Consider the following 144,179-nt stretch of genomic DNA (forward strand, 5'->3'; position numbering starts at 1 on the left):
GAAATGCAAGAAGGGAAGTTGGGAAAGGGTACTGGAATTCATCATAGCACAAATAGATTTGAAAGTGATAGCAGCAAACCGTTACCACAAGCACAGGGACACATTCTCTGCCATCCAGAATCTAAAATAATGGACCCTTTCTACATGCAACAGAGTTAATATTATTTATCTAATTACCTTGCTCTACTTGTTATATCACTACTTCAATTGGTGCTAAAATTATATTAAAAGAACAATTTAAAAGGCTACCTCTAGGAAACCAGATGGGAAAACCTATGTAAAATGGACAATTTGGACAAAAATCACCCCAGTAATTTTAATTTTAGAGATACAGTCCATAATAGGCCTCCCAGCCCACAAGCCCATTCCACCCAAATACATCAATTAACCTACAAACCCCCTCAAGTTTGAGCAGAGCACTTTATGGAATCCCACGCAGACAAGGGGAGAATATACAAACTCATGTTTTACACTGTGTAGTTTACTTTTTGCACTAATTCTGCTGCACCAGCAGAAAAAAATCTCAGGGATGTGTGTGACATCATGTATGTACTGACAGTAATCTGAAATTCCTTACAGTATTCAAACCCAGGTGGCTGGCAATGTACTGGTGCTCCCCTACTTACCTCCAAAATATGATTTTTAAAAGATACGATGGTTCAGATCCATACATCCAATTTCAAATTCTGATCTGCTCCCATGCTTGCAATCTGCAGTACACAACACTCTCACAATGCTGGGCAATGGCAGCATCGCGTGAGAGTATTGCACAGCATCCATCAAACATTCTTCATGCAGCTGTGTGCGTTAATGGTTTTCTCAGTGTGGAATAAATATATTCAAAATTTAATAATCAAAATGGTAGGTGCAGTATTCTTTTCTGACAAGATTTTTTTGACTTTCGATGAATTTTCTAGAACACAACCCCATTGTAAGTTGAGGAACACCTGAAATTGCATTGGCCACCCCTTAAATTCATCAACCAGAAACAAAAACACAATTCAATGCAATTCCACAATGATCGATTTAAATCCTAGAAAAAAGGATGTAAATATTCTACAAAGTCAAAATTTGTCTCCAGCTAAATAATGGTTTAGGTTGCCTCAGAATAAACCCAAAATAATCTTGTTGTACACTGGAATCCTGTCTAAATGGAATGAAATGTTCAGCAAATGAACAATGGAACAAAGAGCTCATTGAAATCCAAACAAAATGCAGCTTCATTGTCATAGTGAATCTTATCCAAATAGAAATTAATTTTTCTGTGAAAAGGCACATTAAAAAAACCTTGAAAAAAATAACTGGCACATGCAAGCTATTGGGAGTTCTGGTGGATGGGAAATAGCTTTTGTCATATGACAAAAATATACAATATTGATTAGTGTTTTCATGAATGGGTTATTGTAACTGCTCATCTTTCACGTGCACATAGTAAGAGCCTGCAAGAAATGCAAAATCATGCTCACTTCATCTTTTGCAAGATAAAGGTTATGGAATGACCAAATTATTCTGCCAAGGCTGCTCGCCAGATGCCCAAAGATACCAGCAACAGTGCCATCTTTTGCACCAGTCAAAAATTGGATTAAAATAAAGCAAACCTATTGAGAATGTATGGTTTACAGATAAACTACCCGCTCAAATTAGCATAGGGTTAAACAATCAGAGGGATTAAGGAGTTGCACAGGTTGGTACAAGTCCATAGACCACAAGATCATAAGAGATAAAAGTAGGCCATTTGTCCCATAGAGCCTGCTCTGCCATTTTATCATGAGCTGATACATTCTCCCACTCAGTCCCATTCCCTTGCCTTCTCCCCATGATCCTGGATAACCTGTGATTATTCAGATACGTATTAATTTGTGCCTCGAATGCACCCAATGACTTAAATAAGTGAAATGGATCTGAAGTGATCAGGCCACAAGAATAACCTTAGGGATTGGACTACTATTAATGGCCTGGCTAAGTACTGTGGATTTGGCAAGTAACAAAATGAGAGAGGTGAGAAAAAAGGGGTCAAGTGGAAGATGAGTCATACAGGGTGGAGCAGTGGATGCAAATGCTGGAATTTGATCATAGTGGTATAATGATAGCTGTTTGGGAAGAACAGATGTACACAGAAGGAAGATTCTGAGAGAGTATGAGAATGGATGGTGGGAATGGGACAAAAATGGGACTGGGGAAGAGTAGTTGGAAAGAAGAGAGGGCTGCAGAATGCACAGGCCAAAATACAAGGTATTTACAATGGGGGGGATCTTGCAATGGAGAAGACAAAGGATGGACATGTCGATTTGGGACAGGGAGTTGGGGGGGGGGGGGGGGAAGAAAAGGAGTTGAAATGGTAATATTTAAATATGTACAATGCACTTCAATTTTCCATCCTGTATCACTAATGTTAGCCACAGGATTTATATACTTCTCTACAAATAGTGTTTTGATACCATTTCAAAGCAGGGGCCATTTTTTAAAAACAACTTCACTGGAACAATGCATTTAAAATATGTGCAGACAACAGTACAATTTTCAAGAATGTTTTCAATTTATGTGCAGTTTGTCAAAGTAGAAAATTAAATAATGACTTAGAATAAGTATTATTCTAAAAATGCATGTTTCTAATTTTCATTAAATTGTTGATTTTATAATTTAAGCCTTGCAAAACACACCATATATTGATGGTTTAAATTAGCATGCAGTAAAGGGGACATTTTCCCATCTTCTATTACTCAAATGCATACAACTGATTTATACTGATACAACCAGAAATGTTATTATTAACATTAATCATCAGGGCAACAGTATTTTTAAACATGAAATTATAATTTTCTATACCAAATTAAAAATACAACACATAAGCACTCAGACAGAAAATCTATAATATGATTAAGTAAAGAGCATAAAGAGTGCTCTTGTCTAAAATTTAACAAACATTAATTTATCACCAAGAGTATGCTGTCTGAACAATTAATTTATAACAATTAAACTACCATAATTACAAGATTATGACAGGAAGGTTCTAACTGTTCCTTTGATGGTATCCCGGCAGATTGGACACTTTCTAAGGGAGGGTGCACAGTCTGTACAAACAACCAAATGACCACATGTAATAAACACAACTGAGACCTCTTTGTCCATGCATACTTTACAAGTTCTTTCTTCCTGCAACCTTCGTAATTGCTCTTCCATGGACAAGCCTAAAAATAACAAAAGCTGATGACCGACTGAAGTTGTTTCAACACTAAGTTTACAGACATTTACATTACAATGGATTTTTTAAAAAAATCACTTAAAGCCTACTCTTGGTTGTCAGTGCATTTCAGTTTATCCCAAAATATAACAACTTCGAATGTCTATTATTCGAAAATAACACAAATGCATGCACAAAGATAGGATAAAGTGGGTAAAGGAAAAACTCACCCAGTGTATCAGATGCTGAACAAGACAAGCTTTTATGTACTGAAATACAAAACATATTAGAGCCCATCAGATCACAGAAGCAAACACCAACTAAAAATTTACAAGTGTTTTATTCTCAAGATAATGTATTCAGTGCCTTTATAATATGCATAATGTACTAAAGACCCTTATTTAATCAATAATATTCAGTGGCTGAAGTGTGTTGAGAAGGTGAGATTGGTGGGTGCATCGAAGGGAAAATGAATGCTGATCCACCATGTGCATTAACTAGTGTAAACAAATTATGTTTTTTTTTAAAAAGTACAACTTGATATATATATATATCTATATATATATATATATATATATATAGATATATATATAATACAGGAAAGCAGTGGAGGGAGAGTCCAGTACTTTGTTCAATTTGACAATGCTCCACGCTATAAACTCCACAAGTTTCATTCATGGACAAAGAGGTACATAGCTCATTTAACAAAATTAACATTTTTGACCAATTTTTGTATAAATCTTCTCCTCAAATATCCAATAATGCAGATTCAACAAGAAACAATTCTGTTAACATTACAGAGAGATGCATATAGAGATATACAATAAATAATGCTGATTTCAATTCCCAAATTTTAACTAGCATAAGGATTCAGAGAAAACAGAATTTCTATTCAGTCACAGTTTTTTTAAAAACAGATCAATTTATTGTAAAACATCTTGGTAATATAGCTGGTAAAATGGAGGAATCTTGGAATGGGAACATTTGGAGACAGTAACCATACTCCATACATTTCAAAGTGGATACAGAAAAACATAGCAATGGTTCTCGAATAAAAGTCTTAAACAATAGGAGACAGATTTCAGTCATCCTCAAGGTAGAATGGGAGAAACTTGGTGTAAGTGCCAGGAGCTGTGATTTATTTCAAAGGAGTTTAAAAACAAAACAGAGAGAGGACTCAGTGACTGCCAAGTGTCAGAAGCTTAATTTCAAGGGAGTTTCAAAGCAGAGGGCAGCTACAGATAGAGCCAGCCAAAAAGGGAAGCTCTAGCAGACCAGCCTTTATTGGTGTGGCCAATGTGTTGGGAGTGGAGAGTTAGAGACTTTAGCTTGAAAGGCTTCAGCACTAGAAGCTGGGGACATACTCCAGGTTTGCTAAAGCCAAGCAAGATAGTTTCATAATAACCAAGAGTAGGTAGTGGGAATGGCAGCCAGGGCACTGGTATGCTTCAGTTGCAGCATGTGGAAAATCTGGGACAGCATAAGCATTCTTGATGATTACACATGCAAGAGGTACACCAAGCTGTAGCTCCTTACAGACCGTATTAGGGAGCTGGATGAACTCCAGATCATTTGGGAGGCAGAGGAGTTGATAGACAGATGCTATAAGGAGATAGGCACACTAAGAGGCAAAGGAAGGCAATTGGGTGATTGTTAGGAAGGGAAGGGGTCTAGGCAGTCAATGTAGAGCATCCTTGTGGTTGTTCCCCTTTTCAACAACCCCTTTAGATACTGCTGGGGGGCATAGCAAGGCAGCATCCAGACCAAGAGCATTGTGGTCAACTGAGCCTCTGAAGGGAAGGGTAAAGTCAGATGGAGTAATAGTCATGGGGATTCCATTGTCAATAGAACAGAGAGGAGATTCTATTGCCACAAAAGAGACCCCAAATAGAGTGCTGCCTTTGGTGTTCAGGTGTAGAAAGTCTCTAAGCGGTTGCGAAATATTCTTAAGGGGGAAGCATGAGCAGCCAGAGGTCGTGGTACATATTGCTACCAATGATATAGGCAGGAGAGGTACTGCAAAGCAAATTTAGGGAGTTAAGAGGTTGAAAAAAGGACCTTCAAGGTGGTAATCTCGAATACTCCTGATGTCACCATATAACCACTTACAGCACAGAACAGGCCAGTTCGGCCCTACTAGTCCATGCCGTAGCAAATCCCCACCCTCCTAGTCCCAGTGACCAGCACCCGGTCCATACCCCTCTAGTCCCCTCCTATCCATATAATGATCCAGTCTTTCCTTAAATGTAACCAATGATCCCGCCTCGACCACGTCTGCCAGAAGCTCATTCCACATCCCCACTACCCTCTGCGTAAAGAAATTTCTCCTCATGTTCCCCTCATAATTTTCCCTCTTCAATCTTAAACCATATCCTCTAATTTGAATCTCCCCCTTTCTTAATTGAAAAAGCCTATCCACATTTACTCTGTCTGTCCCTTTTAAAATCTTAAACACCTCTATCAAGTCCCCTCTCAATCTTCTACGCTCCAGAGAAAAAGCCCCAGTCTGCACAACCTTTCCCTGTAACTCAGACTCTGAAATCCTGCAAGCAAATTTTAACTAGCAAGCAAAGATCAGAACGGGAAGACTGCTCAGACAAATGATTGGCTGGTAAGATGGTGCGGGGGCAAAGTTTCAAGCTTTTGAATCACCAGAACATTTTCTGGGGAAGGGGTGACCTGTTTAAGTGGGACAGATTACACCTGAATTAGAGGAAACCAACATCCTGGCAGGGAGATTTTCTACTATTGTTGGGGAGGGTTCAAAATAGATTTGCGGTGGATGGTAACTTAAGTGAAGGGGTAGTGGAAGACACACAAGTTAGGACTGCAGATAGGAAGTTTGTGTGGAAGTACAGGCAGAAAGAGAAATATTGCAGCCATGGGGATGAGTTGTAATGTAACAGAGACACGGAGCCAAGTAAAAGTAACAAATACAGGGCTAAAGGTTTTGTACTTAAATGCAAGCAGCACAAGAAATAAAGTAGATGACTTTGTAGAACACATTGACAAGTAAGATGGAGACCTGGCTAAAGGATGGATGTCATTGGGTGCTGTATATCCAAGTATACACAGACATTTGAAAGCATAGACAGGTAAGCAGAGGGGGTGGCATGGCTCCATTAGTAAGGAGTAACATTAAATCATTAGAAAGGTGACATAGGATCAAAATATATAGTATAATTATGGGTTAAGCTAAGATATGACAAGGGTAAAGCAACACTGTTGGCAGTCATATACAGACATCTAAACAGTAGCCAGGATGTGATCAACAAATTACAGCAGCATATAAAAAGTGTCAGAAGGGCAATGTTATTGTAGTCATGGGGGATTTTAACATGCAAGCAGATTGGGAAAACCAGGTTGGGACCAGATCTCAAGAGAGAATTTGAAGAAAGCCTGCAAAATGGCTTTTTAGAGCAGCTTGTTGATGAGCCCTCTCGGGTAGCAGCTGTACTGGATTTGGTAGTGTGTAATTCATCAGAGATGATTAAAGAGCTTAAGGCAAAGGAACCATTCAAGTGCAGTGATCACAATATGGTGGAATTCAATTTGAAATTTATCAGGGAGAAATTAAAGTTAGATGTGTCGGAGTCAAAGGAATTACAGTGGCATGAGAGAGGAACTGGCCAAAGGATGAAGAGCAGCAATGGATGGAATTTCTGCAAGAAATGAAGTTGCAGCATAAAAAAATGAAATATTCAAATGGAAAATTGTTACAACCATGGCTGACAAGAGAAGTAAGAGCCAACATAAAAGTAAGAGGGCATACAAGGAAGCAAAAAGTAGTGGGACGTTTTAAAAATTTGTGGAAGGTAACTAAAAAAACATGAGGGAAGCATAAAATAGAGGGTATAAAAAGCTTCAAGTGTATAAAGAGCAAATGAGAGGCAAGAGTAGATATAGGACCACTGGAAAATGACACTGGAGAAATAATAGGAGATAAAGAAATGGCAGAGAAACTAAATGTCTTCATAATAGAAGACATTAGCAATGTGCCAGATGTCCAAGGGTATCAGAAAAGGAATGCAAGTGCAGTTACTATTTCAAGGGAGAAAGTGACCAGAAAGCTGGCACAAGGGTGAACAAGTCTCCTGGTCCAAGTGGATTGCTCCCTCAGATACTGAAAATAGCAATAGAGATTGTGGAGGCATTGGGAATGATCTTTCAGAAATTAATAGATTCTGGCATGGTCCTGGAGGACTGGACAGAGGAAAAAAAAATTACTAACGTCACACCTATTTTGGAGGGGGGGGTGGGGAGGCAGCAGAAAGGAAATTATGGACTGTATAGTCTGACAGTGGATGGGAAGATGTTGAAGTCAGTCGTCAAGGATGAGGTTACAGAATAATTGGGATGCATATGAGAATATAGGCCAAAGCCAGCATGGTTTCTTTCAGAGAAAACTTTGATTGACAAGCCTAATGGAATTCTTTAAAGATAAAAGGAGATGCAGTGGATGTTGTGTATTTGGATTTTCAGGAGGCCTTTGACAAGGTGCCAAATATGAGGCTACTGAACAAGAGTCCTTGGTATTACAGGAAACATTGATTGATTTGCAAGAAGGGTGGATGTTGTGGCCAATTTTTTTTTTTAAATGCTGTTTTTAGATGATGTAGGTTATAGAATAAATGGCTTTGAGGTCATGTTTGGAAATGATACAAAGGTAGGTAGAGGTACAAGTAGCAATGTGGAAACAGACTGCAGAAGGACTTTGCAGAAGATTAGGAAAATGGGCAGAGAAGTAGCATATGAAATATAATGTCAAAAAGTGTACAGTCATTTACAGAGGTAGAAGAAATAAACAGGCAGACGATTTTCTAAATGGGGAGAAAATTGAAAATTCCGAGATGCAAGGGACATGGTGTCCTCATGCAAGATACCCTGAGAGTAAACTTGTTGGATGAGTCGGTGGTGAAAAAGGCAAATGCTATGTGGGCATTCATTTCAAGTGGAAGAGAATACAAGAGCATGGATGTAAATTTTGAGGCTTGAAAGGTAGCAGTGAGAAACTCATTTGGAGAATTGTGAGCAGTTTTGGACTCCACATTTAAGAAAGGATGTGCTGGAAATGGTGAGGTTCACAAGGTGATTCTGGGAATGAAAGGGTTATCATGAGGAACATTTGACTGCTCTTGGCCTGTACTCATTGCAATTTAGGAGCATGAGGGTGGATCTCATTGTAACATTTTGAATGATGAAAGGAATGGATAGAGTAGATGTATAAAGGTTGTTTTCCATGGTGGGAGAGTCTAGGACAAGATGGCACAAATTCAAGATTGAAGGGCATCTGTTTAGAACAATGATGTGGAGAAATGTCTTTAGCCAGAGGGTGGCAATTCTGAGGAACTTGTTGCCAAAGGTGGTTGTGGAGGCCAAGTTGTTGGGTGTATTAAGGGAGAGATTGACAGGTTCTTGATTAGCCAAGGCATCAAAGGTTATGAGGAGAAGGCCAGACAATGTGACTGAGCAGGAAAATGGATCAGTTCATGATTAAATGGTAGGGCAGACTCAATGGGCTGAATAACCTATTTCTGCTCCTGTCTTTTGGTCTTGTAGGTTAGAATATATTTGCACAGTGAGCACATTCAGAGAAATAGTGAGTGTTCAGGGCCAACACATTCATGTGAAGGCAAGAGCAACAAGGATCTCTGATATCTTAATACAATTAGGTTCCAAGTGGTTTACTCTCAAATGTTCAAGTTTTGCGCAACTACAATAAAACATTAAAAAAACTCAGAATCTGCTACAATGCATGGATTTCTTGAATTCATGGTGCAATTCTTAAAAAAAGGGAAACACTGGAGTATATTCAATATCTGGATATTTCTCAGACATGGGGAGTGGGGAAATACTACTTTAAATACTCACACCAGACAAAGTACTTATTCCATTCAGCACCCCCCCACCCCCAAACTAAACCACCACCACCCAAAAAGACATTAGCCCCTTTCACACTTGCCGTTCAGTGTCCTGGGATAGAATGGGGGTTTGGCTTTTCACACATGACCACTCCTAACTGGGACATTGTAAGTGTTCACACTTGCAAGGAGCCACCCAGGGTAGGACTATTCTACCTTCTATCAGTGCATCAAGCGATGGTGAACTTGCGCTAAATCCTGATCAATTTATTATGATCTTATATTTGATCAAAATTAATCATGCCAAATTATAATATAATTAAACTTTATGTACAGCACAGTATGAGCCCTTCAGCCCCTGTTGTTGTGCCGACCTATGTAAACCTTTAAGGGACCATGGAAAGTGCTAGCACTAAATAGAAATAGCAGATCATTTTTAAATAGCGTGGGAAAGTTGGCTGCGTTATCACGTACAATTTAAACAGCATGAAAAAGGTGGCAGCACTATCGCGCAAAATTTATAAATGCCATGGGGAAAAATAAAGCAATGGTGGACCTGCCGTCCCAGAATTCCATGCAGCTGAGAAATGGCTATATTCTTGGCTGCATGCATGGAGCATTCACATTCATAAGGGGTTTCTCTGCTGCACAGCATTCTGGGATGCCAGGTCAACCATTGCTTCCTCCCCCATGGTCTTTATAAATTGCTATTTGTTGCCTCTTTCTCTCTTCCCCACTGTGACTTTCCTATGGCAAAGTTCATACCTTTATTTGAGTCTTCTTCCTGCACTCAGGCAAAAACTTGGATAATTTCAATCTCACAATGCAATTACCTGTTTCACATTTGCCTGATTGCAACGCCGGTGTCTGCAGATGCTAGGGATTGTACTAGGGGTCGAAGCCGTCAACCCCCAGAGTGATATGCCATCATCTGACGCCGGCGTTGAGCTGATTTTGCTTTCACACTAGACATTTTAAAGGCAGATTGGCTGTCAATTCCTGGGATCATTTGCAAGTGTGAAAGAGGCTATTGAGGCAATGAAGTACTGATGGACTTCTTTCAAACAACCTGATCAGTGAAACAAGCAGAGTAAATATTGTACCATTACACTGGACAATCAAAATTCTTCATTTAATGTTCAATGCAAAGTTTGCTTCTTCATTGATGAATCAAATAAACAACAGATGTACTAAATTCAGGAAAGGTTAGGTTAATGAAAGTTGGATCTGACTTGTGAAATGCAAACTCCTGAACAGTCCATGAAAACAACACTGAAAAGAAAAAAGGTTTCTAAAATATTGAAAAATGTGTAATTATTCATTTTTTTGGATCTGAGGATAAGATGAAAATGCAGTTATCCAAATAATGACTGGCAATACAGCAAGTTTTAAAAACAACAGCTTTAGTGATCCGCTGATACACAATTGTTATGTACTCAATTAGTCAAGGCTGTTAAGATCAAGATAGAAGCAGTGAAGGGGGGCTTGCCACGTGATGACTTGGGACTAGACTTGAATTCTCTACTCTCTCTGAAAAAGCTTTTTTTTTTATAAAAAGTCAAAAAGCCTGAAATGATTGAAAGAAAATAGAAGAGAAAGCTATTGGAAGGCCTATAGAACAATATACAATGCCACTCAAGATAAAACGACAGTAACTTCTCAAGAACTTGAACAAGAAAAAGCTGATAAAGAGAGGCCTGCCTTGAAGAAGGATCCTGGAGCTCTCCAGAGGGTAGGTGCCCGTGGGGATAAGCCTGGAGCTGGGGAGACCTTGGACATTGCTGTCCTATGTCTCCCCTGACAATGGCAGTCTACCACGGGTGAAAGAGTCGCACATTCGCAGAAAGAAAGAGGCAATTTTAAAAAAGGCCCAAGAAGCCTCCAGCTCCAGTGATGAAGAGGAGGAACAGGAAGAAGAAATGTATGTTGAACAGAGAGTTTTGACTAAAAGACAGGAGATAACAAGAGTCTTATATATCCACAACTGAAATGAAGTATATGGATACTTTCCAGCAAACTTTGTAATCAGGGTATAATTAAAAATAAGGGTTCTATAAAGAAGGTGGAGAGAATGCTGCCACAAATGGAACAAAAATTTGAAGTGATGGATGCAAAAATTAAAGATAATGAATTTGAAATTCAACACGTTAAAGGAAATGAAGTAAGTTCAAGCTGAATATTTTTACTAGGGGATATACATGAAAAGCATAAAATTGAAATTGGATAAATATCAAGAAAATTTTTTTAAGTATTACAATATCAACTGCAAAGAAATGTATAGCAATATCATGGAAAGATAAGGAAGTATTATCAAGTAGGCGGTATAGTGAGATGCAAAATTGTACGTATACCTTTGGAAAAAATTATATATATAGTTTAAGGAATAGAGCTGAAAATTTTTATAGTATTTGGAAACCATATATGGATTTTATGAATAATTTTCCATCCACCTACCTTATCCACGCCTCTTAATCAGAAATTTTAATAATTTTTTTTGCATTATTGGATATGGGTATTTGATTAATGTTTTATTCATTTTTTTCTGTAATGATACAAATTATTAAATAAAATATTCAAAAAAGATGAGACTAGAATAAGAGAGTATTCACAATTCAAGGGAGTACACTTAAAAGTGATGAGGAACTTCTCCCAGAGGTGAATCTGGAATTCTATGCCCAATGAAATAGGTTGAGGCCGCCTCATGAAATATACGCAAGATGAATAAGAGGGGAATTAGGGGGTTATGGTGAGCAGGAAGCTCAGCAGAGCTGAGTCCACTGCCAGATGAGCCATGACCTTGTTCAATGGCAGAGCAGGCTCGACATGTCCAATGACCTACTACTTATCCTATTATGGATATATAGCTAGTGACCAATCAAAAACAACTGAAACTGAGATTGAAGATAACTTGAACTAATTGATGACTTCAGGAAGGAAAGGAAAACCAGTGATCATCAGAGGTGGAGAAGGTGAGCAAATACAAGTTCTTAGGAGTCATTATCTTGGAAGTTCACCCTCCCCATATTTGAGAACACCATCAGAGAGCAGCAGTAATCATCAAGTATCCACACTACCCAGCACATGTTGTTTTCGCTGCTACCATCAAAAAAGAGGCACATCTGCCACAAGACTCACACTATCAGGTACAGGAACAGCTGCTGCTTCTCCACCATCAGACTCAACAACAAATTCAATCAAGGACTTATTTAAGGACTCAGTTGATTATTTTCTTCTTCTCTGTATTGCAGTTTAATTACATTTCTTTGTTTACATGTGTACATTATGGACTTTTTTTGCACTATAAATAAGTGGAAATTCTGCCTCATTTGCATGAAGAACCACCTCAGGGTTAGATGTGATGTCATGTATAGTATGTATTACGACAATAAATCTGATATCTAAAATCTGAATTAAAAAATATTAACCACCTGCTAATTGAGGACTGGCAAAGCACAAACAAACTTTAAAAATAATGTGGAAAATTAACTTTCTGACTGAACCCAAACATTTAAAAGGGTGAGAAATTAAAAAGAATCTTGGACAGACAACTCTCATTTTCAAAAACACATGAATTCTGGTAACCACAATTTGTGCAAGCACACGTCAAGGTGACAACTTTACATTATTAACACTTCCTCAGCAGTTTAAAATAATAGTTGTCATAGAAACATAGAAAATAGGTGTAGGAGTAGGCCATTTGGCCCTTCAAGCCTATATCGCCATTCATTTTGATCATGGCTGATCATCCACTCAGTACCCTGTTCCAGCTCTCTCTCCATACCCCCGATCCCCCTAGTCACAAGTACTAAATCTAACTCTCTCTTAAATATAGCTATGGAACCGGCCTCAATCACTTCCTGTGGCAGAGAATTCCATAAATTCACCACCCTCTGAGTGAAAAAATTCTACCTCATCTCAGTCCTAAAGGACTTCCCCTTTATCCTCAAACTGTGACCCCTGGTTCTAGACTTGCTCAACATTGGGAACAATCTTCCTGCATCTAGCCTGTCAAATCCCTTAAGAATTTTGAACGTTTCTATTAAATCTCCTCTTAATCGTCTAAACTCCAGCGAGTACAAGCCCAGTCATTCTAGCCTTTCTTCATATGCAAGTCCCGCCATAATCTGATCAACCTTTTCTGCACTCTCTCCATGGCAATGATGTCCTTCCTCAGATAAGGAGACCAAAACTGAACACAATACTCCAGGTGAGGTCTCACCAAGGCCCTATACAACTGCATCAATACCTCTCTGCTCCTGAACTCGAATCCTCTTGATAGGAACGCCAAGATACCATTCGCCTTTTTACTGCTTGCTGCACCTGCCTGCCCACTTTTAATGACTGATGCACAGCGACAACACCCAGGTCTCTTTGCATCTCCCCTTTTCCTAATTGGATACCATTAAGATAGTACTCAGCCCTCCCATTCTTTCCTCCAAAGTGGACACTTATCCACATTATATTGCATCTGCCATGCATTTGCCCACTCACTCAACCTGTCCAGGTCACCCTGCACACTCTTAACAGCCTCTACACAGCTTACAATGCCACCCAGCTTCGTGTCGTCTGCAAACTTAGAAAGGCTGTTTTTTATTTCCTCATCTAAATCATATCTGTGAAAGTGCAATCTGCAATACCACAATGGGTTCAAGTGCAAGCACAATTCCCAAAGCATTAGCTTTTGTACCTATTACTCAGATAAAACAGGATGGGTGCAGTTTGCACAAAAACTGTTGCACTATTGGAAGTCAATGTGCAACATCAGTAAGTAAACAATAGGCAAAGTCGCATTTTAAAATTAAAAGTGCATTGAAACCAATAATGTCGATTCCTGCGTTGAAGGGATACAGATTTGGAAGAGAGAGTGTCTCAGTTATTACTTTCCATTTTTCTTAATGGCAAGAAAATGAACAAGAAGAAATCTAAATATCTAGTCAAAATAAATAGTTACAAAAAGTTCAACAATATTTAACTTCCTTTTCACACCTTAGTTTAACACAAGATGGTAACGTGAAAACTTGCCACGGTAATTACTTACCATACAGCTTTTCGTGCACTTCAGGTTCATGCTTCAAAAGCACATTTTGAAAGGCTTCAGCTGCTGCACTTCCTTTGTGAATCATCATGTCAATTAACTCTCGGACTTGCTCATTGGCACAAGGTTTTTGTTTAATTGCATCACTTTCCATTTCATTAATAACAGAGAGCATTTCTAAATCATCAAGCAAAGGTGTTACATTTGCCAAATTATGGCTCAAAGCAACACAATTTTTCTTTAATAGCATTACATCTGGAAAAAAGGAAAGAAAACAACATTTGCTAATCTTTCATTGATAGGAACAGTGATATATTGGCAGATTTTATTAGAAAATATCAGGTTTACTGAAAACACCCTCTGATTATGGCCATTTCCAGTTTCTGTTATACAATGTAAAAGATTATAACTATTGATTTGGTAGGAGAATGTCTAGTGTGGGGGAAAAAAAACATCCTGTTTGGCGGCTTTTCATTATTAGAGATGTTAGTTAAATTCCAGGGTCCCCCACAACAGGCAAAGAAATCAACAGCACATCAAATTAGTGTTGCATCATTTCTTATTGATACACAGCAAACCCTCACTGATTTATCACTGCCAAGGCTTAATTTCATTAGTCATCAATTAAGGCTATCCTGCACCGCTTAAAACCAATGTGCTCCATTCAAAGCAAAGGGACATTGTTCTTAGAAGGTGCAAGAGGTTCTTTTCCACAAAATTCTAAGGTGGCTTCAGAGCATACACTCAGGTGTACCAATCAATGGCAGGAACCAAGCCTGGCACTATGAGTTAATTGATTAAGTGCCCGTCATGTAAGGAAATCTTCAAATGCTTAATTCACTCAACAGTCTCTGCTCTATGCCCCTGATAAAATTCAATGCATAGTTTTCCTCCCAAATGAATTTGAATCAGGATGTTTTCCTAACATTTTTTACTGTATCTTCACATTAAGCACGACTACAAGCTTCACACACATAACCTGTACGTTATTGCATCAGCTAATGAAAGATAAACATCACCCACCATGACATTCATGAGCAGGATTCTGTTATGAGACAAGCTGTAAAATCATAAGCACCAGTGAGAACTGGCTATCACTGGATTATAACTACACAAGTAATTGAATCAGAAGGATACAGCAAGGAAATAGGTCCTTTGATCCACAAGTCTGCACCAACCTATCACTTATTTCCAATGATCCTAAATTAATCCCAGTTTTTTTCCCTTCCAGATTTGCACCAATTTCTCCTGGCTCCCACCATTCACAAACACACAAGGTGCAATTTACAGTGGCCAATTAACTTACCAACCTGAACAGCTTTGGCTCATGGGAGGACTTAGTAATGCCCAGAGAAAATTTACAGGGTCACAGGGAAAGTATACAAACTCCAGGCAGACAGCATTTAAGGTTAGGACTGAGCCTGGATATCTGGCAGCAACTCTACCACCTGTGCCAACCCACTGTGATCAGCAATGATGCACAAATGATGCACATTAATAGATCCACAAATCCCATCCTCCCCTTCAAAAGCCATAAATTTGTCCCAACTTAAAATGATCCTGATAAAGTAATTATTTACCTCTGGCTTTCCCAACTTAGCTACACCAAAGCCTTTCTTTCATCTTCCTATTTCTGATAATCAAGATGACAGCCAGGGATGGGAGAGCAGGGGTTGTTAAAATAAAGAGTCACTCTATTAACAAAATTGTCAGCTGAAATACCATCACCTGAAGTAACTTAATCATGGGTAAGATCTGCACAAGGTAAACCACCCAGCACAAGACACCTTTGGATAGTTCATGAAGAAATAATCATGCAGCAACCAGTGCTTAGAGGGCAAGGTGCACACAAGTTCTCCTGCAAGAACTTGGATGGGGTAACCTACCTATATGGAACACAGTTCTTCCTTCATCTGGTGACAGAGACAAGTCACTCATGTATTTGGAAGAGTTTCTGAAATGTCATAGGACAGAAATCTAAGGGCCAAGTTCTGAAAAATAGGGCAAGTATAAATTGATACATGATGGTTGGCTTGGACTCAAAGGGCCAGAAGACTTGCTTCCTTGCTGTACAACTCTAATACAAACCACAAAGGACCAGAAAACAACAAAACCCTTCAGGCAATCTGGTCCTCACAATGCTAAAGGAGAACTGTAACTAAAACACAAGGCATATTTGAGTGAGGATTTCCTCACAGAACCACATTTTTCACACTGAGGTTCAGAAAGTTCAACTATTCCGTTCACAATGCAGATGGTCTTTTAAGTTGTCCTTTTTAGCTCAGCTCAATTTCTCATACTACCAATCATGCTGTAATTGAAGGAAAATTTTTACCATTTACTGGGATCTATGTTTATTTTCCAATTTTAAGCTTCTGCAAAGTTCTTCAGATCCTGCCATATTTGCTCTGTGCATTCATTGTTGAGCAACTTAATTCTATGAAGTCTCAACCCTTGCAGAATCATATCCAAAAGCCAATAAAAACTACATCAGCCACCAGCTGATAAACCAAAGCTATTTAAGAAATACTTTTTAAAAAGAGTTTATTCCCTTACGTAGCATACTTTGGTTGCAAAGGATGGAAAGGAGCAGAGGGAAAAATTTGAGCTGCGAATGAGAATTCAGCCACTTCAGAGTCAGTCATTCTCAGTTAAAATGCTGCAATTTGGCAGTGCTGATATCATGAAAATTAAAAGAAAACTGAGGATGCTAGAAATCAGAAATAAGAACAAAAAAAACAAGAAACACTCCAGACAAGAAGCTACAGATGATGGAACCTCAAAGGAAAAAAAACAATTTGTTTGAAGAGTTCAACAGGTCAAGCAGCATCAGTGGGAGAAAAACATTTGGGACAGTACCTTTCATCAAAACTGCAAATGTGGAGAAGGGACCAGAGACTGCAAGAAACAGCAGGCCAGACAGCATGGGAAAGTGAAACCATTATTTTTAGTTTGGGGCCCTTTGTCAAAATGGGAAACAAGAGAAAAACAAATTACTTTTAGTAACATAGAAGGTGGGAGAGGGATAGTTGTTTGGGGGCAGCAAAAATAGCAGTTTGAGTCCTTGGATGATTAAAAAAAAAGGAAGAGGGAAAATGAAGGTATTACATTTCCTGTAGCTGCACAGAGAAGTCCATTTGGTAGGTGGGGATGACTGACCAGAGAATCTAACAGTGTTTCCTTCAAAATGTGTCTGGAGATGGAATCTTAGTGCTCCATGTGCAGATAGTGTAATTGATTGACTATCAATAATGATAGTCAATCAATAATGATAGACTATCAATAATGATTGACTATCAATAATGATTGACTATCAATAATGATTGACTATCAATAATGATTGACTATCAATAATGATTGACTATCAATAATGATTGACTATCAATAATGATTGACTATCAATAATGATTGACTATCATTATTGATAGTCAATCAATAAATTTTCAGGTATCTGGTCATTTTTTTTTAAAACAACCCAGTTGCAACAAGTCACATAAGTGTTCAAACAATAAACCACAAGGGAAGGCTTTTTAAGCATGAAATAATGTTTAATTCTCACCAAAAAAAAAACCTGAACAAAATATGATAAATCCAACACCAAAAACTCAAAATTCTACTCAGAGGATTTTCCAATTTTTTTTCAACCCATGACATCAGTTCAGCTCCAATAAAATTTGGATAACTCAGGATTTCTGATTGCTTCAGATTTGCTCATTTATCCAAACGTTTGAGGCAAAATAATGCAATTTCAGCTTTGAAATTTTTTGGATAAATGAAGATTTCTGATTTTTTCTGAAGACCTCAATTATTCATAAAAATTTTCAGAGCTGAACAGGTCCAACACTTGCAGGTCCAAAAAATTTTAGATAACTGAGGATTTTGGAGAATCAGAGTTGTACTGTACGACAAACTAGGCCTGATCTTTGCATTAGAGAGATTCCGCCTTCTCTGGTAGAATGACATTAAAATCATAATTGTAGCATCTAAAGGATAAGCAACACTCAATGTACCTTCAGCCATCTCTTCTAATTTTCTTTCTTTGTCCTCTTGTCTTTCTTCATCTTCAGCATTCAGTAAATCAGTTACTAATTCGATGACAGATTTGTAATTTTCGCCACTTGTTACAATTTTTCTTTGGACTGTCTGTTTCACAAGTTTTCGACCAAATCCCATTTCCATAGCTCCCTTAACAACAGGTGTATTCATCATGACTGCATCCTCAGATCCATTTTCTCCAGGCTCAAAATTAACTAGCAGTAAATAGAAAATATTAAAGTTTTATTCAGAGACTTGATAAGATTCCCAAGCTATTATTCTAGATGAATGATGATCTCATCATAGCACCTTGAAAAGCATTGTGTAAGTCAAAATTAGAACAAATTGAATTAGCACTCAACTGGTTTGGGGGGCATTGTTAATTTCTACTTGAAAAAATGATTAAGCAGATAAATTCACTTCCCAGTCACTATTTGAACAGCAGTACTTAGAAAATTTCTTCAATCTGCTTACAAATATGGAACACTGGACAGATTGAAAATGTCCTTTCAGTGAAGTGAAAACACTTGTACTCTTCTCCAGACTACTAAACACAAAATAAATCTCATCAAACCCATGTAAAACATTAACAGTAATAAAAACAATAAAAAAAATTTAATTAACCAGTGACAGCACTCCTTTGCAACACATCATTAGCAATCCCCAAACCCATCAGGTGAAACATTCTCATGCTCCATTTCAATTTCAGTTAATTTTCCAAAGCTTATCCTGACCTCAATGGATTATATTGCCCTCTCTGTTCATATTAAGTGGCTGAACACAAATTCATTTCTGGATTTGCATGTTAACAGATAGCAATAATAATCATTTCATACTTAGAAAAAAACCCAACTACAAATAGAGTCTATGGCATTCATGAGAGGTATGGTGAGCAGCCAAAAGTCATAGTACACATTGGTACCAATGACAGATTAGAAAAGGGTTGAGGTCCTGAATACTGAACAGGGAATGATGAAAGAAGCTAAAAGGCAGATCAAGGGCAGTGATGTCTGGATTGCTGCCTGTGTCACAAGCCAGTATATGCAAGAATAGGAAGATATGGCAAATGAATGTGTTGATGAAGAGTTGGGACAGGGTTTCAAATTTGTGGATCGTTTGGATCACTTTTAGGGAACACTTGAACTCGAGAGGGAGCAATGTTCTTACCAGCAGATTTGCTAGAACTGTCAGGGAGGGTTGAAACTAGGTTGGCAGAGGGTTGGGAACTAGAGTGTTTGGTCAGGTGACAATGCAGCTGGTAGAAAGGAAGATGCAGTGTGAAGAAATGCAGTCAGTTGGATGGGTTTACTTATTTATTTTACTACAAAAGTAATAATAAGTGCAATGAACATGGAGCCTGGATCAGCACATGGAATTCCAATGCTTTAGCCTTTATAAACTTTCGGATGTTGCAAGATCAGGATTTCTGCTTGATGTTCTAGGATTCTGATGTTTCTTAAAGGATATGGAAGGGGTAAAAAGGGAGGGGGGAGTCACATTGCAAATCAGGGATTGTATCACAGCTGCAGAAAGGGAAGATGTAAGGCAATATCCTGTCTACTAAATCTGTTGGGTGTAATCAGACACGAAAGACACATTTGTGTTATTGGGAGTATTATACAAGCCACTGAATAGTAGATAGGTGGGCAAATTATGGAAAGGGTTGTTGTCACAGGTGACTTCAAGTTCCCCAACATTGATCAGGAACTCCTTAGTGGAAAAAGTTTAGATGGGGCAGAATCTGTTATTTGCCCAAGGTTTCCTGACACAGTATGTGGACAGACTGACTAAAAGAGCCTATACTGGATCTAGTATTGGACAATGAATCTGGGCAGATGACAGTCCTCTGTGTCTGTGAATTTCAGAACCACAACTCCCTGATCTTTAGAATAGCCATGGAGAAGGATAAAAATGGACAAAAATAAAGTAATTGGTAGGGAGCTAATGATTTTTAAACTGAGACATACAGTGTGGTAACAGGCCATTTCAGCCCACGAGTCCATGCCACCCAATTCCCTTGGTGTGTGCTCGTGGGCCAAAATGGCCTGTTACCGTGCTATATGTCTCAATTAAAAATGAAGTTTGCCCAACCCTGATTTAGACATACAGCAGTTACAAGCCTTTCCAGCTCATGAGCTTGTGCCACCCAAATACACCAATCAACCTACAAATCCTGTACATATTTGAAGGGTAAATGGAAACCAGAACACCAGGACGAAACCCACGAAGAAAATGTACAAACTGCACCAGATTCAAATCCAGGTCGCTGGCGCTGTAATAGCATTGCAATAACAGCTACGCTAACCGTGCTTCCCCGGTATAGGCAGGAATTTGGGAGCATTTAATTGGGAATAGAGAACTGAACAGCAGAAATGCAGGTTTAGGGACTACTTGCATGAGGTTCTGCATTGAGATGGTAGGGTAAATGAATTATGGTTAACAAGAGAGATGGAACATTTAATCAAGAGGAAGGATGCATACTTGAGATTTAGAAAACAGAAGTCAGGCAAGGCTCTTGAGAATTTGCCAGAAAGAAACGTGAGAGTTAGAAGATGTTATGAGAAGGCCTTGGCAAATCAGATGATGGAAAACTCCAAGGCATTCTACATAATATATTTGAAGAACAGGACGATGATTATACCATTCAGGGATACAGGGCAAAACAAGTGCTTGGTAGCAAAGGAGGTAGTTAATGAATGTTCATAAGGAAATGGGACAGTGAAGAACAGAAGGTCAGCATAGAACAGGCTAAGAAAGAGTAAGTGTTTGAGCTTCTGAAAAACAATAGGATAAAGAAGTCCTCTGGTTTGGATGGTATATACCCCAGGCAAATATGAGAAGCGAAGGAAGAAATTGCTGGGGAGTTGATGATGATTGTTGTATCCTCCCTGGCCACATGAGTGGCATCAGAGGATTGCAGGATGACCAATCACTTAACTTGTGACCTATCACGGACACTCAGCATCTCCTCACTTGTCATGAAGGCACAACAGCAACTGCATTTCTTGAAAAGACTGAAGCGGGCAAGGCTACCAGCCACCATTATGTCAACCTTCTATAAGAGCTCTATCAAGAGCATCCTGGCATCAGAGTATGGAACGGGTGCTGCAGAGAAATAGATTGGAGATCAATCTACAGGACCAAAGAGTGGCAGAGCCAATAGAGTCTCCCTCTCCCCACCATCTCCCTGTTGTCTGAAGAGGGCAAACAAAATCTTTGAGGAGCCCTTCCACCATGCCCACAACATCTTTCAGCTGCTCCTGTTGGGGAAGAGATACAGGAGTATCAAACCCAGCACCATCACACTGACAAACAGTTTCTTCCCATGGGTAGTCCCAACCAAAGGAGTTGCTCACACTAACCATCACAATATTTATTTATTTATTTGTTAGTACAGATGAAATACTACTTGCCCTGCAAATGTATTGTTTGTCTGCATGTGTTATGTCTGGTTGTGTGTCTGCTTATTTTGCACCGAAGACTGGAGAATACTGTTTCATCAGGTTGTACAGGTACACAATCCTTTATCCAGAACCCTTGGGGGACAGTATGTTCCAAATTTCGGATTTTTCCAGATTTCAGAAAAGCCAGCTGCCCCAGATTTAAGCCCACCTGAATTGTGCTGCCGTATCCACCCCCTTCCAGTCACGCTGGCATCGCTCCCCCACCAGCCGCCCACCCGAGTCGCGTTGCCATCTCTCCCCCCCCGCCCGCCCAAATCACGCTGTTGTCTCTCTCCCACCGCCCATGTCGCCCACCCGAATTGTGCTGCCATCTCTCCCCCTCACCCACCCGAGTCGCGCTGCCATCTCTCCCCCCTCGCCCACCCGAGTCGCGCTGCCATCTCTCCCCCCTCGCCCACCCGAGTCGCGCTGCCATCTCTCCCCCCTCGCCCACCCGACTCGCGCTGCTATCTCTCCCCCTCGCCCACCCGACTCGCGTTTCTCTCCCTCTCTCGGAAAAAATGCTGGTTTTTCGAGCTTTTCGCTGTACTTGTACAATCAGATGACAATAAAATTGACTTGATTTGAAATGTAGTTCCTTGTTCAAAAATATGGAGAATCCTGGGAATTATAAACCAGTGAGTTTTACATCAGTGGTGGGAATCTATGAGAGGATTCACAAGAATGAATCAATCTTATTAGGGATAGTAACCAAGGCTCTATGAGGGGAGGTTTTCATGATCCTAATTGAGGTCTTTCAAGCTGACAAAAAAAATTGAAGAAAGATTGGTGGATGTGGTGTATATTGGCTTCAGTGAGATACTTGACAAGGTATCTCATGGTATGCTCATTCAGAAAATCTTGAGGCCTGGGATCCATGTAAACCTGGCTGCATGGATTCCAAATTTACTTCCCCACAGAAGGTGGCTGCAGATGAAGCATATTCTGACTGGAGGTTGGTGGCTAGAGGTGTTTCACAGTGATCTGTTCTGCAATACCTGATTTCTGTGCATTTTTATGAATGACGGATGAGGAAATGGAATAGGCGAGTAAGCTTGCATGACACGAAGGTTGGAGGTGTTGTAGAAGTTGATAGGGTGATGAAGATGCTATGAGGTGTACTGGCCTTAATTATTTGAGGGAATGAGTTTAACAGCCACGAGGTAATGTTGCAGCTCTATAAAACTGGTTAGACTACACCTGGAGTATTGTATTCAGTTCTGGCTACCTCATTATATAAAAAAGATTCAAAAACTTTAGAAGGTGCAGAGGAGATTTATCATACTGTTGCCTTGATAAGGGAACACATCTTAAAAGGTTGAATGAGGTCTGTTTTTTTTCCCCTTTGGGGTGACAGAGGATGAGCAATAACAAGAGATGTGTAAGATTACAAGAGGTAATAGAGTGTATAGCCAACAACTTTTTCTTAAGGCGGCAATGGAAATCTGTTTAAGGCTAGTGGAGTTAAGTGTAGGGGATGATGGCAAAGAGATTTATTTAGAGCAGTAAGTGCCTACAACTCATTACCTGGGTGAGGTTAGAGGCTGCTACAAAAAGTAAATTGAAAAGTCTTAGATAGGCACATGAGTGCAAGACAAATGAGTTTTTAGCTGTGAGGTTGGGAAGGGTTAGATTGGTGGTGGAATAGGTTTATATAGGTTGGCACAACATCATTGTCCAAAGTGCCCATACAATGCTGTACTGCTCTATGTTCTGAATAGAAATTCTGCTCCACAGACATGCATATGCTCTTGTCAAAATTACAAATAATGTTCTGCACAAATGAGTATAGCAAATTATTCCTTATCCTGTTTGTAATCTATGAAGTATTTAGCCATGCTATCTTTCAATATTTCACAGCTAACATTGCACTTAGCTTGTTACATCTGCATCCAAACATAATAGAAATGGTCCCTCATGCACTTCCATGTTAAAATCTCTCATATACACTTTCTAACCCCCCCCCCACAATATCAATTCAATCTCATATCCCAGTGACACTTTACTCTTCACCAATATCCAGACACATGCTCAACCATCCAGCTAAATTACATCACAATCTCTCTCACTGATTTTACGATAATCAGTACTGGATGAGCAAGAATTTCCTCGAATATTTGCCAAACGCTGGGTTGACTGAAGGTTTGTTGTACTCAGTATACAATGAGATGAATCAAATGAAAAAAAATCACCCACAATTTTAAAAAGCATTTCTGAAACTATAATGTAGCCTGCATTTTGTTACTGGTAGCTTCATCACAATTAATAGTTAAAACCAATAAAATAGAAGTTACAAAAAAAAAGACCAGAGTCTAAAGTGGGTTATTCAGACCAACTGTGGACTCTTTACATAAGTGATTTATTCTGACATATCGTATGTTAATATTTCTTTCCTCTAACTGGCATGCTTCTTAGCTTCCTCTTAAATGCTTTTATGATTTTCACCTTAACTAATGCGTGGCATCATGTACTACACAGCCTTACCCATTTTTAGTATTTGAAAATAACTGACCAAATTATTCAAATACCTTCACACTTAATGATGCTCAAACTTCTTTATTATAATTGTAAAAAGCCAATGTAAAGTGCAAATGTATTTTCTTAAGCTATACAAGCTTTCTCCTTTGGTGCAAATGACATTCTTCCTTGATTGCATATAGGAGTTTCCTAATTTTGAAGCATCTTTTAATCAGAAATGATTGCTCACTGTACAGAGTATGGTACCACAGAACTAAATACAAATAGGAGAAAAAAAGTTTAACAAGAGAAATGCACATCCATGGAAAGAGCTTGAGGAGAGAATTATCAAAGTTGGAAACCATATTTCAGCTTGCTTTTGGCACCCCACAATAACAATTTATCAGGAGTATTATATTCACAAAAGAGCTAATACAATGAATAATAGCCAGCCTTATTCCAAATATAAACTAAATCACAAGATATTGTTTTCATGTGGTTGATGTTACCTGATGTTTGAGTTTCCTCTAAGATGTCATCAGAACTTGAATGAAGCTGCAAAGAGAAATGGTGATTTTTTTTTAATTAAATCGATATCACATCTGCCATTCCAAATTAATTGAAGTGAAATATTACCTGCAAATCAAGCAGATTTGGAAACCTTGACTGAATCTGATTTACAAATGTTTGACCCTTCTCTTGAAGAAGATATTCACACCTGAAATGATAATACAGTGGCAAGTTAAAACCACAATTAGTTTTAAGGATTAATGCTAATGTAGAATTAGAGAAAGATCAAAGATTGTTACAATTTATTCCATGGAGTCACTGGAATTCTAAGAACCAAATGATTTAAGAAAGAGTTAAAATAAGGTGCAAATCTATTAAGTAAATGTACACTATTCATATGATCAATTCTAGTTTTAAAAATCACTAAAACGCTAGTGCCTTCTGGCTCAGATTACTAGTTTTTTTTTCCCCACTCTCATTAATAAAACATAGAAAGACCCAAATAATCTATCAAATGACAGGCCTTTTGAATGTAGGATGAATCTGGAATACCAAAAGGAATCCATATAGTTACAGAGAATGTTGGAAGGCCGAACCTTACCGCATAACACCAGGTTAAGTGCGAATTTAGTATGCTGAAACTGCAGCTGGCAGAATGACGAGCAGTGACACTTGTCTTTCAAGGTAAGAGAAGTTGTGGGATTGGAAAATTCTGTCAAAGAAGCCTTAGCAAGTTGGTGCAATGCATCTTGTTAATAAGATACAATGCAGCATCAGTATGGCCATAATGAACAACTTGAACGTTCGTGTAGTTACTGAGATACCAATAAATTACAAGAGATGCTAATCCTGAAATACTTTTCCCTCTCATCACCCCTTCACAGGCTCTTAAAATTAGTCTACATAGCTTGGCTCAAATCAACATGTTCATCAAATATTTATAATCAAAATAGGAAGTACAGAGCTCGACTACCTGACAAGAACCCAACAGTGTGTTGGGTTTATATTCTGACAAGCAAAACCTTCTGCCTCAAGTTAAGTCAAACTATACTACAATGGTCCAACCAAACATCTGATCCAGGCAATGAGTGCCCATCAGAATCACCACATATGAACAGCACATCTGAAATTGCAACACCCATGGACTAACCACAAGTGCTCGGGTTCAGATTAGATTCTGTACACCGAGCCTCAGGTTAGGGCTTCAAGAGTCATCTATTTCTTAATCTAGCAGACCCACAACTTTTTAAATATTCTATAATCAATTTACCTTGGGAACCATTTTGCATGTTCCACCCATGGGTCATCTCCAGCCTCCCAGCTCCTCAGGCCACCATCGCAATAGAAGCATTTTACATCATCATTATGACCTGTTTTAAAAAAAATGTCAAGTTAATTTGCTGTTAATCCAAAGTATGCTCACATGATCAAATCCCTTCTAATTAACTATTTTTCACATTTGTCAGAAACCATGGAGGAAAAATGAAAAAAATAAGGTACTAAGTATCTACTAAGAAGCCCATTGATTGAAGGGATTGAGCAGCATATGGAGTATGTTTTTAAAAAAAAAAGCATCTGGTTAACTTCAGTGCAAAATGATAGTGTAGCATGCAGCAAGTATGGAAGGAAGACACACACACGAGGAGTCAAAGTCGAAGACTGCACTGGCATCTCTGCTTGTATGTGCCCCTGGCGCTGATGTCAGGGCCTGTCATCGCAGCACTGGCCTCGGGTTGGCTGCCATTCCTGCCAGAGTTCATCTTCTTGCCGTGCGGAGGTTACCTGGGACGACGGCCGGTGTTAACCCCAGGTCCGCATGGTCGCTACATTCATCAGCCATGTTGTGGGCTGGATGGTGTCTCCATGTGTGGGCCACTGCACGACCACCTCCCGCCCCCAATGAACCAGCAACTGGGCAAATGTCCGTAGCCTTCGGGGGCCTGCCTCTGTGTCGCAGGGGCAAAGTGGAGACCAGCTTGTTACTATCCAGATATGCCGGTTTCAGGGGGTCAACGGTAAGGGTCTCCTCCTTTACTACTGATGTCGAAGACAAAGGTGGAACCATTGTCATTAATGATCCTTTAGGGCCCCTCATAGGGTCATTGTAATGGTGGCCTATGTGTGCCCCTCCTCACAAACTTACTATCAATTCGCACATGTAGGACAAGTGTGTTTGTTGTCTGGCTGACCATGACTTTATCAAAGGCAAAATTCAGTGGCTTGTGGTCAGTGAAGGCTCTGAATTGCCGGCCTTCCAAATAGTAATGGAAATGTCTTACCACCAGGTGCAGCGCTAACAACTCCTGGTCAAAGCGCTGTATAATAATTCTGGGGGGCAGAGATGCCTGCTGAAAAAAGCCAGGGGTTGCCACTGGCCCTCAATGAGTTGTTCTACAATGCCCCCTACTGCTGCGCTGGAGGCATTGACAGAGCAGTAAGTGCCTACAGTTGGGGGATGGATCAGGAAAGTGGTAGTGGCCAGCACATCTTTGGCATTAACTGGAGGATTTCTCATCCCAATGTCTTTTGCCTGATATGTGCCACTGCCGGTATGAACCTGTGGTAAAAGTTTATCATACTGGCCAATTTCTGAAGCCCTTTCACCATGCATGGCATAGTGAAATGCCACACCTCCTCAACTTCCTTGGGGAGGGGTGTGGCCCCGTGCATGTTAATCCGGTACCTCAGTAAGTCAATGATGTTCAGACCAAACTGGCCCTTACAGGTGTTGATGGTCAGCCCGAACTCACTCAGCCAGGTGCACAGTTGTCTCAGGTGGGTGGAGTGTCCTTCCGGCTGGCGATGAGGATATCGTCCAAATAGATGAATGCAAATGGGAGGTCCTGGCCCATTGCGTCCATCAACCGCTGAATGTTTGTGCTGCATTCTTTAGATTGAAGTGCATGTCAAGAAACTGAAATAAAAAGGGGTATGATTGCAGTCTTGTGGACATCCTGAGGGTGAACTGGGATTTGGTGGTACCCCCAGATGAGGTCCACCTTGGAGAACATCCATGTCCCGTACAGGATGGCGCCTTGGGTGTGGGGCATGGGATATCTGGCGGGTGTGGTGGCCTCATTGGGGCCACAATAGTCACCGCATGGTCTCCAACACCCTGCTGATTTGCTCACCATGTGAAGGGGAGAGGACCGGGGACTATTGGAGCACTGCGCAATCGCCAACTCCTCCATTTTGTTTGAACTTCTCCTTTGCTCGGCTGAGCTTTTGGGAGTCAGTATGCCCTGACGTGGACCAGGGGCCCTCAACCAATCTGTGGTGCCTTACCCCGTGCTTTGGCTTGGCTGCAGAGAACTGTGATGCCACTATAGAGGGGAATACCACCAGGATGTGGACAAATTAATTGTCTGAGAATGCTATAGAGTCCAAGTTGGGGGTGGGTAACTTGGCTTCTCCCAGAGGCAGAGTCTGAAAGGTCCTGGTGTGTACCAAGCACTGTCCCTTGAAGTCGGCCAGCAAGCAGTCAGAAAGAAATCAGCCTCCAGGAGCAGTTGCGCCACTGCCAAGAGGGTAAAGGTCCATGTAAAGCAGCTGTTGCTGAATGAAGGAGGATAGTGCGGGTCCCAAAAGTTTGAATGCAAGAGCTGTTAGCTGCCCTCAGAGCTGGGCCCTGCTTGGTGTTGCAGATGTTGAGGGGATAGGACACTATCTCCGCGCTTGTGTTGATCAGGAAACACCTGCCCAAAGGTGAGTCCTAGATATGGAGGAGACTATCACATGGGCCAAATTCCGCCGCCATCAACAACGGTTGGTTAAGGCATCTCCCGAAAACCGCAGAGTGGGCGGCATTGATGGGCCTCCGCACCCTATCGCTGATGGTAGTAGCATAGCTGTCCCGGGGTGTTCACTTAACTCTCCACTGGCCTTGATCTCTCCAGGGGTTGTGCATAGGTCTTGTTGATGTGGTCTGATGGTGCTGATGTTTTTCATCATTCTCCAGAGCACGTCCACCCAGATGGCGACCTTCTGAGGATCACTGATGTCCTCAATTGTGAGCAAGAACCTTATATCCTCAGGCAGCTGTTCCAAGAGCAGGCAAGACTTGTGGCCCTCGGTTAATGCAATCATCTTGCTCATTAGGACGGACGGGGTTCTGATCCCAATCCATCCATATGCAGCAACTGGGGAAGCCCAAAAATGTGGGTTATTAGCACTTTGAGGGTCGCGTACTTGTATTGCTCTGGAGGCTGCCGAAGTAAATCTATGACCCTTGCCTCTGTGTCCTGATCAAGGGCACTCATGACGTTGAAGTAGTTGTTGTCATTGGCGACGTAGCGAAGCTGGAACTAAGCCTCAGCCTGCTCGAACTACATGTGTGGCTGTGACATCCAGAATATCGGAAGCCTGAGAGAGACCGAATGGATGATCGCTGGCTCAGCCACCTTCGGGTCCAATTGGCAGTGAGTGTGGAAGGAAAATACATACATATACACAGTCAAAGTCGAAGAATGATTCCTTGCACTGGCAGGTCTGTTTATGAGAGCCCCTGGGTGCCAACATCAGAGCCCCACATCATCGGAATGCCAGCCTCAGGTTGGCTGGCATTCCCACCAGAGTTCCCAGTCTTCCCGCTATGCGGAGGTCACCTGGGACAATAGCCAGTGTTACCCCTGGTCCACACAGTCGCCACATTCGTCAGCCATTTTGCGGGTCAGTCCATGTCTCTGTGCGTGGGCCACTACAATAGAATGAAAATTCTCTCTTTATAGGAAAACAGATGAGCTGCGCAAGTGGCGGTGCATATTCAGATATTTGATGCATGTGCTTGGCTAGAAGTCATTGGTGCAAAGCTACTCTCTACAGGATTATAACTGAACATCTCCAAGTCAGAATTCCTTTTAATCGTACAGGGGACCATAAAATCGCATCACAAAGCAGAGAAGAAAAAAAATCACGTTGTAGCAAGTTTATGGAGAAAATAGACTCAACTTGTAAATGATTATTGAAGCAGTGAATAACATGGTTCAAAAACAAAAAAAATCAGCACAATGATCAACCTGACACAATTACAGTGCCAGCGGTCTGGGTTAAAATCCGGTGCTGTCTGTAAGGAGTTTGCGTGTTCTCCCATGTTTCAAAGACATAGGGGTTTGTTAGTTAAGTCAGTAACATGGGTTTATTTTGACGGCACAGGCTTGTGGGCCAGAAGGGCCTGTAACCACAATGTATCTCCAAATTTAAAATTTAAAATACCCAAACAATTTTATTATTTAAAAAGATGGTAGAGCAGAACTTCATAAATGAAGAAAGCATTGATTGATCCTTTGATCTCACTTCATCCTAACCCTAAAGTAGTAGTGTAAATAAACAGCTTACTCAAGTTTAAAAACCACCCAAAAAGTCAACAGTTCAGGGAGCAATCTCCCCACCATCCTTATACTGGAGTGGCCATTCCATTTCTTGGAGTAAAACAAGAGAGTCCTCAGATTTTGTAATTGTGGTAAATACACAAAATTGCTGGAGAAACTCAGCAAGTCACACAGCATCCACAGGAGGCATAGATATATAATCAATGTTTGGCCTGAGCCCTTTGTTAAGTTAAGAGCAAAGGCAGCCAGGCATCCGAATAAAAAAGGCAGACAGAGGAGGGAAGAAGGGGCAGAGGGAGAAGCAGGGGTGGACATGGATAGGGCAGTAGAGAAGTGCAAAGAATTAATTGGGGAGGGGAGAAGCTCAGTAAATGTAGAAGAAAGGAGAGGAATAGGGAAGGAGATAGAGAGACAAGGGGAAGGGAGCTGGTGGAAAGTATCTACATCCATTTCTTGGGTTTCATTTATCAGGAAGCTTGTACTTTCTTGGATTAGAATATCTCAATTACAATTTTATTCAAAATTTTCAAATAATAGTGAAATAGAAATAAAATGTTCATACCGACATAGTAGAAACCAGCTCTAGATAGCTGTTCAGGTTGAATAAAATTCCTTACAGGCCATCTCAAAAATGTCTGCAAACGTATATCATAAGACTGCATTTCAGGATGTCTTGGATGCATAGCAGTATGTTGATTCTGTCTTTGCGATTCAGAATTATTCATGGGAATATTACCCACTTCATTCCCTAAAATAAAAGGGCATGAAGGGAAATGTCTTCTATGTTCAGTTGTTGCACGATCTCCAGGTTCCCAGTTACTCAGTCTTCCACCACAAATGAAACATGCAACTTTATCATCTTCCCCAGTATAATAAAACCCAGCTTTAGCTAGATCTGTTGGCATTAAAGAAGAATATGATGGCCAATTCTGAAAAGTTTGAAGTCTTGTTTCTTCACAACACATAGCTGCACTGTAATGTGGGTATCGCAAATGATAAGGAAGGTCTTCCATACTTCTGGAGGCCATAGGTTCATGAAGATTGCTCGGGTATAAGTCAGATGGTGCACCATTTTCAGAAAACGCTGACTGAAAAAAAGATGCACTTGCCAGTGAAAATTGAGAACGACTTGAAGAGCAGTCAATACCTGGACGTAGGTGATTAATGAAACTGCAGCTTGGATTACTCTTTTTGTGCCTTTCAACAGCATTATCTCCTGGTTGCCAGTTTTCAACAATGACCCCACAAGAGAAACACTGCACTTTATCACCTATATTTGTATAATAGAATCCAGCACGAGCAAGACTCCTTTCAGATAGCAAAACACTTGCCGGGAATTTTGCAAACGTTGAAATACGGTAAAGTTCTGAAGACAGGTCATATTGTAGTTCTTGGTCACCACTTATTCGCAAGTTGCCAAAATTTTGATTTTGAAGTATATTCATGAAGAATATTTTGCAGAATAATGGCATACCTTTTTTGGGAGGAGCTTTGTTATTGATTTTCAAAGCTAAATACAAACTTCAATTTTAAGACTGGAGTAGTCCAAGTGGGTAAGTAAAAAAAAAAATGCAGGAGGGCTCAAGAGACAAACACCTGGGTTCCACTTAAATATTTAGGCCCCAAATTCTACCCTAAACATGGCAGGGTGCACTGCAGAACATTAATCTTAACAACTAAGTTCAGTGCTATGAGCTTGCAAGATAGCCATCATCCTCTGGCAAGAGTGAATCCTGAGGTGATTGCTGGGATGGAGAAGGGGTAGTAGAAGACAAGTGAAAAAATGATGAGTGGAACAAAGGGAAGAAAAGATGAGCTCGAGAACTGTTCTTCTGACAACTTCACAGCAAATTTTGAACCCCACCTCTGGGCTAAGCAAGTTGAACAAGTGAAAAAGGATAATCTTCAAAATCCAACCAAATACAATATAGGATGTTAACTGTGTTGCAGGATAGATTTTAATAAAAGTGTATGAAAGGAAGACCAGTTTTGCAATTAAATTAATGTAGAACATCAGCAGTGTACTTCCTAAGTTGTGTTAGGATGCATTCAGCCAGTGTGCTGTGTCTTCTTGTGACAATTGTCATATATACTTATAGATAACAATTTTGAAGTTGCCTTTTCCCCCTGCATCTGGCTTAATTTTGTTTATTGAATTAGCATAACACCTGCACAATGTTCTTGCATATTATTCAAAAGAAAAAATTACTATTTGAAATACTGGTGCATAAAGAAACTGTCATCAGCAAATATTTTTGTTTCTTTATTTGAAATGAAAGCAATGTGGTTAATTTTGATGTGGCACTTAAAGTAGCCTGAGAAAGAACAGGTTCAAAAATTATGAGAAACAGAGAGTGATTTCACTTAAACAGAGGCTTCTCTGAAAAATTTATAATCAAACAGAAACAAAGCTCCTTCCAAAAAAGGTATATGCCCATTGTTGTTTAAACTTCCATCACAGTTAAATCTTCAACTTCAAAAATAAAAATGCGGCTTCATTATTGGAACTTTTAGCATGACAAAAATAACTGGAGATTGAAGTTCTTCGAAAGAAACCTGAAGGGGAAGAAAAAAGTATTCAGAAAATATTTCTTTAATACAAAACATTACCTGACAACTATATTTTAGCAATTATTTTCTTTAATGCTGATATCATTAAAATAAATTGCATCTTAATCACAATCCTCTAAGATTTTTTATCATTTAATATCGCAACAAATCTGTAACCACTTTACGATCAGGAGTAGAAAGCAGCACACAAAATTGAAAATCGGCAGATAATGGGGTCAAGTGTAATGCACCAAAGAGCTGGAAAAATCCAGATCATGCAGCATTCATGGGAGTAAAAGGCAGACATGTACTTGTGAATTTTCAGGGTTCAGATACTGCATCCAGTACGGCCAATCGAGCCTCCTCTACATTGGAAAGATTGGACTCAGGCTGGGAGATTGCTTCATTGAGAACCTTCGCTAGGTCCACTGCAACTGCAGGGACCACCCATAGGCCAACTATTTTAATTGCATACACCATTGCCACACTGACAGAGTGTATACAAGGCCTCATGAACTGCCAAAACAAGGTCATTAGCAAACTAAAGGAATATTTTGTTTTCGGTCTCAGCAGCGTCCAACCAGATTACATTAAGTTGGCCTCTAAATCATGATAACTCTTCTTCCAGGCTTTCTCTCTTTGCTTATTTTACTGTTTCCTTTACTCTTCACACCCTTCATTTCATTCTATCAGTGAACTACCCTTCATAGCACTCTGACTTCTCCCCATAACTTCTTAGCTTCCTTCTATTCTACCCTCAACTTTTCAATTGCCTTAATCACACCTTCCCTCCACCATTTTATCTATGCATCTAGCTATTCTTCACATCACTGAGAACTCATGCCCAAAATGCCGACTGTCCTTAACTTCCTACGGATGCTCTCTTGCTGAGTGCCTGTTACTACCTACGGATGCTCTCTTGCTGAGTGCCTGTTACTACCTACGGATGCTCTCTTGCTGAGTGCCTGTTACTACCTACGGATGCTCTCTTGCTGAGTGCCTGTTACTTCCTACGGATGCTCTCTTGCTGAGTGCCTGTTACTTCCTACGGATGCTCTCTTGCTGAGTGCCTGTTACTTCCTACGGATGCTCTCTTGCTGAGTGCCTGTTACTTCCTACGGATGCTCTCTTGCTGAGTGCCTGTTACTTCCTACGGATGCTCTCTTGCTGAGTGCCTGTTACTTCCTACGGATGCTCTCTTGCTGAGTGCCTGTTACTTCCTACGGATGCTCTCTTGCTGAGTGCCTGTTACTTCCTACGGATGCTCTCTTGCTGAGTGCCTGTTACTTCCTACGGATGCTCTCTTGCTGAGTGCCTGTTACTTCCTACGGATGCTCTCTTGCTGAGTGCCTGTTACTTCCTACGGATGCTCTCTTGCTGAGTGCCTGTTACTTCCTACGGATGCTCTCTTGCTGAGTGCCTGTTACTTCCTACGGATGCTCTCTTGCTGAGTGCCTGTTACTTCCTACGGATGCTCTCTTGCTGAGTGCCTGTTACTTCCTACGGATGCTCTCGTGCTGAGTGCCTGTTACTTCCTACGGATGCTCTCGTGCTGAGTGCCTGTTACTTCCTACGGATGCTCTCGTGCTGAGTGCCTGTTACTTCCTACGGATGCTCTCGTGCTGAGTGCCTGTTACTTCCTACGGATGCTCTCGTGCTGAGTGCCTGTTACTTCCTACGGATGCTCTCGTGCTGAGTGCCTTTTACTTCCTATGGAATGCTCCCTTCCCTTTTACTTCCTATGGATGCTCTCTTGGTAATTGCCTTTTACTTCTTATGTCTGCTCTCATGGTGATTCCTTTTATTTCCTACGGATGCTCTCTTGCTGAGTGCCTGTTACTTCCTACGGATGCTCTCGTGCCTGTTACTTCCTACGGATGCTCCCTTGCCGAGTGCCTGTTACTTCCTACGGATGCTCCCTTGCCGAGTGCCTGTTACTTCCTACGGATGCTCCCTTGCCGAGTGCCTGTTACTTCCTACGGATGCTCCCTTGCCGAGTGCCTGTTACTTCCTACGGATGCTCCCGTGCCGAGTGCCTGTTACTTCCTACGGATGCTCCCGTGCCGAGTGCCTGTTACTTCCTACGGATGCTCCCGTGCCGAGTGCCTGTTACTTCCTACGGATGCTCCCGTGCCGAGTGCCTGTTACTTCCTACGGATGCTCCCGTGCCGAGTGCCTGTTACTTCCTACGGATGCTCCCGTGCCGAGTGCCTGTTACTTCCTACGGATGCTCCCGTGCCGAGTGCCTGTTACTTCCTACGGATGCTCCCGTGCCGAGTGCCTGTTACTTCCTACGGATGCTCCCGTGCCGAGTGCCTGTTACTTCCTACGGATGCTCCCGTGCCGAGTGCCTGTTACTTCCTACGGATGCTCCCGTGCCGAGTGCCTGTTACTTCCTACGGATGCTCCCGTGCCGAGTGCCTGTTACTTCCTACGGATGCTCCCGTGCCGAGTGCCTGTTACTTCCTACGGATGCTCCCGTGCCGAGTGCCTGTTACTTCCTACGGATGCTCCCGTGCCGAGTGCCTGTTACTTCCTACGGATGCTCCCGTGCCGAGTGCCTGTTACTTCCTACGGATGCTCCCGTGCCGAGTGCCTGTTACTTCCTACGGATGCTCCCGTGCCGAGTGCCTGTTACTTCCTACGGATGCTCCCGTGCCGAGTGCCTGTTACTTCCTACGGATGCTCCCGTGCCGAGTGCCTGTTACTTCCTACGGATGCTCCCGTGCCGAGTGCCTGTTACTTCCTACGGATGCTCCCGTGCCGAGTGCCTGTTACTTCCTACGGATGCTCCCGTGCCGAGTGCCTGTTACTTCCTACGGATGCTCCCGTGCCGAGTGCCTGTTACTTCCTACGGATGCTCCCGTGCCGAGTGCCTGTTACTTCCTACGGATGCTCCCGTGCCGAGTGCCTGTTACTTCCTACGGATGCTCCCGTGCCGAGTGCCTGTTACTTCCTACGGATGCTCCCGTGCCGAGTGCCTGTTACTTCCTACGGATGCTCCCGTGCCGAGTGCCTGTTACTTCCTACGGATGCTCCCGTGCCGAGTGCCTGTTACTTCCTACGGATGCTCCCGTGCCGAGTGCCTGTTACTTCCTACGGATGCTCCCGTGCCGAGTGCCTGTTACTTCCTACGGATGCTCCCGTGCCGAGTGCCTGTTACTTCCTACGGATGCTCCCGTGCCGAGTGCCTGTTACTTCCTACGGATGCTCCCGTGCCGAGTGCCTGTTACTTCCTACGGATGCTCCCGTGCCGAGTGCCTGTTACTTCCTACGGATGCTCCCGTGCCGAGTGCCTGTTACTTCCTACGGATGCTCTCGTGCCGAGTGCCTGTTACTTCCTACGGATGCTCTCGTGCCGAGTGCCTGTTACTTCCTACGGATGCTCTCTTGCCGAGTGCCTGTTACTTCCTACGGATGCTCTCTTGCCGAGTGCCTGTTACTTCCTACGGATGCTCTCTTGCCGAGTGCCTGTTACTTCCTACGGATGCTCTCTTGCCGAGTGCCTGTTACTTCCTACGGATGCTCTCTTGCCGAGTGCCTCTTACCTCCTACGGATGCTCTCTTGCCGAGTGCCTCTTACCTCCTACGGATGCTCTCTTGCCGAGAGCCTCTTACCTCCTACGGATGCTCTCTTGCCGAGTGCCTCTTACCTCCTACGGATGCTCTCTTGCCGAGTGCCTCTTACCTCCTACGGATGCTCTCTTGCCGAGTGCCTGTTACCTCCTACGGATGCTCTCTTGCCGAGTGCCTGTTACCTCCTACGGATGCTCTCTTGCCGAGTGCCTGTTACCTCCTACGGATGCTCTCTTGCCGAGTGCCTGTTACTTCCTACGGATGCTCTCTTGCCGATTGCCTTTTACTTCCTACGGATGCTCTCTTGCCGATTGCCTTTAACTTCCTACGGAAGCTCTCTTGCCGATTGCCTTTAACTTCCTACGGATGCTCTCTTGCCGATTGCCTTTTAATCCTACGGAAGCTCTCTTGCCGAGCGCCTGTTACTTCCTACGGATGCTCTCTTGCCGAGCGCCTGTTACTTCCTACGGATGCTCTCTTGCCGAGCGCCTGTTACTTCCTACGGATGCTCTCTTGCCGAGCGCCTGTTACTTCCTACGGATGCTCTCTTGCCGAGCGCCTGTTACTTCCTACGGATGCTCTCTTGCCGAGCGCCTGTTACTTCCTACGGATGCTCTCTTGCCGAGCGCCTGTTACTTCCTACGGATGCTCTCTTGCCGAGCGCCTGTTACTTCCTACGGATGCTCTCTTGCCGAGCGCCTGTTACTTCCTACGGATGCTCTCTTGCCGAGCGCCTGTTACTTCCTACGGATGCTCTCTTGCCGAGCGCCTGTTACTTCCTACGGATGCTCTCTTGCCGAGCGCCTGTTACTTCCTACGGATGCTCTCTTGCCGAGCGCCTGTTACTTCCTACGGATGCTCTCTTGCCGAGCGCCTGTTACTTCCTACGGATGCTCTCTTGCCGAGCGCCTGTTACTTCCTACGGATGCTCTCTTGCCGAGCGCCTGTTACTTCCTACGGATGCTCTCTTGCCGAGCGCCTGTTACTTCCTACGGATGCTCTCTTGCCGAGCGCCTGTTACTTCCTACGGATGCTCTCTTGCCGAGCGCCTGTTACTTCCTACGGATGCTCTCTTGCCGAGCGCCTGTTACTTCCTACGGATGCTCTCTTGCCGAGCGCCTGTTACTTCCTACGGATGCTCTCTTGCCGAGCGCCTGTTACTTCCTACGGATGCTCTCTTGCCGAGCGCCTGTTACTTCCTACGGATGCTCTCTTGCCGAGCGCCTGTTACTTCCTACGGATGCTCTCTTGCCGAGCGCCTGTTACTTCCTACGGATGCTCTCTTGCCGAGCGCCTGTTACTTCCTACGGATGCTCTCTTGCCGAGCGCCTGTTACTTCCTACGGATGCTCTCTTGCCGATTGCCTGTTACTTCCTACGGATGCTCTCTTGCCGAGTGACTGTTACTTCCTACGGATGCTCTCTTGCCGAGTGCCTGTTACTTCCTACGGATGCTCTCTTGCCGAGTGCCTGTTACTTCCTACGGATGCTCTCTTGCCGAGTGCCTGTTACTTCCTACGGATGCTCTCTGGCTGAGTGCCTGTTACTTCCTACGGATGCTCTCTGGCTGAGTGCCTGTTACTTCCTACGGATGCTCTCTGGCTGAGTGCCTGTTACTTCCTACGGATGCTCTCTGGCTGAGTGCCTGTTACTTCCTACGGATGCTCTCTGGCTGAGTGCCTGTTACTTCCTACGGATGCTCTCTGGCTGAGTGCCTGTTACTTCCTACGGATGCTCTCTGGCTGAGTGCCTGTTACTTCCTACGGATGCTCTCTGGCTGAGTGCCTGTTACTTCCTACGGATGCTCTCTGGCTGAGTGCCTGTTACTTCCTACGGATGCTCTCTGGCTGAGTGCCTGTTACTTCCTACGGATGCTCTCTGGCTGAGTGCCTGTTACTTCCTACGGATGCTCTCTGGCTGAGTGCCTGTTACTTCCTACGGATGCTCTCTGGCTGAGTGCCTGTTACTTCCTACGGATGCTCTCTGGCTGAGTGCCTGTTACTTCCTACGGATGCTCTCTGGCTGAGTGCCTGTTACTTCCTACGGATGCTCTCTGGCTGAGTGCCTGTTACTTCCTACGGATGCTCTCTGGCTGAGTGCCTGTTACTTCCTACGGATGCTCTCTGGCTGAGTGCCTGTTACTTCCTACGGATGCTCTCTGGCTGAGTGCCTGTTACTTCCTACGGATGCTCTCTGGCTGAGTGCCTGTTACTTCCTACGGATGCTCTCTGGCTGAGTGCCTGTTACTTCCTACGGATGCTCTCTGGCTGAGTGCCTGTTACTTCCTACGGATGCTCTCTGGCTGAGTGCCTGTTACTTCCTACGGATGCTCTCTGGCTGAGTGCCTGTTACTTCCTACGGATGCTCTCTGGCTGAGTGCCTGTTACTTCCTACGGATGCTCTCTGGCCGAGTGCCTGTTACTTCCTACGGATGCTCTCTGGCCGAGTGCCTGTTACTTCCTACGGATGCTCTCTGGCCGAGTGCCTGTTACTTCCTACGGATGCTCTCTGGCCGAGTGCCTGTTACTTCCTACGGATGCTCTCTTGTTGAGTGCCTGTTACTTCCTACGGATGCTCTCTTGCCGAGTGCCTGTTACTTCCTACGGATGCTCTCTTGCCGAGTGCCTGTTACTTCCTACGGATGCTCCCTTGCCGAGTGCCTGTTACTTCCTACGGATGCTCCCTTGCCGAGTGCCTGTTACTTCCTACGGATGCTCCCTTGCCGAGTGCCTGTTACTTCCTACGGATGCTCTCTTGCCGAGTGCCTGTTACTTCCTACGGAAGCTTTCTTGCCGATTGCCTTTAACTTCCTACGGATGCTCTCTTGACGAATGCCTTTTACTTCCTATGGAATGCTCCCTTCCCTTTTACTTCCTATGGATGCTCTCTTGGTAATTGCCTTTTACTTCCTACGTCTGCTCTCGTGGTGATTCCTTTTACTTCCTACGGATGCTCTCGTGCTGAGTGCCTGTTACTTCCTACGGATGCTCTCGTGCTGAGTGCCTGTTACTTCCTACGGATGCTCTCGTGCTGAGTGCCTGTTACTTCCTACGGATGCTCTCGTGCTGAGTGCCTGTTACTTCCTACGGATGCTCTCGTGCTGAGTGCCTGTTACTTCCTACGGATGCTCTCGTGCTGAGTGCCTGTTACTTCCTACGGATGCTCTCGTGCTGAGTGCCTGTTACTTCCTACGGATGCTCTCGTGCTGAGTGCCTGTTACTTCCTACGGATGCTCTCGTGCTGAGTGCCTGTTACTTCCTACGGATGCTCTCGTGCTGAGTGCCTGTTACTTCCTACGGATGCTCTCGTGCTGAGTGCCTGTTACTTCCTACGGATGCTCTCGTGCTGAGTGCCTGTTACTTCCTACGGATGCTCTCGTGCTGAGTGCCTGTTACTTCCTACGGATGCTCTCGTGCTGAGTGCCTGTTACTTCCTACGGATGCTCTCGTGCTGAGTGCCTGTTACTTCCTACGGATGCTCTCTTGCTGAGTGCCTGTTACTTCCTACGGATGCTCTCTTGCTGAGTGCCTGTTACTTCCTACGGATGCTCTCTTGCTGAGTGCCTGTTACTTCCTACGGATGCTCTCTTGCTGAGTGCCTGTTACTTCCTACGGATGCTCTCTTGCTGAGTGCCTGTTACTTCCTACGGATGCTCTCTTGCTGAGTGCCTGTTACTTCCTACGGATGCTCTCTTGCTGAGTGCCTGTTACTTCCTACGGATGCTCTCTTGCTGAGTGCCTGTTACTTCCTACGGATGCTCTCTTGCTGAGTGCCTGTTACTTCCTACGGATGCTCTCTTGCTGAGTGCCTGTTACTTCCTGCGGATGCTCTCTTGCTGAGTGCCTGTTACTTCCTGCGGATGCTCTCTTGCTGAGTGCCTGTTACTTCCTACGGATGCTCTCTTGCTGAGTGCCTGTTACTTCCTACGGATGCTCTCTTGCTGAGTGCCTGTTACTTCCTACGGATGCTCTCTTGCTGAGTGCCTGTTACTTCCTACGGATGCTCTCTTGCTGAGTGCCTGTTACTTCCTACGGATGCTCTCTTGCTGAGTGCCTGTTACTTCCTACGGATGCTCTCTTGCTGAGTGCCTGTTACTTCCTACGGATGCTCTCTTGCTGAGTGCCTGTTACTTCCTACGGATGCTCTCTTGCTGAGTGCCTGTTACTTCCTACGGATGCTCTCTTGCTGAGTGCCTGTTACTTCCTACGGATGCTCTCTTGCTGAGTGCCTGTTACTTCCTACGGATGCTCTCTTGCTGAGTGCCTGTTACTTCCTACGGATGCTCTCTTGCTGAGTGCCTGTTACTTCCTACGGATGCTCTCTTGCTGAGTGCCTGTTACTTCCTACGGATGCTCTCTTGCTGAGTGCCTGTTACTTCCTACGGATGCTCTCTTGCTGAGTGCCTGTTACTTCCTACGGATGCTCTCTTGCTGAGTGCCTGTTACTTCCTACGGATGCTCTCTTGCTGAGTGCCTGTTACTTCCTACGGATGCTCTCTTGCTGAGTGCCTGTTACTTCCTACGGATGCTCTCTTGCTGAGTGCCTGTTACTTCCTACGGATGCTCTCTTGCTGAGTGCCTGTTACTTCCTACGGATGCTCTCTTGCTGAGTGCCTGTTACTTCCTACGGATGCTCTCTTGCTGAGTGCCTGTTACTTCCTACGGATGCTCTCTTGCTGAGTGCCTGTTACTTCCTACGGATGCTCTCTTGCTGAGTGCCTGTTACTTCCTACGGATGCTCTCTTGCTGAGTGCCTGTTACTTCCTACGGATGCTCTCTTGCTGAGTGCCTGTTACTTCCTACGGATGCTCTCTTGCTGAGTGCCTGTTACTTCCTACGGATGCTCTCTTGCTGAGTGCCCGTTACTTCCTACGGATGCTCTCTTGCTGAGTGCCCGTTACTTCCTACGGATGCTCTCTTGCTGAGTGCCCGTTACTTCCTACGGATGCTCTCTTGCTGAGTGCCCGTTACTTCCTACGGATGCTCTCTTGCTGAGTGCCCGTTACTTCCTACGGATGCTCTCTTGCTGAGTGCCCGTTACTTCCTACGGATGCTCTCTTGCTGAGTGCCCGTTACTTCCTACGGATGCTCTCTTGCTGAGTGCCCGTGACTTCCTACGGATGCTCTCTTGCTGAGTGCCCGTGACTTCCTACGGATGCTCTCTTGCTGAGTGCCCGTTACTTCCTACGGATGCTCTCTTGCTGAGTGCCCGTTACTTCCTACGGATGCTCTCTTGCTGAGTGCCCGTTACTTCCTACGGATGCTCTCTTGCTGAGTGCCCGTTACTTCCTACGGATGCTCTCTTGCTGAGTGCCCGTTACTTCCTACGGATGCTCTCTTGCTGAGTGCCCGTTACTTCCTACGGATGCTCTCTTGCTGAGTGCCCGTTACTTCCTACGGATGCTCTCTTGCTGAGTGCCCGTTACTTCCTACGGATGCTCTCTTGCTGAGTGCCCGTTACTTCCTACGGATGCTCTCTTGCTGAGTGCCCGTTACTTCCTACGGATGCTCTCTTGCTGAGTGCCCGTTACTTCCTACGGATGCTCTCGTGCTGAGTGCCCGTTACTTCCTACGGATGCTCTCTTGCTGAGTGCCCGTTACTTCCTACGGATGCTCTCTTGCTGAGTGCCTGTTACTTCCTACGGATGCTCTCTTGCTGAGTGCCTGTTACTTCCTACGGATGCTCTCTTGCTGAGTGCCTGTTACTTCCTACGGATGCTCTCTTGCTGAGTGCCTGTTACTTCCTACGGATGCTCTCTTGCTGAGTGCCTGTTACTTCCTACGGATGCTCTCTTGCTGAGTGCCTGTTACTTCCTACGGATGCTCTCTTGCTGAGTGCCTGTTACTTCCTACGGATGCTCTCTTGCTGAGTGCCTGTTACTTCCTACGGATGCTCTCTTGCTGAGTGCCTGTTACTTCCTACGGATGCTCTCTTGCTGAGTGCCTGTTATTTCCTACGGATGCTCTCTTGCTGAGTGCCTGTTATTTCCTACGGATGCTCTCTTGCTGAGTGCCTGTTATTTCCTACGGATGCTCTCTTGCTGAGTGCCTGTTATTTCCTACGGATGCTCTCTTGCTGAGTGCCTGTTATTTCCTACGGATGCTCTCTTGCTGAGTGCCTGTTATTTCCTACGGATGCTCTCTTGCTGAGTGCCTGTTATTTCCTACGGATGCTCTCTTGCTGAGTGCCTGTTATTTCCTACGGATGCTCTCTTGCTGAGTGCCTGTTATTTCCTACGGATGCTCTCTTGCTGAGTGCCTGTTATTTCCTACGGATGCTCTCTTGCTGAGTGCCTGTTATTTCCTACGGATGCTCTCTTGCTGAGTGCCTGTTATTTCCTACGGATGCTCTCTTGCTGAGTGCCTGTTATTTCCTACGGATGCTCTCTTGCTGAGTGCCTGTTATTTCCTACGGATGCTCTCTTGCTGAGTGCCTGTTACTTCCTACGGATGCTCTCTTGCTGAGTGCCTGTTACTTCCTACGGATGCTCTCTTGCTGAGTGCCTGTTACTTCCTACGGATGCTCTCTTGCTGAGTGCCTGTTACTTCCTACGGATGCTCTCTTGCTGAGTGCCTGTTACTTCCTACGGATGCTCTCTTGCTGAGTGCCTGTTACTTCCTACGGATGCTCTCTTGCTGAGTGCCTGTTACTTCCTACGGATGCTCTCTTGCTGAGTGCCTGTTACTTCCTACGGATGCTCTCTTGCTGAGTGCCTGTTACTTCCTACGGATGCTCTCTTGCTGAGTGCCTGTTACTTCCTACGGATGCTCTCTTGCTGAGTGCCTGTTACTTCCTACGGATGCTCTCTTGCTGAGTGCCTGTTACTTCCTACGGATGCTCTCTTGCCTATTGCCTTTTACTTCCTATGTATGCTCTCTTGCCTCTTGCCTTTTACTTCCTATGGATGCTCTCTTGACCATTGCCTTTTACTTCCTATGGATGCTCTCTTGACCATTGCCTTTTACTTCCTACGGATGCTCTCTTGCTGATAACCCTTTACTTCCTATGGATGCTCTCTTGCCAATTGCCTTTTCCTTCCTTTGGATGCTCTCTGACTAATTGCCTTTTCCTTCCTATGGATGCTCTCTTGCTCATTGCCTTTTACTTCCTATGGATGCTCTCTTGACCATTGCCTTTTACTTCCTATGGATGCTCTCTTGCTCATTGCCTTTTACTTCCTATGGATGCTCTCTTGCTCATTGCCTTTTACTTCCTATGGATGCTCTCTTGACCATTGCCTTTTACTTCCTATGGATGCTCTCTTGACCATTGCCTTTTACTTCCTATGGATGCTCTCTTGACCATTGCCTTTTACTTCCTACGGATGCTCTCTTGACCATTGCCTTTTACTTCCTACGGATGCTCTCTTGACCATTGCCTTTTACTTCCTACGGATGCTCTCTTGCTGATAACCCTTTACTTCCTATGGATGCTCTCTTGCCAATAGCCTTTTCCTTCCTTTGGATGCTCTCTGACTAATTGCCTTTTCCTTCCTATGGATGCTCTCTGACTAATTGCCTTTTCCTTCCTATGGATGCTCTCTGACTAATTGCCTTTTCCTTCCTATGGATGCTCTCTGACTAATTGCCTTTTCCTTCCTATGGATGCTCTCTGACTAATTGCCTTTTCCTTCCTATGGATGCTCTCTTGCTCATTGCCTTTTACTTCCTATGGATGCTCTCTTGACCATTGCCTTTTACTTCCTATGGATGCTCTCTTGACCATTGCCTTTTACTTCCTATGGATGCTCTCTTGCTATTTGCCTTTTACTTCCTATGGATGCTCTCTTGACCATTGCCTTTTACTTCCTACGGATGCTCTCTTGCTGATAACCCTTTACTTCCTATGGATGCTCTCTTGCTGATTGCCTTACTTCCTATGGATGCTCTCTTGCCCATTGCCTTTTACTTCCTATGGATGCTCTCTTGCTGATAACCCTTTACTTCCTATGGCTGCTCTCTTGCTCATTGCCTTTTACTTCCTATGGATGCTCTCTGTATAACCTGCTGATTGAGTTTCTCCAGCACTTATGCGTTGCAGAAAGTAACACACAAATAGTTAAATATTTTGTTATTTGCAAAGATCTTCACAAACAAGCAACATATTCCATCACAATGTACCACAAAATTATCCCTGCTATTGGATAATTAGGTTGATGGCTTTAGAGTAGGTTGATGGCTTTCAATGCTTGCTAAAAGTCACAACATATTCCTCGTCTATTGAAGACAATTATTCTCATCAACTGTAATTGAGCTGCAGCCACTGCAAACTTATACTATTTATTTGAGATGGCCTCACATTACTAGGCATATCATATATGCGATTATCTAGGACTATCTATGAAACAATAATTTCTCCTTAAAAAAATTTAAAAAAATTAAATTAAAAAAGAGATTGTTCTACACACTGGGTCTAAACTCCGTACCTTGCCAGTGAAGTTTCAACACCACTGCCATCTTCCCACAGGCTCCAACTTAATCTTGAGCATGCCTATTAGCTATCAATGAAGTCTCAATCCTCCATCGTGGGGTCCATCTGCCCAGTCCGACTGCCGTCAGCTCTGTACATGCTTTAAATGGCCAGTTACAGGAGCCAATGGTGGTTAATTTTAAAAGATGCAAATTAATATATTGCAATTTGCTTTTACATCCACTTGTCAGCAGTAATGCCAGATTCTTTTTTGGGGGGGTGGTCATCTTCTACAAAAGGGTATCACTCAAACCTACATTTAGGTGGAAATTCAGGGTTGTCCTGTATGCAGGCCATTCTCTTCTAATGATGTACAGTATAATATTTAGCATCTCGAATGGAATTATGAACCTATGCTACCTCCAAACTGCAAACAGTTTAATCCTATGCTAAACTGTCCCAATAATGCTCATTTGTCCTCATTGCTCCTAGCATCCAAAAAAGCATTTAATAACATGGACTAAAATTGACAGCACATTGCCTCCCTGTTACCAGGTTAAGGTCAGTGCTCAGCAGCTGCAGAACATTGTGAACTGAGAGGATGAAATAGAACCAATGGCCCATTTTTATACTAATTTCATCAGAAGGGAAAGATGAAATATTGTAGAAATACAAAGAACTGGGAATTAAATGCAAACCAAAGCAATCTCCAGGTGACTACAGAATAATTACAGGATAATAATGGTTTGAGATACAGAAAAGAGCTTTATTTCTCAGAGAATTTATCTCTACTATGGAGTTATTGATATAACAACACCTATGATAACTTACTCCTCCTGCTTAATGATGAGTAAACTGGTCAATACACAAAATGAAAAGCAATAACTTGAGTATATCGGAATGAACATACATTATTTAATCTCTTAGGCTTGTTCAATAAGATTACTGAACATCTGTAGCCCAATTTCAGGCATCTAGCTTTCCCCTCCTCAATATCCCTTTAAATTAATTGAACAAATATTTTCAAGTTAAACAAATTAACATTTAATTTGCATTTGTGAGAAATTCCAAATTTCTACCACTCTGATATTTTAATTCAATCTTTCAAGGCCTGATTCTAATTTTTAGATTATAGCCTTTAATCCCAAACTCTTCAACCAAAAGGAATGCTCTATCCCTTCAGCTCCTCCAATGACCTGGAAAACTTCAATCATATCAGCCCCAAATTTCTGAATGTATTTTTATAAAAAGAAAACACACTCTGCATAATCAAATGGAATGCTTGCACACTCCTACAAATATAACAGAACAATGCCTGCTAGTGGGATGAATAATACTATTGCAAGTACAATATTGTAATTGCATTCACACATGGATGCATCAACATGAAGGCCCCAGGACAAATCTTCAGAGATGTTGACACCCAGACATTTGAAGTTCTTTACACTTTCCATTGCTGACCCCTCAATGAGGATTGGTTTATGTTTTTCTGGTTTCCCTTTCCTGAAGTCCACAATCAGTATCTTAGTTCTGTTAACTTTGTTGTAATGACACCACTCAACCAGCTCAATTTTCCCACTCCTGTACACTTCCTCCTTGCTGTCTGAGATTCTGCTGAGCTAGCAAATTTGTAGATGGCATTTGAATTGTGCCCAGCTACACAGCTGTAGCAAAAAAAAAAACTAGTTGTAAATTTCCTATTCACTGCTGCATGTACTGGGGGGGGGGGGAGAACTCGGGTCAATAGTACCATCTCTCAAGACTCCTGAGTTGAAGTGAATTAATACGACCCTAAGTCACAAGTTCCCTGGATCACTTGATCTCTATTGCCCAATCAGTTTCCTGCTGATCAGAGCTTTACAAATCCAACTGCCTGAGTCACCCGACTCCAATTGCCAGGTGCAGCTTCAGATAAAATCCCTGTTGAAATCTGCATCACAGTTATGGGTATAGAAAGAGTAGAGCAGTGGGTTACGCACACATTCTTGAGGTGTGCCTGCGCTGATTGTCAATGAGAAGACAACGTTGTTAGTTATCTGGACTGACTGTGGTCTTCGGAAAAAAGAAATCAGGAATCTAGTTGCAGGGGCCCAGGTTTTGAAACTTGTTGACCAGTACCAATGTTGATGGTATTAAAGGCTAAGCTATAATTGATGAAAAACAGCCTGATGCAAGTGTTTCTGCTTTCTTTGTGATTCAGGACTGAGTGGAATGCTAGTGAGATTGTATCTGCTGTGAAGCGATTGTGGCAGGGGGTGAATTGTAATTGGTCCAGGTCTTTACTTGGGTATGAGTTAATTCTAGCCATGATCAACCTCTCAAAGCATTTTATTACCATAGATGTGGGTGCTACTGGGCAATAGTCATTGAAGTAGCTCACTCTGCCCTTGGGCATCAGAATGATTGATGCCCTTCTGAATCAAGTGGGAACTTCTGACTGAAACAATTAGAGATTGAAAATGTCTGTGAACACTAGCTAGTCAGCTGGCACCGATTTTCTGTACCTTGTCAGGTTCACCATCAAGGCCCATCATTTGTGAGGATTCACCCTCTTGTCCACAACTTGGGCATTCAACAGATTTTACTGAGGTGATACAAGCTACAGTAAAAGTACTGATGCAACAAGAAACTGAAGACCTCGACAATGAACAAATGAAGAGGCTGCCTACACATACAAATGAACTGTTTCTTACTCAAGTTTTGCAGGAAATTTCTTACTGGTGGTTGGTGCGGGGGGGGGGGGGTGAAGTTTTTTCTCCTTTGTGGCAAGGGCCACTTCCCATACAAAAGAGCATTGGCCTTTTTTTGGCAGCAACTTTTCTTTTGTGGGGTTTTTCGAGTTTCTTTCTCTCCTTTTCTTTTTCCTGTTTTCTTCTTTTTGACAGATGTCAAGTGTGATTGATAGTCTTAATGTGCTGGGGGCCTAAGAGGAGAGGCACGGGGAGTTCTGAATTTTTTTGGAAGTAGAGAAATGGCTGTCAGAAGAGCATTAAACTTTGCAAGTTTTAATATAAATGGTCAATAATCTGACTAAGAGTAAAAAGAGTATTTAGTTGATATTGCTTTTTTGCAAGAGACCCATTTCACAAAGAAGGGATGTCGAAAACGAAAGAGATGGGGTAGGTCAAGTGGTAGCCTCAACATTTAGGAGTTGTGATATTGATTAAGAAGCCATGACCTGTTAAAATTCAAAGGGTGGTTACAGATCCTGTGGGGAGATTTGTTTTGATTCATTTTCAATTTTAAAATGTGGACACTGATGAATATTTATTCATGATACTTATTTATTCATGAAGCTCATGAAAAGGTTTGAGAGGAAGGGATTTTAATTGCTGTCTTGATCCAGTGTTGGGTAAGTCAGCAAGATCAGTTATAAGCATTTACAAAGAAAGGCTTCTGACAAGAAAAAGAAAAAAATGAATAACAAAAAACTTCATTACAATACAATTCAGACCTATAGAGCAGAAAAATTAATTGAGAGAAATAGTCAAAGATATTATGAATTAGGAGAAAGGGCTCAGAATTCTTACCTGGCAGTGAAAACAAAACAAGCTTCTAGAACAATTAATACTATTAAAACAAATTCTTAAGATTACCACCTAAAGAAATTAGAGTAAGTGGCAAAATCCCATTCTCTGCTGGAATATTTTTCAAATGCAATTAATAGTTATACCAAAAAAAGAAATCCGTTAAAGCCTGCATCTAATAGACCAATATTATTGAATGTACATTATAAAATTATTGCTAAAATGTTTAGCAGAGAATAGCTAACTATTTACAAAATTTAATTACTATGGATCAAACAGGGCTTGTCAAAAAGTAACAATCTGCTGATAATGTTGCTAGATTGATTAGTTTAATTAATTGAACTCAAAAGGGGTGGCTTAACTGTGGCAGTAGCTTTACATGCAGATAAGGCTTTTGAAAGGTTAGAATGGGACTTTTTTGTTTAAGGTATTGGAAAAGTTTGGTTTTGGACCAACATTTATAAATTGGGTTAAAATTTTATATAAAAATCTTCTGCAAAATAGTGACTAATGGACAAACTTCTACCTCTTTCAATTAACTAGATAGAGTAGACAGGAATGTCCTTTATCACCAGCCCCATTTCTTTGGCAATAGAACCTTCAACACAGTTAATAGACAAGATTTTAAGATTAATGGTATAAATGTTAATCAGGAAGAATATAAAATGTGTTTGATGATATGATGCTTTGGTTTATTTGACAGACCCAATGAAATTGTTGCATCAATTACATACAAGATTGGAAGAATATGGTGAAATATCTGGGTATAAGATTAATTGGGACAAAAGTATAATTTTGCCCTTAGTTAAGGGTGACTACACTCGATGTAGAAATGCCACTCAAAGTAGGTTGTCAGATGTTGGAATTAAATATTTAGATATTAGGGTCAATAATGATTTAAATAATTTATATAAATTGAACTTTTTGCCATTTCCTAATAAAATTAAGGAGGATTTGAATAGGTGGAATAACTTGCCTATAACTTTAGTAGGTAGAGTAAATTGTATTAAGATGAATATTTTCCCAAGAGTTCAGTATCTTTTTCAGTCAATCCCCATCTCAATTCCTCAAAAAAATATTTTAAGGACTTGAATACAAGTGCTAGAAAGTTTCCATGGAAAGGGAAAACGGCAAAGGTTTATTTGAAAGAATGGACTTGGAAGCTTGAATCGGGAGGTTTACAACTTCCCCACTTTACGAACTATTATAAGGCAGCTCAAAATAGATTTATTAATGTACTCTTTGGTGTAAATAAAATTCCTGCTTGGGTTAATAAAGAAGAGAAATTAATATACAGAATTTTATTCAAAATTATTGGTGGTAAGATCCACCTGTTTTGAAACATCTGATTAAGTTATGGAATAAAATTGATTATGAAATTGGTGCAAAAGATTTAATTTCAGGAAAAATACCATTATGTCAAAATATACATTCCATTTTCTATGGATAATCAATTTTTGAGGACTTAGATGCGGATGGGTATTAAGACAATAGAGGACTATTTTGAAGCTGGAAGATTTGTAACATTCGAAAGAATGAAGAATAAATTTAATGTTCCAAATAATACTTTTTTTCTGTTATTATCAAGTTAAAGCTTTCTTGACTGATAAAATAGGTCTGAGTTTCACATTACCTAGTCAGAGAGAATCAGAATTATTGATTTGTAATTGTAATGTCAATAAATTTATCTCTAATGTATAATTTACTTCAAAAGAAGGTCCCTAAAATAGGGTGCATGAATCAAGGTTAAAATGAGAAGCAGATTTAAATAGACAAATAGATGAGAAAGTTTGGATGCAATTATGTAGAGATAATATGACAAAATTATTAATGTTAAGATAAAAGTTGGTTCAATATATATTTTTTTTACATCAGTTATATTTGACTCAAATTAAAACAATTGAACCCTACATTATCAAATTTATGTTTTAGTTGTGAGATTGGATACATTATGCATCAAAATTAATTTGTAAAAATTGCTTTAGCAGTTTCTAGTGTAACAGGGGATATTAGAAAGGTTATGGATAAATATGTATTTAAAAGAGATAGATTGTGGGATTTAGTGTAGGTCAATTCACAAACAGTAACATTTCACAAAATACATCTCATTAAAAATGGAAGAGCTTTGCTGAAACAAGATGTTGAGGCTCCAGTTGGCTTTGCAGAAGCAATGAAGAATGCTGATCTATTGTGTATGGGCAATAAAGTCCAAGCTCAGAGAGGCTGATAACATCTTTCAAAGATTAGGTTTGGAGCTCTGTAAGAAGTCATGATTTTTACACGGAGAGAGGGGGAAAAAACAAATAGGATTCTTCTCTCAGGCAGAGAGATATCAGTTCTACAGTAGCAGTTGAGGCTGAAAAATAGCAAGCTTGTTGAAAGATCCCATTTTGAAGATGGGCTGTGAGTTCTGAATTCAGCCTGTTCAAAACCCTTGTAATCCTTACAAGAGGAAATGGCTGGCTTGAGTGTTTCTCCTGAAATAAGGGAAACAAGAGGAACCCTGTGGTGACCTGGAAGAAGGTTATCATTTGGACAACCTATGATGGGGTAAGTTTCTTCGGCAAGACACAAATGACTGATTGGAGGAAATCAGTTTGTGTATGTCCAACAAGCAACAAATCTCTCTCCAAAACCAACTAGAATCTTTGAGTTGTAACCATTTAACTTTAAGCACAAGAGCCTAGTGAAGATAAATAAATGTTAAATTCTGTACACAGTGTAAGAATTGCCTGATACCGGTGAACTTGGAGAAGTGAGAAGTGAATGATTGGACTGTGAAACAAAGAACTTTCCTGAACATATACACATGTGTTTAGAATTAGAAGGGGGGTTAAGTTAGGTTGTTGTTAATACTAATAAGTTAAAGACTGATCTTGTTATTATGTTTAAAGAAAATTAAAAGTAACTTTTGTTTAAGTAGTTATTGCCTTGGTGAATTTCTATTGCTGTTCGGTTTTGGAGTCCTTTGGGCTCATAACACTAGAAAATATATAGTGATTACTTGAAAATCAGACACAGATTTAGGGATGAAGAGATGGCATGCAGAACTTCATAGCTGTATTCCACTTGAGAAGATTATAGTTTATGAAATAAACATAGGTATTTTGGAAAATATGGTGCCTGTAGTTAAACGTTCATATCCACATTTTGCAAATGACTCGCTGAAGACCTCATCTCTTGGTAACCTGCAGCACTATTATTAAAACTTATACGATATATAGTTTACCCCCTTGACATTCTCCCGTCTTTTTTTTCCCCCTTTCTTTTTTTGGGGGTGGGGGAATTTTGTATACCACATGTAATTTTGAAGTTTTTTTTTATTGAATTAAACGTATTTACTGTTGTGGTTTAAAAATTGTTAAATAATTGTTTTTTAAAATAAAAAGTCTTCTCACTCAAGTCTATGTAGACAACATCTACTGCCTGATGATCCTCTGGCATTTCACCAATGGCCAAGAATGGTTTAAATACCTCTGCTAGGGCCTCTGCAATTTCTGCACTAGCCTCCCACAAGGTCAGAGAAATGTATCCACCCTTATTTGCCATCCTGAAGATAAATAGTTGATATTTCAGATAAAACCCCTCAATCAAACCAAAGAGAGAAATTGGTTAGTTTGGGTTGCTGTGAAATGTGAGCTTGATAGAGGGTGTTTTTCAGACTGAGAAAACATATGGTAGATGTAATAAGTTAATATGGTTGTTTAATGTGTGACTGATGTAAAACAATAATCCAATCTGCATCTGACTGGTCCAGTGTAAAAAAAATAAGGTTCACAATGCGAACATCAAATGCAGCACTCTAGATTGGAACTTCACCTGGGAAGAACATTTAGATGATGGGAAGAAATAAAACAGGTGCTGAACCTCTTGTGGTTGCATGAGAAAGTATCACATGACTATGAGTGGGAGACAGCAATGGAAGAGCAGACAAGGGAATCATGAAACAAATGATATTTCAAAATGCTAGAAGAGGAGGATATGCATCTCATGGTGAAATCTTGCTGGAGCTGATAAAGGACAAGGATTAGAACAATGCTGTTCTTGCTCTTTCAAGGGCAAAAAGATGGGATAGCAGAGATGCTAGAAATGGATGAGAAGCAGTCAAGGGCTCTGTCCAAAGGGGTAGAGGTTGAGCCAGTTAAGGAAAAATGATATTTCAGAAGCAACCATATGGAAAGCCTCATGATCAGAGAAAAATGCAGACAAATATCTCCTTTATACTGAGGAAACCAAACCCAAATCAGATAATCACTTTATGAAGCATCTGCAGTCAGTTCTTGGTTTCACTTGCATTTTGCTGCTATTCAAACTGGTCATGTGAAAGGCCCCTTATGCAAAAGATCCCAGTCCAAGACCTTACCAATAGCAACTCACCACATTGAGTTCAATATGCAGGCAAAACAGAAAACCTAAGACAGGAAATCAAAACCAGAACCCATAATACTAAGCAAATGTCACCATCTAGACCACACATGTCAAACTCAGGCCCATGGGCCAAATTTGGCTCGTGATATAATTATATTTGGCCCGCAAGATCATATCAAATATGTATTAGAGCTGGCCCGCTGGCCGCCGCGCCAGTATAGCACATGCACAGCTAATACTACAAATCCCAGAATGCTTTGCAAATGTATTGGCGCCAGCCCATCAGCCCGCTAATCGCCCCCACCTCCTCTCTTTACTTTCATTAGCATCTGTGACCTGTCGCCGAACTCGCATGTAATAAACCCCTTACGAAAAATGGCCAAACCAAAGACAGAAAACAGGGCCTTTCAAGACAGGTGGGAGGCAAACTCTGACCCCAGAATTTGATGAACTTGCATCTAAGAAGAGATGCCAAGTATCTGGATTAGACCCAGGTGCATCAGAGTAAATCACAGTGTAGCAAGGTAAGCTTGGATTAATATTTTCTTTGGTTAACTTTGGACTGTTCATAGTTGAAAGACTGGATTTTCATTGAAGCAAGTTGTTATTTTTTTTGACTTGTTGGCTTGTGAAAAAAAATACATTTAAAAGGAGCTTAAAGGCTATAGAGAAATATTATTTATTGAATATTTTATTTCTCATTTGTTAATGCTTCTTCTGGAAAGAATTTAACCAAAACTATTATTAAACATTTATTTTAATAAGAAAAAGTTTAACATTACACATGTTGAAAGAAGAGAAAACATGCAGATGTTGTTGAAAATTTTCAATAAATATTTAGTTTGGCCCACGATTTAGTCCAAGTTTTAAATTTTGGCCCTCTGTGAATTTGAGTTTGACACCCCTGATCTAGACTATATTTAAAGTAGAATGAATAGTTTCAGACCCTTATTTAAGATATAATATTGGAATAGGATGTTCATTATGATCTCGGGTTCAAAGGGATTGTTGTTCAATAAAAGGTTAAATAGATTTGGTCTTTCGTTTCACTGATGTAGAAAATAACATGCAATTTCATTGCAAAACATTTCTAACCTGGCTGGACTAAAAAAGAATAAATGTTTCCTCTAATGGAAGAGTACAGAATCAGACAGCCTGCTCTCAGAAGAAGGGAATTCTCATTTACAACTGAACGGAAGAAATTCTTAGGGCAGCACTGTTGGTAAAGCAGTTAGCGCAACGCATTTACAGAGCCAGCCATCGGGACTGAGGTTTGAATCTCATGCTGTCTGTATGTAAGGAGTTTAAGTTCTCCCCATGTCTGCATGAGTTTTCCTCAGGGGCTCTGGTTTCCTCCCACCTGTTTGAAACATCCTGGGGGGTGTAAATTGGGCAGCATGGACTCGTGGGCCAAAATAGCCTGTTACCATGCTGAATATCTAATTTTTTTTTTAATTAAATTCTCTCAGAGGATTGAAAGTCTTTAGAACACTTTGTCATGAAGATGAGTAAATAAACATGCTTTGGGTGAGTTTTCTACTCTATAGCAAACAAAACCAATAAAGTGGATTTGAAGAATGCCGAGTTAATCATCATCCAACTGAATGGCTCTGTTCTATTCCTACTTATAACCTTAAACAACCTCAGCCCACACATAGTAAATTTTGAAAGAATAACGAGAAAATAAAGTTTTCAAAAGGTTTACTTCATGAAAAGATAAAAAAATTGGGGATTATGAAAGATAACTTCAAGTTGAACACAACTTTGCTTTCTGATTTGTAGGAAGTTGGAGAAACAGTAAATTAACTTTTATTGAATCTAGTATGTTTAATCTGACACATTACATTAATGCAATTGACCTACAAATGTTTTGCCACTGATTTTAGTTTGTACTCAGCATACAACAGTTGGCCAGCTTTGAAGGATTCCAGTTGACCCCTTTTCCATGGTCGGTATCTCCTGGTGAAATCTTCCAACATGTTTGTCTCTGAATGCACCAAGATCTGCAGAGAAGTCCAAATGTGAATGTAGAAAATGAATTTTCAATGACATTTCACTGCATGGTTTTGCATGCTTGAAATGTAAATCAGCTGGATGTAGTTTGGTGCTGTAGTTGGCAAGAAAATTCTCAACATCTTTAAATACCTTCCAAGCATGCTCAGGTCTAAGATAATATTTGCATAGCACCTGCACTGAATGCAGGCCCAGGCCTGCTTGGAATGATCAAAACAGCTTATTTTGCAGGCAGCATACTAGTTGACTTAAAAAAATGACATGAAATCACAAAAATTGGTTGTATCTAAAAAAGTGCGTGGTAGGAACTTTTTATGGGATTTTCATGATCAGCAGCTCAAAATGTTCAGAAGGCAAAATCTTTGTTGTCCAATGTAATTTATGTGAAATGTTCATACAATTTGAGTTCTAATTGGATTGATTCATATATAGCAAACATAATGTGCAAGTCTATAACAAAAAAAATCTAAGATGAAGCAACATTTGGGGATTCTTTGGATCTTCTTGTCTGTACTTTGAGTATAGAGGTCTCATCTTCAATCCTGATAATTCAATCCCTTTTGGTTGAGTCATTTAAAAAAAAAAATCCTCCCACCACCCCCAAAACAGCTTCTATCAGATCACTTGCCAGTGCTTTAGCACTGATTTCCTTCAGTCTTCAGATACCACTTTTGCTCTATGGAGTTAGACTTCCTCAAAGATCAGCAACAGGCAACATTCTCAGTGTTTCTAGCCCCAATGAGCTCAATTAATTCACTCCCCCATGGCACATTTAAAAACTCCTGCAGTGATTACTGAAGGTCTTGCACACAACAAGAATTTGGAGGTATCATAGGTCCTGATATTTCAAAGTTCTTACTGGGTGCTTAAGAAACAGCATGCAAACATCAATCATTAATGTTGTTTGTAGGAAGAACTAATTTTCTATATTTAAAACTGTCCTACAGTCATTCTGGTGCAGATATTCCTACAATGTTCTTGGACAAGGCTTTAAGGATTCATACTCAGGGACAAAAATAACCTCAATATTTCCAAATCATATGATGTGTCACTTGGAAACAAACAAGCAAATGGCAGTATTTCCATGCTATGCTTTCCCTTCTTCACATTGGTAAGTGGTTTCAGCCACCACCCAGTCAAGAAAGTGCAGTGCATTTTCTGTAGCGTAAAGGGTTGTGGATGAGATAATTTTTGAATGAGTTATTTTGTCCTGATTGCTGTTGTTGAGGATGCTGCATTAATCTCTTGACATGTCTTTTGATGTTGGAAAATCTGAGATCAAGAAGTGTGTCATTGCCACAGGGTAGCTGATCTCTAACCTAATTTTACAGTAACAGTAATTGCAGGGCTATTCTGGTTGAGAGCAGTCAATGGAAATCACCAAACTATGGATTCTGGGAGTCGGGCCAGAAATAAACAATCCATAATTATATGGACATATTTGGAAATGATTGAGGAGAAATACCATAAAGCTAAAGATAGATCAGCCAAAGAAACAATCTGGAGGAACTGTTGAAATACCCTGGAGTTGAAATGATTGGCATCCAATAATCACAAAAACCGTTTATGCCAGGGATGACTCTGATCACTGGACTATTCTTTCCCCTCAAAGCTCATTAGTCCTTAGTGCTACACTCAGTGAAATATGGCTTTAGGTTACAAAGAAGGGTGCCAACTGTCTCTGGCAAAACCCACAAAGGGCATTGGTGAACATGCACTGCTTTGGTGACATCAACTTCTGTGTTAATTATTTAGAATAGATGCTCTATTATTGATAGGATACTCTTGGGCAATTTTCCACATTGCTGGTGACAACCTGCAGCTGTACAGGAACAGCTTGGTTAAGGGCACATAAAATCTACAGTACGAGTGCTGAAGTGTTGTCAATGCCACCACCAATCCCCAACACGTCCCCACCAAGGTCCTGCTCCATCCCGAGAGGTCAAGGTCCCCACTCCTGCCCGGGAGCCCGAGCAGGGGCATAGCTTTGGGGAGGTGAGGGGCAGGGGTTGCTACCGCTCCCCCATCTTTTCAGCCTAGCAACACCCCCAATTTCACAGCCTTCCCGCACCATACATTTTTGACCTGTGAGCCCATGGCATCTGCCATTCTCAGTGTCACCGGAGGTCCCATCACACAACTCCGAGCCTTCCCCTTAGTGTACACCGGAGCTCCCGACACCCGTACAGTGTGCATGCATTAGGCCAAGGGGATAGTTCAGAGTGACCGGCACACCCAATGACCAAGCCCTGACTCCAAACCCCCCCCCACACACACCACCCCCCCCCACACACGCCACCCCCCCCCACACACGCCACCCCCCCCCACACACGCCACCCCCCCCCCACACACGCCACCCCCCCCCCACACACGCCACCCCCCCCACACACGCCAGCCCCCCCCACACACGCCAGCCCCCCCCACACACGCCAGCCCCCCCCACACACGCCACCCCCCCCCACACACGCCACCCCCCCCCACACACGCCACCCCCCCCCACACACGGCCACCCCCCCCCACACACGCCACCCCCCCCCACACACGCCACCCCCCCCCACACACGCCACCCCCCCCCCACACACGCCACCCCCCCCACACCCCACACGCCACCCCCCCCCCACACACGCCACCCCCCCCCACACACGCCACCCCCCCCCACACACGCCACCCCCCCCCACACACGCCACCCCCCCCCCACACACGCCACCCCCCCCACACACACGCCACCCCCCCCCACACACGCCACTCCCCCCCCACACACGCCACCCCCCCCCACACACGCCACCCCCCCCCACACACGCCACCCCCCCCACACACGCCACCCCCACCCCACACACGCCACCCCCCCCTCACACACGCCACCCCCCCTCACACACGCCACCCCCCCTCACACACGCCACCCCCCCTCACACACGCCACCCCCCCTCACACACGCCACCCCCCCCTCACACACGCCACCCCCCCCTCACACACGCCACCCCCCCCTCACACACGCCACCCCCCCCTCACACACGCCACCACCCCCCCTCACACACGCCACCCCCCCCTCACACACGCCACCCCCCCCTCACACACGCCACCCCCCCCTCACACACGCCACCCCCCCCTCACACACGCCACCCCCCCCTCACACACGCCACCACCCCCTCACACACGCCACCCCCCCCTCACACACGCCACCCCCCCCTCACACACGCCACCCCCCCCTCACACACGCCACCCCCCCCTCACACACGCCACCCCCCCCTCACACACGCCACCCCCCCCTCACACACGCCACCCCCCCCCTCACACACGCCACCCCCCCCTCACACACGCCACCCCCCCCTCACACACGCCACCCCCCCCTCACACACGCCACCCCCCCTCACACACGCCACCCCCCCTCACACACGCCACCCCCCCTCACACACGCCACCCCCCCTCACACACACCACCCCCCCCTCACACACACCACCCCCCCCTCACACACACCACCCCCCCCTCACACACACCACCCCCCCTCACACACACCACCCCCCCCTCACACACACCACCCCCCCTCACACACACACACCACCCCCCCTCACACACACCACGCCCCCCTCACACACACCACTCCCCCCTCACACACACCACCCCCCCCTCACACACACCACCCCCCCCTCACACACACCACCCCCCCCTCACACACACCACCCCCCCCTCACACACACCACCCCCCCCTCACACACACCACCCCCCCCTCACACACACCACCCCCCCCTCACACACACCACCCCCCCCTCACACACACCACCCCCCCCTCACACACACCACCCCCCCCTCACACACACCACCCCCCCCTCACACACACCACCCCCCTCACACACACCACCCCCCTCACACACACCACCCCCCCCTCACACACACCACCCCCCCCTCACACACACCACCCCCCCCTCACACACACCACCCCCCCCTCACACACACCACCCCCCCCTCACACACACCACCCCCCCTCACACACACCACCCCCCCTCACACACACACCAACCCCCCCTCACACACACACCACCCCCCCCTCACACACACACCACCCCCCCTCACACACACACCACCCCCCCTCACACACACACCACCCCCCCCTCACACACACACCACCCCCCCCTCACACACACACCACCCCCCCCTCACACACACACCACCCCCCCTCACACACACCACCCCCCCCTCACACACACCACCCCCCCCTCACACACACCACCCCCCCCTCACACACACCACCCCCCCCTCACACACACCACCCCCCCCTCACACACACCACCCCCCCCTCACACACACCATCCCCCCCAAAATTTTTCAGAGATGAACAGATGTCACTTCCAGGTCCAAAAAAAATTAAGATAAATGAGGATTTCAGATAATCAGAGTTGTATTGTAGTTGAGAAACCTTTTTCCAACAATATAGAACTCTAACAACGCCACACCCAAATGTCTTGTGAAGACTGGGTCTCCGTGCTCTTTGAAGGATATTTTGCCAAGAGGGAGTCCAGCACAGTTTCAATAGATTGATTCTTGGGTTTGGAAATCTAAACCAATACATGGAAAAATTAACATGCTTGCAGAGAAACAAAGTTCTGTCTGGGCAGATGTGGCTAGTATAGCAGTTAGTGCAATGTTGTTGCAGCATCAGCGATCGGGACCGGGTTCAAATCCTGCACTGTAAGGAGTTTGTATGTTCTCCGTGTCTGTGTGAGTTTCCTCCAGGGTCTCCAGTTTCCTACCACCATTCGAAACATGCTGTGGGTTGTAGATCAATTGGATATAATTTGGTGGCACAGGATCCTGGGCCGAAATGGCCTGTTAGCATGCTGCATGTCTATTTCTTCAAAAATGCAATCTCAACTACCGGTAATTAGTCTCTACATGTATTTATATCAAAAATATAACTAACCAGTCCAAAAAAATCTGTGTATTAAAACAACTCCTAAAGCAGAAACAAAAACTACCCAATCTACACAACCAAACCAATGGATGCTGTCATTTTCAGAGTCATGAAGCAGTCTGGGTTTCACTTGGACCATTAGATTCCAGATCTTGATCCAAACATGAAGCAGAGCAGAATTCCACTGTCAAGGCAGAAGTGACTACCCATGATATCAAGGCAGGCTAGTAAAACAGAAGTCAATGGCCAGGAAAAAAAAAATCAGTGGTTAGAATCGTACCTTGCAAAACAAAAATGGCTGTGGTCATTGGAGATCATTTACCTCAGGCCACTGTCATAAGCCTCAACCATCTTTAGCTGCTTCATTACTGGCCTTTTCAACTACAAATCAGAATTCCAAAGGTTTGCTGATAATTGAACATTCAAATGCCACACAATGCCATAACATTTCAAGCAGTTTATGGCTGCATGCTGCAAGAACAAGACAAAAGTAGAAAGTGATAAGCGCTCCAAAGTACCATTTAGTGTCCATCTCCCACAAGTGAAACTAACAACCTATCTTTGACATTCAATGCCATTACTATCAAGTCACTGGTCATCATCATGTAAATAACATTTTATGTTTTTTTTTAAAAATTACATGACAACAAAAGGAACTTTTGATCAAAATCCTGGAGATCACCATTGACCAAAAACTTAACTGGAACAGTCACAGAAATACTGTGGCAGAAAAGCACAAATACAAGTCTGGGAATCTTACACAAAGTAACTCATGTCTTCCATCCCAAAGTCTTTCCAACACCTGCAATGAATAACATATTACCCCTTCAGAAATCCCAATGGTCTGGCATCTGACTGCAGATATCTAGGTGAGGCACTGACGGCCTCAAGTGAGCCATCATAAACAATCCTCACATCATCAGCCACAACCTCTTCTCATTGCTACCTTCAGGCAAAAAGTACAGAAGCCTGAAAAACCAGCACTTCTAGATTCAAGAATAGTTTCTAAAAGCTATCAGATTCTTTAACCTTCCCTTGGTACACAATTCAAAGACTGCTCTGACGACATAAAAAAGTCATTATTTTTGCACAAGGATGACTGTGAATATTTATTATCTTATAGATTTAGTTTTTTTTTTGTTTAACTCTATTAGTTTGCTCCTATAATTTTTCTGATAGCAGCTTGGCTACAGCACAAGAATTTTGGTGCATATGTATATTGTACAAAGTGCAGGGCAATAAACATAACCCAATGTTTACTGAACACCCAACTAACTGGAGCCTGGTTCTGATACTCCCCTCCCACTAAACAGAAAGAGGATTGCAATACAGTGTAACATCTAACAACGTTAATTTGGTGTACTGAAGTATCCACTGCCCCAACAAAGACCTTTAACGTGTACAATTTCCACAATAAACTGAAGCTATTTATTCAGGCTACTTTGAGAGCAACTCTCTCTACCAGCAAGAGAACTGGGGAATCAAATGCATGGGAGTCCCACTACAGATTTCCCAAGCCACACATCATCCTGATTTGAAAACAAAGGGTCAGTATTTTACTGTTATACAGTCTAACTTCCTGGAACATGTCAGAACTATGTGACCACTTCACCAGCCATAAAAGTCCACTGCCATCTTCTCAAGAATTGGGTATATAGGCTATTTATACTGGACGTACAGATTCCAAAAGATTACAAGAACACTGAATACTGACCTGAACAGATAGTGCTGGTTTCCTTTTACCACCCAGTTAAGAAAATGACTGAATTAGCTTCGCAATGACAGTACAAGCAGTGAAGCGGGAGTTCGAAGAGGAACAATTTCTCCCCACCCACTCCTCCTCTCGCTGACTCATTAGCAAGTCACGTCCGGTAATACGGGGACGGGGAGTGGGGGAACCTTCGCAAGAGGCGGTGTTACCTCCGGAAAATGTGATTCCAGTTGAGTTCGACCGGGTCTTTCCACTCTGTAGTCAGTTTCACAAGAGCGCCCGGTTTCACCGACTTCAACCGCAGAGACGTCACCTCCTCACTTCAGGGAAACAGCTCTTCCGCCACAACGCTACCGCTTCCTCCTCTTGCCCGTTCTCCCAGCTCGTCCCTGGCTCTCACCCCGCCCCTCCCATTCCCACCGACAAGAATACTCCCCCTTCCATTCCCACCGACAGGAATACTCCCCCTCCCTCGCACCTCGCACACAGCCTTCCGTGCGCCACGCCCTGCAGCAACTGCGGCTGCGCAGCGTCCCGATTTTAAACAACCGACCCCGACTTTCCTATTGGTCAGGGCGGTGGAGACTCTGGCAGCTGCTGATTGGCTGCCGGTCGAGGGACTTTCCGGGGGGAGTTTGGGCATTGGGGAAGAGCTGCAGAATTCAACCCGAAACAAATACCCAAAGTATTCAGGAAATCAGACAGCTTTTGTGGAACAAGAAACTGAGTTTCAGGTCAAAGAAGATCGGGGAAAAAGGGACAATATTGTTAGATTTAAGCAGGCACGATGAAAACTAAATAATGTATTCCACATGAATCCTTCAAGGCTTGGGTTCTCTGTGCTCCTTCTTTTCATACTCACCCCATATTATGTCTCTCCTTATCTCTTTTTCTTCACTGGTATTACTGCTTTCTTCATACCAGACTTGCCCATCTAATCCAGTGGTTTGCTTTACCTCAGGCTCTGCATTCTGATCCTTTGGTGATACGACCGCCAGCCAACTGCAGAGGGCGATCTCTGTACCTGCAGGAAGACCACCGAAGGGCTGACTCCACCTGGCCTGCTGTCAATCAGCCGACTCAGCCGGCCCCTCCAAAGCCAATCACATGGGAGCCAGTGAAGCAGCAACTAGTCTTGAGTTTTGCAGCTACCACAATTTATTCAGATAAAATTTAAAGATTAACCACTGAGAAGTTCCTGTCAATCGGGACCCTGGAGATCGACCCTCAGCACCTGGAAGCCCATGCACGCTTTGAGATCTGGAGGCACGCGATCGAGGCGATCATCCTAACACAGGCGGAGGTGATGAACAAGAACCAAAAGTGACCCATGGTGCTCCGCACCAAGCTGGGGCTGCGAGCCTTCCAGGTCATCAGGACTGCACCGACTACGAACCGGCGATGGCCGTCCAGGAGAGTGTGTACAAATCCCCAACGGATGTGGTCTACACAGGTACCAGCTCAGCATCAGGTCTCAGCAACCAGATGGGACGGTTGATGCCTATCTGGGGGCCCTACGGGAGCTAGCTTACCCATGCCTGACCGAGACCAGGGTGACCAAGGGGAAGTGGAGAGATTGATTCGAGATGGCTGCGTTCGAGGAGCGCCCAGCAGAAACTGCTGGAAGAGAACATCTCACTTACCAGGACTATGGAGGTGGTCTGCACCCTGGAGGCTGCAGCTCTTCATCCAGAAGCCTTAGACTCCCGACTCCCCCAACACCCAGTCTGGCAGATGCAGATGACCACCGTAGACAAAGGACCGCACGTGGAGGAAAATATCGCTGCTGCCGGCACTCTGCCCCCCTGTAAGTATTGCAGGTCCCAGTGTGGGTCAGACAAGTGATCCTGCAAAGGCTGTCTGGCGAGGATCATGTTCTGCTCCCGATCCGGGAAGAAAGGCCACTATATGAAGGTGTGCCTTTCCAGACTAGTTGGGAGCACGGTGCCCCTCCATGACCAGCTGGGAGCTCCCCTGAACATCGCCAGGTGTGAGGACCAGCTGACCCCATCACTCGCCCCACCACTTCTGCCAGCACCGCTTACGTCACCTCCCACCCAGCCACCAACCGGCACCGCTGCAGTGTGCTCACCCTGGGTGCCGCCATCTTCTTCTGGACGGCTTCTGCCAGTACTGCCAACGTCACTTCCACCAGCATTGAAGACGTCACTTCGTGCCAGTACGGATGGCATCACTGCTTGCTCCACAGACAACTGGGATACCTAGCCACACTGATGCCACGTACGCCCATCAGGCGCTGACATCTTGGGCCATTCGGGACCCAACAGCACATCGATGGGATGACATGGTCAACACAGGCGCATACCGGATTGACCACCCAACACACCCCACACCTGGAAAAGAAACAGCTGGCCGCTATTTGCCTCATCCATTGGGGAGCAGTGACACGGACCACGAGATGGTCCTGGCGTCTACCACCTTGAAAAGGGACCTCAATGATGGACATCACTGTTGATGGGAAGGTAACAAAATGCCTGTTCGATAGCGGTAGTACTGAGAGCTTTGTACACCCAAATGTGGCCCAGATACTAAAACTCAAAATCTACCCCACAAACTTCTCTATTGCCTTCGCAGCCAAGGACCACTCCATCACAGCCCTCTGGCGCGCTCAGTCGATCTGACAGTTGGGGGGAACATACCACAGGTTCAGGCTCCTGATTATACCCAGTGCCACCTCTAAAGCCTTACCCTCGCTTTTGGTGGGCCCCTCCCCTACTCAAACTCCACAGTACGCAGGTCTCCGACTGCCTCCAGTCCACCTGCGGCCTCTCCTGTGGATAACCCCACCTGCCCACTTCAACTACCTTGCGGCAGATTGCAAGCCCATAGCTGCCAGGAGCAGGTGCTCTGGCGAAGGTGACTGGTCCTTCATTAAGGCAGAAGTGAGGCAGCTTCTGGCGGAAGATATCATGGAGCCCAGCACCAATTCCTGAAGAGCCCAGGTCCTAATAGTCAAAAGGGGCAGCAAACCAAGGATGGTCATCGATTACAGCCAGACCATAAACCAATACACACAGCTGGATATCTACCCCCAACCCAGAATTGCCGACATGGTCAATGAGATAGCCCGCTATAAGGTCAACAATTGACCTAAAGTTGGCCTACCACCAGCACACAGGTTAAGCCCTATACCGCCTTCGAGGGAGACAGACACCTCTACCAGTTCCGTTTAGGGTCACCAATGGGGTCACTGTCTTCCAGCGGGAAATGGACCGCATGGTAGACTGGCACAATCTAAGAGTGGCCTTCCTATACTTTGACAATGTGACCAACTGTGGCCACGACCAGCAGGACCACAATGACAATCTGGAGAGATTTCTCCGGATGGCCGAGGAGCTGAACCTCACGTACAACAAAGAGAAGTCAATGTTCAGCACCGCTCGCCTCGCCATCCTGGGGTACATCATGGAACATGATGTCATCGGTCCTGATCCAGAATTCATGCGTCCACTAATGGAGCTTCCCCTCCCCACACATGCTCAAGGACCTCTGCAGGTGCCTTGGGCGCTTCTCTATTAATCTCAGTGGGTCCCCCGTTTCTCGGACAAGGTCCATCCACTGGCCCAGGCCACCATCTTTCCTCTCCCTCCTGAGGGGCAGACAGCTTTTGCCCACATCAAGCAGGACATCGCCAATGCCACGATGAATGTCGTGGATGAGAACACCCCATTCCAGGAGGAGTGTGATGTTTCTGATGTTGCCCTTGCAGCCACCCTCAACCAAAAGGGATGACCCGTGGCCTTTTTCTCCAGGACCCTCCATGGTTCCGAGCTCGGACACTCCGCCATTGACAAGGAGGCCCAGCCGATCGTGGAAGCGATCTGCCACTGGCACCGCTACCTGGCAGGCAGGAGGTTCACCCTCCTCACTGAACAGCGTGCAGTTGCTTTTGTATTCAGCACCACACATAAAGGATAGATCAAAAATTATAAAATCTTGTGCTGGAGAGTCGAGCTGGCCACATTCACCAACTGCAGACACTACACAACTTCCTTTGTCACCCAGGTACCCGTGTTCCATTTCATTAAGTCCCAGAACCTCCCCTTCACCATACAAGAAGTCAGGACCATGATTGAGTCATGCAGGGTCTGTGCAGAGGGCAAATCGCGCTTCTTCTGCCCGACACAGGCCCTCATCGTCAAGGCCACATGTCCCTTCGAACGGCTTAGCATTGACTTCAAGGGCCCCCTACCTTCTACGAAAAAGAACATCCACTTCCTCCCATTTTCCCTTCGCCATCCCGTGCCTGGACACCTCCACAGCCACCTTTATCAGGACTCTGAGGCAGATTTTCACCATGTTCGGATACCCGGCATTCATCCACAGTGATCGGGGATCCAACTTCATGAGTGAACAGCTGCACCAGCGCCTGGTAGCATGAGGCATTGCGACTAGTCGTATGACTGGTTACAACCCGAGGAGCAACAGGCAGGTGAAACGTGAAAACGGGGTGATCTGGAGGGCCCTGAGGTCCAAAGGCTGGTCCATCAACTACTGGCAAAAGGTCCTCCCTTAGGCACTCCATGCCATTAGGTTGCTGTTGTACATGGCTACAAATGACCTTCCGGAAGAGGTGGTTGCAGCAAGGTCAATTTTGTCATTTAAGAAAATGTTGGGTAAGTGCATGGATGTGAGGGGATTGGAGGATTATGGGCAGGGTGCAGGCAAATGGGACTAGAGGGGATCACTTAAATCAATATGGACTAGAGGGCCCAAGATGGCCTGTTTCCGTACTGTAATTGTTATATGCACATTCCTCAGGAAATCAGTGACTGGAATCTCACTCCCAGCTTGGCTCACATCTCTGGGACTGGTGCTCCTATGCAAACATGCGGACCCACAAGGCCGACCCACTGGTCGATCAGGTGTTCCTCCTCCAATGCCAACCACAACTACGCCTAGATTAGGTACACCAGTGGCCATGAGGACACCGTCTCGACCAGGGATCTGGCACCAGCAGGGGCACCAAACCCCCAGTATCACAACTACCTACCAAAGGTACCCTTGGCCCACCCATGATCCAGGGGCTGAACCACTCCCTCTGCTCCTGCTGCGAACCCCACTCCTGCCAATCCACACCTACCTGACCACCACCACCAACCCCAACCCCCCCCCACCCCCCGCGGACAGATGTGCAAATAAATACCCCGGCAGGCGTATTTACTGTAGGGGGCACATTCTGTACATGCAGGAAGACCACCTAAGGGCTGACTTCACCTGGCCGGCTGTCAATCAGCCAACCTGAATAGATTCCCTAGGGTACTGACTCCACCTGGCCAGCTGTCAATCAACCGACCTGAATATAGACCTAAGCCGACCCATCCTGAGCCATTCACATGGGAGCCACCGAAGCATGAACTGGTGTTCAGATTTTTACCTGAATAAAGCCTGTTGTACAGTCTTTTGAGTTTTGCACTTGCTTGCTGCTACCTCAGCGCAGCACAGAACCATATGCGGGGCATTTGTTTTGGTCATCCAAGGAGTGTTGCCTGCCGCACTTCCTGCAGATCTTGAGGGTTTGCACTTTTTGATTGTGTTCTTTATAGCATCAACCCTTCTCTTTGCTTTGGGTTGGTCTGTCTAGATAGGGATTTCATTTGCGCCTTTGTGGCTTTGAAGGCTCTGGATGTGTCTATACCTTCGGCCAGCTTCAAGCTATCCTTCTCTGTAAGAGAATTTTGCACTTGGGGATAGGCACTACCCCCGTATTAGTTGATCAACTAGTCTTTCCTCTATACCCTTAAATCTGCATTTTGCAACAACAATTTTTAGTCTAGTGAGGAAGCTATCAACAGTTTCATCAGTCACTGTTGCTCCAGCCATTTTTTTTTCAATAATTTTTTTCTCTTTTTTCCCCTTGGTATTTCAGTGACTTACAATCAATTGTATGGCTTTATTCTTGCTCTCTTATACCATTACCACCATGTTGTCTCTGTTACTTGGGAGGCTTCTTAAATAATTTAGAAATGCAAGATTCAAATAACAGAAGAGATTTTACTTACATTATGATACTTCACATTATGATAAAATCTGGTGACCCCCTGGGTGACATAATTCATCATGAAGGCATTTCAAACAGTCTAGCTGCAGACTTGCACTGGTCATGTGAGAAAGTGCATCTAGAGGGTCATATAATTTTCCTGGGAAATAGAGAATATCCTAATCTTAAGTAGAAAGCTCAATTTGCCAACACATGATCTTATTGTTTTTACTCTTGCTCTTCAATTTAGTGTTGATCAGTCAGTAAAGTGAATTTCCTTCCAGCTAAAAATTGTCTCCAATAGTGAATGGATTCTACAATAGCTCGCACTTCCTTTTTGATAGGGGATTATCTGACCTCCAGCCCATAATGTCCAAGAGAAAAAGGCCACAGGTCTACCAGCTTGATTTAGTGTAGCTGCTAAGGCCCAATCTGATGCATCAGATTCCTTTTGGAATGGTAAATCCTGATCAATAGCTGACATTGTTGCCTTGGCTATATCCTGTTTGATGTTTCAAAAGCACAGAGGGCTTCTTCAGACAGGGGAAAACTTGTAGTTTTAAACAGTGGCTGTGCTTTACCTATGTAATTGGAAACCCAGTGAGTGTAATAGGAGAAAAACCGAGGCAACACTTGAATGACTTTTGTGTCGCAGGTGGAGGTAGATCCATGAGTGGTCTCATTCTCTCTGGGTCTGGGTTGGTCTCCCCTTTACTCACCATGTAGCCTAGTATAGCCAGGTATTTAGTGCAGTATATACACTTGTTATTGTTAAGGGTTAGGTGCAGATGCTTGGCCACTTGGAGGAATTTTTGTAAGTTCCGATCGTGATCATTTAAGTCCTTGCCATATGTAGTGACGTTTGTCCAGATAAGGGTAGGTGGCTTGCAAGTTATGAGTGTCTACTGGCTTATTCATCTCTCTTGGGAAAACAGATACTCCATTGGTAACTCTGAAAGAAACACTTTTAAATTGAAAAAGTTTGCCATCTGCCTCAAAAGTGGTAAACTGCCTTTCATCTTTGTGAATAGGCACCTAATGATAAGCTGATTTCAGATCAATTGTGGAATATATTTTGTATTGTGCAAGCTGGTGTACCATGTCTGAGATACGAGGCAGGGGATAAGCATCTGGTTGCATAAACCAGTTTATAGTTGGCCTTAGTTCACGACCATCCTACTTTTCACACCATTTTTGACGACTACAACTTGTGCACGCCAAGGACTTGTACTGGGTTCAATGATTTTTTTCTTTCAATAAATGTCTAACCTCGTTCTTAATAAAGAGTCTGTCCTCTGTAGCTTGGTAAAAAAGACGTGGAATTTTAATCTTTAGAGTTGATAACCCGCAAATAGCCTCTTGGGGTACCGTGATCAATGGTAAAGGGCCGTTAAATGCCAATATGATATTTTCATTTGGCACTGAAAATTTAATCCTAAAATGATCGGAGCAAACAGACTGGGGAGCACATGCAATTTGAAATCTTTATATTCATTTCCCTGTATCTTCAAGGATATTTTACAGCAACTTGTTGCATCTCGTTTTAGACCAGAACAAACCATAGAAATTTTGTGCTTAGACAGATACAAGGTAAGATTCATGGTGCTAGCAATCGTAGGGTGAATATAACTGTCAGTACTGCCTGAATCGAACAGTCAGTAGGCTCCTCCTTTACCTCCACCTTCATCGTGGAATACTGCAGGCCGTGGGGTTCATCTTGATTTATTGTCATCGACACCAGAACAGGGTCTTCATGTGGCGGCAATCTGTCAGAGTTCGTCACGTTGCTGGCAATTCCACTTACGATTCCAGGGTTTATATTGGGGTAGGTGAGGGTGGAGCCAGCTATCTGAACAATACACAGACAGTGAATTCCAATTCACTACAGTTTCTTTTATTGAAATAAGGAAACCTGTTTTTTTTTAAAACAACTGTAGCAGGTTATAGCTCACAGTTATAGCTCCTGGGCTGTAGCTCATAACATGCAGAGGAAAGAAGACACACAAGCTGGTAGAGTGTATTCGACACTGAGTTTATTCAGGGGCGGCTCTGCCTTTTATAGTGAGCTCCGCTGTGCCACCGTGTTGGCCTGAGGTGCGGGCCACAGGCCGCTACACGACCTCCACCAGAACCAACAATTGGGGCAGAGTTCTTAGAGGCCAACCCCTGCACCATGGGGTCGGATGGGTGATGGGCTGGTTAGAGTCTAAGTAGGCCGCTTTCAACCATTCGATGGTAAAGGTCTACTCTCTGCCACTAATATCCAGAACACAGGTGAAGTCGTTGTTTCTTACGGGATGGAATGGCCCCTCGTAAGGTCTCTGGAGAGGTGGCTAGTGTGTCCCGCGCTGAACAAATATGTAGTTACAATCGGCCAAGTCCTTGGGGATGTACCTGTGCAGCTGGCCGTGGGGTCTGAGCTTGGTGGAGGCCAGAGTGCCTAGGCACTTGCAAAGCCGGGACAATGTGGTCACTGAGGGCTCCCTTAAGTCCTCAAAGGTCATTACAAATTTGCCCGATTATGACCAGGGATGCGCCGCAGAGCAACTCAGTGGAGGATGCCTCGAGATCCTCCTTGGGTGCAGATCAAATTCCCAACAGGACTCAGGGAAGCTCATCAGCCTAGTTAGGTCCAGTCAGTCTTGCCATTAAATCAGCTTTGAGGTGTCTGTGGAACCTCTTCACCAACCCGTTGGCCTGCAGGTGATACGCTGTGGTGCGGTGGATTTGGACCCCCCAGGGCATGGGCTAAGGTGGTCCACAGACTAGAAGTGAATTGGGTCCCCCTGTCAGAAGTGTTCAGTGTTAAGTAGAGCCTGTGCACATGCCTCTGTGGAAGCCTCTGATAGTGGCAGTGCCTCGGGCCATCTGGTCACCCGATCGACCAGTATGAGGAGGTAGCTTGTGCCTCTGGACACAGGTAGTGGCCCCACAATGTCAATGTGCACGTGACTGAACCGGTAACATGCAGACTCAAATCTCGAGGGGTGGGTCTGAATTTTGGAGGACTGGCAATAAGTACAAGTCCTGGCCCATAGCATGACCTCTTGGTGGAGGCCGTGCCAGACGTACCTGCATGGCACCATCTTAACAGTAGTCCTGATGCCGGAGTGAGCCAAGTTATGGACTCACTTGAGCACTTGCCTCCTCCATGCAGCTGGAACAACAGGGAAAGGTTTACCCGTCAAAGTGTCGCAGAGCAGCGTGCAATTGCCAGGGATGATCTGGACATCCTCCAGTTGTAAAACAGTGGGTGCTATCCAGTATGCCAGAATGTCAGGGTCTGCTTGCTGTGTCTCTGCCAGGGCTGTATAGTCGATGCCAAGGTTAGGGTTGTGCACCTCCAAGATAGCCGGCCAGGATGCTTGGATTTACCGGCTATATGCGGGCAGGATGTGTGGTCATCACAGAGAACAAGCATGTCGTTTATGAGGGAGGATGGGGCCCTGCCCTCCAAACCATCGATATGCAGCAGAGGGCAGCATGCTCACTCTTTGAGAGCCCAAAGGTCCAGGTTAGTAGCTCCTTGATGGCCACATACCTTCCTTGTTCCGGGGCTGCTGGAGGAAGTCGAGGGCGCTGACCACATAGAAGTAGCACGTATCATCCTCAGAGATCCTTCAAATGGTGAACTGTTGAAACCACACCTGTGGTTGGGCAGTGGAGAAGCAAGGCAGTTTCAATGCTATGGCATTGATCTCAGGTTGTTGCACCAACGTTGGGACCAAAATGCTGTTTGGATTGTTTGAGGTAATCATTGTAATGGGGTTGCTACTGCTACAGCCAGGTTATAGCTCACGGTTATAGTTCCTGGGCTGTAGCTTGAAACTTGCAGAGGAAAGAAGACGTGTATGCCAGTAGAGTATATTCGACACTGAGTTTATTCAGGGGCAGCTCTGCGTTTTATAGTGAGTTTGGCCATGTCACCACCAGAGTGTGGCTTGAGCAGGCCGGCTACCAATTGGTGAGTTCCAGCATGTGCCCCAATTGGACAACCTGCGATCCACTGGTGGTGGTTGGCCAGTTTCACAATTCCACCAGCAGCCTATGGAAATGGGCATCTCAGCCCATGGGAGGTCTTGCTGGTCGCTACATTCAATAGGCATTTCTGGTGTTGGCCCAAGGCATGGGCTACCCCGCTACACAACTATATTTATTAGCTAAAGCAGAACTCACTCAGGATTGTGTGGAGGCATCCATCTGAATCCAACTAGCTGCAACAAACTAGTCTCCGACTCCCTCTAGTGGTTGGGAGGATCTCTAGCAGTCTATCGCTACATCCCCTTTCCTAGAGATGTTTAATTTAACATGACACATTAATACAGAATACATTTCAATTTAAAGTTCAACATAAATGTAAACACAACATCAACAACACAAACTTTTAAGTGTACAGTTATTATTTTAGAAATTCAGTGCTTTGATAATGCCTGTGGATCTTCTTAACAGAGGTACTTTTGTCACCTCTGCTGGTCCACTACTGTCCAGCACTGGTGGTGTTTCCTCTGTTGTTGTGCAGGTAGGATCTTCCACATTTGTCTGTTCCTGCAGTGTCTCATATGTTTTCAGCAGGCTTTTTCGATTCCTTCTCAGTACTTGACCCTCCTCTGTTCTGATAGTGTAGGTTCATGAATTTACTTCCTCCAGAACAATTGCGTTTTTGTCCCAAGTGTTGGAATCTCTGTGTCTCACTGTGTCATGTTGGGTCAGTGGCCCTAAGCTTCTTGCTGACTTGTCATAGTTTGCTTTTTGTCTCCATTACAGATGCATTTGTTTCCATTGAACGTCTTCAACATCTCTGTTCTTGTTTGGGTCTGCAGAGCAGGGAAGTGTGGTGCGTAGTCTATGTTCCATCAGAAGCTCAGTGGGTGACACACCATGTTCAGGTGGCGAAGCTCTGTCACTCAATAGTGCTAAATACTGAGCCACTGTCTAGTGCTTTCTTGAGCATCTCTTTAACTATGTGAACTCCTTTCTCTGTTTTACCACTTGACTAGATGCAGAGAACCTGAAGTCACATGTCGAAAATCATACATAGAAACATAGAAAATAGGTGTAGGTGTAGGCCATTTGGCCCTTCAAGCCTACACCGCCATTCATTATGATCATGGCTGATCAGTACCCAGTTCCTGCTTTCTCCCCATACCCCCTAATCCCCTTGGCCACAAGGGCCAAATCTAACCTACACTTAAATATTGACAGGTAACCGGCCTCAACTACTTCCTGAGGCAAAGAATTCCACACATTTACCACTCTCTGAGAGAAGAAAATTTTCCTTATCTCAGTCCTAAAAAACTTCCCCCTTATCCTTAAACTATGGCCCCTGGTTCTGGTTTTTCCCTGCATTGGAAACAACCTTCCTGCGTCTAGTCTGTCTAAACCCTTAAGAATTTTATGTTTCTATAAGATCCCCCCTCAATCTTCTAAATTCCAGAGAATACAAGCCTAGTCTATCCAACCTTTCTTCATATGCGAGTCCCGCTATCCCCAGTATCAACCTAGTGAACCTTCTCTGCTCCCCCTCCAAGGCAAGGATATCCTTCCTCAGATAAGGTGACCAAAACTGCACGCAGGTCTCACTGCTTGAAATCATTTTGTCAATGTCAGCTTTTATCCCTGCCCAATAAACAGCATTTCTAGCCCTCTTCTTGCATTTTTCCATTCCAGTAAAAGTCTGATCACCAGTTCAGGCCTTGGTGGCTTCCCTGTGTGACTGCCTCAGGAGGGGCTGATTCAGATTTATATTCAGGTCAGCTGATTGACAGGCGTCTGGGTGAAGTCACCCCCTTAGGTGGTCTATTCAGGTGTGGTCTCACCAAGGCCCTGTACAGCTTCAGCAGGATCTCCCTACTCCTGGACTCAAATCCTCTCGCTATGAATGCCAACATACCATTCGCCCTCCTCACCGCCTGCTGCACCTGCATGCCCACTTTCAACAACTGATGCACAGCAACACCCAAGACTCATTGCATCTCCCCTTTTCCTTCTTCAAAGTTCTGGAATTCTCTCCAACTGTACCTTGGTCTATTGTCACTGTAGACAATTTGAGGAATTCGATGTCTTGCAAAGATTGATTTCATATATTTGATCACACAAGTAGCAGCTATATTAGGAAGCCGCACAATCTTCGGATGGTTTGATAGATAGTCAATAACCAGCAAGTAATTATTTCCATCCATCTGGAACAGATCAGTCCCAACTTTCTGTCATGGTTCTGCTGGTACATCAGTTTTGTGTGATGTTACAAACAGGTCTCACTGCTTGAAACCATTTTGTCAATGTCAGCTTTAATCCCTGCCCAATAAACAGCATTTCTAGCCCTCCTCTTGCATTTTTTAATTCCAGTTAAAGTCTGATCACCAGTTCAGGCCTTGGTGGCTTCCCTGTGTGACTGCCTCAGGAGGGGCTGATTCAGATTTATATTCAGGTCAGCTGATTGACAGCCATCCAGGTGGAGTCAGCTCCTTAGATGGTCTTCCTGTAGGTCCAGAGATCGCCCCTTGCAGTAGGCTGGTGGTCATATCACCACACCCTCATGCACCCTTTTCAGCATCTCTTGTCACAGAGATTGAGGAATGACAATTCTGCTCTGTCTGAGTAGAAGCCTATTGTCAGCACTCAGCTCAGCTTTGATGTTGTAGTATGGCTGACATTCACCTCAAGACTATCCTTCATTCAGATTCTTGATGTCATTCTGTAGAACTGTGTCCTTTTCTATTTCAGGTGTGATCTGCTTGGATTTCATGTCAGATATGGGAAGAGATTCAGTGATCAGATTCACATGGAGATTCACCTCTGTTTCTGTGGAACTTTCATTGTGTGCTTCACTCGGCATCGTTGCCCTGCATAGTGCATCAGCTAACACAATAGGTTTCTCTGGCGTATACACCAATTCAAATTCATTACATTGTAGCTTCTTCATCATTCTTTGGGTTCTCGGTGATATTTCACTGAGATCTTTCTTGATTATCGGTGTTAATGGCTTGTGGTCTCTCTTTGCCACAAATGCTGGTAGACGATATACATAACCGAGGAATTTCTTGAGTCCATAGACCAGACCGAGACATCATGGAAACTAGGTATTATTAACTTTTGTACTCTCACTATGTATACATTAAACAATGTACTATGTATCTATTAATCAATGTATTATCTACTATGTATTCATTAATCTATTACTGTGTAGCCAACCCTCTTTACTTTGAACAATTTACTATGTCTTTCTTTTCTTCTTTGGCTTGGCTTCGCAGACGAAGATTTATGGAGGGGTATGTCCATGTCTCCTGCAGGCTCGTTGGTGAATGACAAGTACGATGCGGGACAGGCAGGCACAGTTGCAGCGGTTGCAAGGGAAAATTGGTGGGTTGGGGTTGGGCATTGGGTTTTTCCTCCTTTGTCTTTTGTCAGTGAGGTGGGCTCTGCGGTCTTCTTCAAAGGAGGTTGCTGCCCGCCAAACTGTAAGGTGCCAAGATGCACGGTTGGAGGCGATATCAGCCCACTGGCGGTGGTCAATGTGGCAGGCACCAAGAGATTTCTTTAAGCAGTCTGGTGCACCTCTGTCTCGGTGGCCAGTGGAGAGCTTGCCATAGAACACAATCTTGGGAAGGCAATGGTCCTCCATTCTGGAGACATGACCCACCCAGCGCAGTTGGGTCTTCAGCAGCATGGATTCGATGCTTGCGGAATCTGCCAGCTCGAGTACTTTGATGTTGGTGATGAAGTCATTCCAATGAATGTTGAGGATGGAGTGGAGACAGCGCTGATGGAAGCGTTCTAGGAGCCGTAGGTGATGCCAGTAGAGGACCCATGATTCGGAGCCGAACAGGAGCATGGGTATATGCTGATCTTTGTGTGTTTCTTCAGGTGGTTGTTTTTCCAGACTCTTTTGTGTAGTCTTCCAAAGGCGCTATTTGCCTTGGCGAGTCTGTTGTCTATCTCTTTGTCGATCCTTGCATCAGATGAAATGGTGCAGCCAAGGTAGGTAAACTGGTTAACCGTTTTGAGTTCTGTGTGCCCGATGGAGATGTGTGGGGTGCTGGTGGTCATGGTGGGGAGCTGGCTGATGGAGGACCTCAGTTTTCTTCAGGCTGACTTCCAGGCCAAACATTTTGGCAGTTTCCGCAAAACAGGACGTCAAGCGCTGAAGAGCTGGCTCTGAATGGGCAACTAAAGCGGCATCATCTGCAAAGAGTAGTTCACGGACAAGTTGGTCTTGTGTCTTGGTGTGAGCTTGCAGGCGCCTCAGATTGAAGAGACTGCCATCCGTGCGGTACTGGATGTAAACAGCGTCTTCATTGTTGAGGTCTTTCATGGCTTGTTTCAGCATCATGTTGAAGAAGATAGTAAAGAGGGTTGGTGCAAGAATGCAGCCTTGCTTCACGCTGTTGTCAATGGAGAAGGGTTCGGAGAGCTCATTGCTGTATCTGACCCGGCCTTGTTGGTTTTCGTGCAGTTGCATAACCATGTTGAGGAACTTGGGGGGCATCCGAGGCACTCTAGTATTTGCCAAAGCCCTTTCCTGCTCATGGTGTCAAAGGCTTTGGTGAGGTCAACAAAGGTGATGTAGAGTCCTTTGTTTTGTTCTCTGCACTTTTATTGGAGCTGTCTGAGGGCAAAGACCATGTCAGTAGTTCCTCTGTTTGCACAAAAGCCACACTGTGATTCTGGGAGGACATTTTCGGCGACACTAGGTATTAGTCTATTAAGGAGAATCCTAGCGAAGATTTTGCCTGCAATGGAGTGCAGCGTGATTCCCCTGTAGTTTGAGCAGTCTGATTTCTCGCCTTTCTTTTTGTACAGGGTGATGATGATGGCATCACAAAGGTCCTGAGGCAGCTTTCCTTGGTCCCAGCAGAGCATGAAAAACTCATGCAGTTTGGTATGCAGAGCTTTGCCGCCAGCCTTCCAGACCTCTGGAGGGATTCCATCCATACCTGCTGCTTTGCCACTTTTCAGTTGTTCAATTGTCTTACATGTCTCTTCCCGGGTAAGGACCTCATCCAGCTCTAGCCTCAAGGGTTGTTGAGGGAGCTGGAGCACTATGTACTATGTACTCTTTTCTATAATCCCACAGTGAATGAATAAAAGATAATGGTGGCAAGAAAAGAATAAGACATATGGTAGATATTCAATAAGAATAATAAATCCAAGATAATGGTGGTGAGATATGATAAATCACATTGTTCGAAACATGATTAGATAAATGAATGGAAAACAATGGTGGCAAGATAAAGATTGATATGCTGCTAAGATATGGGGATATGATTGATTGAGTAGCAAGGTCAGGACTGTAACATAAAAAGAGGATGCATGCTATGTCCAGTGGGAAATCAGCGACCTATTCTCTGATTGCCGCAGCCTTTACTTTGAAATAAAGGTTAAGCCTTCCTGAAAAATTCTCCGTGTTACCTGACTAGTTTTTGGATCTCGGAGAACCATAACAAAATTGGTGCAGCAAGCAGGGTTGGAAAGAGACTCACTAAAGAGAAGGAGGCTGGTTGAGGGTGCTTCCCAGTCCCTTGGGGATCTTCTCAGGGCCAACAGAGAAGTGGTGGTCACCCACAAAAAGTTAAGCGGTTTTGCTTTGAATTCGGACTAAAATCTGTTGGAAACGGAAGGTCTCTGGGGACACAGAAGTGCCAAGCGACAGTCAGAGGGTCTCTCCAATCCAAAGAATTTGTTGACAAATTAACTTAAAAGGAGGCTCGGAGAATTGATCAGGAAAACTGCGCAGTGGGGTTAGTAGAAATAGGAGATAGAAATTGATTAAAGAAATAAAAATTCCACGTGGTGTTGGTAATTTGCTGGAGATACCACCTTGTGGACAGGACAGGGAAATTCCTTGTGAATACTGCCCTATGAGAATACAGGGGACTGAACGGATGAGGCATCCTGCAGATACTACCCTATGAGAGTAGGGGTCTGCACAAGCAGGATAAGATGTTCTGCGGATACCTGCCTAAGAGTATAGGGGTCTGCACAGGCAGAACAAGTAGGCTAGAAGTATCAGACCCAATTGGATAATATTATGTAAAATTACACAGAGCCAGTGAAAATTGATAAGTGATAAACCAGGGTTATAAAGGAGGAAATAGAAATAGTATAGAGAAATAGTGTAGAGGTTGTGAAGAAGTTGTCGGGACAGAAATAAAATTACGATTGAACTAATTAATTAATTGTATTGAATAAAATAGTACGAAAACTGAAATAATATATTTAAAAAAATAGTACCATGAGTAAAGCACCTGCAGTTGAAATACTGAGTAAAAAGTTCCCAGTATCTAAGAACGATATCATAAAAACTTCGGAAAAGTAGGAAAAAGGACTAAAAATTTGTTAACCAAGTGATCGAAGGAAGGCACATTTGAAATAAACATGTGATTAATCATGAATTATAAACTAAAGATAAATCCAAAACATGATAACAAAAGAGAGAGCAGGAAGCGGAGATATTGAAGCTTTTTGGAGCAGAACATGAAAGGTTGAGGAAAGTGTAGCAGACAATAGGCATAACTAAAGAAGGGACTAAAGAACCAGAAAAACAGCCTGGAAGGGAGGAAAACCCAGAGTGGAAACCTTCCTGATATCCAAATTTAGAGAACCCTGTAAATCCCCCTCCTTATTCAGGCCAAGAAAGCCTACAACAGTGCCTGGTAATAAAGGAACAGTGGAAAGAACAAGAGAAGTGGATGTTAATGAAAGTAAGGAATGGAAAATGTGGCAGGCATGTGAGGCAAACAGAAAGGAAAAGACTAGAAGAAGAAAGTAGAAAAGCAGAGGGAAGAGATGGAAAAGGAATTAAGCAAGATGCAGGAAACAGAACAGATGGAATTTGAGGAGTACCGTAGGTATAAGAAGGGAAAAGAAAAGTGCAGAAAAAGAAAGATCAGTGGGAGGACATATCACTGAGGGAAAGAAGTAGAGTAGCAAACATTAGAGATAGATTCAGATCAGGATGAAGCCTCAGTTGTAGGAGCCAACAGCAGCCCAGATTATGGGGCAGGAGATGATAGGGAATAGCATGATGCCTATGTTAATAAAGGGAAGAAGAATGCAGTACATTCCTTGGGGAACCCAGGATCTTGAAAGGCTGAAACATGCACTGCCCAGTATTTACAAAGGGGATGGAAAGTTGATCAGGGCATTTGAGGACAAAGCCATGAAATGATTGATGGCTATGGGAGATCCATTAACCCCTATGCGAGATACTACGGGTGCCCAGAGAACCCACTGGAAGGGACATTACCCAATGATAAGATGGAAAAGAAATCCCCAAACTCAACTACTTTAGCAAGGGAACTATTGATACACTTTCCATCATCTTCTTTAATAGAATGTGGCTTCAGTGCTGTTAATAATAAGGCGGAAGAGGAACCCATGGTTCAGGTCATTTTAAAAGGGCAATTGACAATGATGATAGACACTGGAGCCACATATACTTGTGTACAACCACAATACGCCTTCCACCTTCCCATGTCAGGAAAATTGATTAAGAGTGTAGGGTTCTTGGGACAAAATACAGTTAACACAATGCACAGCTTCAGTACATTTAAAGATGAGCAATGGAAAAATAGTTTTGCCGTGAAGGAACCACGATTAATTTACTAGACAGAGATGCCCTGTTAAAACTAGAATTAAAATTAGAATGTACCAGAAATGGCTTGAGCGTGGAACAATAAGTGCTGAATTAATAAATCAGGAAGGTAGGAAAGCCAACATGCTTTGGATAAGGGACATAGAAGATCAAATTAGGAAAACTTGGAAAAAGTGGAAAAAGGGTTTGTTGGCCATTTTACCAAAGGCCATACCACCTGAAAGAGGGTTGGTGCAAGAACACAGCCTTGCTTCACGCCATTGCTTCTCTATTAACAATGGCGTGAAGCAAGGCTGTGTTCTCGCACCAACCGTCTTTTCAATCTTCTTCAGGATGATGCTGAAACAAGCCATGAAAGACCTCAACAATGAAGACGCTGTTTACATCCGGTACCGCACGGATGGCAGTCTCTTCAATCTGAGGCGCCTGCAAGCTCACACCAAGACACAAGAGAAACTTGTCCGTGAACTACTCTTTGCAGATGATGCCGCTTTAGTTGCCCATTCAGAGCCAGCTCTTCAGCGCTTGACGTCCTGTTTTGCGGAAACTGCCAAAATGTTTGGCCTGGAAGTCAGCCTGAAGAAAACGGAGGTCCTCCATCAGCCAGCTCCCCACCATGACTACCAGCCCCCCCACATCTCCATCGGGCACACAAAACTCAAAACGGTCAACCAGTTTACCTATCTCGGCTGCACCATTTCATCAGATGCAAGGATCGACAATAAGATAGACAACAGACTCGCCAAGGCAAATAGCGCCTTTGGAAGACTACACAAAAGAGTCTGGAACAACAACCAACTGAAAAACCTCACAAAGATAAGCGTATACAGAGCCGTTGTCATACCCACACTCCTGTTCGGCTCCAAATCATGGGTCCTCTACCGGCATCACCTACGGCTCCTAGAACGCTTCCACCAGCGTTATCTCCGTTCCATCCTCAACATTCATTGGAGCGCTTTCATCCCTAACGTCGAAGTACTCGAGATGGCAGAGATCAACAGCATCGAGTCCACGCTGCTGAAGATCCAGCTGCGCTGGGTGGGTCACGTCTCCAGAATGGAGGACCATCGCCTTCCCAAGATCGTGTTATATGGCGAGCTCTCCACTGGCCACCGTGACAGACTATAGAAATCTCTTGGTGCCTGCCACATTGACCACCGCCAGTGGGCTGATATCGCCTCAAACCGTGCATCTTGGCACCTCACAGTTCGGCGGGCAGCAACCTCCTTTGAAGAAGACCGCAGAGCCCACCTCACTGACAAAAGGCAAAGGAGGAAAAACCCAACACCCAACCCCAACCAACCAATTTTCCCCTGCAACCGCTGCAACCGTGTCTGCCTTTCCCGCATCGGACTTGTCAGCCACAAACGAGCCTGCAGCTGACGTGGACATTTACCCCCTCCATAAATCTTCATCCGCGAAGCCAAGCGAAAGAAGAAGATACCACCTAATCTGAATTACATTGTACAGCAGTGATTCTCAACCTAGGCCCCACTTTAATTTTTCAAAAAACTTATGCCCCACAATTAGGGGAAAAAAGTTATATATTCAAAAGAAGTTTTAAATAAATAATTTACTTCAAGTGTATTTCAATGCAATCAGGATCAAGAATACACTGGAACACATATTTCATATTCAACTACTACTTCAATATGTCAACCATCTCAAACACATGTCATCACTTCAGTGGAAACCTTGCCCCTGACACTGGCTGTAGATTTTTTTTTATTCAAGGGACTCATTTTGTTAGTTTCAACCATAAATCTCCACGTTTTGTAATTTCTAGACAGTTTCTCTTAGCTTGCAGCAAATCATTAACTGGACTGAAGGCACATTCTACTAAATAAAATGATGGAAAATGTATCAATAGTTCCCTTGCTAAAGTAGTTGAGTTTGGGTATTTCTTTTTGATCTTGTTAGACAGCCACATCATGGTTCCTTTCACTTTAAACAGAGTTTTCACAGATTCATCATGTTGCAACTCAGATAACTCCTTTTGGTATTGTATTGCACTGGAACTTCAGATAAGTCCACCAGCAATGGCTGAGTTAATCAAGAGAGAAAATCCATTGCCTTTAAATCAAAAATCTATAATTGAAGCCGGTACCAACATTTTCAAATGGTTAACAATGCAGCATTAGTTACCTCACACTTATTCCACCAATAGAATTGAATGAAATTTCTTGCAGAAATATTGCTTTGGTGTAATTCTAGAAGTGTCACAAATCCAAACATCTATGTTTTTGCATCAACAAATGTCATATTTGCTACTTGGAGTTGCTTGTTCAATGTATTTCGTTTCTCAAAAATGTCCCATCAAGTAACTCACATAAGCTTTGTCATATGTTGTTAGCAATAGCTTAATTTCAGGTTTGTCCTTCAAAAACTCACTGAGGAGATCAAACAGTTTCATAAATCTTTTGAAGCAATTTCCCTTTGACAACCAGCTTACTTCAGTGTGAAGTAATAATCTCACAAGTTCTGCATTTTTATCGACACAAAACTGCTTAAACAGACGTTCACATTTCGCATTAGCTTTGATGGCATTGTTACACTTGATCACACAATACAGTATCTCGTTTAGAACAGGGGAAACCTTGGCAACCAAGTTTTCTTGGTGGATAACACAAGGCACAACCAACATGTTTGGATTTTCACCCTTCATTAATTTTAAGCATCCTGTTTTTTTTCACCCATCGGAGCAGGTGCACCATCTGCAGCACAAGATGCAATGTTTCCTTTTTGTATTTCATTTTCATCCAAATTATTTTTGAGCTTGCTGTAGATATCAAGTGCAGTAGTGGTTGTTTCTAAAGATTCACAAAGCAACACCTCTTCTTGAAACTCTTCCTGACCAATATATCTCACATATGCCAATAATAGAGCCTCTCTGTCCTGTACGGTAGATTCATCCAGTTGTACTGAGAACTTTTGTGGTTTCAACTTCTCAATAAGCTTTTTTCAACATCTTGACCCATGTCATCAATTCTGTTGCAGACAGTACTATTATTCAATGGCATTGCTCAGACATCTTTGTCATCCTTTTGCAGAACTGTTTTGAGAAACAATGATATTGCAGTTTAATCAGTTCCTCCCCAATCGTATGATTCTTCCCATGTTTTGCTATCAGCAGAGAAATTTCATAGCTAGTTTCAAGGGCATAATTCAGGGTTATAGTTTGAGCAGCGAATAATGAAGTGATTTTTGATCTATTTTCAAACTTCTCTTTCAGTGATTTAAAATATTCCAATTTTGAATTGACATGGTTAAGATGTTTACCCTTCAAATGAGCTTCAAGACAGCCTGCTTTCATTGATTCATTTGTCAAAGTCTGTTGCCATATTAGGCAAAAAGGTGCACTTCATCGTGCACAGCAGTTATAAACCCAAAACTTCAAGAGTTCCACTGAATATTGACAAACCTTTTGATTGCTTGGTCTGCTAATTTTAAATATACAGCTGCCTGAGCTCCCTGCAACAGATTAATGCAACAGCACGAGCTCCCTGAAACAGATTAATCAATATTTTAATATGTCTTAGAATTGAAAAATGTAATAAAAGTAATGATCGAATCAAAAGAAGAATACTGACCCTAAATCAACATTAAAAAAAACCACTAGCACAGTTTCTAACTTTTTTCTTGCAGAGAGTACATCTAAACTGCTCTAGCCTCAAGCTTTACATTCTGGGGTCCCTATTTCTTTTAATGATTTTGGTGTCCCCCTCAGGCTAGTGCCTGGGGTGGACACCCCCTGCCCCCCCCCCCCCACCATCAATATGCTGGTGCAAAAAGCTACATACAGACTCCACATACAGAAACAGGTCTCACTCACAACTGAACTGTAAAAGTAAATGATGTGGACAGAGACATGATTGTTGAGATAATTTGGAATCCTTGTCACCAATGAGATAATTTGGAATGGATGATAATAAGACCGGACAATAACAGTTAAAATGAGAAACAACAGAGAAACATCAGAAGAGCAAAAATACATGTTAATAAAATAAAAAGAACAAAGTGATTTTACTTGGAAGTTACCACAATTGTGTTGTACTGAGAGTCTCATCTTTCACACCAACATAATGAGTTTATTTTTTCAAACCAACTTTTTAATTATTTCCCAAAATATTCCTATGCCCCATTAAAATATTCTTAAGCCCCATGCTCCACCAAAATATTCCCACACCCCTCCTTGAGAGTCTATAGTCTAATGAGTTGCCTGTGGCCAGGTAACCCTCTCCTGATGATGTGCCTCCTGACATTCTGCCGGGCTTGCTACAGTGTCCATCTCTCCCACAAAGAAAAGTATAGCACAAGCAGTGACTATGTTTTAGGCCCCATCCACAGACTCCATCTGGCAGTTCAAGTTTTAAGTGAACCTTTACTACTGTTTCAGAATCCTTCTGGTAACTGGAGACATTTAGAACCTGCTGAAAAGCATTGAAACTCATTTTTAGATAGGAATAATAAACTAATGCATTATAGATTTGTTTAAAAATCGGTCCAATGTATATTGATGGAACACTAAGCCAATCATTGCCAATGATACACCTCTGCTAAGGGATCAAGAATGAAATGTACCCAACCCTTTAGTTCAGGTTGTTCTGGAATTGCCCTGATTCAGTGTGCAGAAGGCAGAGAGAGGACATTTACACAGAGACCTGACTTCCAACATATGCAATGTGCAGTGTGTGGAGGCACAGAAGCCTGGATTACATAGATTTCAGATTTAATGTCAGAGTGCATACATGGCATCACATACAACCCTAAGATTCTTAAGATTTTTCCTGCGGGCGAGGCAGAATTACTATCAATTAACAGTGCAAAAAATTTGACTCTACGTACACATGTAAACAAATAAAGAAATATAATCAAACTGACTATGCAATTCAGAGAGAGAGAAAAAAAAAATCAATAAAGTACAAAAGTAAGAGTCTTTAAATAAGTCCCTGATTGAGTGTATTGTTGAGGAGTCTGATGGGGTAGCAGCTGTTCTTGAACCTGGTGGTGTGAGTCTGGCGGTACCTATATTCTTTTCTGATGGTAGCAGTGAGAACAGAGCATGTGCTGGTTAGAGTTGATCCTTGATGATTTCTGCTGCTCTCCAATGACAGTGTTCGCTGTAGATGTTCTCAAAGGCGGGGAGGATTTGCCCGTGATGTGTTGGGCTGTATCCAGTACCTTTTGCAGGGCTTTTGGCTCAGGTATGTTGGTGTCCCCATGCAGCCAGTCAGCACACTTTCCACCACACATCTTAGAAGTTTGCCAAGGTTTCTGATTTCATGCCAAACCTCTGCAAACTCCTGAGGAAGTAGAGGTGCTGACATGCTTTCTTCACATTGCCATTTGTGTGTTGGTCCAGGAAAGATCCTCTGAGATAGTGACACCCAACAACTTAAGTTTGCTCACCCTCTTCACCTCTAATCCCCAAATAATTATTGGATTGTTGATCGATCCACCAGTTACTTGTTAGTTTGAAGTAAGCCAATTTTTCAATGCTGTGAATCTGAATGCTGAGTGTGAAATGGGAAGCAGCAAATCCATATTTGCTCAAAACTGGATAACACAGTCCTTTGCTTATGTGTGCAAAGTGCTGTGATTTCAATTTTAAAAAATTACAATGCCCATAATTTTCATTCAGGATCCTTCTAACATTAAAGGATGCATGGTGGAATGGCAACACATGGCTTGAAGCCCCATTTGAAATGATTCATGAGGAACCTACCTTAACACTCCACTTTAATCTAGGACTTTACTGAATTCTCCTTTTGGTCCTCACCACCATTAGAACCTACCCCTCCCCTCCCACCCAGCAAGGTTGTGAAATTCACCTAATCCCTTTCATCTTAGGTTCCAATTTATCAGTCACCCTTCCACAGAAAATAATTGTTTAGATTTCCATGCTATTGAGCATCACTCACCCAAACCACTAATCATTCCATAACCATTGACCATACCCCATTCACCAATCAACCTCCTCAATTACCAGTCTCACCCCTAAATCCATTCCTGCCCCAACTAATCTTCTTTGACCACAGACTCTAGTGTTATCTATCAATCCTAACCTGCCTCCTCTTGTTTTGCAGCAGTCGATAAGGACGAGGAGTCACCCTTTGATTTGGGCTGACAACTCGAATATGAATGATGTGCCAAATTAGCACAGAATGAATGTTTTCTGACTGCTTCCCAGATCCCAACCAGTGCCCATAATGATGTATTGCTCATAGTCATGCAGGAATTTCTATTCCTTCCAACCTGCTCTCTTTAGAGCACTACAACTTCCCTTATGAACAATGTCCTGCAGATGGCAAAATGCTGCCGATGTCCCCACCCTCTGCTTCGGAAATATTAAACATGATGGTCACTATAAAAGCTGTGTTACCATGTTGCGCTGAAATTAAATTGGAGCCTGTGGCCCACAGTGATGGGCAAGTCATAGCTAAAATTTTCCTGCTCCATTGCTTACACAATGGTTAAAATTACATTTTCACTGATATCCTATTTTATGCACTGAAGTTGAGAGGAGAAGTGATCACATTGAAGTGTACACAATTTTGACAGAATTAGATAGAGTGGATGAGTGAGAGTCTAGAATAGGATAAACCAGCAAGGACTGAGCTGAGAAGTTTCTTCATTTATTAAATTTGTGGCATTACCCATCTCGAAATCAGTGGAGTCCAAGTCACTGCGTGTATTTAGGAAGGAGGTCGATAGGTTTCTAGAAACAAAAGTTATCATGGGTATGGGGAGAGAGGAAGGAAATGGGAATGAGATGGAGGATCCATGATGCTTGTATTGCATGGCAGAGAAAGCTTGAATGTCCCACTCCTATTTTTTATTTCCCTCTATGGTAGGTAGGAGTGGATACAATTTTGTGAAAGCAAATGCTACAAGTAGCTCTTGTAGTAGTGATAGAACATCTGACATTTATATCCAAGTAGCCATTGGAAAGTCCATTTAAAATGTTATCATCAGTCCTATAAATATAGTAAAAAACTTGATTGGTTAGTTACCTGACTTGTTATCTTGATGTGTTGATGTCTTGATGATGTTTGTGATTCAGTATTGTAGCTAAAAGAACAAAATTCTACATCATTGGTGTCTCTGTTCAGTAATAGAGACTGAGATTTTAAATTAAAACCATTGAGGTGTTTCTTTGTCAGTCCATTATTTTAACACAGAAAGGAGTTTGTAAAACCAAAGATCTGCAAGGCATTATTTGTTTCCAAGGTGCAGAATGCAGAAGGTATTGGCATCTTTAATGAATGAAATAAATTTAGGTTCAACTGCGAATAAGAGAAGAAAATATTTTGGCAGGACTCTATTCCATTTTCAGTATGTGGGCATATTGACTAGCTGAGAACTCTTGCTTGCTTGTAACTGTCCAAGGGAAAGCATTTGTGTGGTATGGTCTGTTTGAGAAAACTGAATGATTTCCCATTTTTCACAGGGCAGTTTGCAGCCAACCATATGAGTAGATCTGGTCGGATCAAGTAGGTGCAGCAAATTTCCTTCCCTGAAGGTCATTGGGGTAACCCATGGGGTTTTAAAAAAAATCCATTCACCATAACTAACTCATTTTATTTGTTAATCCAAATGATTTAATTAGTGATTATTGTCATGGTGAGACAGATGACAGATCATTTTACCAGTCTGCATCGGCCTTGTTCTTATCCTGAAGGACTGCTGAAAAGGTTTCATGGTTTTCATCAAACCAATCTTGATGCACTCAGGCTTTCATTCCGAGTGTAGTTGTGGCATGACCACATCTTCGAAATGCTTCCACTTTTCAGAACAAGTTCCCTCAAGCGGTGAATTGCTGGAGATTTTTCCATTAAGTACATCTTGAAAACGTTGGACTTGACCTGGATCTTTCAGTCTGCTGATGTTGAATGACAGTCTGATTGTTTATGATGCAAAGGGGTTACATGCAGGTTGAGGACCGACTGAACCAGCCTGGGATCTGTCCAATACACAGCACCTCCCATGGCCTGGGTGATGGTGACGTCTTGAAGGAAACGCTGGTGTACGATAACATAGTTGAGAAGGTGCCAGTGTTTGGACCTAGGATGCATCCAAGTTGTTTTGTACTTGTTTGCAAGTCTGAACATCATGTTGATGATGTACAGGTTGTGCTTGGCACATTTATTCAGGGGCAGCAGGACATAACTGTTTGATTTTCCCCACTCCACGTCTGAATAGTCTAGTCATAGAATCTTTCTTGTTTTCATCTGAACTCACGAGAGTTGGTGCATAGACACTGACAATGGTGATATGCCAGGACTTACTGAGAGGAAAGCGGAACAACATACTGGTAATTGATTCTAGTGGGTAGGATAGGGATGTTCTTCAGCAGAGCAGTTTTGATTGAAAACCTACTCCGTGGATCCTGTTGTCAGTCTGTGGTTTTCCTTTCCAAAATAACGTACATCTGCTCACTGCTTCCTGATCTGCAAGCCTGGTCTCACTGAGTGCAGTGATGTCAATGCAATAATGGTGAAGTTCAGCCACTATGAGTGCTGTTCGTCTTTCAGAACAGCGAGAAATAAAGAACAAGTGTGGTAGGGAAAATTTGAGTAGGTGGAATGCTATGCAGACATGCACATCACCAGAGACTTTTTCAGTGCCATAAAGTAAGTTTATGGTCCTTCTAAATCAGGATGCTCCCCCTTCCTGTCATCAGACCAAAGACCAGGAAGGACTGAAAAACCGCTGGGCTGAATACTTTTCCAGCCTACTCAATAGGCCGTCCACAGTTAATCCTGATGTCTTACAGCACATCTTTCAGCAGCCAGTCCAAGATGGCCTTTACCTGTCACCCTCGACTGATAAGATCAAGCAAGTGATCTCACAGATGAATTCAAATCAAGCAATAGGGCAGGATGGGATTCTTGCCGAGATCTACAAAGCTCTAAGCCCAAACTCATTACAGGTATTCCAAGACATCCTGGAATACAGCTGATTCACAGAAGAAATGCCTGATGTCTTCTGAGATGCCCTCATTGTGGCTCTCTACAAACAAGGGAAGCAAATCAAACTGCAGAAACTACAAGGGTATCTCACTGCTGTCCATTGCAGGGAAGATTTTTGCCCACATCCTCCTGAACAGACTTGTTACTATCTTGGAAAGGAATCTTGCAGAGGTACAGTGTGGCTTTCGGCCAGAATGGAGTATAGTGGATATGATATTTGCCATGAGACAAGTTCAGGAGAAGTGGATCGAGCGCCTTTACACTGTCTTAATTGACCTGACAAAGGCATTTGGCATTGTAAACAGGGAGGCTCTCTGGATTATCCTGAGTCATTACAGATATCCAAGGAAATTCGCAAAGATGATTCAGCTGCTTCATGACAGAATGACAGGACAGGACATCTACAGTGGTGATACATCAGCCGCATTTGCCATTTCTAATGGGTGAATCAGGGCTGTGTACTAGCCCCAGTCTTGTTCAATCTGTTCTTCACTTGCATGTTGTTATGTGCTGACCGAGGTCTAGAGGAGGGAGTGTACATCAGGTACTGGCTGGATGGCTCTCTCTTTGACCTTCACCACTTGAACGCATGAACAAAGTGCCTCTACACAGTCATTCAAGAAACCCTTTTTGCCAATGACTGTGAGCGCTTGGCACACAAAGATAGTGATTTACAGTTAATGCTGAACAAATTCTCAGATCTTTTTGCCTGGCCTTCAACAAGGACAGGACTGAAGTATTCCATCAGTCTGTGCCAAACATCAACACCATTGAACCAAAAATCACTGTTGACAACACCCAACTGACAAAGGTAAACAGCTTCAAATACTTGGGGAGCATTATCTCGAGTGATGGGTCTTTGGACAAAGAAATTGACTCCAGGAACAGAAAGGCCAGCCAGGTCCTGGGGAGGTTGGATATCAGAGTGCTCAATCAACACAATGTCTCCATATGCACAAAGCTGAAAGCCTACAGAGCTGTGGTCTCCTATATGGATGACCTGGACTGACGTCACATCAAACATCTGGAGAAATTGCACATGCAGGCCATCTGTTCCATCCTTGGCATCCATTGGTAAGACCGTATCTCCAACCTGGAGATCTTGGGTTGTGCAAAGTCCACCACCATTGAGTCCCTGATCATAGAGCCAAGATGCGCTGAGTGGGACATGTCATCAGAATGGATGACCACCGTGTGCCTCACCAGCTGCTCTATAGTGATCTGAAGACCAGATGGAGACCTCAAGGTCATCTACTCAAGCACTATAAAGACGCTGCAAAGGAAACCCTACGCATCCTGCCAAGAGAACTAGAAGCTGCGGCTGCTGACAAGTCCCGTTGGTGAGCCCTGTGCGATGAAGCCTACACCAGTTTCAAAGATAGGTGCTGCCAAAAACTGGTGGAAGGCCGAGAACGGCATCACAGAGCAGCTGCCACAGAGCTCCCATTGTGCTGGACTCTGCACTTCCAGACTGGGACTGCAAAGTCACCATCAGATAAACTGCACAACAACATGTCTTCTTCAAACTGAAGGATGACCAGTAATAATTATAATATGTCATGGTGGTATTGACTTGCATATTTCTGTATTGATTGTCTTGTTTTATAACATAACCACCACATGCTACTGCCTGTGAAGACTTCTCTAATTATTCATCTAATGCTGTCATTCAAGCTTCGTATTCTATAACAAAAGTTCAGTGTGTTTCAGATCACTTTCATATTTAGCTATAAAATACATTTCTCACCACTGACAACCATGGATATGCCATTCTATACCATTTCCTGCAGCAGAATTTATTCTCACATAAAATTTGGAAGAGGTCATCGTTGGATACTCATGACAACATTCTGATTAAGGATTATCTTTCTTTCACCTGACTTTATGAATTCATAGAAGCACTACTGTTTTCGACAGGGGTGCAAAATACCATCACAAGCACAAGGATAGAGGTAGTCAGCACATTGCTGGAACGGTGGGTGGACAAGTCTTCAGGTCCTCAGAGACTTCATGCAAGTGCCTTTAAAGAAGCAGATGAAGAGATAATAGTTGATCCCAATTTTTCAAATTTGGGGATGATTCCTGAAGGTTAGAAAACAGCACATATAATAACTTTTTTATTCAAAATGGAGGAGAATAGAAAGCAGGAACCTAGGGTGCAGTTAGCTTGACACCTGTCATGGAGAAACATTTGAAAAATTTGAAAGACATTACCAAAGGCCACACTGAAAAATTCAAGGTCATCAGTCAAATCAGCAGTTTCATCAATTTATTGGATTCCGATGGATGTAGCATGTGGTGCAGATAATGGGGAAGCAGTGGATGTGCTCAGAACTTCAGAAGTACTTGCATTGAAGTTTTTTACTCTATAAAATCTCATCATGAAGGAGATCATATGCATTGAAAATGATCTTGTCTTCAAAAAGGTACCTGGGTGTAGGTTAATGTGGGGGGGGGGGGGGCTGTAAATTGGGCAGCACAGACTCATAGGGCTGAATTGGTCTGTTAGAATGTTGTATGTTTAAATTGAAAAAAAAAAATGAAACAGATAGAAGCCATAAATATGTTTTGTTTTTCTGATTGCCATGATGCAACATCTTATGCTTCAGGAATCAGTGATCTTAGAAGGCACTGAAGGCAATATTTGTTGAGGACACCTGGACAGAAAGGAAGTTAGGAAATGGAAAGAAGGAGATATAGATAGGTTAAATAAGTGGGCAAAGATCTGGCAAGAGAATAAGAAATTGTCCATTTGGCATGAAAAACAATAAAAGAAAAAGCATCTTATCAAAATGGTGAGGGATTTTAGTGCTTTAGAATGCAGAGACATCAGTGTATTTTCATGCATGGTTCACAAGAGGCTGGTATGCAGGGACAGCAGGTATTCAGATAAGGCTAATAGAAAGTTTGCATTAAAAATTAAAACATCTGTGGAAGTCCAAAATGAACAAGAAGTACTGGAATGACTAAGTAGGGTTGATGAAGGGTCATGAATTCTGTTTTTGTCTCCATGGAATGTTATCACATTACTGGGAAGTTCATTTCAATATTAAGGAAGTTCACAACACAAATAAAGCATATCATCTCATGCTGAGAGAACACAAAAGTATCTGGGTGTTCTCATGCATTATTCTAAATAATAACAAGATGATGGTATTGATTAAGAAAAATATTCACATTTCTTTTACAGAAAATAAATTCCCTCCATGTCCTGCGTGAGTTTTCCCTGGGTGCTCTGGTTTCCTCCCACCCTACAAAAGTGTACGGGGCCAGTAAGTTAATTGGGTATAATTGGATGGTATGTGTTTTAATGGCTGGAATCAGTTTTGATTGTGTTGTAAAATAACTTTAAAATAAATAAACAATTTTGGCATTTTATTTCCATTAGTAGATTTTTGGAAAGAACTCTCCAACCCAGTAACGTTTTTGTCCCAACAGTGAGTAACCATGTATGTACAAAAATTCAGCTGTGAACAAACAAAGCTTCTCAGATCAGGATGACCATATCGCTCGAGTGGCTGAAATAATAAGATTCTGATAACTAGCACTCGTTCCAATCACATTGATTTACTCACACAGAAGTAGAGCAGCACAGACCTGTCACTGAACTGGTCTGAGAATTCCATGCAGGTGATTACCTTGATACACACTTTTCTCCAATAGGAACATAATGTGTTATTAAATACCTTAAGTATATAGAAACATGAATTAACAAATGGTCAGATCAAGATGTCCTATTATACCTTAATCAAAATAAATATTTTTGTCCAGTAATAATTAGTATCCTTCTCTCTACTGCTATGTTAGCAATTACAAGCAAATACAAAAATGCTCTATTATTCCAGTGCTTGCTGCAATTAGATACTACCTTCCATTTTCATGCCCCTTTCAAGGACACAAGGTCTAAATGTTATCTCTATTCATCCATTAGCCTAGAAGGTCTGTCTGGAACCTGTGCTGGTGCACATCTCATAGAATTTCTTTGGAGCATTTTAACCCTTAGTGTGCTGCAACTTCTACAATACAAAATGTTCTGAGATCAATGACAAAAGCCTGTGAACCATGCCAAGAGAAAATCACAACATGTTCTTACAATTAACCCTGGGTGAGAGAGAATGGGGAAAAAATTTGACCCTATTCCACAGCTTCTCCTTGGGACAGGCTGTTAGGAAATACACTTGGAACCCTGGAAAATTACCATGGCCAAAATCCTCAGGTTCAGTCAATGAGAAGATTTAGAGTAAAATATGTTGGAGTCATTTTTAATTCAGTCATTAGACAACTGTAGGTTTTAATCCTGCCATTTCTGATTGGATGCCAGCTATGGCTGTCTGGTGTCATTCTCAACTCCGACTCAGAAGATGAGGATTTCATACTCCATTCCTGGATTGAATCTCAGGCAATATTCCATTAAAGTACAGAGACAATGCTGTCCTTTCAGCTTACCATCCTTGACCCAAGCTTCGTAAGTGGACTCAAGAAATTCCAGGCCATTATTCAGAGAATGTCAGCAGAGTTCTATCTGAAACTCCCTGATCCAGGGAAAACTAATGTTTCCATTGACATAACAAAACTAATTTTATTCTTTACCAACATCTGTTCAGAGAAATCCAAGAATCATTACACAGTGCAAAATGGTATAGTCATGCGTCACTTAACTGTTATGAGCCCAGAGGTCCCAAAAACCCAGCAGCAATATTCATCAAGACAAATGGTTATTTAAACAAAAGTTGCTTTTAATTATCTTTAAACATGAAAGCAGAATCACACTTTAACTTATCACTTAACTTAATTAACCTAACTTAACCCCCTTCTAATTCTAAGCACACATGTATGTAATGTGTATGTAAGTTCAGAAAAGTTTTTGATCTCACTTCTCATTCCTGCAAGTTTACTGGTTGCAGGCAATTCTTACACCGTGCACAGAATTTAACATTTATGAAGTTCACCAGGCTTTCGTGCTTGAAAGGTAAATGGTTACCATTCAGGAAGGTTCTTGTCAATTTTCAGAGAGAGATTTGTTATTCGCTGGACACCCACAACTGATTCTTTTTCATCAGCCACTTCAGTGTCTTGCCGAAGAAACCTGCCCCCTCAGGTTCTCCAGATGATAACCTCTTTCTTTCAGGTCATCACAGAGTTCCTTTTTGTTTCTCTTATTTCAAGTAAAACATTAGGCAGCCAGTCCTCTCCTCTTGCATGAACCACAAGGGCTTTGACCAGGCTGAACAAAGCACTCACAACCCGTCTTCCTAATGGGGTTTTTCCACAAGCTTACCAGCTTGTCCTGTTCCAGTCTCAGCTGCTGCTCCTGACTATAAAACTGCAGAACTGAATTCCCTTTCTCTCTCTCTCTCTCAGAGAGAACACCTATTTTACTCTCTCTGCTTGCAAAACCACATGACCCTCTTAGAACTGCAAGGTTCACTCCAGACAGTCTATGGCTCTGACAAGTTCTTTCATCTGTTGACTTTTTGTAAACAACAATCCATTAGTGAAATCTCTTGGGCACTCTCCAAAACTTTTGCAAAGGCTCTTGGAGCCAGCCTGTCTAGCATTAGCAGAGCTCCAGTATTTTAAATAAGATCTGTTTAAAAGTGTTTGTATGTGATCTACATTAAAAAACCTGCCCCAATTTATCTCCCAAAATCATATCTATATACAATACAAACACAACATAAACTATCACAATACATTCTGTGAAATAGGACGTTATGCAATTTGGATGTTGTGCGAACACCATATTATATACTTAGTAAAGCTACAACACTCAAGAAATGCGCGATACACAAGATTGGATGCTGCTGCCTACAAGTAGAAGCATACACTGTTATACAGTAAACATTTTATTTGTAAGTAGGGAAAATTCACATTAAAATGATAGATAGTACAGTACATACATACATAAGCCAGTAACATAGGTGTTTATTATGACTGTCAAGACATATGAATTATAGGTTGTATATGTACCATTAAACAAAACAACCAACTGAAAAACCTCACAAAGATAAGCGTATACAGAGCCGTTGTCATACCCACACTCCTGTTCGGCTCCGAATCATGGGTCCTCTACCGGCACCACCTACGGCTCCTAGAACGCTTCCACCAGCGTTGTCTCTGCTCCATCCTCAACATCCATTGGAGCGCTCACACCCCTAACGTCGAGGTACTCGAGATGGCAGAGGTCGACAGCATCGAGTCCACGCTGCTGAAGATCCAGCTGCGCTGGATGGGTCACGTCTCCAGAATGGAGGACCATCGCCTTCCCAAGATCGTATTATATGGCGAGCTCTCCACTGGCCACCGTGACAGAGGTGCACCAAAGAAAAGGTACAAGGACTGCCTAAAGAAATCTCTTGGTGCCTGCCACATTGACCACCGCCAGTGGGCTGATAACGCCTCAAACCGTGCATCTTGGCGCCTCACAGTTTGGCGGGCAGCAGCCTCCTTTGAAGAAGACCGCAGAGCCCACCTCACTGACAAAAGGCAAAGGAGGAAAAACCCAACACCCAACCCCAACCAACCAATTTTCCCTTGCAACCGCTGCAATCGTGTCTGCCTGTCCCGCATCGGACTGGTCAGCCACAAACGAGCCTGCAGCTGACGTGGACTTTTTACCCCCTCCATAAATCTTCGTCCGCGAAGCCAAGCCAAAGAAAAAAAACACCTGGCAATGCAACTGCTTTGCATATAAGAGATGAGATTCACGTGCTGCGTGCAGGAAGCTGTTGCATTCACTATGTCTGGTTACATCTGCTATACCCTGTTTTCTGATCAGGATTTCTGAATTCTATTATAACCTTACGGGACCACTGATGCAGGGGCATAGACAGGTTCTAAAGTTAGGGGTAGCGAGCTCATAAACAATGTGCCACAACACATACAAGATGGTAAGTCAATGGTGGGCTGCATTGATTTTTCAGTCACTCCCTCTGCATTCCCCCACCAAGTTACACCACTGCACGGACATTGCCTGTACGGACATTATGACTGTAGTTGTGTTTCCTTGCATTATAACAATGACAACACATCAAAAATTCACAAACACCCTTCATTGTAAATGAGTAATTTTGCAATGTTTAGAGGTTGTCTTTGGCTTGGCTTCGCGGACGAAGATTTATGGAGGGGGTAAAAAGTCCACGTCAGCTGCAGACTCGTTTGTGGCTGACAAGTCCGATGCGGGACAGGCAGACACGATTGCAGCGGTTGCAGGGGAAAATTGGTTGGTTGGGGATGGGTGTTGGGTTTTTCCTCCTTTGCCTTTTGTCAGTGAGGTAGGCTCTGCGGTCTTCTTCAAAGGAGGTTGCTGCCCGCCCAACTGTGAGGCGCCAAGATGCACGGTTTGAGGCGATATCAGCCCACTGGCGGTGGTCAATGTGGCAGGCACCAAGAGATTTCTTTAGGCAGTCCTTGTACCTTTTCTTTGGTGCACCTCTGTCACGGTGGCCAGTGGAGAGCTCGCCATATAACACGATCTTGGGAAGGCGATGGTCCTCCATTCTGGAGACGTGACCCATCCAGCGCAGCTGGATCTTCAGCAGCGTGGATTCGATGCTGTCGACCTCTGCCATCTCGAGTACTTCGACGTTAGGGATGTAAGCGCTCCAATGGATGTTGAGGATGGAGCGGAGACAACGCTGGTGGAAGCGTTCTAGGAGCCGTAGGTGGTGCCGGTAGAGGACCCATGATTCGGAGCCGAACAGGAGTGTGGGTATGACAACGGCTCTGTATACGCTTATCTTTGTGAGGTTTTTCAGTTGGTTGTTTTTCCAGACTCTTTTGTGTAGTCTTCCAAAGGCGCTATTTGCCTTGGCGAGTCTGTTGTCTATCTCATTGTCGATCCTTGCATCTGATGAAATGGTGCAGCCGAGATAGGTAAACTGGTTGACCGTTTTGAGTTTTGTGTGCCCGATGGAGATGTGGGGTAATCATGGTGGGGAGCTGGCTGATGGAGGACCTCAGTTTTCTTCAGGCTGACTTCCAGGCCAAACATTTTGGCAGTTTCCGCAAAGCAGGACGTCAAGCGCTGAAGAGCTGGCTCTGAATGGGCAACTAAAGCGGCATCGTCTGCAAAGAGTAGTTCACGGACAAGTTTCTCTTGTGTCTTGGTGTGAGCTTGCAGGCGCCTCAGATTGAAGAGACTGCCATCCGAGCGGTATCGGATGTAAACAGCGTCTTCATTGTTGGTGTCTCTCATGGCTTGGTTCAGCATCATGCTGAAGAAGATTGAAAAGAGGGTTGGTGCCAGAACACAGCCTTGCTTCACGCCATTGTTAATGGAGAAGGGTTCAGAGAGCTCATTGCTGTATCTGACCCGACCTTGTTGGTTTTCGTGCAGTTGGATAATCATGTTGAGGAACTTTGGGGGACATCCGATGCGCTCTAGTATTTGCCAAAGCCCTTTCCTGCTCACGGTGTCGAAGGCTTTGGTGAGGTCAACAAAGGTGATGTAGAGTCCTTTGTTTTGTTCTCTGCATTTTTCTTGGAGCTGTCTGAGGGCAAAGACCATGTCAGTAGTTCCTCTGTTTGCGCGAAAGCCACACTGTGATTCTGGGAGAATATTCTCGGCGACACTAGATATTATTCTATTTAGTAGAATCCTAGCGAAGATTTTGCCTGCAATGGAGAGCAACGTGATTCCCCTGTAGTTTGAGCAGTCTGATTTCTCGCCTTTGTTTTTGTACAGGGTGATGATGGTGGCATCACGAAGATCCTGAGGCAGTTTACCTTGGTCCCAACAAAGCTTGAAAAACTCATGCAGTTTGGCATGCAGAGTTTTGCCACCAGCCTTCCAGACTTCTGGGGGGATTCCATCCATACCTGCTGCTTTGCCACTTTTCAGTTGTTCGATTGCCTTATATGTCTCATCCAGGGTGGGAACCTCATCCAGCTCTAGCCTTAGGGGCTGTTGAGGGAGCTGGAGCAGGGCGGAATCTTGGACTGAGCGGTTGGCACTGAAAAGAGATTGGAAGTGTTCTGACCATCGGTTGAGGATGGAGATCTTGTCGCTGAGGAGGACTTTGCCGTCTGAGCTGCGCAGCGGGCTTTGGACTTGGGGTGAGGGGCCGTACACAGCCTTTAGAGCCTCGTAGAAACCCCTGAAGTTAGAGGTTGTAAATCAATGTTAATTATATTATTACAAGTTATTACTATTATACTGATAGTTAACCATTTAGCAAATCCTTTTTAGCTTGCTTCACAGAATTGAAAATAGCTTCTTCTTCAGCTGTTGCTAATTTAAAAAAAAGAACGTGATAATTCTTTTATTGTAATGAAGAAACTTGGGTTCTTTTAAAACAACTATTTTTATATTAGCCAAAGAACTCACTCAGGACCTCGTGAAGGCATCCATCTTGAATATACCCAAGATGCAATAGTTCTTCCCTTGGCTCCCCCTAATGGTCAGGATTAGCACTCGCACTAGCACTCAATCAGTACAGAACTAAATTGTCCAATTAGCTGGAATATTTACACAGAACCAGTCTCACTCTCACTCTCCTATGGACATGACTTTTGTCACAGATGTACTAAAAAGAATAGGGACAAAAAAGACACTGGGCCAGTGTACACCTGCCCAGAGTGTTGAACTGAGTATGCTCAAAAACCTGTGGTGCATGAAAATTTGATACTAAGTAAAATAATAGGTTTTGAAGCCACCCAGATGAATGAGTGAAGAAAAGTGTGAATTTTGAAGCACCTCTATGTGAACATCACTGGAAGAAGCACTCTGAGAGAACTGCTCAGAAAAAAACACCAGTTGATTTGAACTTGCGAGTTCTTTGGAGGACAGAAAGTATTCAGACCATGAGAAGTTAATTGATTATTACTGCTTAGATGACCATTCTTATGTCTGTTTGATGACATGTGTTGTTAAACCACATTAAAAACCAAGACATGCATTTTTTTAAACTTACATAATGAAACAAAATAAGTCATATTGTGGTCATTTGTTAAAGTACAGATCGGTCATGTAAATGATAAAGATGCCGTTCTCCCCTCCCCCTTTTGTTGGCCTAAAAATCGTGTTTTCCATATAACCTATGAAAAAGTCGAGGCCCCCTCCACCCCCCCCCCACTATTTTTCGGCCTGAATACCCACCCATCTGATTTCCCATTGCCACACTGTGGCCCCTCGCCCCATCCACCCACCCACCAGAGCTCCCTTGCTCCAGCCACCAACCCATCCAAGCTTCTGACCGCAGATCTTTGCTCCAACCACCCACCAACTAGAGATCTGTTGCTCTGGCTACCCACCCATCAAAGCTCCTGACCACGGACCCTCCTCAAATTATTAATTAGGCTCATCACCTGAGCCATGCTGACTATCCTTGAGTCGACTGTACTTTTCCAAATGCTCATAGATCCTATACTTATCCAATAGTTTGCACACCAAAGACTTTAGACTCACTGGTCTATAATTCCCAGGATTGTCCCTATTACCTTTTTTAAACAAGTGGACTACATTTGCCATTCTCCAATTCTCCAGCACATTCCATGAGGCCAAAGAAAATTCAAACATCATAGCTACTGCTCCAGCTATCTCTTCTCTCAGTTCCCACAGCAACCTGGAGTACATTGTGTCTGGCCCCGGGGACTTATAATCTTGATGTTTTTAAGAAGATATAACACTTCCTTTTCTTTCATCTCCACATTGTCCAGCACACAGACCTGTTCAATTCCAACCTCACCCTGATCAAGGTCCTTTTTTCTTGTGAATACTGCTGCAAAGTATTAATTTACGACCTCCCCAACCTCCTCCGCCTCCAGGCACATGTTGCCTACTAACGGCCCACTCTCTTTCTCATCATTACATATGCATAGAATACCTTGGGGTTCTCCTTAATTCTACATGCCCCCTTGGAGCTCCCCTAAATCCTTTCTTAAGCTCCTGTCCACCATATATTTTTCATGAGCCCTTCCTGTTTCTTGCTTCCTATTTCTAACATATGCTTCCTTCTTCCTCTTGACTAGTTGCCTCACCTGTTGCCCTAGTAGGACAAACCTATCCTGAACCCTGCAAGTTACCCCTAAATTTCCTCCACATCTGTGCTTTCACCATTAAACATCTGTTTCCAATTTAGCTAGTTCCTGCTTCATCCCTTCATAATTGGCCCTTCTCCAGTTAAGCACTTTCCCATGTTGACCATTTTTATCCTTTTCCATAGCTATGTTGAAGCTAAGGGAGTTGAGGTCACTCTCACCAAAATGGTCCCCCATCAAGAGGTCCATGACCCAGCGCTAGATCCAGTCTGACCTCTCCTCATTGGCTGGTCTACATACTGTGAAAGGAATCTATCTTGAACACACCTTTCAAGTTCAGCCCCATCCATCCCTCTTGCAGTCAAGAGGTACCAGGTAATATTAGGGAAGTTGAAATCACCCATAACTACAACCCTGTATTTCCTGCAGATAAGCAGGCAGTGTCCTGAGGGCTATTTGGGGCCCATAGACTCTCCCAGCATAGTGATTGCTCCCTTCCTATTTCTGACTTCCACCTACACCAACTCAGTGGACAATCCCTCTGCACTGTCCTCCCTTTCTATAGCCATGATACTATCCCTGACCAGTAAGGTATGAGCATGAATGGGAAGCCTGCTGATATTCAGTGAAGCACATTATCAACAGTTACCCTGTCAAGCTCTATCAATCTTGTATATTTTTAAAAGTTCCAGTGAGTATAGGTCAAACTCTAATGATCGTAAAACCTTTCACTCCAGTTTTCAATCAGATTTAACCTTTGGACTGTCTAAAATGCAGGTGTAACCTTAAATATACAAGTGTACTGGGATAATCAGATTAAGAAAGAAAGCTTCCATGAAGAATTCATAGAAAAGTTTCAGGATGGTTTCTTAGAACACACTTGAGATTTGGGCAGACTGTCATAATGTGTAATGCACAGGAGACAACAGATGCTGAAACCTGGATGAAGAACTCAGCAGGTCAAGCTCTCTGAAAGTGATGACACAGGTGGAAAGGGTCATGAATGCTAATCTTCATAGGCTGAGATATGTTTCAGTTCTACAAGTCATTGGTTAGACTACACTTAGTGCATTGTTCCCAGTCTGGTGACCACACCACAGGAAGGATGTTGTGGCAGAAACGATTCATCCAGATGCTGTCTGGATTGAAGGTCTGTGGATGTAAGGAGAGATTGAGCAGGCTGAGTTTATTCTCACTGGAAAGTAAGAGGATGAGGATGACTGATAGAGGTAAATAAAATTATTGAGGGGTGTGGATAGGAAAGACCAATTCCTTTTCACCCCTTTTTAGAGGAGTTTATAACAAGAGGGAACAAGTTCAGGGTGAGGTGATTTTAAAGATCTAGGCTGCTGGTGGAAGTGATGGTTGGATAAAATTAGACTGTATCAAGGCATTTGGACAGGTATTCAGGTAGGAAAGTTAACGACCATTAGTATAGATAGGATTCAGAAATGGCATGGATGCATTGACCTGTAACAACCTGTTTTTGTGATGTATGATTCTCTATTGAAGGCCACCTTTACTCAGCAGCTTTCTGCACTATCCACTCAGGATATCCTCGTTGACTTCTCACTTTCCCAAGCCTCACATCAATATCCCTGTTTCTCCACACAGCCAACTATTTAACGATGCTCGATACATCCGTCAAACACTCCATATGAGATTGACAAAATTCTGGCAGACGTTAAAGCTTGCTAATGGGCCTGCTTGTACAGTCTTTTGGTTTTGTGTGTTTGCTTCTGACTGACAGCACACCACAAAGAGTAAAAGAAAAAAAGTTTATTCTGATATAGAGGTGTTTTTGCTGAATTTTTCCTGGTACCTATCTCATCATTTATTTTATTCCATAATTCAATTAAATGTCTCAAAATCAGTGGTCCATTATTAATAATGCGGCCTAATTTGGAGTTCTGTGTGCAGTTCTGGTCACCTAATTATAGGAAGGATATAAACAGAGTGGAGAGAGTGCAGAGAAGGTTTACCAGAATGTTACCTGGGTTTAAGCATCTAGAGTATAGGGAGAGATTGGAGAGATTAGGTCTTTATTCTTTGGAGCGTAGAAGGTTGAGAGGGGATTTGATAGAAGTATTTAAGATTATGAAAGGGATAGACAGAGTGGATGTGGATAGACTATTTCCGTTAAGAGGAGGAAAGATTAAAACAAGAGGACATGAGTTAAGAATTAAGGGGCAGAGGTTTAGAGGTAACATGAGGGGGAACTTCTTTACTCAGAGAGTGGTAGCCGTGTGGAATGAGCTTCCGGGAGAAATAGTGGCGGCAGAGTCAATTGTATTATTTAAGAAAATGTTGGACAGGTATATGGATGAGAAGAAGATGGAGGGTTATGGGCATTGTGCAGGGAGGTGGGACTAGAAAGGGGTGTTTGGTTCGGTGCAGACTAGAAGGGCCTAATGGCCTGTTTCCGTGCTGTAATTGTTATGTTATGTTAACTTAGTATCCATTTATAAATGAATTGCATCATATTTTTCTCACCACTATTAGATAATTTGATTTTAGCCCATACTAATGAATTATTCAAATCAAACATTCTATTAACAAACATCAATTGCGCTACTTTATAATAATTTTGAAAATTTGGAAGCTGCAAACCTCCCAGTTCATATTTCAAAGTTAATTTTTGTAAAGAACCCCTAGCCATTTTACCTCTCCACTAGAACTTTCTTATTATAGAGTTTAAATCTTTTTTAAAAAATTAACGGAACCTTATAAGGAAAAGATTGAAAAAGATACTGAATTCGAGGAAAAACACTCATCTTAATACAATTAACCCTACCTATTAATGCTATAGGTAAATCTTTCCATCTATTTAAATCCTCTTTAATTTTATTAAATAAAGGTAAATAATCAAATTTAAATAAATGAGCTAACTGATTATCAATTTTAATACCTAAATATATTTTTTGACCTGACCATTTAAATTGAGTTTAATCACCAACAGCTAATAGCAAAATCTCACTTTTATCCCAATTAATCTTATAACCTGATATTTGTCTATATTGCTTCAAACTCACATATAATAAAGTTAATGAATTTTGTGGTACTGTTAAGTAAATCAAAACATCGTCAGCAAATAAATTAATCTTAAATTCCTTAGAATTAACTCTAATACCCTTAATACTACTATCCTGTCTTATCAATTATGCTAAAGGTCCAATAGCTAATACAAATAATGCCAGGGAAAAAGGGCACCCTTATAGATCTTTCTAATAAAAAAGATGATGATACTTGGCCATTTGTCACCACTCTAGCAGAAGTATTTTTATATTTAATCCAACTAAAAAAGATTAATCAAAACCTAAATTTTTCCAGTACTTTAAATTTAAAAAAAAACATTCCAACCTATCAAATACCTTTTCAGCATCTAGTGATAAAACCATTGGCAAGTTGGATTTCTTCTGAGAAATATTAATTAAACTTATTAATTTTGCAATATTATCTGCAGAATAACGATTCTTAATAAATCCAGCCTGATCTAAATGAATTAACTTTGGTTAATAGTTAGCAAAACTGTTTGATAAAACCTTAGCTATAATTTTATAATCAACATTTAATAAAGAAATAAGTCTATAGGATCCAATTTTTAACAGATCTCTATCTTTCTTAGGTATAACAGTTATAATAGCATTAGAAAAGGAATCGGTAAATAATGATCTTCTTACTGCCTGTTTCAAAACATCTATCAAAAGGGGCATTAATAAATCTTGAGTTTTTTTTAAATAAAATCCCAATGCCAATCAATCCTTACCAGAGATTTCCCATTGGGCTTAGATTTAAGTGCTTCTATAATCTCTCTAAATGTGAACGGAAAATCCAATTCATCACGTTCTTGATTATTCAAAAAGGGTTACTGAAGTTGAGCTAAAATGTTATCAATTTTAGCGTCGTAATTTTCAACTTCAGATGTGTACAATTTCTTATAAAACTCCTTTAAAGCTTAATTTATATCTTCAGATTTATTTATAATTTCTGAACCTTTCCTAATAGCATTAATTGTTCTAGAAACCGGTTGTGTTTTTAATTGGCAAGCCAATACTTTATGGCCTCTGTCCCCTAATTCATAATATTTTTGTCTAGTTCTTTGCAACAATTTCTCCATTTTGTAAGTCTGTAATGAATTATTATGCAGTTTTTAGGGTTGCATCTTTTTATTCTGTTGATTTCTCCTGCACATTTTTCTCTAATTTTTCTATCTCCTTCTCTAATTTTTCAACTTCCCTAGAATACTGTTTCTTAATCTTAGTCAAGAAAATAATAATTGTCCTCTTAAATATGCCTTTAAAGCATCCCACAAAATAAATTTATTGTCAACTGAGTCAACTTTTATTCTCAAATATTGTTGTATTTGACCTCTTTTAACATTACAATACTCAACAGAGGAAAGGCACTTTTAATAAGGGATGAAATCAGGGCAATAGTGAAAGCAAAATTAGATCTAAGGAGTAGAATGTGGAATCCATCTGAGTAGAGATTAAGAATAATAAAGGGGGGAAAAAAATCACTGTTGGGAATTGTCTATCATCCACCAAATAACAATAGCACAGTGGCACATGCAATTAACCGAGAGATAGCGAGGTACGGCAGTTGTTGTGGGAGACTTTAACTTCCACGTAGATTGGGAAAATCAAGTTGGTCAAGGGAGTCTGGGGGATGACCATAGAATGCATCTGTGATGACTTTCAAGAGCAGTATCTTAAAGAACCTGTGGTGGTACACCACTGGCCTACTGCAGGGGGCAACCTCTGTACCTGCAGGAGTGTAAGGGGTCAGGACAACACCTGGTCGGCTGTCAATCAGTCGGCCTGAATGGATCAAGCCCAAACCGGTCGGGTGTCAATCACCCTCCAGGATATAAGCCCGCGCCGGCCTCCCGAAGCCTCACTCAGAGTTACTGCAGCTATAGCCAGCCTGACTCTGTGGAAGTCTTTGTGGATTAAAGCCTGTTGTAGTCTTTACCTTGTGTGTGTCTGATTCTGGCTAACAGCGCACCACAATTTAATCCACAAAATGTTCCCACGGCTGCCATGGAAAAACTCCGGAGTGCAGGGAGCCTTGAAGTCAACCCACGCCACCCGGAAGCCCAGACATGCTTTGTAATCTGGCGGCACGTGGTCGAGGCAATCTTTGAGGCGCACGCAGGTGGCATCCTGGACTCAGATCGGAAAAAGCTGGTCCTACTCCAGTCAAGGCTGGGTCCCCACGCCTTCCAGGCAACCAAAGGCTGCTCCACGTACAAGAGCGCAATGGACACTCTCGAGAACTTGTACAAGACCCCCATGAATGCGGTCTGTGCAAGGTACCTCCTCAAAACCTGAGCCCAGCAACCCAGGGAGACAGCTGAGTCTTACCTGAGACACCTGCAAGAGTTGGCACGACCGTGTCTGGCTGAACCCGGGGTAGGCGCAGAGGAGGCAGAGAAGCTGATCTGGGACGGCTTCGTCCAAGGGCTACACTCGAGGGCCATCCGGCAGAAGCTGCTGGAAGATAATATCTATGCCCTGACCAAGACAAATGGAACTAGTCCGAACACTGGAAGCTGCAGCCCTGCACATCGAAGCCTTTGATTCCAGGTTCCCCCAGGCTGTCTCATGGCACTTTCACATTGCAGCTGCAGCCCCAGACTGAGCTAGGGAGGAGAAGGTCGCTGCGGCAGGAGCCCGGCACTCCTGTAAGTACTGTGGGTCCTGGTGTGGGCCAAAACTACCTGGCTAGGAACCAGTACTGTTCCTGATGTGGCAAGAAAGGCCACTTTGCTAAAGTGTGCCTCTCAAAACCAGCCGGCAGCTCAGTGGCCCTCCATGACCTCCCCACCTCCCCCATGGACCCCTCCACATGCACGTGCTAGGCGGCACCATTGTCCCCACTACAACTTCCGCCTTCCCTGACTCCGACGGTGCAGCATCCAGCTCTGCCAGCGACGATATTAGCGTGTGCCCTGAACACCTGGACCAGCCCCCACCCTTGCCAGCACCGCTCGCTGAGAACTACAGTGACGTCACTTCTGGCTCACGGTGTGACGTCACTTCCGGCTGACGTAATGACATCACTGCTGCCAGCCACGATGACATCACTTTCACCGGCACAACGAACACGGCTGGGGAAGGAGACCAGCCATGCAGCGGGCCCCCACCATCTTGCGCAAAGCAACGGCCGACATGGAGGGCCCTCGACGACTATGAAAATGATATAGTCATCACAGATGATAACTAGGCCACCCTACCGATGCTCCCCATGCCACCAGACGCCATCGGCTGCTGCATATGTGATTGGAGGTTGGAGACCCCCGAGGGCCCTCGCCGCCAAGGATAAGACTGTTGGTACCCTCGGGCGTTGCTCGGCCGAGATAACTGTGGGAGGGGAGGCTCCTGGTCATGCCCAAACTCTGTACCCCAGTCCTCCTGGGTCTAGCTTTCCAGTGCTACCTGCAGTGTGTCACCCTTGCCTTCGGGGGTCTCCAACCTCCAATCACGTTACACAGCATGCCCCGGCCAACCTGCGGCCTCTCCACACTACGCATCACCTACCGGTACTCTTCCCACATCTTAAGCTAGGCTGCAAGCCAATCGCCGCCAGAAGTAGGCGCTATTGCACCACAGACAGAGACTTCATCAAGGCAGAGGTGCGGCGACTCCTGGCGGAAGGTGTCATGGAGGCCAGTAACAGCCCTTGGAGAACCCAAGTCCTGGTGGTCAAAGGGGGAAGTAAGCTGAAGATGGTCATGGGTTACAGCCAGACCATTAACTGGTACACCCAACTGGACACCTACGCCCTGCCGAGGATCGCCAACATGGTCAATGAGATAGCCCGTTACCGGGTTTTCTCCACGATTGACCTGAAGTCGGTGTATCACCAAATCCCTATCCACCCAAAGGACAAGCCCTATACTGCCTTCGAGGCAGATAGGTACCTGTACCAGTTCCGCTGAGTTCCCTTTGGGGTCACGAATGGGATCTCCATCTTCCAGCGGGAGATGGATTGCATGGTAGACCGGCACAAGCTAAAGGCGATGTTTCCATATCTGGATAACGTCACTATCTGTGGCAGCGACCAGCAGGACCACGATGCTAACCTGGAAAAATTCCTCCAGATGGCCGGAGAGCTGAACCTCAATACAACAAGGAGAAGTGTGTTTAGCACCACCTGCCTCGCCATCCTGAGGTACATAATGGCCCATGGGAGCGTCGGCCCAGATCCAGAAAGGATGCACCCATTAATGGAGCTACCTCTCCCCCTTCCCCCCCCCCCCAAAGCTAAAGACCCTCTGCAGGTGCCTTGGCCTATACTCCTATTACTTGCAGTGGGTCCCCCACTTCTCGGACAAGATCCATCCACTGGCCCAAGCTACAACATTTCCCCTTCCACCAGAGGCGCAGGCAGCCTTCACTGCATCAGGCAGGACATCGCGGATGCCATGATGCAGGCCGTGGATGAGGACCCCCCCTTCCAGGTGGAGAGCGATGCCTCTGAGGTAGCCCTCGCCACTACCCTCAATCAAGGGGGGGTGCCCCGTCACTTTCTTCTCTAGGACCCTCCACAGCTCCGAGCTGTGGCATTCCGCCATTGAAAAGGAGGCCCTGGCAATTGTGGAAGCGGTCTGCCACTGGCGCCACTACCTGGCCAGCAGGAAATTCACCCTCCTCACGGACCAGCGGGCCATGGCATTCATGTTTAACACTACCCACAAGAGCAAGATCAAGAACAACAATATCCTGCGCTTGAGAGTCGAGCTGGCAACCTACAGCTATGACATCCAGTACCGCCCCAAGAAGTTTAACGACTTTCCCGATGCCCTCTCTCGGACCTGCATGTCGATGCACGATGACAGACTGCAGGCATTGCATGAGTCCCTCTGCCATCCGGGTGTCACCAGGTTGTATCACTTTATTTAAGTCCCGGAACCTGCCGTATACCATCAGGGACATGACCGAGGCCTGCCGGGTCTGTGCAGAGTGTAAACCCCGTTCCTTCCGCCCGCCCCAGGCCCATGTCGTAAAGGCCACTCAGTCTTTCGAGCATCTCGTCATGGACTTCAAAGGGCCCCTGCCTTCCACAAACCGAAATGTCTACTTCCTCACGGTAGTGGACGAGTACTCACGCTTCCATTTCGCTATCCCTTGCTCAGACACCTCCATGGCCACCGTTATCAGGGCCCTAGGGCAGATCTTCACCATGTTTGGGTACCCCACTTTCATCCACAGCGACCAGGAGTCTAGTTTCATGAGTGATGAGCTGTGCAGGTATCTGACAGCGAGGGGCATCGTGACCAGTCGCACAAAGAGTTATAACCCAAGAGGCAATGGGCAAGTGGAACGCGAAAACGGGGTGGTCCGGAAGGCAGTCCTCCTGGGTCTCAAGTCAAAAGGTTGGGCCGTTGAGTACTGGCAAGACGCCCTGCCCGAGGCACTCTATGCCATTCAATCGCTTCTGTGAACGGCTACCAATGACACCCCTCATGAACATCCGTTATCATTCCATAGGAAGTTGGCGACTGGAATATCCCTCCCAGCATGGCTCATGTCCCCGGGACCGGTGCTCCTGTGCAAGCATGTATGGACACATAAGGCTGAAGCCCTGGTCGAGCAGATCTTCCTCCTCCATGCGAACCACAACTACACCTACATTAGGTTCGGCAGTGGCAGGGAGGATACCATCTCAACCAGGGACCTGGCACCAGCAGGAGCACCCACCACCCCATGGCATCCTTCAGCCCAGGACGACGCCGACCAGGCATACATCCCCGTCCCCAGGCAGCTATGGGACGCGCATGATCTCCTTGACCACCAGGGGCCCACTTCAGCCCTGGGGGACGAACCTGCCTCCCCACCCATCAAATACAACTCTATCCTTTTCAAAGTTTTATGTTTCTATAAGATTGCCTCTCATTCTTCTGAATTCTGAATCCCAGGCAATTTAGACTCTCCTTGTAGGTCAACCCCCTCATCTCCAGCATCAACCTGGTGAACCTCCTCTGGAATGCCTCCAAGGCCAGTATATCCTCCCTCAAGTATGGAGATCAGAACTGCACACAGTACTCCAGGTGTTGTCTCACCAGTACCTTGTACAGTTGCAGAATGATATCTCTATTCTTGAATTAAATTCCTCTAGTGATGAAACCCAATATTCCATTTGCCTTCTTAGTTACCTGTTGAACCTGCAACCTAACTTTATGCGATTCATGCACGAGTACTCCCAAGTCCTTCTGCATAACAGCATGTTGCAGTTTTTCACCATTTAAATAGTTCTTCTATTTTTCCTACCAAAGTGGATGACCTCACATTTACTAATGTTGTAGTCCATCTGCCAGATTTTTGCCCACTCACTTAACTTAATTATATTCTTCTGCAGCCTCTCCACAAGCTCTGTACAATTTGCTTTTCCACTCAATTTAGTATCATCTGCAAACTTGGCTACACTACACTCTGTCACCTCTTCCAAATCATCAATGTAAATGGTGAACAGCTGCTGGCCCAGCACCGACCCCCTGCGGCCCCCAACTTACCATTGTCTGCCAATCAGTAAAACACATATTTATCACGACTCTCTGCCTTCTGTCTGTTAACTAGTCTTTAATCCATGCCAATAAACTTCCCCTGTTTCCATTCATCTGTATCTTATTGATAAGTCTCTTGTGTGGCACCTTATCAAATGCCTTCTGCAAATTCAAATAATAATATCAACCTGTTCCCCTCTATCTATCACACCCATTATATTCTTAAAGAACTCCAGCAAGTTTGTCAAACAAGACCTGCTCTTTCTGAATCCATGCTGCATTTGCTTGATGGAACCCCTTCATTCTAAATGCCTTGCTACTTCATCCTTAATGACAGCTTTAAGCATTTTCCCAACTACAGATGTTAAGCTAACTGGCCAAGAGTTACCCATCTTCTGCCAATATCCCTTTTTAAAAAATGGCGTGACATTTGTTGTCATCCAATCTGCTGGGACCTGCGCAGAATCCAGAGAATTTTGGTAAATGACTATCAACACATCGACTATAATTCCCACCATTTCCCTCAGTACCCTGAGATACATCCCATCAAGACCAGGGGATTTGTCCGCCTTCAGTCCCATTAGGTTGCTCATCACTATCTCTATTGTAACAATTATTTTATCAAGACCCTCACCTCCCTTCGCATCCCTATCACCACTCTTTGGCATGTTGGACACATCTTACACCATAAATACTGACACAAAATATTTGTTCAATGCCTCAGCCATTTCTTCATTACTCAATATCAATCTCCCTTTCTCATCTTCCAAGGGACCCATGTTGACTCCAGTCACCCTCTTCCATTTTATATATTTATAAATTTTTTTGCTATCTGTTTTTATAATTTGTGCTAATTTACCTTCATAATCCTTCTTCCCTTACTTCTACTTTATTTGTCCTTTGTTGCCTTTTAAAGTTTTCCCAATCCTTCAGTTTCCCGGTACTCTTGGCTTCTTTGCATACATGAGCTTTTAATTTTATACTTTCCTTTATTTCCTTAGTTAACGAAGGCTGGCCCTTCCCTCTCTTACTGGCTTTATTTTTAATGGGAATATATTTTTGTTGGGCCTTGTGAAAAATCTCTTTGAAAGTCTTCCTGTTCCTCAACTGTTCTGCCAACTAGCCTGTGCTCCCAGTCCACGCTGACCAATTCATCCCTCCCTTGTTCAAGAATAAGACATTAGTTTAAGATATAACTTTTGTGCCCTCCATCTGTATGAGAAATTCAATCACTTTTTCCAAGAGGGTCCCTAACTACTAGATTGTTAATTTTACCTATCTCATTGCACAATACTAGATCTAAAATAGCATTCTTCCTTGTTGGTTCTGTGCGCTGTTAGCCAGAATCAGACACACACAAGATAAAGACTGTACAACAGGCTTTAATCCACAAAGACTTCCACAGAGCAAGGCTGGCTGTAGCTGCAGTAACTCTGAGTGAGGTTTCAGAAGGCCGGCGCAGGCTTATATCCCGGAGGGTGATTGACACCCGACCAGGTGGGGCTTGATTCCTTCCCGCTGCCCTGCCCTCCAGCATGGGATGTCAGGGCAGGGGCTGCCGGCACAGGACACCCCTGCCCCAACGTCCTGCACTGGCCATCCTTGCATTTATCCCACGATTCAGCTGTATGCGGTATGAAATCTTGGACCCCAACTACCGCATTACTGTAATAATTATGTTTTAGTCATTAATGTCTATTATAATAATTAGGGGCTGGAATGTAGAGGTTAAAACCTTGTGTTTATGATTTGTTTCTTTTTTGACTTTTCCTTTAAGGATTAATTGTTTTTGTAGAGTTACCATAGTTACTATGATGTCATACGTTGTAATATCTGAGGGGATGAAGAGTTCGTTCTATTCTTGGAATGGCCAGGGAAGAGACATGAGCACTCAAGAAACTTTTCTTTGAATTTATCATTATTATTCATTATCATTTATTATCATTTAAATTTGTTTATATTTGTTTGAAATTGTGTATCATTTAAAATATTGGGGCTTTGAGATTGAGAAATATTAGATGCCAGGAAGTGATGGATTAACTACTACTCAGGCCCTAGGCTGAACTTTAGTAAGGCCCCCTCCCTGACCTTGCCCCCTGCCCCATGGCCCCCACCCTTCATCTGATACTGTGACTGTGGTTTAGCACAGAAATGCTGGAGGAACCCGGCTGGTCTCTTAGCATCCACAGGAAGTAAAGATACTTTGAAGGACACAGGCTTGAAACATCAGTAGTACATCTTTTTCTCCAACGGATGCTGCGAGACCGGCTGAGTTCCTCCTTCATTGTGATTTTACAACTCAATTTACAAACACGAGTTCAGCTTCTCCCTTTCATTTTGCTGAGATTTCACTCAAAACATGACACGTTTTTGACAACTATCACACGAATAATAACAGACTAAATATCCCTGCAGCAAAGGAATGATTTAGGCTTTCATTTATTAATAAAACTTGAGCATGCAAAATCACAGAACAACAATGATTAAAAACGTAGACATATTAAAGTTCCAACAATCGCTATCACCTTTGGTCATATTATTTGAAGAAAAAAATCACTGATTTAGTTGAATATTATATAAATCCAACAATTAATATAGTGTGAAATCTTTTTTTGCTGACCCTGCCAATTTCAACTAAATGTTAAAGCAGTGGGCCTGTCCCCCGTACCGCTGGGCAGGGAGAGTTGCTGTCCCCAGCCCATCCCCCATCCCGCTGGGAAAGCAATGGTTGCGTCCCCCATCCCACTGAGCAGGCAGAGGTCGCTTCCCCAATCCTGCTGGGCAGAGAGAGGTTGCCATGCATCTCAGGGAGGGTGGACAACCGTGGAAACCCATTCCATTCCCGAGTGCAGACGCTGGGAGGAAGGGCAGATAGTGGAGCAATGACAAGAACGTAGAAGACTGGTTGAGGAGTTGATTTCAGAGCTAAGGTTGGAAATGTAAACCAACAATAGAAAGGTTAAAAAATTTCAACTGCAAAATCCAAATTTTATTATTGATTTCCCGATGGTATTCTTTGTGCAATAGTTGTGAACAGTGTCGGAAATGGTCTAATAAACAAATTTATATCAAACAAGCAGAGAAATCATGAACAAGAACCTAAACAATTAATCAGAGATAAGAAAAAAGCTTTCCTACAAACTGTATTATCAGGTGAATAGGCTTCAAATGATTATGCCCCTCAATGCTGGGATGATGTCGTTGGTGTCCACGGCAGCTCGCTCTCTTCTTGTTCCTTCAGCAGTAAAAGCATTTGAGACCCTTGAGTGCTGAGACCACACCGTGGTTGCAACAGTGGGTGCATTTCTGGGGTAACACTCAGCCACAGTGGCTGCAGCTTGCAGATGTCAGACTTCCTTTTTCATTGTTCGCACCAACTCACCATGACATGCGATGGGTGGTGACATAATAACATCATCATGGAGATAGGAAACTAAGGACGCAGAGAGTTACGGCTGAGCCTACAGTACGAAATAAGTCCCTAAGAGCATTACTACTTTACTTCTAAATGTTTATATGCTTGAAGCCTAATTTAGATAACAAAATAGTATTTGTAATGAAAATAATGTGAGGGGAGAGGGGGTCATGAGAGACGCCAGCGCGACTCGGGCGGCCGAGGGGAGGGGGGGTCATGAGAAATGACATTGCAAATCAGGTGGGTGAGGGAAGGGGGAGTCATATTATACACGGGAGTAAAATTTTACCCCTTTCTCCCCTCAAAAATGGGGGGGGGGGGGTTCGCATTATACACAAATATTTACGGTACTCAGCTTAATGGTTAATCTGCCACTGAGGTCAAATGCTGATTGCATCAAGCAAGCTTTTCCAATTTAATTATGTGCTGAACACCAATTTCCCAAAACGCTCATTTTTATAGCAGCTGTCTTCAGGTCAGCCTGTAAGGTTTTCGAAACTGCCTTCTCAGTTGATTCACAGATGAGGGCAGTGATATCTGGATCTGTTACATTGCATCCCATTGGTGTTTGATCTCTTCAAGGGATGACCCGTCATTTGGACATGTGGTGGGGAACCAATGGAGCTTTCCTGTGGGTAGAGGGATAACAGCTCCATCTTCTCTCTTACCTGTGTTGCTGGGGCTTGCATCACTGCTCCCCCTAGTGGCAGTTTCTGGTATCCACATTCTGGTCCAGGTTCCTGTTGCCATCAGGGGAACTCCATTCTCAAGCAAAGTGCCCTTTTCTTCTGCAATTGCATCACTTGATCTGCGAACAGTTCATCATGGGCTGTTATCTCCCTCTTCCCCATATGGACTGGGAATCTCCTATTGCCAGGGACTAAGATGGAACAGAGTTAGTTTAGTGAATGCAGGAGAATTTCTTGAAACAATATTGTCCAGTTATGGAATAGATCTTACTGAAACTTACAGAATAATTATAGACTTGGCAACATTTATATAGTAGGATAAGTATACATTCTGAATATTGGGAGCTGAATTAAGCATTTAAATGTTGTGAATGCTCCCATTTTATCCTGCATGTGAGTCCATCATTTGGCTCACATCATGTTATTTTTGACACTCACAATATTGTCAGAATGGGGCATGTGACAAGCATTTCGAATGTCTAAAGCTGCTAGTAAAACTTAAAGAACAACTTAAAATGGGTTCACAGACTCTCAGGTCTGAAAGTATGTGAGCATGCTGTTCTTCTGTGCATTCGGAAAAGAAGCAGACAACTCAGCCCCATGCTTCCTTTTCATAAGATGATGGATGATCTAATTGGAACTTCATCTCCACATTCTCTCATATCCTTGGTAATTTTTCATACCCCTGCTGGCAAGTTTCTGTTCAATTCTGCCTGAACAATGTTCAAAAGCCCTTCAAGCACTGCTCTTTGAAAAAGCGTTCCAAAAGCTCACAACCTTTTGAGGGAAAACTTTCTGGGTCATCTCCAGTTTAAAAGTTCAACCTTTTATTTTAACATTATGCACCAGAGTTTTATGGTCAGAGTGCTACTGCATGGAAACAGGCCCTTCACCTTTTCCCTCTAAACCTTTCTTATCCATGCACCTGTCTAAATAAGAATATTAAGACTGTCCCTGCTTCCTTCACCGACTTTGGCAGCTTGTGCCATTTAGCCAGCCAGCATCCTCTGTGCAAAATATGTGTCCCTCAGATCCTCTTTAAATCTTTCCTCTTTCACGTGAAATTTATGCCTTATACTTTGAAGATTCTCTTGCTCCAGAAAACACACCTATGACTACAAGATTAAAAAAAAACCCTCTATATGCTGTCCTCCCCCCCCCCCCCCCACCCCTTCAAAACCCTCCACCTGTATATTTCAGGAGAAAAGTCCCAGCCTATCAAGCCTCTCTTTCTGAGCCTACTAGCCTCAGTAACATTCTTGTGAACCTTTTCGGCACCTTTTCCATCTTAACATTATCATTCTTCTAGCTGGATGACCAGATCTATGCACAGTACTCCAAGTGCAGTTTCACTAATGTCATATATTTGAAGATGACACCCTTGCTACTTTTATGCACCCCAGGTACCGGGCAATGTTTCCTACAGTCTTTCCTGTCCATACCCTTCATACATCGACATAGGCCAATCATCTCCCTTCCAAACCTCCTTGACCACAAGATCAACAGTCCCTGCCTCGCCAGTCAGTCTGGCTGTATGCCTGTTGGAGTTTGCATCACTGTTATCCATGGGTGATGTATGAGAAGACTGGAAGGTAGCTAATGTTTGTGCCTTTACTTAAGTAGGGCTGCAAGGACAAAGCAGTGAACTACAGTCAGATGGCTTAACATCAGTATTTGGGAAGTTACTGGATGGTATTCTGAGAGACATGATCTATCTGTATATAGGAGGATGGCCACATCAACTCAGTTTTCTGGCCAGAAGCAACACTTCTTAGATTTTACTGCACTAAACCCATTGACTGCACTTACACAATCCCATTCAACTCTTACTAGGCAGGTGCATACAATTTCCCAGTTTAACGGACCTTTATGTTCCATAGGAGAGTCAGAGGGCTCACATGACTTATGGATAATCTTCATTGAAGTGAAGAAGCAGGGAGCATCAGATAGGTTTAATTTTTTAAATTTTAAAATTTAATTTAAAGGTACAGCCCCTTCTGGCCCACAGACCCACACCACCCATATATACCCATGTGACTATTTAACCCACCAATCCTGTATGTTTTGGAGAATGGGAGGAAATGGCAGCACTCAGAGCAATCCCACGAGGAAATGGGGAGAACGTACAAAATCTTTACAGACAGTGTTGAGTTTGGACAAATGTCATGAAAGGATCACTTACCCCAAAAGTGATTGAGGGAAAATCCAAGGAACCAGAATTCATTGTCATAAACATGTCACTAAATTCATTGTCTTGTGGCACCATTACATTGCAAATATTGCTAGATGAATTTAAAATAAACTAATTAATTCAAAAATAAGAGAATGTGTAGTAGTTCTGTGGTTCATTGTCCATTCAGAAATCTAATGGCAGAGGGAACAAGCTGTTCTTGTGCCACTGGGTGTTCGTCCTCAGGCTCCTGTACCTCCTTTCTGATAGTAGTAGTGTGAAGAGGCCATGGCCTGAGTGGTGAAGGACTTTGAGGATAGAGGCTGCTATCTTAAGACACTGCCTCCTGTTGATGACTTCGATGGGAGACTGATGCCCACAATGGCGCTGGCTGAGTTCACAGCCCTCTGTGCATTGTTACCTCCATACAAACACAGTGAAGCAAACAGTCAGAATGCTCTCCACTGTACACCTGTAGAAATTTTCAAGAGTCTTTGATGATCTTTGTCAGTGATCAGAATCGGACCTGGGTTCGAATCCTGTGCTGTCAGTAAGGAGTTTGTACATTCTCCCCATGTCTGCATGGGTTTTCTCCAGGAGCTCCAGTTTCCTCCAACCCTTCACCATGAACTCACAGGGATGAATTGGGCTGTTACAATGCTGTATTTCTAAATTTTAAAATTTAATTTAAATATAAAATTTATCAAATTTCCTCAAACTCCTCATGAAATATTGGCACTGGTAAACCTTCTTCATGATTGCATCAACATGGAGGCTCCAGAACAGATCCTCAGAGATGTTGACACTGAGGAACTTAAGCTCTTAACCCTTTCCACTGCTGACATATCGATGAAGAATAGTTTGTGTTCTCCTGATTTTGCATTCCTGAAGTCCACAATCAGCTCCTTGGTTTTGTTAACATTGTGTGCAAGGTTTTTGTTGTGGTAACCACTCAACTTGCTGATCTTTCTCCCTCTTGTACACTACCTCATTGCTATCTGTAATTCTACCAACAACCATGGTGTTATAGGCAAATTTGTAGATGGCCTTTGAATTGTGCTTAGCTACACAGTCATGGGCGTAAAGTGAGTAGAGCAGAGGGCTAACCATGCATCCCTTGAGGTGTGCCTGTGTTCATCGTCAGTAAGGAGGAGATATTGTTTCTGATTTGTACTGACTATAATCTTCTGATGAGGAAGTCCAAGATCCAGTTGCAGAGGGAAGTGCAGAGGCCCAAGTTGTGGGCATGTTGACCAAGATTGAGGGCATGGGAGGATACATTAGTGTTGAAAGCTGAACTGCAGTTGATGAAGAACAGCCTGATGTAGGCAATGCTGTATTCTAGGTAATCCACAGCTGTGTGGAGATTCAGTGATATTACATCTATTGTGAGGTAATTGTGATAGCAGGCAAATTGCAGTGAGTCCAGATCAATTTTTAGATGTGAGTTAATTCTGGCCATGACCAACCTCTTAAAGCATTTCATTACAGTAGATGTGAGTGGTACTGGTCGATAATCATTGAGACAGCCCTTCTTGTGTTCCTGGATGATTGATGTTTTTTTGAAGCAGGTGAGAACCTCTGGCTGCAGCAACAAGAGATTGAAAATGTTCATGAACATCTCAGCTAGTTGGTTGGAACAATTTTCAGCACCCTGCCAGGAACACCATCCCTCTTCATGGATGCTCTGATGTTGACCTCAAAGACAGATATCATAGGGTCATCAGCTTCTGCATGGATTTTCATAGATAACATTGAATTCTACTTCTCAAAGTGAGCGTAAAAGTTATTCAGCTCATTGGGTAGTGAAGTATCACAGCCATTTATCATGTTCAGCCCCACCTTGTAGGATGTAATGGTCTGCAATCCCTGCCATATCTGATTTTGTCTCCAGCTTCCTTCAGAAATGCTTCTTTGCTGCTGTGATGGCCTTCCACAGGTCATACTGTACTTTCCTGAAGTGATCTAGATCACTGGCCTTAAACTCTATTGATCTCGCCTTCAACAGGTTGAGAGTCTTTTGATTCATCCGCAGTTTCTGTTTGGAATACTCCCAGTATGTAAATATGGGCACACACTCATCTACGCAGGTCCCAATGAAGCTGATGACAGTGATGGCATATTCATTCAAGTTTGAGGCTGAACCCTGGGAATTTTTGAGGATAGGACTCTCTGGTGGTAGGTGGGAGCAGGAAAACATGGTGTAGAATCCATGCTGAGGACCATCGAGGTGACCCCCTGTGACAATACAGATTCTATCACCAATGTGTATATGTACATATGTACAGATGGTAGTGTAGGATGATTGTGATTGGCTGAGAGTGTAGCCACACCTACTGGCAGGTCTTTAAGGATTGCTCCTAGCCAAACCAGGTCATTCTGGACTGGTCGACCTTCTTGTGATATGCTCCAGTTTTTAGATAATAAAAGCCTTGGTTTGCATCAACGTCTTTGGTTCTTTCGACGCGCATTACACCCCCGTGTAGCATTGTCGAAAACTACCCATTAAATTGAGTTACTGTATCAGCAGGTGAAAAAATTGTGTTTCAAGCTACCTAAGGAAAAAAACATAGTGTCATAAGATGTTCAGTCACATCTCAGAACTTCTGCAGCCAGGAAGGTTAGAGCTGCAGAATTTACAAATTTGAGTATTCAAGAAGGGTAACTGGCAATAACCAATCTGCAAATTAACAGATGCTGACACTATAATCCAGAGCAATATCAAGGACCGTGAGCAGGCCCAGGGCAGTGATGAGCATGTAAATCAGTGGCAGAAATGGAAACACCATTGCCCTTACGATAGGACAAGGACAAAATGTGATGTGATCCAATTTATTGTCATTATGCTGGTATACCAGCCAATGAAACATGATTAGCATCGACCAGAAAATAAAATAGAATGGAGCATTAAATGAGAACTTACCGGTACGAAGTTTGATGATTATTATTTGAGTAATGGGAGTGGTGAGATAATATGAGATCCCATCTGCGCATGTGTAGCCAATCTTTAAATCTCGAAAAAGACGACCACTGGTACAATTCTGTCAAAAGAGCATTTTATTGTGAGGCATACATGCAACACTATAAACTACTTTAACAATGTTCGAAGTAATTACGGGAGGGTGAGGAGGGCATATTATCTCATCACTCCCATTACTCAAATAATAATCATCAAACTTCAAACTGGTAAGTTCTCATTTAATGCTCCATTATTTTTTTGTAATTCTCATTGGTTCGCTAATATGAGATTTCAAAGCTCAGTGGTCTCTTTTCCGCATGGTCCAAAAGACCATAGGGTAGATCAATGAACCTTCCGTATGTGGCACAATTCAATCATCAGCCTGTAAAATTGCTGCAGTGAAATTCTGCCCCTCCGTCCTCAGAAACCTGTTGAATGTTCTTTCATTTGACCATCCCACCTGATAAAGGATATCCCAAATAGGGACTTCACTCTACTAGCAATAGACATAGCTGCTGTTCTGGTTGAGTGAGCCCCAAACTGAGTGGTGTCCACTCCAGCCAACCTCATGGTCCTCTTTAGCCACCTAGCCAAAGTCTGAGATGATGCCCACTGATGCGGTTTCCTGTAACATACAAACAAGAATCTCTCTTCCCCTGTGATATCATGAGTACATATATTGTCTCAGATACCACACCACATATGATCTTTCATCCTCTTGATAAGCATACAATTTAAACTTTGTTCACACACTACTTGGTTTGTTATGTTTCAACAAGAATGTAAAATTCAACAAAATAATTTTCCCAAATGATGTAGTCGAAGTGTAAACAAGTTAAAGTCTGTATTCTTTGGGCCAAAGTCAAGGCCACAAACATGAGCAATTTACGTGATAAATTGTATTAGTCCAAAGTGTACGCTGGCGACAAATGTCGAAACAAATCCAACACATCTTTAACATCCCAGTTAGCGTGATAACATGGCGTAGGCAGACACAAGTGAACACTCCCCTCATGAATCTTGAAATCAGAGGATGATTCCTGACAGAGTGTTTGGTATCTCATAGAGTGAATAAGGCCTCCAAAGCACTCTTGGCCATATTGATAGCATTATAACTGGCTACGTGAACATAAAACAAATCACTGAGGAAATGAAAAACATCTAAAACTGAAGCATAATTAATATTTAAACTGTCATTAAAACAAAGGAGTTGGCATTTATTAACATATGTGGTGTATTGCTTCTGAGTTGACTTTTCCATGAAACACAAATAATGTCCACTAGTTTTTGGCTACAATCCTTTTACACCGAACTTTTCACGCCAATCCTGCAACATAAGAGATCGAGATGAGTGAGAGGATGGGGAAGGAGAGATACTGGTTGAACTAGCAGTTCCTTCCTCCTTCTTAACAGTAAAGGCTGTTCTAGCAGCATCCAATTCAGCAATGGGAACCAAGGCTGGGAAGGGCAATTTGGCACCACTAGTGGCCCTGTCCTCCTGAACTTTGTGCAGGCATTTAGCTACTAATAAGAAGGGGGGGGGGGGGGGAAGTATAGAAATTCAGTTCTGCCCAATCAATCATAAAGGCGACTAAGACTTCTGCCTGGGGATCTGACAACCAGGATACATGTCTCGGTACTTCAGCATTTAAATGAGATGCAAACAGATCAATCTCTGGCAACCCAAAATTGTGTACTATTAGATTAAAACTCTTTTCCCCCAACATCCATTCTGCTGCATCATTGATAGTTCCGACGCCCTGCCAAACATGCAACTGTAATCCAGATATTTCTTTCGATACACCAACTTCATGTATGTATTGTGAGCTAGTTACATGATGGGGACTTCAAACCTTCAATTTTATTCACGTATGCTATTGCTGAGGTTGCCTAACTTCATCAACACCTCAAGCAACCCTTTTCTCTGCCCAGAAAGATTTCAGTGCCAACTGAGCTGCCAACATTTCTAGAAAGTTAATGCCAGATGCTGATGCCAGTCTAATCTCTAGAATAGTCGGTTTGCCACTGGCAGAGATAGTTAAGTATCTGGCACCCCATCCTACACCACTAGCATCTGGTCAGATTTCCATATCAAACTTTCTAATCTCTATCATGGCATAAGCCTGAGATACATTTATTGTCCACCATGCAGGTTCTGCTCTAGCCTCTTGCCATAAGCTCATAGGTCTATCAAAATGACCCCTGGTGGCCTTCAAGGCTTGTACTTTATCTCTTTCCAGGAATCTATATTTTAGCAGACTGTACTGAATGGCTGGGAAAGCAGTAGCCAATTTCCCAATTACTTTTGATACTTTCTGCAAAGCGGGACATGATTCTGCAATCAAAGCACTACAAGCCTGTAGAATTTCCACCTTTTTTTATCTTCTGGCTGGGTTATTTTCATAGATTCTGTATTTAAGAGGAACCCAAGGAATTTAATTTCTCTGGTTGGGCTGAGGACTGATTTTTCTGAATGTACAATAAATCTCATTTCCTGCAGCAATGCAGTAGGGGTGTTCGCTGCTCTCTGTGTTTCGCCCGTGGACCTGCCAATCACAATGGTGGCATCCAAGTAAACCATCACCATTTTCCCTCCTTTCTGAGCCAGGAGAAAACCAGTTTCAGAACTAAGTCCATTAGGTCGTGTCTTATATTCCCATAATTCGCCCTTCCAAATAAACTTCAGGTACTCTCTTGAAAACAGGTGTATAGATACTGAATAATAAGCATCTTGTAAATCAATAGATGCCATAAAATACCCCCTACATAATAATGGCATAACAGAGTGAATCGTGTCCATTTTAAAATGTTGGTATAAGACATACTCATTGAGGTCAGAATAAAATCACTCTCATTCCCCTGCTGGTCTTTGGTCTCGTGAATATGCTTGAGACAAATTCATTCTCTTCCCAGCAGCAGCGTTCTATTACATTTTTGCCTTCTAAAGCCATAATCTCTTTATGTGTAGCTTGCATGAGTTGTGGGCTGCATAGATAATTGTATAAGCCCTTTCTCCAAACCGGAGGGAATTTCTGAGGGTCAAACTCATTTTGATACCCAGATACTGTATGCTGTACATTAGCCAATGGATTACTCCATTGGCAAAAGAACATTGTTAATCGATTAACAATCTTATCATCATAATTAGAAAATGCACTCAGCTTTCTATAGGTGGTGCTCATTTTTTGGCGAGCTTGGCTGGCATGGCTGTGCAATCTGGCTCGACCTCTGCAAAGAGCTTTGGGTAGCAAAATTCTGCTACTGGTTTCCACAGAACCATAAAAAATGCCTGTGTGGTGGTGCCACCTGAGAGGGATATCCTCTCATAAGGCCATTTCATGTCGGGCCTCCGCCTTGAGACCGGCTATGGAGCAGATAGAAAAATGGGAACTTACCTTTCAGACAGCAGCCCTAAAAGGCTGCTCCAGCATCCCATTCATATCCAGAGGCACCTCATAGCGCCCTCTGGATCCAATGGAGGTGGGGCAACTGGTGTCGTAGCGCCACTCGTCATCAATATGCAGCAGAGCAATGACTGTCTTCCCTACCCATAATTCCCCACGCAGCTGAAACCACTCTATGGTTTGAAGAACAGTTCCAGCCCACACCCGCAGCCCTGAGACACCTGCTGCTCCGACTTGGAGAGAGAGAGGGGTGAGTGGGGAGATGGGTCGCGGGCTGACGGCATCATCAGCCCACCCCTAAACAGCCGCTTAGCGTGGTTATACATTCAGATTGATCGGCGGAGGGTTGTGCTGTGGAGATTATCCCTCTCAGAGAGGGGTTGGAATATGTGGTTCAGAGACTGTCTCCGCACATTCAGAAAGGTAGGTGATTACGTGCTTTGGCAGAGTTTCTCCGGCTTTGCATCTCAACTTTTGGGCTATCTGAAATGGCCTTTAAAGTCCTCCGCATACCAGCGATAGGGATGAAACATAGCAGTTGCTCTTGCCTGTACTCTCAAGCCTATAACCACTCCAGCCGCTGCTTCAGCTGCTCATTCAGGTCCTTCACCTGTTTACTCAGGTCATCAGCAAAGAGAAATTTAGTGACAGGATTAGTGGGTTTACATAAATGAGCACACCAAACATTTAGATCAGGCTTTATCAGCTCCTTCCGGAAGGCATTAAGTTCATAATTAGCATGCGAGAGCAACCCCATCGCATCTTGTTGTGTCTCTGTTACATCTGACGACAGTGTCAAGGAAAACACAGTGATACCTTTAACCAGAGAGCCTTGTAATCTTTGTAGTTTCATGTCCTTGGCTCTCATGGGGATGTTCAAACTGTCCCATATTTCAGGACATCAATAGAGCAGAACTTGCGTGGTGGACAAGAAATGTATCTTAGTACATCCAGCAGAGTACAATTGGCTGGGAAGTGGTAATTTTTAATCGAATCCCCAAGCACCATCTCTTTGAAGACATTAGATACCAGATATGATATTGAACCTGCAATTTCTTCATCAAAGGGTTGCCCAATGTCCCTTGGTACTGAAAGTTTTGCTGCGATTGATGGAATTTTTCTCTTACCCCGACAAATGGGTGTATTGGGGGTTGGGGAATTTGATTACTATATCTGGTCGATCAGGCTCTCCCTCATCCCATTCATATTAGAAATAAGGTTCCTCACCTGCTCAGAAGGCGCCTGTGGTTTTACTCACAATTGCTGATATCATGCCTTTCAACTTGACCAGTCTTAGTAAGATCTCCTCATTGGTCATCGGCTCTGCACTCCAGCAGGCTTTTGTGACAGACCCCAATCGAGCGGGTGCCCATGGATCAGAGACATATGTTACCTTTCCAGACTTTTTGTGCAGTTGATGGTCACCCTTGCACGTTGAGCAGGATTAACTACCCATAACGAGCATGTCGTAGAGCAGCCGGGCCTTGTCTTACTAAGTAAAGACACCTCCTCTTCACTGCCACTAGAACTGAAGAGACACACCCTCATTGAGCTAGTCTCCTGCAGCGGCATTTCTGCATCCCTGTTAGACACGTCGGATCCCAACTTCAGTGAAGCTAGGTCAGTGCACCCGGACTTGGGCCCCACACTCAACAAGGGTAGGCCGCTGTCGCTTAATCCCACCCCCAACAGAGGTAGATCGGTTTGCCTTGACCGATTGAGGTAGGTCAGCATTCCTGCTTCTCAGCGGGTTGACTACTCCCCGGCAGGCCTGCTTGTTCTTTGGCGCTTCATTCATGCTGTAGGAGCTCTGTGAGCTCCTTATTGCTGCGCTCCTCCTCCACCTCAGGATCAAGGAACCTCCCACCGGCTGCCCTGGATCACTTTTTGCTCACCTCCTTTGAGGGAAAGCCTCCCTGGGGTTCACGCTCGGCCTCCATACGTTGGTTGGACCGTCTTAAGCACTATTTACTGAATTTTTTGGAACTTTTGTCAGCACTCAAAATGGCACCCGTGCTGCACGCTGCAAGTCAAACAGATGAATTGGCTGCACGTGCGCAGATGGGATCTCATATTAGCGAACCAGCTAGCATTACGAAAAATCACACAATACAATAAACACATACAATTTTAAAAAAACACAATAAACCAGACACAATAAAACTGCAATATTCTAAAATAAATTGTTAAAAGATAACTGATTCCAAAATATAAGTGCAGCACCACTTGTATTTGTATTTAACATTATCACGGCTTCATGGAAAATGCTCTTTTTAAGTCTAGTAGTTCTCAAGCGAAGGCTCCAATAATGTCTGCCCGATAGTAGGAGTGTAAATAGTTCATGGTTAGGGTGTGTTGCGTCTTTAATGATATACCTCGCCCTGTCCAAACATTTGTCTCCTAGAGATAGATTCGATGGTAGGCAATTGTGCTGGTGGCCAGAGACAGACAAGGATTTGAAACACTACAACTTAAGTATTTAATTTGTATTCAATATAATCCAGATATATTTACTCACAAAATTATCTGAAGCATATACCAAACCTGTAGAAGTGAATCAGGAGGAGCTGGAATGGGAGCTGCTTTTATGTTGATACTGTTATGGAACATAGTTTCATGTTCCACTAGTTTTACCCTATATGTCCCAATGACAGGGCATATTCTAAAAAAATCTAGAACCATTGTTGGATTGAAACCTGTTGACATCTGAGGTCATGGCCCTCAGCCACTACAAAGATGTTGCTGGAAAATGTTCTGGAGGTGGTGGCTTTAAATTAGGGCAATCAGAAAAGGCGAGATAATATTCAAGGGCAGGGTGAACCTCATCGAGTACTAGATAGGACCAGGTCATGCTCCAAGTCTTCCCTCCTGACATCTTGGTCCCCTCCAGGTCCCCATGTCTATGAGCTACAATATCCCAAGAAACATAAAATGATCTTCTACAAACCTTCATTACATTTGCTGGAACAATGTAGACTGATGCGGGGTTGGGGGGGGGGGGGGTGGGGGCAGGTGTGATGGTGTCAGTGCTGAAGTAAAATTATTCCCAATAGACCTGTGAAAAAGGCAAAGGAGGAAAAACCCAACACCCAACCCCAACCAACCAATTTTCCCCTGCAACCGCTGCAACCATGTCTGCCTGTCCCGCATCGGACTTGTCAGCCACAAACGAGCCTGCAGCTGACGTGGACATTTACCCCCTCCATAAATCTTCGTCCGCGAAGCCAAGCCAAAGAAAGAAAGAAAATAATAAATGACACAACTAATTAAGGAAATTGATTTGTTAACACATGTTGCTTAATATCTTATATTCACTGGGCAAATTAAACAGTACCTGATGATGGAATAAAGCTAGTTATAGCTCTCTTTCCAGTGGCTCATAGGCACTGAGTCTTCTTTACTCCGTCATGGCTGGGATACACTTGCAGTCAGTTTTAGTCAACACATGCTTCTGGGGTCCTTCCCTTCCACTCCAGTTGTGCACTCTCTGGTCAGGGACATTTTCCCTCCGCCTCATTCAGTGAGAAGAGCGGATTGCTGGGAAGGTGATTTGATCTTTGATCCTCTGCAAAGGCTGCTGACAAGGTGTGTGAATATAAAGCATTTATTCTCAGTTACGTGCATCTTTGACATTAAATAGAATGGGGATAGTGCAGTAAAATGGTGGTGTAGGAGATAGGCACATTCACTCTGAACTCACTTAAGTGCAATTAAATATTGTGAATGAGGAAGTACAGCATCAAAAATGACAAAACACTGGGGAGGAATACAGACTGTTGTAGCTCTTTATGTTGGCTCTTAAAAGAGCCTTTGTGGGATGAGAATGAGGAAAGGGTTCAAGCATATGTGGAGGGCCATCTGAATGTCCTTGATGACAGGGACCTGCTTGGAATAAGTGGATAACAGAAAGTGGTGGACTTACAGAGCTTCATCTGGTAAACCTTGCTATTCTTCAGTCCTTGATGGCTGTGTTCTCAGGTCCTGAAGTCCTGTCAATCTTCTACACCAGCCAATGTCAGCATATTTCAAGGTGAAGCAGCTCAGTTGGCTTCTGGTAATGCCTGATATCCCTTTGTCTAACAGATACAGTGAGACACTGGAATTGACTGTTGTATAGTTATGGAGTATATAAGTCACCATGTTCCTGGTGGTGAGATTTTCCACTCTTAAAGTCAATTTGCCTGCAAAATATGTTCAATCCTTGCCACATTTCCTCCTTCAATGGAATGTGACAGGGACCTATCAAATTGTTGTAGTAAAGCTTGGCTACATAGCCTGCAATGTGTTTCCATGACATGATTCTGGTCACGAAGCTTCATTAGAAGTTTCCAGCATGGTCCTGGCAACATTGTTTTGCCTGACAGTCCAAGATTGGTCATGCCCATATTTCCCTTTGCATTTGCTATGTTTGGTGCTAACAACATTAGCCCTCCCAATAGACCAGGATTGATCCTGTCGACATTGGATCCTACAATAGACCAGGATTGATCCTGTTCACACTATATCCCTCAATGGTGCAGGACTGATTCTATCCACTTTGGATCCCTCAATGATCTTGGATTGATCCTGTCCACATTAGTTCCCTCAATGGTCGAGGATTGATCCTGTCCATAATGACTTCCACGATGATCTGAGTTTGACTGTGTCCACATCAGTTCCTCCAGTGGTCCAGGATTGATCCTCCAGTCTTCTAGATTTGTCCTGGTCACATTCATCTTCGACGGTCCAAGCTTGATCTGAGACATATTTCTCAGCTCATAACATAACATAACATAACAATTACAGCACGGAAACAGGCCATTAGGCCCTTCTAGTCCGCACCGAACCAAACACCCCTTTCTAGTCCCACCTCCCTGCACAATGCCCATAACCCTCCATCTTCTTCTCATCCATATACCTGTCCAACCTTTTCTTAAATAATACAATTGACTCCGCCGCCACTATTTCTCCCGGAAGCTCATTCCACACGGCTACCACTCTCTGAGTAAAGAAGTTCCCCCTCATGTTACCTCTAAACCTCTGCCCCTTAATTCTTAACTCATCTCCTCTTGTTTTAATCTTTCCTCCTCTTAACGGAAATAGTCTATCCACATCCACTCTGTCTATCCCTTTCATAATCTTAAATACTTCTATCAAATCCCCTCTCAACCTTCTACACTCCAAAGAATAAAGACCTAATCTGTCCAATCTCTCCCTATACTCTAGATGCTTAAACCTAGGTAACATTCTGGTAAACCTTCTCTGCACTCTCTCCACTCTGTTTATATCCTTCCTATAATTAGGCGACCAGAACTGCACACAGAACTCCAAATTAGGCCGCACCAACGTCTTATACAATCTCAACATCACCTCCCAACTCCTATATTCCATGCAATGATTGATAAAGGCCAGCATACTAAAAGCCTTCTTCACCACCCTATTCACGTGAGTTTCTACCTTCAGGGAACGATGTACCGTTACTCCTAAATCTTTCTGCTCTTCTGTATTCCTCAATGCTCTCCCATTTACCACGTATGTCCTATTCTGATTCTTCTTACCAAAATGAAGCACCTCACACTTATCAGCATTAAATTCCATCTGCCATTTTTCAGCCCACTTTTCTAAGCAGCCCAAATACCTCTGCAATCCTTGAAAACCTTCTTCATTATCCACTATTCCACCTATCTTAGTATCGTCTGCATATTTACTAATCCAATTCACCACCCCATCATCTAGATCATTAATGTATATAACGAACAACAATGGGCCCAATACAGATCCTTGAGGCACACCACTGGTCACCGGCCTCCAACCTGACAGACAATTATCCACTACCACTCTCTGGCCTCTCCCTTTCAGCCAATGTTCAATCCATTTGACTATCTTAAAATTTATACCTAAAGACTCCACCTTCCTAACTAACCTTCCATGTGGTACCTTATCGAAGGCCTTACTGAAATCCATATAGACAAAATCCACTGCGCTACCCTCATCCACATTCCTAGTCACCTCTTCAAAAAATTCAATCAGATTGGTCAAACGTGACCTTCCTCCCACAAATCCATGTTGAGTGCTCCTGATCAGACCCTGTCTATCCAGATGTTTATAAGTACTATCTCTAAGAATTTTCTCCATTAATTTACCTACCACAGATGTCAAACTTACAGGCCGATAGTTGCCAGGCTTCCTCCTTGAACCCTTTTTAAATAACGGAACCACATGCACAATGTGCCAATCCTCCGGTACTATCCCCATATCTAATGACATTTGGAAAATTACCGCCAGAGCCTCTGCTATTTCCTCCCTCACTTCTCTCAATGTCCTGGGGAAGATCCCGTCTGGTCCCGGAGACTTATCCACCTTTATATTCTTCAAAAGCCTTAAAACTACACCTTTTGTAATCTCTATATTCCCCATATTTACCCAATTTGCTTTTTTTATCTCACATCTCCCAATATCCTTCTCCTTAGTGAATACCGAAGAAAAGAAACTGTTCAATATCTCCCCCATTTCTCTAGGCTCCACACACAGTTTTCCGCTCTGATTTTCTAAGGGACCAATTTTGTCTCTAGCTTTCCTCTTACCAATAACATATTTGTAGAACTCTTTTGGATTAGTTTTCACCCTGCTTTCCATAGTTTTCTCGTACCTTCTTTTAGCTTTCCTAATTCCTCTCTTAAGATTCCTCTTACATTCAATGTATCTTTCAAACATCTCCTTAATTCCATGCTTCTTATATCTAATGTACGCCTCCCTTTTTCTTCGAACCAAGTTTCCAATATTCCTTGAAAACCACGGCTCTCTCAAACCTTTTGCCCCTCCTTTTAACCTAACAGGAACATAAAGCTTTTGCACTCTCAAAATCTGATCTTTAAAAGACTTCCATCTCTCTACTACATCCTGCCCATAAAACAAATTGTCCCAATGCACACCCTGCAAGTCCTTTCGCATCTCCTCAAATCTAGCTTTTCCCCAATCAAAAACCTCAATCCTTGGCCCTGATTTCTCTCTTTACATAATGACATTGAAGCTGATGGCATTATGATCACTGGACCCGAAGTGCTCGCAAACACTAACCTCCGTCACTTGACCCATCCCATTTGCCAACAGTAGATCTAACACTGCTCCTTCTCTGGTCAGCACCTCTACATATTGTTGTAAAAAACTATCTTGCACACATTTCACAAACTCTAATCCACCCAGTCCTTTGACATAATGTGTTTCCCAATCTATATGTGGAAAATTAAAATCTCCCATAATTACAACCCTGTGCTTATCACAAATATCTACTATCTCCCTACAGATTTGCTCCTCTAGGTCTCGGTCCCCTCCGGGTGGTCTATAATACACCCCTACAAGTGTAACCTCTCCTTTCCTACTCCTCAGTTCCACCCAAATAGCCCATGTGGACCTGGCCTCATCGCCAAGTTCGCTGCTCCACTGGCATGGTCCTGACCTCATGGACCCCTCTAAAGATTTCAATTTGGCGAAGATATACCTGACACATTGACTGCTCTATTGGTCTCTGGTTGATCCAATCTTCATTGTCACCTCAGTGTTCTTGCACTATCCTGCACACATTGCTTCCTCTGGATGCCTGTTTATGTCCTGGCCACTTTGCTTCCCTCAATGATTCTGGATGTGTTCTAGCCACATTTCCTGCTCAAGTATGTCCACGACATAGTCCTGGTCACAGTGCCTCATCCAAAGATTCCCTGTTGTATTCCTGACTACATTATCTCTTCCATTTATGGCATATTGGTCCATTCTTTGGTCCCATGTGTGTCCATTTTTTGTGATCTCCTCCATTGTTCCAGCTAGTTGAGTGGTGTCACAGCAACAATCTTGCATTCAACATTAGCAAAACCAAGGAGAGGATTGTGGACTTGAGGAGGAATTCAGGAGAACACGAGCCAGTCTTCATCGAGGACTCAGCAGTGGAGAGGATCAAGAAGTTCAAATTCATGGGTGTCAACAACTCTAAGAATCTGTCCTGGAGCCTCTCCCCATGTCGATGCAATCATGAAGATGGCTTTGAGGATTTTGAGGAGATTCAGTATGTCACTGAAGAATGTCAAATTTTTCTACAGGTGTACCATGGAGAGCATTCTGGTTGGTTGCATCACTGTCTGGTATGGAGGTGCCAACTCTCAGGACAAGAAAAAAACTCAAGAGTGTTGTTAACTCACCCTGCGACATCTTTGCACTAGATCACTCCATCAAGGACTTCTACAAGAGGCAGTGTCTTAAGAATGCAGCTCTCTCCTCAAGGATCCTACCACCTGGCTACACCCTCTTCACTCTGCTACCATCAGGAAAAAGGCACATGAGCCTGAAGATTAGCATTCAGAGGTACAAGGATAGCTTCTTTCCCTCTTCCATCAGATTCCTGAATAAACAATGAACCATAGACCCTGCCTTACTTTGACGTTTCCTTGCATTCGTTTTTATTTATTTTGTAAGGTGGTTTCCACTGTGATGATGCTGCAAATCGATCACAAAGTTTGATACATTTATGACCATAAATTCTAATTCTAAATCTGATTTTTCATGGCCTCCTCCATTGGTCCCAGATTGCTCCAGTCTTCCTGCCCTCCTCCATTGATCACATTAGTGGTGACTTTGTGGCCTGCTCTATTGGTCCAGTCTTCATGGCCTCCTCTACAGGACTTGGATTGATGCCTTCCTCTATTGGTCCTAGATTAATCCATTTCCCATTGTTGAAGATTAGACCAGTGAATCTACGTGGTCTCTTCCATTAGTCCCAGATTAGTTCAGTCTTTGTGGCCTCATTTACTGCTCACTCATTGGCCCATTTTTCATGGGCTCCTCCATTATTCATTTATTAGTTGTAACTTCGTGGCCTCCTCGCCGTCTACTCTATTGGTGCAGTCTTCATGGACTTCGCCACTGCTCCCAGATTAGTACATTCTTCATGGCCTCATCCATTAACCCTAATTGGTTCAGTCTTCATGCCTCCTCTATTGGTCTAGTCTTTGTGGCCTCTTCCTTGGTCACACATTGGTTTAATGGAGGAGTACACACAGAATGGCCCAGGCATTCACAGCCTCTCCATTCATTCCAGATGGGTCCAGTCATCATGGCTTTCTCCATTGGTGATAAATTGGACTGTTCTTTGTGGCCTTCTCCATTGGTTCGATCTTCATGACCACTTCCTTTAGTCTAGTCTTTGTGACCTCCTTCAATGGTCAGTTTTTATGACCTCCATTGCTTGCAGCTTGGTTCCGGCTTTGTGGCCACTTCCATTGTTTCCATATTGGTGGCGTCTCATTGCCCCTCCTATGATCCAGTCAACATGACCCCCTCTATTGGCCCAGTTTGGTCGAAGCTTCATGGCCTCTGCCATTGGGATGATTTTGGTCCATTTTCTATGGCTTCTTTCTTTGCTCAAGATTGGTCCAGATTTCATTGCCTCCTCCACTAATCCTAGATTAGTGGAGTCTTCCTGGACTTCTCCATTGATTATAAATTGGTCAAGTCTTCATGCAATTGTTTGCAATATGATCCAGTTTTAATGCCCTGTTTTCTTGGTCCCAGATTGATCCAAACTCTATGGCTTCTTCCACTGGGTCCAGCTTGGTTCAATCTTTGTGGCCTCCATTGGTCCAATTTTCTTGGCTATCTCGGTCTCAGATGGATCCAGTCTCAATTGGTAACATCTTTGTGGTCTCCTCCATTGGTCCCAAATTGTTAAAACAGTAAAATCACACCGACTTTGCTCCCTCAGGCATATATCTGGACATTTTATCACCTCCAATGCTCTTAATTTGTTTTGAACACATTCTCTCCTCCACAGCTTCCCAGTGTGTTCCAAAACACCACATCTTATCTGATGGTCCTGGATTAATTGCCAAAACAGCAACAAGGTGAATGTATTTGCTCAGATGCTTGAGAGAGTTTAGCATGAGCACATCATCAGATTCAAAACGGTGACTATAGATGCTGTTGTAGTTGTCAACAAACAAACATCACAATAGTAAAATAATGAGCATCTTAGACCTTTGAATTCCTCTCTGTTTCTCTTCTTGCTGTAGTGTGTTTTATTTGCTCTATTTCTGTATGGATCATCATGCTAGATTGCACACTAACCCAAAATTTTGGCTATTCTTTGGAAAACAAATGTGAATGAACTTGAGCTCCTTTACCTCTTTCCTTTTCCATAGCTCATTCCTGGTAATCTTGCTTCCAGGAAGGTCTTGGCTTTGTTTCCTACGATTGTTTGGGTTTATCCTGGCCATTTTACTTCCTACAATTCTCTATCTCCCAGGCACATTGTCTCTTCTGATTGGTCGTGGCCACATTTCCTTCTCCAATGGTGCAATGGCCTAGAAGGCACGTGAACTTCACCACTTCCTCAGATTCCAGAGTAAAAATGCTGTGCTTGCAACAACTTTTATAGATAAACCATCAATAAAATCCTGTTAGGATGGACAAATGTAGCATGGAATCTGCTCAGTCATAGAATATGAGATGTTGCTAAAAGAGTTCAACCATCACATAAGGCTCCCTCCCCTCCAACACTATTTATAGGACTCACTTCCTCAGTAAAAGGATCAATATATGTAATTACTCATCTCATCCAGGTTTTTCTCCTTTCTCCCTCCTCCAGTCAGAAGAAAAATTCACATTTCTGTAATTCCACACCACCACATTCAAATTACTAACAACATTACTGCTACTGCACTCATGAGCAAACATGAAAACGGTAAAATCACTTTGCTCCCCCATCCAGGTTACATTGTCTCCACCAATTCTCTTGACTTGCTCTGATCATGTTGCATTCACTGAATCGATCCTGGCATGTTCGTGGACACATTGCCGCCTCCGATGTTCCTGAATTTGTTGACACAACAGCAAGAAAATGCACTCTCTCCTCTATTTTTCCAGATAATTGTAAAAATTCATCATGGACCACTTTACAGATGCACCAATCCAAAATCCTTCAAGGACACATCATTGTGTGGCACAAGAATCACTCTGCTCTGGACCACAAGAAACTGTGGAAGTGCTTAATGCAGCACAGGCCACCAGAAAATGTTGCTCCCATTCCATTAAGTCTATTTAGGCATCAGTACGAGAGAACACAACCAATATATTGAATGATTCAACCCCCACCAGCAACCTCCCATTTTCCTATCTTTTGACAGGACCTGCTCCGCGGTGCAATACAACCAACTGCAGGTGCTGCACGACACCCTTAATCACCCGGGCGTCACATGCCTGTACCATTTCATCAAGTCCCAGAACCTCCCCTTCACCATCCAAAAAGTTGGAACCATGACAGAGTCATGCAGGGTCTGTGCGGAGTGCAAACTTTCTGCCCACCACAGGCCCACATTGCCAAGGCCACTTAGCCCTTCGAATGGCTTAGCATCAAATTCAAGGCCTCCCTGCCTTCCATGAACAAAAACGTTAGTTCTTCATGGTTGTAGACCTTCACTATCCCTTACCCTGACACCTCCAAAGCCATTGTTATCAGGGCACTGACGCAGATCTTCACCATGTTCGGATACCTGGCATTCATCCACAGTGATTGCAGGTCTGGCTTCATGAGTGAGGTGCTGTGCCAGTACCTGGTAGCACTGGTATTGCAGCTAGTCACACAACTAGCTACAACCCAAGGGGCAACGGGCAGGTGAAGTGTGAAAACGGGGTGATCTGGAAAGCAGTTCTCCTGGCCCTGAGATCCAAAGGCTAGTCTGTTGACTACTGGCAAGAGGCCCTCCCCGAGGGACCTCATGCCATTAGGTCGCTCTTGTGCACAGCTACTAATCAGGCCCCTCATGAGTGACTTTTCTCGCTCCCCAGGAAATCCTCCCTCCCAGCTTGGCTCACATCTCCGGGACCTGTGCCCCTCTGCCAACCTGTGTGGGCCCACAAGTCCAACCTGCTGGTAGAACAGGTGTTCCTCCTCCACACCAACCAGAACTACGCCTATGTCAGGTAACCCAGTGGCCGTGAGGACACTGTCTTGACCAGGGATCTGGCACCAGCAGGGGCTCCACCCCACCCCTAAACCTCATGACTACATGGTCCAACCTCCCCACCATGGGTACCCATGGTCCACCCAGGATTCGGGGGATGACCTCCTCCAGCAGGCCCCACTCCTAGTGAAACAACTCCGCCCCCCCCCCGCCCATGGACTGACATACAATTAGACACCACACTGCCCACACTGACACCCTCGAAGGCTACACCGGACCCAGCCAACCCTCAGGCAATCACACTCTCGCCAACCTTTGACCAGGAGCCAACCCTGTGATGGATCCAGACACTCCGACAGCTGTCGGACCACCTGAATTTGTAAATACCACCTGGCACCATTTTACACACCCCTCCCCCTGTACTTAATTTTAAGGGGGTGAATGTGGTGATATGACCATCAGCCGACTGGAGGGAGCGATCTCTGCACCTGCAGGAAGACCAACTAAGGGGCTGACTCCACCTGGCTAGTTGTCAATCAACCAACCTGACTAAAAACTTGAGCCAGTCACATGGGGAGCACCAAGGCTTGAATTGGTGTTCAGACTTTTACTGCAATAAAACCTGTTGTACAGTCTTTTGAGTTTGTGCTTGCTTGCTGCTACCTCAGTGCACCACATACACTGTTTGATCAGGGGCCATTTGAAGGAAACGAGACTTGGAAAAGCATCTCTTTGAAGGAATATTATGCTAAAGTGGCCTCGTGTGTTGATAGAAAATTCGTTTGATTTCTCTCTCTAAGGAGAATGAATATACCCCATTGTGGCCAAAGGAATGGTCTCTTTTGAAGGGGGATTAGTGTGCCACATCATGACCAAAAGGGAAGGACACTAATTTGGCTGATCCACAAAAGGGTTCCGGAAGATTTGTGAAAAATCACTCACTTCATGTGCCCTAAATAAAGGAGAGTTTTGATTGTCAATTATCTGAAAATGACATATCTTTTGAAGCACCCCGACAAGGATTTTGTGAGTTTACAACAGTCTGTCATCCCATTCTCTCCTACCTACTCCGTGATTTCTACTTTGATCAATTTAAAGCCTACATGTCAACACTGGATTTTCTGAGACTGCACTTTGAACTGATGTTGCAGAATTGGGCCTGAACTGTAATGGTTTGGGATATTTTGCACAGACATATATGTATGCGCACACATACAAACAGACACACAAGTATAGTTGCACATAGTTAGAAATCAAGTTTAGATAAAGTGTTATATAATCGGTAATTAATAGTAAAAATATTATTTTAAATTTAACAGAGTATTGGCTAATTTATATTGCTGCTGTCCAGTACATAACGGTTGTCACAACAGTAAGAAGATGCATCCACACCTCTACTTCCCCAGATGCTTGTGAAAATACAGCACAAACATGGCTCCCTCAGTGCCTGGCAAATGAATTGCTCTGCCTCAGACTACAAGAAACAGTAGAAGCATCGAAAGCAGTTCAGACCATTGCACAAACTTCTTCCCTGTCCATCAGTTCCATTTACACATCTCCAAAAAAAACCATGTTAAATAATTCATTATCACTCAGTGACTCCTATTGGGAATCATTCTGTCAGGAAGAATCAGAATTTGAAGCTGAAAACCATCAGATACAAACTGACTATAAATCTAATTATTCATTACAAACCATCATCATTAAATCACATTTCCCTTGCTTCAATGTAAAACATCTTTACATTTCTGCACTTTCTAACATGTTTTATTGGTCATATTTATGCATGTGTTGACTTGCTGGACTGCACACAAAAGTAATCTTTTGCCTGTACCAATAATATCGAATGTGAACTGGAGCTGATGGATATCTCACAGGTCAGTCATGTGCATCTTAACCTCATCAATGGTCTGGCTATCATCACTCCACCCATTGTTCCAGGTCAATCTTAGCTGGGTCCTGACCACTTACCCATCACCAAAATGCCAGTTTGTTCCTATTATGGTTCTGGAGTCCTTGATGTGATGGATAATAAAGCCTGCTAAATCCTCTATTTCCTTGAATGCCCAAGTAAACTTTTCATGAAAACTGTTCCATCAACAAATTTAACAAATGCATTGTTGATAGAATCCTGTCAGCATGCATACTGTGATGGCCAAGGAAGTTCAATAACCTCTCTGTGTCCTCATAAGCCCAAGTAAAAACATTTATCCCACAACAATTTTTCCAGATGTACCATCAATAGATTCCTGTTAGGATGTGTTAGTGTGGCACAGGATCTGGTCAGTCATAGAATACGAGATACTGCAGAAATGGTGAATGCAACTTCAACCATCACACGAAGCTCCTTCCGTTACATAAACCTCTGTGCATGCTCCACTGCCTCAGTAAATTGATCAACATATAAAATTATTCATTCCATCCTGGTCACTGTGTTCTTCCTCTTCCAGTTGAGAATAGAATTCACATTTCTGAAATTATGCTCCACTACATACCCAAATAGTATGTCACATGCATGGATGAACATCATATCAGTAAAGTCACATTGACTTTGCTCCTCTGTCCTGGTCTCATTGACTCCACCAATGCACCTGACTTGTTCTGATCACATTCCCTCCTCTGAAGTTCACCCAACGTGTTCTTGGATACCTTGCCTCCTCCAATGGTCCTGAATTTGTTGCAACAGTAAGAAAATGCAAACACTTCTCTACATCTCCAGACGCTTATGAAAATTCACCATGACCAGAGCACCTCAACAACTTTTACAGGTGTACCATTCAAGAATCCTGCAAAGACGCATCAGTACATGGAACAGTAACTGCTCTGTCTCAGACTACAAGAAATATCAATTTTAGTGCAGACCATTACACAAACTTCCTCCCTCTCCATCAATTCCATTTACACATCCCAGAGAAAAATAAACATGTTAAATAATCCATCCCCCACCAGTGACTCCCCATTTTCCCCTCCTTCTGTCAGAAAGAATCACAGTTTGAAGCTTCTCGCCATCTGATCTGACAGGATTCACTGAAACAGATGACGTCATGGGAACTGCCCCACCTTCACTGTAAGACATTCAGGAAGTGGTCAAAGCATCACTGATTGACGCACAACCTTTCTCCTTTCCATCTGTACAATTTGCAGCCTCAGAAAGATGGCTGTTGCACTCAAAGACTCATCCCACCCTAACCACATCCTCCTGAGATTTGTAATCTTGAAATTATCCTAATTAAGATAACTTCAGTTACATTTCCTTCTCGCTACCACCTTCAGAATTCAGCACCTCCTGGTTTAAGAATAGATTTGCTTTTCCCCGAGCAGCTGACAGGCTCTTGACCTTCCACATGTTACTCTGAAACCAACTCCTCCTGGTCCATCACTGAAATAATGCTATATCATTATCCATAAATTGTAACCTGTCCTTTCATTTTGCAGTTATTTCATTTATACTCTTGTTGATGCATCTGATATATTTGTGTGGCTGCAGCAGGTGAGAACTTCAGTGCATTTGTGTAATGTAGATAACAATAAAATAATGCTCAATCACACACCACTAGATTCTGAATAGTTAACTTACTGCTGCTGTCACTCAAGAAATAAAATAATGTTGCCTTTGCTCAATTCCTAACGATACATTTGAATCTCTGAGGTCTCGACTATGTTTGAATTGCAGTAGTTATAATTAGGTCGCCTTGCTGCATTTCACACAAAACAAACCTTTTCAGTGCATGCCGATACATGTGAAAATAAAATTTAACTTGAGCTTAAGGTATTTTTTGTCTTTATCTTGCCTCAGATTGGATTTGGGCACATTGCCTCCTCCGGTGGTCTGTATTTGGAAAAGAAATAGCCAAGAAAACACACAGACATGCAATTCCTCAGATGACTGAGGAAATGTGGTATGGCCCTGCATTCCTCACATCTGTCAGAGATGGACATTCAAAAGCATCCTGCTCAACTCAAAAGTAGAAGATATGTGGGGAACTTAGCCCAGATAATCACACTTGTGTCATTTCCCAACATCTACACATCCACCTGCTTGAAATAAGCAGCCACATGGGGACTCATCCCACCCTAGCTGCACTCTTCTTCCTTCTATCATGCACCAGATACAACCACTAATCTCAAAATCCTCAACAATGACTCTGATCCCACTTGGCACTCTGCACTGTCTTTTACTTCCTGTATATATGAATGGGCACTCTTGTTTGAAGGCACACTAAAAAAAAATCACTTCACCGTACCTCAGTATATGTCACAATATAATTGTTTTTGCATTGGAGTCTTCTTCCTGCTTCAGCTTATCTGGATTGCTCCTGTCATTATTGTCTCCTCTGATGGTCTAAGATTCATTGCCTTCTCCACCTGTGAGCCTGGATTAGTTGATGTGATAATTAAAAAAGAAAAAATAGCTCTTCTTTTTCTGTTAACTGTGAAATTTCAGCACTTTCCCAAAAATCGCTAAATTACTTTTATCAATGCAATGCAACAAAAGAAAAATTCTGTCAGTAAGCATCACTGAGATCCCTGGAAACTGCAGAAAGTCCTGATCACACCTCCATCAACACATCCCACTGACTTAACTTGATGTAACAGCCAAAGTGAAGACCTCTTCCCACCCCAGCACCATTCTTCTCCCTGACTGTCAGGAGGAAGAACAATATTATGAAAGCACACAGCAAATTCTGAGGAGTTACAATGTCACTGCCATCACAATATTGAACAAAACACTTAAAATAATGTTGTTCTTGTTCTGTTCCAGAAGTTCTCACCTCTTTGTTCTATATTTTATTTGCTGTACAGATGCATGCATTGTCTTTCTAGATTTATGCACAAGTCCAATATTTCACTGTACCATGGTATATGTCCTAAAACTGAGCTTGAGCCATCTTCAGCTTGTCCTAGATTGGAGCGGATCACATTGCCTCCTCTCAAGTTCAAGTGGATTATTATCATAAAGTACAAATGGACAAAACAGCATTCTTCGGTCCTTGGTATAAAAAACGTGCAAGCATAGTCAAAGCACATACATTTGCAAGCGCTTTACAGTATATGTAGTACATACAGTATATAAAAATAAAGAAATATTGTGAAATAATAGTGGAGTGCCAGGGGGATTTGTATGAGCAGTTCATCAGACATTCAACAATTTCACTGCCCATGAGAAGAAATTGTTTCTCAGCTTGGTGGTTCTGGCTCTGATACTCCTATATTTCTTTCCCAATGGAAGTAACTGGAATATGCTATGTGCAGGGAGGTGGAGTGAACGACCATGTTTCGAGCTGATCATATTCCCTCCCTCTGTGATCTTGACAATATGGCAGCTCACCTACTTCTTCAGACCCTGTGAAAGTTCAGAATGCTCCCTCCCTACATCCCTCAACAAAGGGATGTGTTAGCGTAGCAGTTAACACAACATTGTTACAGTGCCAGCTGTCTGTAAGGAGTTTGTACATTCTCCCTGTGTCTGCAAGGGTTTTCCACAGGGGCTCCAGTTTCCTCCAACTGTTCAAAAATGTACTGGGAATTGTAGGTCAATTGGGTGTAACTGGGTGGCACAAGTTCGTGGGCCTGTTACCATGCTGTATATCTAAATTAATAAATTTAATCTTTAAAAAAAACAACTCTTGTATATTCAAACTTGAAATACTCCTGTAAGGAAGCATCAATGTATGGCAAGGGAAGTATTCCACCCTGGATCATGAGAAGCTATAGAATGCTTCAAATACAGCTCAAACCATAATAAAGCTCCTTCCCCTCCATCAATTCCATCCAATTAGCCAACCTGTTAAATGTTTCATTCTATCCTGGCCATTCTCTTTTCTCTCTCCCATCAAGAAGAAGATACAACAGATTCAACAGTGAATGAATAAAAGTCTCAATTGTAAAATCACATTACCCTTGCTCCATTCTAATTGATCTCCTTCTAAATATATTCTTGGTATAGTATATTACTTGCTGGAAGGCATTGCTTGACTTTCTGGATACAATTTAAAAAAAGCAATGTTATTACATGTTTTCCCTCCTCCGAGCTCAAACCTGGCTACCTTGCCTCGATGTTCCCAGTTTTTTTCTGGCCACATTCACGCTGCCAATGGTTACAACTTTTTTCTGATTCTTTCAAGTCTTTATTATTGATGGTTCAATCCTAAATTCAATGTTTCCATATCTGTACTGGACACTTTGTTCTGCAGATAGTTCTAGCTTGGTCCTGGGAAACATGCCTTCTCAGAAGATCCCAGATTGGTCCTATTCCCATTGTCTTCTCCAATAGCCATGGATTAGTTGTTGTAATTGTCATGGAAGAACACCAATTCCTTGACTTCCTCAGTTGTCAGAGAAGAAAGAAAATTCAGAATGAACACTACTCCTTAACAACTCTGCAGATGGAACATTGAAAGAATCTTGTACGTGTCAGGGAAGTTCTCAACTACAGACTACAAGACACTTCTGTAAAGGGTGAATGCAGCTCTGATCATCACACAGACCTTGTTGCCCTCCATTTACACTATCTGCACATCAAGAACGGTTCCCCCCTCCTACATCTCAGGATTTTGAACATCCCTTTATGTCATTAAGTATAAACTACTCCAGATCAAAAGATCCATCTCCACAATGCTATCATTTTGCATAATCTTCAATGAATATTTATCTTTCCTTTAAATTTATTATCTTTTTCTGTCTCATGGCAAATTGTAGAGATGCATGGTATTTCAGCTGATGCATTGGCCACAACAAAGAAGTTAATTCCATCTGTGCCCTCCATAATGTTTGGAACAAAGTTTTTTTTCTTTTATTTGGTCCTGTAGTCCACAGTTTTAAATTTGTGATCAAACAATTCACATGTAATTAAACTGCACGTTCCAGATTTTATTCAAGGTTATTTGTATATGTTTTGGTTTAACCATGTAGAAATTACAACACTTTTAATTTCAAGGCACCATAAAGTTTGGGACATTTGGCTTCACAGGTGTTTGTGAGTCCTCAGGTATATTTAATTGCTTCTTTGGTACAGGTACAAGAGTGCTAGGCTTGTCTCTAAGCTTTTAATCTCTTTTAAGAGTCTGCAATTTCCATTTTTCAACACGAGGACCAGGGTTGTGCCAATGAAAGTCAAATAAGCCGTTATGAGACAGAAAAACAAGAATAAAACAGGAAAAGACATCACTCAAATCTTAGGATTGCCACAGTCAACTGCTTGGAACATCATTAAGAAGAAAGGGCTTACTGGTGAGCTCAGCAACTTCTGTCACTCTACACCAGCCATTCAATGGGAGGCCTACACTTCCCCACTCTCCCCCCCCCCCTTTAAAGGCACAACATGTTGAAGTAAAAGCCTTGATTTCTTTTCAGCTCATGTAACAAATATTTTTATCTAGTCCATAGGAGTGAAGTGTTGAATAAACTAAAACTTGATTACTTCACAGGGAAAGGGGCTCATAAACTTTGAGCAAAGAGTTATTGGGAGGAGTGGGGGGGGGGGGGGCGTCTGAAATAATGTTGAGAATGGCTGCTCTACATTCTGTACTGTTTAATTTTCTACACAGGGTTTACATGCTGGGTAGCTGGTGAAATATTTTCCATCTAAATCAGACTGTACGTGGCAACCTGACAGACACACAGGTAACTGGACAAGAATGTTCACCAGACAGCCTCAGCCTTGACCATGTCAAAACAGAAGTAATCTCACTCAATTTCATCGCTCAGATGCAGAACATGTGGATAGTTGCCCAACAAACCTCAGGACAGGAGTGACCATTGCAAACCCAGAAGGCTAGCCGCTGGACTATTTTGTACCACCGTTAAGACACATTTCCTCAATCTGAAGAAAGTTTCAAATGATACTATACTAAATAAACCTTCATCTTACAGCATCAGACACAACTAGTTATTTCTTTCTTCTTCTTTGGCTTGGCTTCGCGGACGAAGATTTATGGAGGGGGTAAAAAGTCCACGTCAGCTGCAGGCTCGTTTGTGGCTGACAAGTTCGATGCGGGACAGGCAGACACGGTTGCAGCGGTTGCAGGGGAAAATTGGTTGGTTGGGGTTGGGTGTTGGGTTTTTCCTCCTTTGCCTTTTGTCAGTGAGGTGGGCTCTGCGGTCTTCTTCAAAGGAGGTTGCTGACCGCCAAACTGTGAGGCGCAAAGATGCACGGTTTGAGGCGTTATCAGCCCACTGGCGGTGGTCAATGTGGCAGGCACCAAGAGATTTCTTTAGGCAGTCCTTGTACCTTTTCCTTGGTGCACCTCTGTCACGGTGGCCAGTGGAGAGCTCGCCATATAACACGATCTTGGGAAGGTGATGGTCTGTAAATGTATCACTTTCTATTCACCCTCAAGACAAAATCATTGTTTAAAGACACTTGTGAATATACACCTATATGCATATGATGTCACCACATACATACACACACACACACACACACATATGTATATATAGTATATATTGTGTGCTGCAGTGAACCATTTTATATTAGAAACGAAGAATGAATGAGACACCACACTTGTGTGTGCAAGTGTATTTCTAAGCCTATAATACATAACAGAATGGCGATGAGGATTGTAATGAATTTCTTCTACATGAAGTGTTGGAGAGAAGATTACAAAGTGAAATACAGTGAAAATGACAGTGAGTCACAGGCTCATACATAAAGAACAAAGTAAAGACTCGAGATGGCAGAGGGATAGTTTGGAAAATTTGAGAACTCGGAAGAAGACTGGAATGACTATGTTGAAAGATTTGATCATCACTGTCTTGCCCATTATATTACTGACACACTGGTATTGAGCAGAAAATGGGCACTATTTCTGAGCCAAATGGGAAGTATGACATTTAAACTGAAGAAATCTCTATTAGCACCCGAAAGACCAAATAAAAAATTTACACACAGTTGTGTGGTCTAATAGGAGAGCATCTATGTCCTGGTTATCACATAAAGACACAAATTTTATTTCAGAAAATACAAAACAGGCAAATCTCTAAGTGAATATTTGGCTGAATTATCTAAACTGTCAGAAACCTGTGTGCTTGGTGCATTCTTAAACAAAGCATTAAGAGACAGGATAGTCATGGATTTCATTGACCACAGTGCCCATTGGCAATTGCCAAGTACAAAAGAGTTAAGTCTGATTATGACACAGACTTGGGTTTCAAGATGGCTGTTAAAACTTAGAGATTCTACAAGGCAAGCCATAGGTAGTGGGAAAATTTAATCAACGAGAATGCTTCCGCTGTGAAAAAAGCAATTACAGCCTGGATAATTGTTATTTCAGTAAAGCCAAGTGTCATCCATGTGACAAGGAGGGACACATCAAAGCCAAATGTCCAAGAAAGAAAGTGTCATCAAGGGGAAAAAGGAGGAAAAAAAAACAAAGATCCAGATATGAAAAACAGCCCTCCCAAGTAAAAACCATGGAGATGGAGGATGAAAGTCCAAGCAGTGAACCTAATGACTTGGAGGAAGACAAGGTACTGAAGTAATGTATATTTGCAGATTAATGGATAAGAAATCGGAAATCTATGTCCAATCAACAATGAACCTCTTCAAATGGAGTTGGACACAGGAGCAGCAGTGTCATTAATCCTAATAAAGATAAAAACATGACTGTTACCTCATCTTACCATGACAGAGTGCAACATGGTATTAAAAATGACCACAGGGATAAAGTCAAGGTGTTTTTAAAGTAAACATTGAATATAAAGGACATACACTGAAAAGATTATCCCTCTACATCGTTGACACCAAGGATCCAGGGTTACTTGGAAGAAACTAGTTGTCGCACATCCAACATAAACCAAAAACTGGAGCAAATGCTTAAGAGGTATCAGACGATTTTCGGAAAAGTCCAGGGGAAAGTCCAAGGAATCCAGGCGAAGTTGGACTGAAATCCAGTGTTGAATCCAGGTCAGTACCATTTGCAATAAAAGGAAAGATTGAATCAGAGCTTAACAGGTTGGAGAACGAAGGAATCCTGTAAAGAATTCACTGCCGTGATTGGGCAGCTCCCATTGTGCCAGTCCAAAAAGCCAATGGTAAAATCCAAATTTGTGGTGATTATAGTCACCGTTACTCAGGCTCTGCAAATTCCTAAACATCTTATGTTCAAAGTGGAGAATTTATTTCACACCTGAATGGGGGGGGGGGGGGGGGGGGGGAGGGGAGGGGCGGGGGGTGGGGGGGAATTCACAAATCTAGATGTCTCCCAGGCATATCAGCAAATTGAATTGGATAAGGCCTCAAAGAAATATGTGGCAATCAATACTCACTTGGGGTTATTCACCTATATCTGAATGAAGTATCAGCAGTCCCGGCAATATTTCAAGGGGTCATGGACAGATTGTTGCATGGCATAAATGTGGGATGCTACCTTGATGAAATTATAATTATAGGTTGAGTCGACTCAGAGCATCTATCGAACCTGGAAAGGGTTCTAACCCAATTGCAACAAGCAAACTTCCATCTGCGCCAGGACAAATGTGTATTTATGGTACCTTCTGTAACATATTTAGGATTTACAATTAATAGTGAAGGAGTCCGATTGGATACTATTGGTACTGAGGTTGCCCGCAGAGAACCCTACCCATCGAATAAAGCTGAACTGCAATCATTCCTGGGTTTGCTTAACATTTCAAATATGTCAACACTATGTAGCCCACTGAACCAATTATTGAGAAAAGAACAGAATGGTGCTGGAATGAAGAGACAAGTAAAAAGAAAAAGAACTACTAACATTAAGCAATAATGTTCTGTCCACTACGACCCAGAAAAGGAATGAACCCTTGTGGTCGTTGCTTCACCTGTGGGCTTAGGTGCTGTGTTGTCACAGGTGATGGAAAAGGGGAAACTGGTGGCTTATGCCTCCCGGTCTATGGCAGCTTGTGAATACAATTATACACAACTGGAAAAAAGAGGAATCGCCATAATATTAGGAGTCAAACGATTTTGGTAGAAACTTTACATTGGTAACAGACAACAACCACTGTTTGATTGTAGGCCCCAAAAAGGGGATAGCAGTGTTAGCTGTCACAAGAATTCAAAGGAGGGCCATACAGCTCACAATTTGAAACATAAACCAGTAACACAAAACAGCCACGCTGATGGTTGATCTTGCTTACCTCTACTGAAACTGAACAGAAAGAGAGAGAATTAAATGGATGGCAGAAGCTACAGCTATTAATCAAGAACAACTTCATTACTTACCAATTACAGCAAAGACCATCGGCAAAGAAGCTGCACTGTCAAAGGTCCTATATTTCACATTAAATGGATGGCCCGAGACCTAAGCAATTTCTCTCGAACTGAAACCTTATTGTACACGACACAATGAAATATCAATTGAAGAAAGTTATTTATTATGGGGGACCAGGACATCATTCCTGTGAAATTGAAGGCTGCCATGTTATTAGAGCTCCACAATAATCAAATGAAAGCTTTGGCATGTATGCATGTCTGATAGGCATCAATGGACTTCAATACTGAACAGATAGTGAGATGTTGCATTTGTCAGGAGATGTAACCTTAAGCACCTCAAACGAAAGCTAACCCATGGAAATGGCCATCACAACCATGGCACAGGATTCACATAGATTTTGATGGTCCCTTTATGGGAGAAACTCCCTTATTGTTGTTGATGCACACTCTAAATGGCCAGTAAGT

General features: G+C 43.3%; 1 protein-coding gene across 3 annotated transcripts; it reads right to left on the reverse strand.

Annotated features, from left to right (window-relative positions):
• Positions 1-460: 460 nt before the first annotated feature.
• Positions 461-61,331, reverse strand: birc2 (baculoviral IAP repeat containing 2). Of its 3 annotated transcripts, none has more exons than XM_069890714.1 (9): positions 61,118-61,331; positions 30,412-32,405; positions 25,793-25,892; positions 24,649-24,730; positions 24,522-24,567; positions 18,088-18,327; positions 14,081-14,332; positions 3,412-3,450; positions 461-3,188 (listed from the first exon to the last, which is right to left on the reverse strand). In XM_069890714.1, exons 2-9 carry the CDS (start codon positions 31,319-31,321, stop codon positions 2,995-2,997), a joined length of 1,863 nt encoding a protein of 620 aa, XP_069746815.1. In that variant the 5' UTR covers positions 31,322-32,405; positions 61,118-61,331; the 3' UTR covers positions 461-2,994. The 3 variants fall into 3 exon arrangements, with proteins under 3 accessions (XP_069746815.1, XP_069746816.1, XP_069746817.1); XM_069890715.1 differs by lacking the exon at positions 61,118-61,331 and adding an exon at positions 60,912-61,093; XM_069890716.1 differs by lacking the exon at positions 14,081-14,332.
• Positions 61,332-144,179: the final 82,848 nt, after the last annotated feature.

This window comes from Narcine bancroftii, chromosome 7 (assembly GCF_036971445.1).
Source record: "Narcine bancroftii isolate sNarBan1 chromosome 7, sNarBan1.hap1, whole genome shotgun sequence".
In the NCBI taxonomy this organism is placed as follows: domain Eukaryota; kingdom Metazoa; phylum Chordata; class Chondrichthyes; order Torpediniformes; family Narcinidae; genus Narcine; species Narcine bancroftii.

Coding starts and splice junctions, on each gene's coding strand:
- birc2 (XM_069890714.1), bottom strand. CDS start 31,321: ATGCCATTATTCTGCAAAATATTCTTCATGAATATACTTCAAAATCAA. Junction 14,333..18,087: donor ATTAGAAGAGATGGCTGAAG/GTACATTGAGTG, acceptor CCTTTTTTCCAG/ATGTAATGCTATTAAAGAAA. Junction 3,451..14,080: donor AGTGCACGAAAAGCTGTATG/GTAAGTAATTAC, acceptor TTTGTATTTCAG/TACATAAAAGCTTGTCTTGT.